Below are 139241 nucleotides of genomic sequence, written 5' to 3' on the forward strand. Positions count from 1 at the left end.
CTTTATTTATATAAGGCTGATTTGGAAAAAAAAAGTTTCTTCCCACAGGATCGTTGGAAAGAGGCAAATTTAGAGAAGAATGCTTTCTTGGACAGCTTTGTGGCATTCGGAGGAGGGAAGCATCAGTGTCCAGGAAGGTCAGTGAAACAGCTGGAGTTTATTTATTCCCAAACCCTGCAGAGAACAACTCTCTTGAACTGGGCTTCTCTTACTCTTGGAGATAACATGTTTGCTTTGCTCTTTGTCAGTCTCCTAATGTTCGGAACCATCTGCACCTTGTTTAAACTGATCTGAAAGTGGTTTCATTCCTGGAAAAGACAGGTGAAGTCACAATGAACAGGCAGAATCTGAGACCAGTGTATCAAGGGATATTGCCCGCCACCCAGGGAGGAAATTCAGCCTGGCTCTGCCCCTGCTGAGGTTTCTTTTCATCAAAGGAGAGTTGCTCCACTTCCATACACACCATTTTACAGACACAGTTATTTAGGTTGCCTTAAACCAGTTCTAAACAAACCTACAGAACATTTGTCAGGTCTGAGACTCTTTCCATTCTCTGTAATGCCATTAACATCTCTGCTGATCTTCAGGTATCTTAACTGGCTCCTCTCTGTTTGAATCTGGTCTTTGCATTAGGGCACACAGAATTGTAGAATGGCTTAAATTGCAGATCCTGTCTCACTTCACTCCTCCAGCAATGCCAGTCTTGGTACTTCCTGCATTCCTTCTGCTGTTTTCTCGGCTGTCCCTCTTCCTGGAAAAAGTCCCAGGGAGCCAGCTGCTCCTTGTTCCTGTGTTCAAACATCTCTGTGCTCAATCCTCTGCCTTCAAAACCTGAGCTCCTCCGAGACAAAAGTCTCCTTGGAACCCTTAAGACCAGTCATTTTACCTCGAGTTCCATGTGGAGCAAGGAACCTGGAGGGTGTTACAGAGGACCCACATTCTGCAATCTGCACCCTATGGCAGGCTAGAGATAAGTGCCAGATAAATTTTGTGAAGGCACTAAAGACATGAGCAAAATGAATAAAACTGCTCTCACCATTTAGGCTTGTCAGAGGGAAGTGCTCACTCACTGCTGTACCTCGGTGGCTTGTACCACATTCCTGAGCTAAATCTGAGCACAGCCTCATTCCTAGCAAGGGCAACAGCAAAATTCACAAGAGGCATCTGTAGGTACAGGGAAAGCTGCAAAATAATGTTTCTGAAAGCTGCTTGTTTTGTATCCTGACCTATATCTTTGTTCAGGCTGTTCTCTGGACTCTGATAACATCTTTCAAATAAGTTTTTGTTTAGAGAGGAAAGTATAACATTTCTACACACACAACAGATGGAGAATCTTTTTCTTGCTGAGAAACAAAAAAGCCCTTTCAGACCCTTTGGCAGTCCACATGGTAACACATACCTTCAGGTTTTTCAGCAATAATTGTAAAAGAATAATGTGATGGTCTTGAAAAAAAAGAAAATTAAATCAAGGGTTGTATCAAAGATTCAGGTTGAAAATTACCTTCATACAACTGAATGGAACAATGCTATTTCAAGTTTAAGGTGCATTTTTATTTATTTCCGTAATGAGGTTTATAAATGAAATGTATGTAACATTTAATTTCTCCATTGCAAAAGTTCAGCATAAAATTAAAAGCTACTTTAATCAAACTGAAAGCTAGTAAATAACTTAGCTATCCAATATTCTACCAAACTGATGTGGGAAGAGCTCCAAAAAGCCATTTCTGTGCCATATTTTTTACCTAAGAGAAAAATTTGATGTCAGTTTGACTACTTTGGTCAAACCAAAATGCAGATGATTACTGCTTGTGCGACTGTGCTTGTCTTGCATGGGTGTGTTGTCCCCTCGAGCACTGGGATCCAGAGCCACTCCAGAGCTCAGGGTGGCTCCATGTGCAGAGCCTGGTGGCTCTGCAGGAGTTACCTTGGGTCTGTGAGGCTTTTTAGCTTCCCCTCACACCTGCCTGGCCAACTCCATGTGTGGTCATGTAGCCTCTTCCCCTGTGAATTCCCCCATAGCTCTTTTATCCAGGTTTCCCCGCATTTCTCTGTACAAGAGCAAGGTGGTATTACTGTTTTAACTGGGTATTTAAGACTTGTGTCTAAACTCTGCGAGTGAGTAATCCCATGACCTGGCATAGGTGCACACTGGTGAATGCAGAAAGCTCTTGTACACACAAGCTTTAAAAACCAGTAGCCTGGAGGATTTCACCTGCAGTTATCCAAAATCATCTCTGGCCTAAGAAATACCTTTGGGAGAGTGTTACAGAAAAAAGAAACCATGCCCTTGGGTCTCCTACTGCATCCTAATGCTGACGCATTAAATAATAACTCCCACTGTCACTGCTCTCTGATGTCACCAGGCTCCCAGCTGTATTATATAACTTTATATAGCACAATTAGTCATATGGCCTTTTCTGTTTGACTGCCTTCTCACTCCTAGGAAATTATTTCAAGTCAGCAAGTGTTAGGAGAACATAAATGTTTATACAGTGGAAAAATCCATAATGATAAGGAACTGGTTTAAAATAGGTGTCAGAAGGATACTGTCAGTCCAGTGTTTCACCAGAGAAAGAAGAGGCAGCTGCCACATTCGTGTTCTTTGATGAGCAACAAACCCAAACTACAGCAGTTTTCCTATGGAAGATAAACTTTCAGGCAGAACTAAAGCACAGAGTGTAAAATGTGTCGAAGACACCCTGTTTCTTACCTGATAATAACACACATGTGATGGTCAGTCTGGAGGGCCAATGCTTTCCTCCCTTTTCGTGCAGGTGGTTTGCAATCATGGAAATCCAGCTGTTGGTTGTGCTGTTCCTGTACAAGTATGAATTTGTGCTGTTGGATGCAGTGCCAAAGGAGGTAAGAGATCTATGCATTTGTGAGGCATTCTCCATCTTTATACCCTTCATTCATCAAGCTCAGCTGAAAAACCATGCTCAACTGTGCTTAGATAAATTTTGAGAGGAGTATTATAAAACATGTATCTTTGTTTTAACTCAGAAAATCCAGAGTAATTCCCACAATTCCAGTTAGTGCCAATACAACAAAGTGCTTACAAGAATGTTTTGTCTCATTGTTGCCTAAACATTACCAGAGATTTGATACTTGTTGCTCACAAAACCGGTAAATATGGAAGGAGATCACTAATACTTTAAAGATATGGAATCAGATGTAACACTTGTAGTGCTCTTCCATTCCATATTCAGGGTTGGAAGGTAAATGATTAGAGTAAGACTGAATGAGCGATTGAGACACAGAAAGGTTTTACACATAAGGTAGAATGGCATAGTCACCACTTCATTATTTGAATATTTTGAAAGTAGTATTCAAAACTGTGAGAGTTTCTTAAGAGCTCATGTGTCACCCTGACAGAGTGACTGGAATAATAATTAACCATGTAGGCCCTACTCAATGGCTTTGGCAAAGCCAAGAAATAATTACTGTTATTTGGTCTTGGCTCTCTAAGACTGAAGATGCAAGAATGCTTATATCTTAAGATTAAAGCACAATGGTAATTCCATTAACTAAACTAACTGATGTGTTTTTTCTGAATTTCTTCTTTCTTCAGAGCCCTTTACACTTGGTGGGGACACAGCAACCTATGGCACCATTACAGGTCCGGTATAAATGCCGGGAATGAAAGTTGTGCAGCACTGACCTTTCTTTGCCAGCCCATGCTGGATGGATGGACCACTGAGCTGCTTCCTAATCCCACATCTTCAGACAGCTTCTCTGCCTGCAGAGTTCTTGATTTCAGCTTTCAGTGCTGTACATTTTGCTGTGCCAAACCATTGCAGTCATACTTGTGCTCTCCCCTGGCTGCCCACCTCCCAGTGCTTCAGTCCAAGCTCTCCTGCTGCATTCATAATTTGTGGGCCAGTTACTCACTGACTTTGCAAATCTGACATACTAAACTCACCAACCAAACATTCAGGGCAAAAAGCTGCAGTGTCTGGAAATCCTGTGTGGAAGCTGTGCCAGAACCAGCAGAGAAGCAGCTCCCTTGGGCTAGGTCACTGCTTCCTGCAGGGCGCTTCAAACCAAGGCCAAATTGGTGCCTCATGCTAAGAAATCACAATGGTAACAACAAACAGCTCCCTGGTGCTGGTGAGCACAAAATCCAGGACAGTCTGAGCAGAGACTCTGGATCAGGTCCACATCCTAATAAATTGTGGGGACTTGTGTGTCACTGCCTGAGTGGGCAGGTGAAGGTGTGGCCTGCTCTGCCTACTACCAGTGCTGACATCTTGCGAATAAAATACATTTGTAATGAAAAAAATGCAACTGGGATCTGTTCCACTGGAGCACCTGAAATTTCTGCTGAGCTTTATTTTGCTCCACAGGATTCAGAATCGTTCCTTGCATGAATTTGCAATGAAGGTTTGACCGTGTTTAGCTCCCAATAAAAAGTGATTGCAAGGAAAGCTGTTCCTGCTCATGAGACTGATTGTCTATTATCTAGAACACTTTTACTTTCCCTTCCATGAGTTATAGAACAAATTGCACAAATCTAAGAATTTTTAATCTTGTAAAGAATACCTAGTAAAAGTTGTTTGAAGATGCTGTCAAATAAGTTCAGATACCAACACTTTAACTGCTGTCAGATTCAATATACAATAATAGCTGGCATGCATTTTTAGTCTTGTAAGTAATTATTCATCATTTTAAAAGTATTTGCAAAAAAATCCCCTCATACAAATAGACTTTGAACAGCAGAATAAACTATGGGAATAACATGCATAGGAAAATAATACATTGTATAATTCATTACATGGTTGGCTTACCTTCATGATGGATAGAACAACTTCAGTGATTTATATGGCTGGAAAATGATTCATCCAACTTTTATTTTAGCCCATAATGGTTAACTGTGTATGAGTTGCAATCTTAATTGCTGTTCCACTGTCTCTTCCATAACTGAAAGCCATTCCCTTGGATTTCATGCATGGTATTACCTGGAAGTGTATATTTTATTTCTAAAATTTGGAAATTACCATAATATTTGTAAGGCCAGGCTGGATGGGCCTCTGAGCAACCTGATCTAGAGGAAGGTGTTCCTGCCCATGGCAAGGTATTGGAACTGGGTGATCTTTAAGGTCCCTTCCAACCCAAACCATTCTATGATTCTGTGATCATTTTTATAAATATTTTGCACTCACAGACCTCCACCCTGATCTGCCAGAGCAGGGGGCAGGATGAGGCCACTGGTGCTGTTTATCTGAATGCTGAGTGTTTCTGTCTGAGCTGGCCACTGGAACCATTAGTGGATACACACATTTTACACATCTGTGGATGTGTCTGCTGGATCCAGGGGTGTGGAGCTGCAGCAGCCTCATCTCTGTGGGGCTACAGGATTTAGCAACTCCCCATCAGTCGTGAATCAGCCATGAAAATATTAGTCCTGAAAGGCAGGACATGTTTTTATTGGAAGTGCAGGCTTTTGGCAGGAAAGAAATACCTGTTCATGGGAGAAGTGAAGAAAAGTGGGCCTGACTGTGGGGTCCCATCACTGCCCTGTTGTGGATGACAGCTCCAGGCACTCGCTGTACTTTCCAAGGTGGAAAAAACAAGGGAGGCGGATTAGTAAAGCAATGTGATGGTCAAGTGATAGAGCTAAAAGGGGTCTTCTGCCTGGAAATAATCCAGAAGCTTCTGGGGGAGGGAAAGACTTTCCCATGGGACAGGGTTAAACAGGCATTAAAAGGTCATTGAGATACCCAGCGCAGGAGTGGATTAAGAGTATCTAAATTATTCCTCTTCAAGTGCTTGTCCAATCAGCTTTTAAATACAGCAGTGCCAAATTTCCATGGGGGATCTGTCCTCTTACCTGACTCTCCCTGCTGTTAGAAAGCTGTCCTACATATCAGGGCATAGCAGGAATCAGAGTAAGGTTTTATCCATGCCATTACCACCAGACTGTAAGAAGCCAAAGATTTTTAAGCCCACAGAGAAATAAAATGCATTTCAAGCTACTTTTTTTATTTCTACCTTCTATATGAAGGTGTTAAAGGGAAAGTAATAGAGCATCCCTCAATAAAAATCTTAGAAAATGTAACTGTTCCTCCTCCAGATGTGGCAAAGGCCAGATCTACCTGATAAATTCCAGTGTCAAAGTTGTTGAAACAATGGTAAGAGTTGTCTTAATGAGACAGGAAATCTAGTGTTACAAGGAATAAGAAATAAAACTCTGTTACATGAATATTCCTTTAATAATTGTATTTCAGGGAAGCGTTTCACAGAAAAAAAATAAGGAAACTAACACATTCCAGACAATTTTTTAATATACTTTTGAAGAGAGTATAAACATTTTCCCTGAAATAATGAATTTCCTGTGGAAATATAAAACTTCTGAAAACATTTCGTGTTAAAATTGTTGACCTCCTGTAAGTGAATCTTGTCCAGTCAGCACAGTGAAAAGATCACCCACAGTATCAGCAGCCACCTCCCAGAATAATCACAACTTCTTTCATGTCTTCCCTCTAATAAGCCTCCTCAAAGGCCTCTCTCAAGCCAAGTATGTCAAGTGGTCTTTCTTTTTTCTGTGCCACTGATTGTCACAGAACCCAGAACTTTCAGCTTAGCACATACACCTCCTCAAAATAGCTGTCTGAGGACTAAAAGATAGTGCTGTGGCCATTGAGAGGTGGGCTAAAAATAATGACTTTCCCTCAAAAAGAAATTAATTTTAAGGCCCTTGCTCTGTGCTGGGCTTAGGCACTTTGCCAAGCAAAACTCAACTTATGCATGTGTTTTGCCTTAAACAAACACTTAAAATGGATCTGGGGAATAAGAATGGATTTTGATTTAAGCACAGGCTTAAGTGCTTTGCTGAACCAGGGTCCAAAAGCCTCAGTCCCTAACCTGTTGTTTAAAGTTAGTCTTGGCATCAGGATTGCAATTTTAAGGACATACAAAGGTTAGTGGAAATACTGAAATGGCTTTGCTCATTTTAGGTGAACCTGGCACACCTGAAAGGATTTTAGGAAGCATTTATAGCCCAAACCAGTAGGCTCTGTTGCCAACAAGCATCTTTCCCAGTTATTTGGTACATTCTAAATGTGTGGCTCATCACACTGCAAAAAATACTCCCTGTCCACCATGTGGTAGAAGGGGAATTGGACACAGGAAAGGCAGTCAGAAGATAGCAAGCACTTAATTGCAACAGCCAAAGAGAGGCTTTCATCATGTGGCCATTCTGGATGACATTGGACATGTGACTGATTGGCACAGCATTATTTGGGTTTTTCACTTTGATCATAAAATTACCAGGAAAGGCTTAATGGAGTTATAAATATCTTGTTTCCATGAGAGTCCTGGGAAGATAATTATAGCACTGAAGTCTTTACAAAGATAGAGCATTTATGAAATGATATTATCTGAGGCCTCCAATGGATAATGCAGGGAATTCTGCACTCTATTCCCAGCTCCCCAATTGACTCACAGTGCTCTTTGGGTGAATCACTTCATCCCTGTTTTCCTCACTCTGGGGTAATAATGACAATTACCTACTGCTGCAAAGTCTGTATGGCTTAAAAGCTGTTGCTCCCACTCATCAGAGCACTCCTGCCTGGTTATTGATAGCAATGGCTGTCTGGAAGGCTTTGGATGAGCTACATGTCTTCCTGATGTGTGCTACTGGTAAATTACACTACTTGTAGAGTTACAGTCAAAACACTCAGGAGAAATATTTTAAATCTCTTAATTCACAGTTTTTAAGAGGATGATGAAACAGCTGTAAGCCACAGTCTTCAGAAATACTTTGTTTTTAATGCAAAGCTTGGCATTTAAAGATTATGGACAAGTTCCTTGTTGAGTGAAAAGGCAACTTCCTTTCATAAAACCAACCCCTATGGAGGAGCATTGTCCAGAAGGCTGAGTAGCAGCTGCCTGTGAGTAGGAACTACATCTATACTCTAACATTCCTAGCTGCACTCTTCCTGCTCTAAAGACACCATACATCATCTTTCCAACTTTGAAAAAGGCAAGTGAGGAAAGAGTGATGGCAAATGGGCAAATGATTGTCACATGGGATATTTTGCTTGAAGGCCCTAACATGAATTTTGGTTACAAAAACAAGCAGTGCTGGAGAGGAGATTCTACATCTCCCATCAATAGCACTGTAACAGCCCTGGCTGGGATTGCAAACAGCTCCTGATAAATTTGAGAGAGATCAGAGCTCTCCAATAGTGGATGGGCCTTTGGAGCTTGCTGTGCCTTTTTGCAGTGGACTGAAAGGAAAATGAGCAGCTTCCTACCTGGAATGAGGTAGAACTGCAGATGAGGAAATGGAATTGTTTTACCAAGCACTGAAATGACATTTCTATATGAATAGTCCTGACAACAAAATTGCCCATTTTTCCAAAACAGAAGCTGTTGCTCTGGAGCATGTGCATTCCTGGGGTGAAGGGAAGAGGAAAAGGCAACCTCATTATTTTTCAGGAATCTGCAAAACATAAACCAGGAGAGTCTGAAGATCTAAATTATCTATATGGGCATTCTGTTTCCATAAAGCAACTTCTAGGTAGTCCACAAAGGCAGAAAACATCTTTTTTTTTTGAGTGCATTTCTCAGATCATGTAATCACAGCTGGGCAGAGAAATCTAAACCTAAGAAGGATCATGTTATTTACAAAGCATAATTATGGAATGGAAAGACTTGGCATTCCCTTTTTCCTCTGTCCTTGCTCAGAGGCAATTACCAGTGAGTTCTGTGAAGATCTGACCCAAAGAAGATCCAAGAGAGGCTCTGTGGATGTGGTCCCTCAGCAATGCATTTCCAAACTATTCTTGCTGTGGGGTCTTGCACTGGTAAAGCAGGATCCAAGCTAAAGATGGGGCTCTGTCACACCTTCCCCTCAAAGGTCTCAATTGTAGCCAGACTTGACTCATTTGAATTAAACACACTGGGTTCATAGTGTTGGTCTTTGTAACTGCTGACACAGAGGCACAGGTAGTTTCAAGGCACTGGCCTTTTATCTGACCTCTATTCTGAAGACCATCAATGCTCAGAAAAGCATTTCCTGTTTGCTTGACACCAGAAGAAAATCAAGTGATTTCCAGTATCAGGCCATGGGCCCCTGAATGTGATTCCCAGATTAAAATGGATAAGCAGCTTGAGATACTCAAAGAGTTCTGCTCTTTAAGAAATTCACGAGAGCTGAAGATATTGCCTTTGATGCTCTTTTGCCCAAATCTTAATATTACAATTTACTATTTTAAGCTTGTTTATAGAGCTGGAATAATATGCAGATAAAAAGGGGATAATTACTAGGGCGTTTTCAGGCATTAAAGCTGAGGTTTGGAGTTCCTTTTTCTGAGAAAATAAACCAAGGAATGTTTTACTATCTGAAATCCTGGCAACTGGTCTTTGCTTACCATGAAGTAAAATCAAGCACCACTTTGTTAAAAGCCAGTTTCAGCACAATGATCTAGTTGTTCCTTAAAATAATAAAGAGGCCTGAATCAGCAGGAGATGGTTTTATTCTGTCCTTTGGGTATAAATCAATATATCCAGCTAAATTTTTCCAGCAGACTCTGGCCTTGCAGCCTGGTTCAGAGATTTTGGGCACATGCACAGTTTGTACATTCAGTCATATGGGTCTGTAGGAAATGAGTTCTCTACACATCCAGAAGTCAGGACAAATCCAGGTGATTTGCTGCCATCACATCTGCCCTGAGCTGCCACACCATGGGAAGGAACATTTATCCCTCCACGCAGAGACTTTACAGGATTGGCATCTTTGTACAGGGGTCAAAGGGGGAAGCTGGGCAAAGGAGCTGGAAGCTGGGGCTGTCCTGCCTGCTGGGCTCTCAGCTCTCACAGCCTGGGAAGGTGCCATGCCACTGGATGTGACAGCCAGGGAAGGTGCCATGCCACTGGATGTCATACCTTGGGAAGGTGCCATGCCACTGGATGTGACAGCCTGGGAAGGTGCCATGCCACTGGATGTCACACCTTGGGAAGGTGCCATGCCACTGGATGTCACACCTTGGGAAGGTGCCATGCCACTGGATGTGACAGCCAGGGAAGGTGCCATGCCACCGGATGTCACAGCCTGGGAAGGTGCCATGTCACTGGATGTCACAGCCTGGGAAGCTGCCATGCCACTGGATGTCACAGCCCGGGAAGGTGCCATGCCACTGGATGTCACAGCCCGGGAAGCTGCCATGCCACTGGATGTCACACCTTGGGAAGGTGCCATGCCACTGGATGTCACAGCCTGGGCAGGTGCCATGCCACTGGATGTCACACCTTGGGAAGGTGCCATGCCAGTGGATGTCACAGCCTGGGAAGGTGCCATGCCACTGGGTGTCACAGCCTGGGAAGGTGCCATGCCAGTGGATGTCACAGCCTGGGAAAGTGCCATGTTCACTGGGTGTCACAGCCTGGGAAGGTGCCATGCCACTGGATGTCACAGCCTGGGAAGGTGCCATGCCACTGGATGTCACAGCCTGGGAAGCTGCCATGCCAGTGGATGTCACAGCCTGGGAAGGTGCCATGCCACTGGATGTCTTGGTGGGCTGGCTGAACATGACATTCATGGCACAGCAGGCTGCTCCCCAAGGTGGCCCTGGAGCAGTCAAAGGGCACAATCAGACTAGAGGCCCTGTTTCATCTTTCCTTTTTATCTTCCATTTACTGTTTCCATCCTCCCTAGGAACTTCAATAGTGCTCTTTTTCCCCCTTCCCAGCTCAGCTGTAAACTCAGCTTAATTTTCCTTCAGGTTTTTTAAGACATCCAGGCTGCCAAGTGCCTGAAAAGCTTCAAGTTGCAGTGCAACACTGCAAGGGTAAGCCTGGCAGATCAGTGCCTTAGTAGGAGATAACTCCTGAATGGACTGGCTATCCCTTCTGGAGCTGTGTCACACTGCTGGGAGAGCAGGAGGAGGGGGCAGAGTCTTCCCTCTGGCTGATGTGGAAGGAGGACACTCCTTAGAGGTTGCTCTGCCGCAGTGACTCAGTGCTGTGGAAGCTGTGACTGCCCAAAAATATCTGTGTCACCAAGACTGTTTCCATTTTGCCATCCCCAGTGCTCCCCTTGCACAAGGGCTGGCAGGACAGGGGCACTGGCATCATCACTGTCAGTCACTGATGTGATCTCTAGAAAACCAGTGCTAAAATATATAATACAATGATATAAATACAAGCATACACAAAGAAAAAGTTTGTAACCAAATTATGTCTTAGTAGAAGTGTTGAAAAATTAAGTTTTCATTTCTAGGCACAATTCAGGCTCAAAAATAGAGTCTCAATTGTTACTTACCTGCTTATTTTCCATTAAATGGATGTGTATGTGGTGTCATGCTGACTAATAACACAGCCTTCTGCTTCCCATGATACTCCAATTATGCCTTCAGTAGTCACTTAAAAGTGCCAGAATAATGAATGAAAATTTCAGAGAAGAAAGAAAAACACGAGAAGCCTGAAGATTATGGATCACACTTAAGGAAACTGAAACATTCAGAATTTTTTTAATGATCTCTCAATATAAACAAAGCTCCTTAAAATGACATTTTGGAAAGCCTTCCTGTCTCAATCTCCATAATTAAGGATAAAGATTAATAAAAGGGAAATAAATCTCATACAGTGGACTTCTCCATCAAACCTGTCTAGCATTGCTTCAGAAATAGGGCTCCTAAATTCTACTTCTCAACAATTAATAAACATTAATTACCACAATATTTGCTTTAGAGGAGTAAATTGTGTCTTGCAGTGAATTACACTCTGTGGCCTTCTAATTAGCACATATAAAAATAAAACTTCTAGTAGCTTTTTTGGTTTTTTTCTTAGTTGTTTACATTCTGAAGCAAATTAAATAATACATTCATAAGCTCAGTCTGTATTTAGATACCTAAACGAGCATCTTGATTTTTAAGAGCACCTACAACTCTGAGAGTCACACAGTGCTCCTGAAAACCAGGCCATTTATTTAGGTGTCTATATTTAGGTACATGAGTTGGAAGCGTTTGGCTTGAGGTCACATAGCTATGGCTCATTGCATTTTTTTATTTCCATTTGGGTCACAATGGGCAAGTCTCTTCTAATAATTCTTATCACAGATGTAAGAAATAGCAGGAGACGTAGTAAGAATTACTTACTAAAAACCATCATGATGTTTAGCACTTCCTGAAAATACATGGAGTTTCATTCATGGAGAATTAAAATCTAAAGAAGACAGAAATCAGTGCATCAGCAAGGTAAGACAGTGTGTTTAGAGACTAAACTTATCTTGTGGTTAAACTGTGCTCATTTCCTGGACTGAATTTTCTGACATCTTTGTCATTGCCTCTGTAACCTTGTGACCATTTTGACAAGCCAGATGTTTCAGCTTCCTGTAGTTTGACTGGGTAAATCCTAGAAACCAAGTGTTTCTGCTTGTTAACACATGGCAGCAAACCACAGTTTATTCTTGAGGAATTTGGGCTGACATCATCAGTCATGCTCTTGAATTGTGGCTACACCTCCAAGATTGCTTTTGAATGTGCACAGTAGCTTGTACAGGCCTTGACCTTAATGAACCAATTATGCAATAAACAGTCCAGGACTCTGCTGAGAGCACTTGGAAAAGGACATAAGGAGTTTTAAAAGAAATTTTAAAGAAACAAGGAACAAAATGAAAACCTTCTATTTCATCATCCTCATTCAAATGTGACAATTTGCATCTGGCCATAATATTTCAGATGTGAGAGCTGCACTTGTACTGTAAGGATGTTGTTTGTTACAGTACAAAAGGTTTGTTTTTCTTTCTTGAAATGGAGGTTGTTTTAAAAGTCAATGAAACCTGTTTTTCCCCTTGATCTATCACGCATCTAGGCTGAAAAAACATCTCTTGGTTAAAAATATTCCTTCAACAGAAATGGGGACGTGCCATTTTTGTTGTCTTTAAAGCAGAGGGTTAGCTATAAGATAGTAAAGTTCTGTTTTGTGGGACTTTGTGTTAGGTAGGGAATTTTTGCAATGTGAAATCAAAAAGCCCTTCATTTTTTTCTAACAGCTCTCACTCTCTGAAGTAGATGTTAAATGGAAGGATTCTTTATTCCTGTTCTGGTTGCCTTAAAAGACACAAGCTCCTTGTCTGACCTCTGTCTGCTCCTGAAGATGCTCAGAAACAACAGGGATATGCCTGAGAGGAGATTTAGGGAGCAACAGAGCCAAAATGCAGGGGGTGTCCCACTGCAAATGTGGGAGCTGAGGGGTTCCAGAGCAGTCCACAGGTTCTTATGGAATCACAGGCTGGTTTGGGTTGGAAGGGACCTTAAGGATCATCCCATTCCATCTCCTGCCATGGGCAGGGACACCTTCCGCTAGACAATATTGTTCCAAACCCCATCCAACCCAAACCTGAGCACTTCCAGGGATGGGGCATCCACAGCTTCTCTGGGCAACCTGTGCCAGGGCCTCACTACCCTCATAGGGAAGAATTTCTTCCCAATACTTAATTTAACCCTGCCTTCCTTCAGCTTAAGGTCCTTTTCCATGTTCTACCACTCCATGCCCCTAATAAAAGCCCCTCTCCAGCTCTTTTGTAGCCCCTTTAGCTGCTGGAAGCCCTCTCTAGGGCTCCACACTTGCCTGACCCCCACGTACCAGATTTGGAGAGAACAGACATCCCAGCTGGAGCACGTGCTTCCCTGCATATCCAAGCCCCTAAAGGAAACTGCTCCGCTCCATGATCAACCTGCTCATGGAGTAATGTGCATAAGGGCACTACAGGCACTGAATTTTTACAGCAGGTAGAGGATAGCCTGCTTTCCAGCAGGAATTTTTCATTTGTGCAATTATTATTCCTGTACCCAGAATGGTGTAAAATGCTCTGTAGATAAAAAGCAAGAAGAGGCAGTGTTTGCTTTGCACATTTTTGCTTTTCTTTGTAATATTTTGCAGCTAAGCTGCTCTCCAGTTGCTGAGCACACACAGACACTGGAGAGGTGTCGAGGCAATGTTGTCTCACTGCCCTGAGTGACTGGGTGATAAACCAGCAGATGAAGTTCAGCAGTGATAAGTGCAAAGCAATGCACAAGGGAAAAATAACCCCAACCACACACACACAGACACTGGTTCCAGCACTGCAGGACATCTGGAGACTGAAGTGGAGAACCCTCTGAAAATGTCAGTGTGGGGCTTTTCCCTTGGTCAAAAAGGGAAACTGAATGTTAAAAATCAGTAGTTTCCCCCTTAGATGATGAGGAGATCTCCAGAGTCATAGGACTCTTTAACCCAGATGCTCAGAGTTATTCAAAGTCCCTTGGCCAGACAGCTCTTGTCTATTCCAGACCCAGCAAAATTCAACAGTCATTTTAGCAGAATCAAAGTTTCAAAGCAGTGTTTTCTTGTAAAATTAGATAGGCTAGAGGGGATGGTGATAAAGTCTCCCAGTGAAAACAGAGAAAACTACATAAAATTTAAAAAGGAGAGCTGAAGAAAAATCCAGTTAAAGTCTAGAAAGTAATCACAGAATACTTTGGAAGGAGCCTATAAGATCATCTTGTTCCAACCCCTGCCATGGGCAGGGACACCTTCAACTAGACCAGGTTGCTCCAGTCTGGCTTTGAACACTTCCAGGGATGGAGAATCTACAGCTTCTCTGAGCAACCTGTACCAAGGCTTCTACAGCTTCACAGGGAAGAATTTCTTCCTAATATCTAATCTAAACCTGCCCTCTTCCTCCACCTCAAGTCAATCCACCTTGTCCTCAGATGATGGTGAGAAGGTACAAACAATAAATTTACTGCCTCTATAACAAAGGAACTCTTGAACAGGGGTAAGACTTGAAATTGTTTTTACACAGTGAAGAACTATCCTGTCACAGCACATTGTGGAAAGCAAAACCACAAATGGGTTCAAAAGGAGTCAAAAACTCCTAGAGAACAGGACCACTGGTAGCTACTAAGTGGAGTAACTTAGATTCAACCATGAATTCCAGAAATCCCTACCTCCCTAGTTGCTGGAATATTATAAGGTAAATAGGAGAACATAGAGCCTATTTTTACACTGATTTACTAAGCAGCCAGTCTTGGCTGCTGGAGACAAAAGACAAAGCTAGATGGATCTAACTGTGTTTTTTATGTTCTAAAAAAGAAACAGAAACAATCAAGATTATAGTGCTGACAGAGTCAACATTAATTTTACTTGCTTTATCCATTCTAATCTCCAGACTCAGCCATTTGCAAGAAATCATAATCCATATCTGGCCAAAGAATTTGGGATTATCCCAGTAAGCAGAAATGTAAAAGATGAAGCATTGACTTCTTGAGCATCTACAGATTTTCAGGCATTACTTACTTGTTTCTTCTAAAAAAGGGGAATTTGTCACCAGAACATCTGCAAAGGCTGCAGGACTTAGCCAGGGTTTGTATTTTGATGATCAGAAATCAAAGTAACATTGTCAGGGGGCAAAATCTTTTGGTTACAGTGCTTCAGTTGTGTTAAAACTCTCAGTGTCTGCTTCAGCACACTTGAGAGGCCACTTTTGCTTACAGATTAAATCTGGAGATGGGAAGCAGGTGCAGACTGAAGATAATGAGCAGCTCAGGATTTGGAGGAGACGGGCTAAGCCTGTGCTCTGGGATATCAGTAACAAACTCCCACTCAGTTCTGTGGGATGAGCTCACAGCACTGCTTGTGGATCCTGCAAGTAGCAGCTGTTTTATCACCTCCTTTGGTATCCTTTCCAGAATTACAGCTTCCTCCAGGTTTTGGCACTCTGCAACTGCTTGGGCTGTGGGAAGATGGCCATAGCCTTTAAGAGGCACAGGGTGCATGGCCTGAACAGCTCTGGGGTGAAGGGTGGGACTCCACAAAGGACCTTCTCTCAATTGCTCTTATCCTATTATTTTTGCAACACCATTTTTACATGTCTAAATAATATATTGTTGTGTGACCTTTCCTAATAGAAATCGTTAATGCTTATAACAGGGGATATTAAAATCCTACAATTGCTGCCATTCTGACAATTATCTGCTTCGAAGAACATTTCACTGCAATCAGTGGAATTTAGGGATTTTTCCCCTTCATCTTAGCAATAGTGCCTGGATGCATATAAACCCAAAGTGCTGACCTTGGCTTTCCTGATTTTTCCTGAGCATAGGTTGGTTAACTTGCTTTCAAAACTGCAGAGATTCCTATTTTACAAGGAAGACATATGCCAGGGCAGCTTCATCACAATGGAAACATCCTTCCCAATAAGAAAATTAATAAAAATTGAGACACAAGATACAGTTAAGAGGATGGAGATAAGAAGACACAAGGAAATTGTATAACATAAAACGCAGGACAGAAAAAGCCCAGTGGATGCTCTTCCTACTCAGAATATTAAAATAACACATCATGCAAAGGGAACACACATAAATGGAGACAAAGGAAAATATCCTACCAGGTTTAATTCCCAAAACAAAAACCAACAAGCAGATAATTTGATTTAAAACCTGATTAGTTTATATAGTGACATCTGTGGTTCCATAGCTTGCTTACTGTTCTGCATAATGCCTAAAGCAGTAAGATCATGGTCAGGGATCAATATTTTAGACACAAGGACAAATCAATGAAAATAATAATTACTATTATAAGTTACCTATTACACATTTAAAAATAAAAGTAGAACTGAAGCAGAAACCCTGAAAGGTATCAAGGCATAAGTCAATCCTTAGTTAAGGGACCAGGAAGAAACTCCTCTGTTGCAAATACAGCAATCTCCAGTGCATTGCTCTTTGCTGTCTGCAGAGATGAGGTGGGATACACTATTGATTTCATTCTTCACACTATTTATTTTCTGCTATTATTGGAAAGTGCTGCTATAAATGGCACACATCTTTTTATATATCTTTTAACTAATGGAGAATTATTCCTTACATAGATTTTTATAGGGTATTTAATAATTACAAGGGAGTCTTCTAGTTCTTCATTACATTCTATAGATTTTCAAAGCCATCTTTACAAAAACCTATTTACGTTTCTGTAGCACCCTATTGATTAAATCCCTTTGTATTACATTCCAAAGAAAAGAGACCACAGAAAATCAGTGTTAGTCTCAGATGTGCAGCTGGAAGAGAGAAAATAGCCCTTCTTTTAATAAAACATGCCTTGGGGGCATCTGAGGGCTTTCTCTTCTTTTTAAAATCATGACCAGCATCAGCCTTTTTCTATTGTAAACGTGACTTTCCTTTAGAGCCCTACAAATGCTTCTTCTGGTCTGGCATCCTCTCTAGTGGGGAGATAGCCCTGATTCACCTGTTAGCCTGAAGATCTGCCTCCATCCCAGAGGGAGCTCACTCCAAAGGACAATTTGAGGGGAACATAGTCTTGGGAGCTTCATCCTTCAGAGTAATTAAGACCCCTGCAACATCACCACAGGAGGGCCTGAGGAGCTGTCACTAAAACCATGGCGAGGTGCCCTGGCACTGTGAAGATGTCCATCCCACCCCACCTGTCCCCTACCTTATCCCATCACCCTTTCTCATTCCTGTTCTATCCCATCCCACCTCTCTCCTACCCCATCTTTCCTCACTTCCATTCCATTTCATTCCTTTCCACTCCTTCCCATTCCATCCCACACCACCTCTTCCCTACCTTACCTTACTCCACCCATCCCACCCCTCTTCACTCCCATTCCAACCCATCCTGTATATCCCTACCGAATCCCCTCTTACCCCACCTCTCTCCTACCCTAAGCCATCCCATCCCACCCCACCTGACTTCACCCAATCCCACCTCACCCTCAGGGTAGGGGCACGGACACCTTGAGGGAGAGCAGCTTTGCCACGGGAACACAAACACGGCCTGGTTCCTACCGCGCCCTGTGTGCTCGGGGGTCAGGAGCTTCCGCCCTGGCTCATCTGTGTCCCCTCACTGCCCTGTGTCCCTCCCGCCTGTCCCTACACACCTGCCACTTGTCGTCGGTCATCCCTTGTCCCCACACATCCCTGCCCGGCTCGCCTGGTACCACTCATCTGTCCCCGTGCATGCCCCGTGCCCTCTCCTCTGTCCCCTGTCCCCTCACGGGCCCCGCCGGTCACCGATTCCCGTAGGGTCGCCGTGGGAGCTGGGGGCGTGGCCTGCAGTATGGGAGGCGGGACCAGCGCGCTTCTCGCATTCTCATTGGCGGCGCCTCTTGCCTGTTTAGGCGGAGGCGTTGCTGATTGGGCCGCCCCGTCCTCCACCTTGGCGGGCGCGGTGCGGGCGGGCGCGGGGTGCTCTGAGGGAGCGTTGGGCGCGGAGTGAGGCGGACTCCGGGCGGGCAGGGAAGGGAAGGGCGAGCCAGCCGCAGGTAAGGGCACGGCCGCCTCCCCAGGGGCTCCTTCTCAGCCGTGGCCGCAGCGCTGTCCGGCAGACCTGGGTTACGCAACCGCCCCGCGGACCTGCCCCGGCGCCGCGCTGCCCTCGGGGCTCCTTCCACCCGCGGCTCTCGGGGGATGCGCGGCGAGGTGGCGGCCGCCCCTCGGGAGGGATTGGGGCCGGGGTCGGTGTCTCCCCCGGTGGGATGCGGAGGAGATTGCGAGGAGGGATGGGGAAGTAGGAAGGGGGTTTGCGGCCGTGCTGGGAGGAGGTCGGGGTCGATGAAGACCCGGACCAGGTGCTCGGGCAGCTCTGGGCAGGGCTGCGCCGGGAGCCCTCAGAGAGAGGCTTTTCTCGGGATGCTTTAAACTTGGCTGCTGTCGCCGAGGGGGAATGAAGGGGCTTTGAAGTGAAGGAAGGTTGGTTTAGATTAGATATTAGGAATAAGTTCTTTACTGTGCGACCGGTGAGGCACTGGCAGAGGTTGCCCAGAGAAGATGTGAGTACCTCATCCCTGGAAGTGTCCAAGGCCAGCTTGCATGGGGCTTGGAGCAACCTGGGATAGTGGAAGGTGTTCCTGCCAATGGCAGGGGGTTGGAACGAGATGGTTTTCAATATCCCTTCCAACCCAAACCATTCTGTGATTCTGTGATCCCAAGCCAATATCATTTAATGCTTATGTAATAGATAGCTCTCCAAACTTGCTGGTTTGGGTTTTTTTCCCCCTCACCTCTCCTATATTCTTTTGTACCTCTTTAAAATATTCTGTTCCTTTATTTCTTGAGTTTGGAGTTTAATGAATGTTCCTAAAAACAAATGTATGATAAGTTTATACAGCTGAAAGAAATCATATAAATGAGAATTGTAGTTTAATCAGGGGTTATACTTTACACCAGCCTCTGTCTTTAGCTTTCATGTTTTGCTCTTGGAAATCGTTTGGTCTTTTAGCTAGTTAGAGTGGCTGCCCTGATGAAAAGGAAAACTCCTATTCTATGAAAATACATGACTGGTGTTGAGAAACTGCTGCATTTATCTTGCAGTAAAGCTAAATTATATGGTTGCCCATCATGCTTGTACAGATGGAAGTGAATACTGTGATAATGTCAAACATTACAGAAAACTGCTAACACATCTCAGTGAACAAGGACAGAAGAAGATTTTCTGTAGATGATCATCTCTGTTAACTGTCTTTCACAGCAGGATTTGTCCTATACTCCTTAAACTTCTGAGAAGTTGTCAGGTGTGTGATTCAGTTTGTCTGTCCCCTTCCAAGTATTGTAGCTTGTGTTCAGATTCAGTAGCTTGGTTTGTCATTGTTTGTGTTGAAAACATTTGTCTTTGCATTGGAGTAATTAATTAAATAATTTATAAATTACTAGATTTTGCTAGCAGGAAATCCTTTTAGAGGGGGAAACTTTGAAATGTTATTCCAAGTCATCATTGTGTCCCTGAGTGTTTTCTAGGAGTTAAGCCCTGTGAATGGCTCCTGCTGCAGGGAGTTCTGGGTGGGATTTGGGGCACAGTTCTGAGTTTCTGGAGGGCTGCTGAGCGAGTGAGTGTTCCAGTGACCCCTGTGTGAGGTGACAGCTCTGGCTGAAGGCCGGTGACGCTCTAATGCTGTGTGCCCCTTATGAAACGGGCTTGCTTTAAATAGATTAGCATAGAGGCCGAGTGAAGGTGATCAGGAGGCTTGTTCTGGTTTCTTTGTGTTTGTGTTTGGGGAGGGTTTTTTTGGTTTTTTTTTTTTTTTTTTTTGTGGGTTTTTTTTTTTTGGTTCTTTGAATACCTTAATGTTGCCATGGTTACTGTAGTGCCCAACTGATTGAAGCTCAGCTTCTTGACTTTAGAGAACAGCACAGGGAATCTTCCTTCACACCTGGCACTGGCTGCTCCAAGGCATTACCTTCCTTTTGTGCAGTGGCACTGGAATTTTGGCTTGGTTGGGTTCACCAGTGCCTCCTGGGTTGTTTTCTCCAGTGCTGGAGGTGCAGATTATCAGCAAGGCAATGCCAGAGTCCCTTTGTGGTCTCAGGATACATCCCTGGTGTGGGAGGCACAGCTGAACCTGCAGTGTGATGTGCATGTCTTGGACTGCTTGAGCTGACCACTCCTGCTTTAGAGGAATAAAACTGAATAGTCCCTTTGGATGTTAAAAGCTTCCAAAAATAGTTCCCAAGTCTCAGCTAAATTTAATGCGGCTAGAATGTCAATGGAAAGGATTAGAACATTTGGGATTTGCACCAGTTAGCATTTAGAAAAAAAAAAAAATTAAAATCCTCTTCCTCATATCTGCCACTTTTGTAAGAGGAAAAGTGGAGATTGGCACTATTTTTGTGTGGTGCTAACCAAACTGGAGCTCAAATGTGAGTGGACTTCCCTGTACTGATAATTTTGATTCCTGTAAGGGAATTTGCCCAGGTGGGAGATCAGGGTGAAGGCTGTGGGTGGGGGTCACTGTAGTCCTTGTTGCTTTTGAGGCTGCAAAGGTTCATTAATCCTGTCATGTGAGGTCCAGTTCTGCTCTTTCTAATTAACTAAAAAGCCTCTATTTAAGTCCATAGGAGCTTTCCACAGTGAAGAATTAGCACCATTAAAAGTAATGCTCATCTCCAGTGTTCATTGTGCAGAGTGGAATGAAATTCCAGTAAGTTACTCTGTGACCTTCCCTGATACATTTGTGCTTTCTGACAGAGCCTTCCCTGTGGGGCCAGTTGGATTCAGCAGGAGGTGCAGCCCTAGGCTGGCACCACTGAAATTGGTGGCTCTGCTACTGTAAAGTCAGTGAATATTTTAAGTAAAAAATTATTCTTGCAGTAAGATCTTATTCCCTGGGTTTGATTTCCTCCCTCCTGCCTCTCCCCTGCCTTTGAATTATGGTAAAAATTGCTTTTTTGGGGCTTTTTTTTTTCAGTAGGAGCCAAGATGGAATCCTTACACTTCTCCTGGACCCCTTCTACAAAAGCAACTGCAACTTTTCTTGCTTTGTTTTTTCCTCCAAATTTTCTTAAATTCCTGCAGATTAGAGTTTCCAGGTTTGCACTCAGAGCTTAATAATACTTCTAGTTTATAGTGATTATATTTAAAGCTTCTATTTGTAATGTTTTGTTTGCTTTATTCTATTTTTAGTCATGTTGTTTGTCATGGCAAGCAGTGTTTAATAAAAAAAGTTAAGTTTCCTAGTGATTTCAAGAGATATGTGCCTGTTTCTTGATGTCCCTCAGGGATTCTTTTTAAAAACTCTAAAGACAGGGAAATGTTCACCAAGGAAATGCCTTATTAGTTTCCATAAAAACAGTGGATACATCCATAAATGCTCAGTGATAGAGAAGGCATTGGTCCATTCAGACACTTCATGTCCTCAAACTGTCTTAATTCAATGCAATTTCAGCTGAAGGTTTTGGCTCTGCAGGGATCTGACTTCATGAGAAGATGTGCATCTTTACCCTTTCAGTTTTATATTAAATAAGTGTAATTTTTCAAAGAGAAACTTCAGTGAGCTACTGCTGTTTTCCAGTGAATATAATTTTCTGCTGGCCTCTGTTAATTTTAATTAGAGGTGTACTGTGTCTAAAAATAGTGAGGTAACAGAATGAACACAGAGCTCCCACTTGGAATATCTACAGAGATTTTGGTCACAGCATCTCTAGTGCTGAACACTGACATGACCTGTGCCAGTGGGAAGGTGTTTGCCTTGTGTTTGGAGAGTTCCCAAATTAGAAACCTTTGCACACCTGGACCTTGGAAGTTTAAAGTAACCCACGTCAGAGTGAAGTGATGTGTAGGGTCTGGGAGGGAAGTGGCTGCTGTGGTTCTCCAAGGGTTAAAAGTGCAGCACTCTTGAGGTTCTCATTCTGTGGGATGTATTAAAGTTGAGGGTCCAAACATTACACCAAATTCAGAAATAACACAGATAACATTCAGGTAGGCTTTAAATAAAGGGAATAAATGGATGTGGCAAGTGCTCAGCTTTAGCTGGAGGTTCCATCAAGTTGTTTGGCTCAGGTTTGAATTTGCCTCAGTGCCACAGACTTTTCAGGGGAACAATCCTGACAGAGTTTGCTGTCATGATCCCAGGTAAGATTTTGGATAATTTAGCATCAATATTGGTTCTGGATAGTGCCTATATTAGTGTATAATTTGGTTTTTTTAATGGCATTGCCCCTTTTTTTTGAAATTCTGTATGGCAATTTCTGGTATCTCAAGTATTTGTAAAATCTGATTTGGGAGGGGAGAAGCAAAGGCATAACTTCATTTGAATTCATGCATTTTAAAAGGAAGGTAAGTCCAGTTTACTGTTATGTGAGGATTTTTGGTTGTTTTTTTTTTAATATAAAAAGGATCCTAAGGGGATGAAATTAACTAATTTTGTCAGAAGCTGTGGAAAGGAGCTTTAACATAAATGGGAATGTGATCCAGTGATTGTATTATTGTAACATAAAAGATTACTTTTAATTGGGTTTATTTGATATGGAAATCCAGTTCATGGATGATACATGACTTAGAGTTAATTGTTTTAAGAGATTTGAAATATAAATTCTTTTATTCTAAATTAGTTGAATAATTGGAAAGAGAATATTTTTTTTGTCAGAGGACTGCCTGAAGTGGCTAAATCATTTCAAAGAAGCCAGAAAACACTACCAACAACATGATAACTGAGCCTTCAGGTTTGACAGACATAATAAAGGATATGTAGTTATGATTTTTTACATATATATATATATATATATGTAAATGTTTGTATGTGTAACACTATTCATAATATGGAAAAATGTAAGCTTTCCATCTTATGCCTGAGGGTAACTTCTGATTGAAGCCTGCTAACAAATGTTGATTCAAGTATGTTTGTCCCCTCTGATTGTCGTTCAGCTCAGGCTCATGGGCAGTTTATTTCTCTTGGGGAACATGTATGTGAACATGGAGGGGAACATTTTCTTAGTGAGATTTCTGTTTTAACTGTGGTGCTGTTCTTTCTATGGTGCAGTGCATGGCAGAGGAAAATCTGTGAAACAACAGTTACTCCATGCAGGTGTTCTTAACCACGCCATCATAAATTGGGCAGAGGATTTAGGAATCGGGTCTAAGTTAATTTGCTAGTGGAGGGAACACTAATCAGAACTCTGGATGTATCTTAAGAGTAGAAAGATGCCTGTCAGGCACAGACACCTGCAAGTCTGGGATAAGAGCTGGCCACAAGCCTGTGAGACAGTGACTTTCTTCAAAAGACTTGGCCAATACCCAAGTCCCACTGGGCAAAAATGTCTCAATAATTGGCTGGAAAAAAAAAAAGAATCAAGTTTTTTCTATCCAAGAGCTCTAGCAGAGCAAGACTACTGCCACAGGATGTAAATATTTATTAATTTCTAATCCTGGCTGCTGCAGCATATGTTCATTTTGTTACTGGTTAAAAACCTGAGCTTCATGGTTATAACTTAAAATCCTGTTCTGTTTTGTTGTCATAGTGGTTTTGCTGAATTCCTAACTTAAAAGCTTTCCTATGTAGTACTTATAATATGCTCTCCCAGGAGAGAAAAATAAACAACTGCTTAGTGAGGAAGCCTGTAGACTTCTGACTTCTTTCTTAATTGAGATTCTTTGCTTCTCTGCACAATTAGCCTTGTTATGCCTTGGGAAAGGAGGTATGAAACTTGTTAACTTTAACATTATAATCCAGATTTCTACAACTTTAGCATGTCCAGTGTAACTCTCAGATGGTCAGCGTCTTCCCTGGCTGCAAATTTTTTTGCCTGTTGGTGAATGAAATTCTTCCCATAGCCTGGCACAAGTCTGCTCTGCCATGTAAATTGTGTTTTGTAACACTGGGCTTGAGGTTCATTTCCATAAACCTAATGACACAAGCTAGACATGATGACAAACATGCTTAGAGATGATTGTTTTGGAGGAGATGATTTATTAAAGCTTTTTCTAGAGAAAATACTGCATTCTGATGTGAAGTTTCTGGCTGCTATGAGGATTTCTTTCCAGTATTTCCCTGGATGTGTTTACCATGAAATGTGCAGTAACACAAAGCTTAAGTGAGTTGGTTCAAATACCAGGGGCAATGTTGCTGTGAGGGTGAGCTCTCCTACACTAACATGTACTCCTGAATTGTAGCCATCTCTTCTGCCATTTGTTCAGGCTTCCTCTTTCCAATCAGAATTTAATTTCTAAACTGAAATTAGTTGGAGGTAGTTGTGCTACTACTGGGCTGAGCTGCTGAAAGCAAAGTGTGTATTTGATAGCCTGAAACCCCATCCTCAGGTTAACACAGTACTTTTGAGCATGGCTTCAGCTTGTGTACTTGAGAACTTCTGTCATTAGCCTTGAGACTCCAGCAATAACAATTACTGATATTTCCATAACCTTATGTTATGGAATGATGTGCTCTGTCATCATCCAAATCTCATTTCAGAGCAGAGGTTATATGAAAGGCACAGCCATGGCAAATTAGCTCCATAATTTAGCTTTACTGAGATTAAGTGTAATAAACCCATATGGTTTAATTTTGGACAGCAGTTCTATATAGTGTGTTTGAGCTAATATTTACAGCTATTTATAGAGAATAGCAAGTATGCAAGAGAGCAAGGACAGAGCAGAACAGATGAGCACACTGAGTTTATGTAACTCTCTAAATGCTTGTGCTAGGAGGAAAAGCAGCTAATGATTGTATATTGTTATTGAAAGAAACAAATAAAAGGGAATAGATTATTATCCAGTAAACTTCTAGTTAACTCACTGGGGCTCTCTAGATGCAATAAGTTGATGTCTACTAAGGACTGCTAAATACCTGATTAAATACTAATTAACACACTGATCATTAATTGGACCTTTACTTACTCCCCTTGGCTGGCATGAAGCTTTCTCTCATAACAACAGTAGTGATACCTTTTAATGTATGGGCTCATTATGTGTGCCCATCATTTTGTGTGCCTTAAAATTACCTTTCTCTACTGATGCATTTGGGATAAAGGCTCCAAAATCAGCAGGACTTTCCTGAAAGTGCTGAAAGTCATCTTGAGTCCACTCTTCCCTTAACTTTATTTGCTACCTAGTGTGATTAAGATGCAAAGAAATTGCTAATGGGCTTTGAAAACCAGCCCAAGTTCTGTACTTAAACTGTAGAAAAAATTGGCCGTGTTCTGTGTAGCAGAGATGTGTCTTGGTTGTACTGGTTTTTGATTATGCTGTGTTCATGCTCCTTTCCATAAGGGTCTTTTTTTTTTTTTTTTTTTTTTTTTTTTTTTTTTTTTTTTCTTGAAGCCTGGTTTAAATTTCAAGGTTATTTTCAAAGTTCTTCTTGTTCTTCTTACCCTGAGCATTATGCTTCCTGAGTTGGCTGCAGACTCAGAAGCACCAGCAGCCTGCCCAGTAACAAACATGGTTCTTTTAAACCCAAATACAGCACAGTGTTTTCTCATAGGGCAAGGGGCCCTTAAGTAATGTCTCTTCTGTTTGTGTTCAGAAACTTGCACTGGTATGTTTAAGCATTTTCTGTGCTAATAAATGAAGTTAAAGCCCCTGTTTGAACCTTGGTCAGACTGGTCTCAGTGCCCTGTGTCAGAGGCCAATTGTTGCCTTGGAATTGTGTGAAATTTACTTTGTACAAACAGAGCCACCAGACTTAAGAATCTCAGGATTACCTTGTGGATGTGGAACATTTAAATACATTGTGTAACTGTGTGATGTTATCTTCTCTGCTGCCAGGGATGAGGGGAGATTCTTACTTCTTTGGAATGCGGGGCCTTGGCCAGTATGGCTGCATCCCAGAGGATGGAGGACAATTCCTGCTCTACTCTATCAATGGAGACAATGGCCTGAAGAGATGTTTTGCAGAGGAAGATTTTCATGAAATAATTGATTTCAATGATCTCCCAAATTCTCTCTTCGCCTGTAATGTTCACCAGTCCGTGTTTGAGGATGAGGACAGTAAGGTACAGTGTCTGTTTCCAGATTTTCCTTGTAAGAGAAACCTGTGCTTTATATCTGTTTATTGCTGTCAGTGAAACAGTTTCATCAGTTTCATGCAAAGAAACTTGATCACAAGTATGACTTCTTTCTAAGGTAACAGCAGCATTCTGCTTTGACATTTATTTCAAGAGCTTAAAAGCCTCTTTGTCAGCTGAGGTCAACAAAAATGTTTTTCTTTTGTTGAGATTTGCAGAATACTGAAATGGATGTTTGTGTCTTCATGGCAACCTTGGCTACAGGGATGGTGGGAATAGCAAAGTCAAGCATGTGATGGCTGCTCCTGCTTGCTGATCACAGATCACTGAGATGAGAGGCTGCCTTTCTGTATTTTCTCAAAGAATTAGAGAATCCTTAGGTTGGCAAAGACCTTTAAGATTGAGTCCAACCATTAGCCCAGCACTGCCAAGCCCACCACTAAACTATGTCCCTAAGTGCCACACGTACACATCTTTTAAACCCCTCCAGGGCTGGTGACTCAACCCCTTCTCTGGGCAGCCTGTTCCAATGCTTGACAACCCTTTTGGTGGATAATTTTTTCCTAATATCCAAGCTAAACCTCCCCTGGCATGCCTTGAGACCTTTTCCTTATGTCTTACTGATTGCTGATTTGGATAAGAGACCACCACCTGCCTCACTCCAACCTCCTTTCATGTACTTGTAGAGAAGAGAGATAAGGTTTGGCGTGTTTTAAATTTTCAGTAATATTGTGTTCTCACTGTCATTCACTTCAGATTTTCTAGATAAAAACACATGAGAAACTTCATGACAATATTTTGAACTCTGCAATTAATCTAAAACAATGTTGAGAACAACATGGTCTTAAGATAATAATAATAACAAAAAATCAACTCTTGTAGGAAGCATTCGGTTCCTGTTTCTTAGTCTAGTGCTATTTCTGACTGAGACTTCAAGAATATAAAACTGCTAGCTTGGGGCTTTATTGTCTGATGAAATGAGTCTGAGCTAATTGTTATAGGCACATCTCAAGCTACTCGAGTGTCCTGTTCAGAATTTTCGATTCAGAAACAAGCTGGCAGTGGTACAGTGGGTTTTGCCAGAAACTGTCTGAGGTACCCAGATAAAACTACAAAATCACTGGGACCAGAGCTGGCCAGAATGGACAAAGACTTTTTAGTGGGGGGATTTCCAGATATAAGTGGAATAAAGCAAGATTTCTAAGGATGCAAGGCTCCCTGTTAAAGGTACTGAAGGTGATGTCTGGTGAGGCTGTACAAGTGGAATTATTTGGGTTTAGTTTTTTAGGCAGTTTTGTCTTCTGTAATAATGTCTTGTGTATGTTTGAGTAATATAGATTAGTGCTGCAATATGAGCTTTAAAATGGGCAATTACGTATTACAAATTCTGCACTCTAAATTGCAGTTTTGAAAACCAGTTCCCATTTTATTGAACAGGCCTTTTGCTAATAAGCACCTTGCATTTACATTCTGCCATTTTCCAGAATTTTATCACCATCTGGTAATGAGCTTGATTAAAGTTGAAGAGGTCTGTAAGTCCAGTTTTAAAGGGAGAAAGCAGAAGCCCATCTGGAAGTAGAGAATCTCTCTGTTTACCCTGCAGAGATTCTATCCCCACTTGCTCCTGAGCTTTCCCTTTTGAGGGCTGCATTCTGGTATTTAGCTGATGGCTTAGTTAGAAAATGGAATGGGAGATTATGTAAGTATGTGGGATAGCAATCCCCAAAGACTTGCAGGACTTAAGGATGTGTCTTAAGAATAGCAGCTGGGTTATGGAGGTGGATGTTCTGTGCCACGTGGGTCTGTGAACGCCCTGTGCCTGCTGTGGGTTGAAGCTCTGTTTGCAGGTAAGTGCTTACTCCTCTAAGTCTCTATTTAACAAGATGGGATTATCTTCAGATTTCTCATTAAGTCCAAGAACCTGGGGAGTTGATGATGGTTTTTATTATTCCTGTAGAACATGTTCTTGTGTTTCCAGTTGATTAATATCCATAATCCTTTCTATTAATAACTGTTGCTGCAAGATAAGAGCACACATGAATTCAAAATAAAAATATTGTCACGTTGCTAAGCTAAATTTTAAAATCTCACATGATCACTGTTCATAAATGGTGCTAACAATCATATCTTCAATTATATATTGACACAAAGTATATGTAATGGTACACTAAGCTTCTAAAAAGTATGTACTATAGTACTGGTTATATCTAAAATTGTTTAGTTGTGGTGTTCATTCTGCAGAAAGTAAAGCTTTTTGTAATGTATTTTTGACTTTTACTCTTGACCTGCACTTTTAGGAGTAAAGTGAAGGCATGATTGGAAGTTACAAGTTAGCTAGTAAAGGAAGCCAGAGAAGGCCTCATTGTAAATGGCTGGTTTGATTTGTTGTGGAAAGTTCTGAGTGGCTTTAGCATGGAACAGCATTAAAGTAAAGAAGTTACCCTGTCAGTCCTGAAGTTGCATTATCTGAGGTGTCCAAGGGGCTGAAATGTCAAGTTCAGACTTCTAACACACTAATATCTAAGCAATACACTCACTAAAGACAGGTTTTAATTGGAAGGCATTTAACTCTTTTGTATCAGATACAGGGTGAATTCCAGATTGTGCTGGAATGTGGACTTGCAGCAGCTCCTGGCAGCACATACACCTGTGCTGGGGATAAGCTGATTTGGTTTGTTCTGAGTCCTGTGTCAGAAATACCCTTTCACCAGTGCTGTGTGTCTACAATCCCTCTTAGAAAGGATTCAGTCTCCTGTCAAAAGCAATGATGGCACCTGCAGGGAGCCTGAGTTGGGATGTTCATTCTCTCAAGGTGAGGAATTCTGGCAGCTGAAGGCCATGTCCTTTGCAGGGAAAGACCCAGCTTGTGTTTTCTCCTGGCTGGCACCCTGAGGTCTCACTATGCTGAGCCTGAAGAGTTGTGGACTCTGGGATCTGAAGATGAGTTTGCCATCAGGCTTCAAGGAAGCTGCTTGGAACTGACTCTCCTGAAACACTGAAGAAAAGGGGAATATAGATTAACGCTCCCTACAACTGATCTTGCTTCAGTAACAGAGCATCTGGTCAAAAAATATTTCCCTACCTTCCAGGCTGTGTTCCTGGAAAGAAATGTGTGCTTGGATCAGGAGAATGCCCCAGATAAGTGGGTCCATACTATGGGCATTTAAGGATTTGTGCAGGATGTTTTAGCAGCTTCAGAAGGATAGCAGCTTGCTATAGCTGAGGGGAGGTGGCTTTGCTTATCTCCACTCCCATCATGGACAGCCTTCCTCCTATGGAAAATGAAATTGTATCTTCTTTGCAGTGTGCTCAAAATACAGAGCTTTTTAGTTCCTAAAGTGCAGCAAAGGTGTGGAGAAGATTATCCAACAGGATATCTGTTGCTAAGCTGGGAGCACATTCGGTTGTGCCCCTGTCACTGTCCTGTGTTCTGATCATTTGTTTTGGCATACAGCTGTTAATGGTAGGGGCAGGTTAATTTGGTGTTTTGGAGTCTACAGCACTGACTTGGTTGGGTCATGGAAGTCTTACTGTAAAGAAGCAAAAAAAAATAAAATTACGCCTTAACCCTGGGTTTTGTTACATTGCTGGGACTATTTATGTGTGAGCAAGATATGGCAAAATTGAGACTTATTTTTGGCTGGTACTGTGACTGAATGGGAGGTGCTGCTCCTTTTAGCTTTCCTGATAAAACAAGTGTGTTGGTGAGCCAAAGGCCATGACTCTGATAACTCCTGAGGGTGGGCATTCGAGTGTTTCAGCAATTAATTGCTCCCCATAGCCTTTAAACTCTGGCTGGTAACTCTTTTGTTGTGCTTTTGCTATGCATGTATCACTGTTTGTAAAACCAACCTTTCTGTTCTGTGACTCCAACTTCCTTCAGGCTGGGGCTGGTAAACACACTGTCAAAGTGAAGCATCTTTGTCTCTTAGGATGGTTTCTTCAGATGCTGTAGTGCCTCAGGAGACACTTACACAAAGCTAATATTATTAGCTTCTTCTTCTAATAATATTCATTATTAGAATATGTTTTCATGAGGGAAGGATGTGTTTCCTCGAGCATTTTAGAAGCTGCATGCTCCTTTTTTTACTATTCTTTTGGCTCAAATTGGAAGGAGCACCAGTTAAACCTGATGGTTTTATTTCAGATAAAGAATGATTCCTGAGTTTCTGAGCATTTTAGTTATGGTGAAGCTGCCTAGGCAGTGATAGCCAAAGTCCACCAAGTGCTTTTTCTTGCCAATGTAATCTAAGCACTTAGGAGATATATTGTTATTTCTGCATGAGAAAATACTGATCAAATGTTTTCAGTTCTGGAATTTCCAGCATGAGGAAGATGTAGACATACTGGAGGGAGGTCACAGAGATGAAAGGATGGGAGCCTGTCTGCTCTGAAGAAAGGCCTAGGGAGCTATGCCTGTTGAGCTGGAGAAGGCTCAGGTGGATCTGAGCCGTGTGTGTGAACCCCTGAAGGCAGGATGCAAACAGGGCTGAACCAGACTCTTTTCAGTGGTGCCAGGAGCAGAGGCCACAGGCATTAACTGAAATGCAGGAGGTTCCCTCTGAGCATCAGGAAACATTTTTTACTGTGGCAGTGCTACCTACCACAGGGTGCCAAGGGAGGTGGTGCAGTCTCTCTCTCCCCATGGAGATAATCGAAGCTCTCTGGACATGGTCCTGGGTAACTGAGCTCAAGCTGACCCTGCTTGAGCCAGGGGTGTGTTGGAAAGGTTGACCCTCAGAGGGTCAACCTTTCCAACCTCCTCCAATCTGTGATTCTGTGAACACTTCTTGAAGTGTATACTAATTCTTCTGATGCTGAGGGCCAGTGTGGGAATGCAAGATTGGGGAGTGAAGGTGATTAAAAATGCATTTTCTGAATTGTGAGCTTAATGGAGGTGGGGTGGGGCAGGAAGGAGAAAAGTCAAACTAACAAGCCAATGGAAAAGATAATCCTATTTTAATAGAAGGACTTTACTATGAAAACAATTACTATTTTCATGAGGGATTCTTTCACATTACAGCTTTATTTACATATATTGGATGATTGCTTGCTCTTACTGGAGAAGCCTCTGTTAAACTTCCTCTGACTTTATTTTTTAAGATGTATTGAACTTGGATCCTGAAAAATATTTCAGGCTCCCTCAGGTAAGTGCTGAAATATTTGTCCAAGGGTGATGCTTTAAGAGCTCTTTGTAGCCTTACTTGTAAAGGCTTTTTTCCCTTTGTACTTGCATTCAGATTTCTCAACAAAGTCCATTTTCATGCTGCTATTTTTATTTTTAAGGTTCAGTGAAAGATACTGGACTGCTCACTGGTGTGCTGTGTTGTCTTTAACTTTTATATGTTAATTCTGGAACTGAAACTTTCTGCTTTGGCTGAAGCAGATAATTGAAATGTGTCTGTTCAGTGCTCCTTTTAAACAAAGTGGAGCCAGTGTGTCTGCTGCCATGTGTGAAATGTTTCTTCAGTTCCCTTTTCATACAGGCTAATTCAAGATGATGCTCTGGGAGGCTCTAGGCAGGATGTGTGTCTGCAGGGGAAGGAAAATCTGTTCCTTTTGACTTGAGTTTTAAGCATCTAGATTGTGAAGTCAGAATCTCTTTGTTCATATTACGTCACCAAAGCCTCTAGGTGTTGAGTCATCATTATATTTAGAGGGTGGCACACTTCTTTTTAGTCTAATATTAGTATTCAAGCCTGGACCCAGTGGAAGGTCACCCTAGCAAAGATGAAGTCAGGCTCCAAGGCTGGAAAGGAATGCAGGCTTCACTTTGCCTTCCTGGTACACTTGCTGTTGCTTTGTTTTACTTTCAGTTTTTCTACCTTTTAAGGTTGGTGCTGGTTGATATGATAACATTATCAGAAGCAGCTGCTTGAAGCAGACTGTGCCTCATGCTGTGGAATCTACCTACTTTTCTTTGTCCTGCTTTATAAATGGGATGAGTGTTATTCCCTGTCATTCTGTGAAAATGGAAGTGTTTCTTTACTATGCTCTGTCTGTGCATCTAATAAAATGAAAATACAGAGAGCTTGCAAAGAGTGGCTTGCAGGAGCAGTGTCCTTCATGAATCACAGCTGCCCCCTGGGAATCCTATTTTGCACTTTTCCCTGGGTGCTTGTTTGCAGACAGCCAAGCACAGCTTTTTTTGTATGCACTTTTGGAAGCACTAAAATAAAGCTCTAGGAGGCTGTTCTTGCTTTAAGAAATATGCACCCTGAAGTTCATTTTCTATTGCACTTTTTTTCTGTAACTAATTTCAAAAACTTTTCCTATGAACCCTCTCTGAGAAATACAGTGTTTTGTCTGAAAACACCTGTGATCTTCCATGCTCTGAATCTGATATTCCATCTGACTGCTGGAGTGGTAAGCCTGATTTTTTCAGCCTCATTATGCACATTCTCTCTCCAACTTAAACAAGCTGTTGATATTTAGCCTTAAAATGGCCTTAAACCAAAGGGGGGTAGGTTGACATTAGATATTAAGAAGAAATTCTTTACTGTAAGAGTGATGAGGCCCTGGCACAGGTTTCCAAGAGATGTGAATGCCCCATCCCTGGAAGTGTTTAAGGCCAGCTTGGTTGGAGCTTGCAGCATCCTCGTCTGGTGGAAGGTGGGAATAGCTGGGAATAGATAATCTTTTTAGATCCCTTCCAAATCAAACTATTCTACCATTCTGCATTTGTCATTCATAAACCTCCCTTTTACCCCATGGTGTAGCTGCTGGACCTTGTTATCCAGCTCTGTGTTGGCACATGGAATGGGATGTGGTGTCACAGCTCCTCCCAGTAGCTGTTGTTCCTGTGCTTTGCTCACAGGTCAGGTGTGAGTTCTCTTGAGGAGTTCCAATAAGAAAAGCAGTAACTTCATGAAGTTGGATGTCCTGTAGCATGTGAACTCTCTAACCATGACTGGCAGTAAGATCCACAAAGCATCTCAGCATCTGGAACTCCTTAGGTCTCAAGCCACAGTAACCATAAGGAGCTGAGGTTTTACTGGAGAAGGGGAAGTAGGGGAGTTCACCTTCACTGACATTTGGGATCTGTTGAGTATTCATTGTGGTGCAGAGGCAGAAAATGAGTTAATTTTGATTGGTGTGTTTTGCATATTCAGAATGTCAATGCATATTTATAAGGAGATGATTTAAGGCTGTTCTTGTAGCTCTTAACAAGACAACTTGCATTTATGTATGTATATAGGGTCTGATGGTAATTTCCTCTGAGGTGATCTGCAGAATTTCCAAAGAAGCTGTAAGGACTTGTCAGTGTAGTTCAGGCATTCCTTCCATCATCTCTTGGGTTGTTCTGGAGATGATGCAGTTAGCATGCAGGAATTACCCAGCTCTGAATATTCCTCAATTGCATCAATATTCTGCTCTGAAAATGTGGTTTGGTGTTTTTGTGGTGCTGCTGGTGTTGTTTTCCTTTTAAACAAAAAAACTCCTCAGCCAACCAAGAAGTTAGTAACAAGTATTTCTGGGTCTGAAAGGCCACTGTCTGTCATGTAGATGCTGTCTAATAATTGTTACAATACTTGAGGTTATTTTCCCATCCATGCACAGTGTTCTTGGTAGCACAAATGCCCCTGTTTCGATGGGAGAACGTGCCTGGCAAAAAACCAACTGGGTTAAAGGTAGGCCTGTATTCCTTGCAGCTGAAATCTGAAGTAGTGCTTCAAAGCATTTAACTATACTAGTTGTTTGTAAATTACAAAAATAACCTGATTAACGTTCTTTCCAGAACACACAAGACAGCAGTTACTGTCTGCTTTTTAAATTTGGAAACATACTTTTTTCCTTAAGAGCAACTATGGAAAAATTCTTCCAGTGTTGGCTTTCTGTGGCTGTGTTCTACTTTGCAGTCTAGAGGGAATGTGTTATCTCAAACCAGGATGGGTGGGAAATCTTTCCTGGGAAAGGACCATTCAGGGTATTTCCTTCTTTTTTTTTTTTTTTTTATTTTTTTATTTTTTTTTTAACAGGAATATGATTTTCTTACCAGTTCTACTAAAATACAGACTTTTGAATAATTAGACATTTTACCAAAGGTGTTAGTAAATCCCTACCAAGGTTTATGAGGGCCTTCAGTTATGACATGAGTAAACAGGCTCTGGGAGCCACAGGGAATTGCAAAGTCTTGTGTGTAAGTCAGTAAAAAATCATCCTCTTAATTACTCCTTTCTGCAGCACAATGGTGATTGTAGCATTAACTGTGGGTAGGTCTGACTTAGATATTCCTAAACACTGTACAAATTTAGGTTAAGATTCCACTTGGCAGTTGTCTGTCTCCTGTAATAGGTTGAACTAAATTCCTGGACTCAAATGCCTTTTGATCTTTGAGGAAGTTGGATCTGGCCTGGAACACTGAGGCTGGTGTGGCTTTCCTCTGAACTCCACCAGGGTTAGCTGGAACGGGGCTTCAGCCAGGGACTTCTGCTGCCTGAGTTTTGGTGTTGGTAGAGTTTTCCTTCTGATTATCCTTCTTGAAAATACTGGAGTTTGACTGCATGGGCATGGAATATTGAGCCTTTCTTCTCCAGGATGATAGCAGGATATACTGTTTTCTGGGATGATAAGATTTATTGTAACTGGTGATACTTGCTATTCTTGAGCAGTGTTACTCCTGTTTGGGTTTTTTTGCCCTTTTTTTTTCTTGTCTGGCAATCTAAGTCATGGCATGTTTTTATAAAGCAATAAAAGCCAAGATGATAAGATAGCAGGTCACACTTGGAATAAAGCACAGCCATGAACTCTGCAGGAACTTCCTTGGGCCTCATTGAAACTGGCACATTGCATATTAAAGGAAGAAGTCAACCCTTCTGGTATCTGCTGACACGAGCAGGAGCTACAGCTCCCAAAGGGAAAAGCTGCCTTTATGTAACTTATAGAAGAGTCTTTGGTTTGTCCCACTAAGAAGTTCTTATCAGCAAATATCTGCTAATAATCAAACACAGTTTTGCCCTTCTCCCTCCAGCAAACTGTCACTCTGAAGTCAACAAAAATCCTGTTTTTCTAGCTGATAGTAATCAAAAAGTGCAGTAAAGCCATTCTAATGTGGTTAGGACAGCAGCTGTTCTTTATTTTAATAGCATCAGAGGTCCTAATCCAACCACAAGTTCTGATATCAGTTTTCTGGCCCAAGGAAAAGGCTGCTAAATCAAGGTCAGCCTTCATTAGCAGTGCACAAAGACACTGCATTTACAGAAGCAACCTTATAGTTTAATCACATTCAAAACAGTAAATTTACAACTGTAGTTTCTACTTATTTAAGGGAATTTCTCAAATATTTAATACAAAATATGTGTTAACACTGCAAGAGTTAAATGCAATTAATAAACTAATGGTTAATAGAGGTGGATAAAAAAATACTGCTTGGAGAGGAATATTATCTTAGAAAATGAGGGATATGGGGAGGTGGTGTGAGAAAATACAGGGTGGGGAAGGGAGAGATGGCAGCTTTAAGATTGTGGCATTAGTTAAGAATCCGCAACAGATTTGAGCACAAAGGTCAAATCTGATCATAGTTGATCAAGGTGATACAAATTATCAGTTACTTCTGTGCATTTGAAAACATGTTTTCTTCTGTGCCAGATGAATTCTTGATTCTTTTCCAGCTGATGGAAATTTTAGCATTTGCTGCAGTAGTGCAAAAATTTCTCCATGGTTTTCTTCTCAGGTCCAATCCCTGAGAACAGCGCTACAAGATCTGCTGTTACCATTCCACCAGTGAGGATTTTGCTCAAATTCTCAATCTCCTGTGTACTGTGTATGTACTTTTAAAAATTGTCTTGGTTTAATGTGATTACTTTTAGGTTGTTTTCTTCTAATTCGATTGCATTTTCTGGATGCTCTACCCTGCTTAAGTTACATAACTTTTGTACTGGGCTTTGAAACTTAATCCAGAAGCAGAGGCATTGCAGATATGATAGATGTAAAGTGTTTGTCTCAGAGGGATAAGAGAAGCCTTCCATGTGATAGGGACTGATGAGCTGGAAGTTAAGATGACAGTAAAATGGGGAAAAAAATTACAATATCTCTGGCAAGAGAGTAATGAAAGCAACTCTTGTGCTGCAGCACGGTGGACTCAAATCTCCGTGTGTTGGCTTTACCTGGCCTTGTGGTGAGTTAAAAAAGCATAAAGACATTGTAAGACTGCAGCATGCAGAATGCAGAAATGTTCCATTTCATTTTACTGGATCCAGCACTGGGGAGAAATCGGATGGTTTCATCCCTGTGTTTCCAGTGTGTGGCTGCCTTACAAGGGAAGAACAAGCTGGGAACTTCAGGAGATGCTGAGGAAATGAGGTACCAGCCCTCAATTGGCTGGGGGGGGGGGGAGAGATATCCCCTGTGTGAAGGCCTCCATATCAGACTGACATGTACCAAAAGCCATGATAAAGTCAAGAAACCCATGTTTCTTTCATTTTTATTCTTCATTACTCTTTTGGAAAAAACTCATTGTTTTTCTATTTCTTCTTCTAAGCTTTTGGTGATAGTTTTTTTTTTCTTTTTCCTTTTTTTGGTTTTGTTTTGTTTATTGTTGAGCAGCTGGATTTTCTGGTGTCCCTGACTGAAAGCAAAGTCAATTCATTCAGGCTGAAATACCAGCAGTCTTGAAGAGAAGGGAATGGGTATTTCACATGGCTGAGGTTGTGTTGCATTGAGCCACAGGGCCATCTGAATCAGCCTTCTGCCAGTTTGGGGACTGAAGTTATTTTTTACATGGTTTTCTTTGAGTTCCTGGGACAGGGCCATGTACAGACTGAGAGCACTGACATAGCTCAGAGGCTGCCTCCTGTGTGATATCAAACATTTTTAATGTACGTCAACAAGTTGGCACTGCTTGCTTTCACTTTTTTGTCTTTGCAAAGCTTCTGTGTGGATTCTCCCAGGAATGTTTCCTCAACAAGCAGAGACCCAGTTTGGGATATATAATATTAGATGCTTAATGAGCAACTTATGGACCCATTCAGTTCTTACATACTGGTGATCCTGTTCCTCTGAATAAACATGCAGGGCTGCTTCAAACTGTTGGACTTGAGGGATTTGGTCACAGACACTTCCAAATTCCTTTAAAGTCTGCTGCTGCCAACAGGAGCTGTGGAAATATATCACAGAATGCTGTTATGTTGTCCTTCCTTTTTGTGTCCTTCTGGAAATCCCTTTATCTTCTGCATCTTTAACTACAAATCTTCTTTTCAGGTATTTCTTTACCTGGTGTCCATTCTACCTGCTGTGTGCTCTGTGATGCAGCTGCTCCTGTGATTTGCTCTTGTTTCCCTCACAGTTAGGAAGAAGAGACACACAGCCCAAATGGTATAGAAGTGTTTCTTAGGAATATAATCTGCCTTCTTGTTTTTATATTCCAATTTCAAATGATTTAAATGAAAAAGCTTGTATCTTTTAATAAGTATTTCCCAAAGAAATTGTTTTGTTGTCTTAATCAATCACTCTTACAGTTCTGAATGGAAGTTTTTCTGACTCCCTGCTGGTTTTTGACCTATATATAGCAGATGCAGTTTGTCCTGTGCATGTATTTAGATTTTGAGATTTTTTTTTGGTGGAGCTGTCATGTAGTGAAGCACAGTTCTGATTATCTATTCAGAACCCTGCTGCATCCCAGTCTTTCTGTTGATCTAAAATGTATGATGTGATTGATGCCGTGTGGCGACAGCACAAGCAGCTGCTTAAAATAGCTGGTCCAAGCTACGTGTCTGAATTCCATGTGTTTACTTCAGGCCTAAGAATTAAATCCTTATCTGATATTTGTCAGTCTTGAAACAGAAAAAGATGGATGTACACCTTATCAGTAGCTTGAGTGAAGATGAGATTTTTCCATGTCTTCCATTCTCAGCACAACCCTGTATTTTTCCAGCCTGTTCTTTCTCTAACTAACAGGAGGAAGAAGAAAAAAAAGTGTTGCAGAGATCTGCATTTGGTATGAGAATTAGTTTTGTGTAAAAACCAACTACTTCCTAGTGGTATAACTAAAAGGCAGAAGGGATGATGGAGTTTGAATGAGAACAGTAACAGGCACTGGAATTTCAGAAAATTTTTTATAAGGTGAAAATCATGTGAATACAGTGACATTTTTAGAATTTTGTGTGGTTTATGTACTGCAAATATGCAGTATAGAGTTTCTGGGTAGTCCAGTCTCCTTGAAATATTTAGTACCTGTCTTACTTTTTCTTCCACATTGGCAGTTAATGCCCTCCCTACCTTATTTTGGTATTGAGGAGCTTCAGCTACCCTGTATCCATTCTTGTAGCATAAGGACTGCTGTTAACCCCAGACCTAAAAAACATGAGTTGGGTCAGTATTGTGATACTGGTTTTTGAGAGAAATTTAGATTCTTTTGAATGCCTTCTGGCTTTTGACCTAAGTTGCCTAATTAGATTGCATCAACATCAATATGTTGATTTTTTTTCTTTTTTATTTTTTGAGGTTGTATCTTAGGTGTGTGTTTGGCAAGGTGAAAGGGAGTATTTGCAACTGGCATTCTTGCACAGAAACTGATGTAAACTGGGGTAAAAACACTGGTCCTGTGGAGTTTGAGATTAAAATTATGAAAGTGAAAAGCACCATTCCACTTCTTTCTGATGTCTCCTTGCATCTGAATATCATGCAGCAAGTCACCTAGGTAGTGAAGGTGAACTTGATTTATACACACTTGGACCATTTATAGGGTATAAGGGAAAATCCTGGCTGGTACAGGAAAGAAATCCCAGGTTTTTGTGAATAACCCAGCCCATGTGTGTGAGCTAAGGGCCAGCAGGGTGTTTGTGCTCTGGTTCGTGGGTGCCATCTGCTGACTCGTTCCTGCACCACACAGCACTTGCTGTTGGAAGAGGGAAAGATAATAGATGCTAAGGAATGCAGTTTTAAATACCCCACCAATGGAATATTAAATACAAAATGCACTTTTTAATCCGTGCTAGTTTTGTGGAGTTCGGACAACAGTGTTCCCCCTAAATGTGTTCCAGTTTCATTTCAGCCCTGCAAAATAGTTTTACAGGAATTATTATTACCATCAGATTTCTTTTGCAGTGTTTTTTCCTGTGGTGGACCTAGATCTTAATTGCCTGATTGTATTGTGGCTCAGCACCTGAACTCAGCCTCTAGCATTTTATCTTCAACATTTTTGAAGTCTTTTCTTATTCTATGCATTTATTCCATCTGTGGTATCCTGTATATAGGTAGGAAGTCAGACTGAAATAATTTCTGTGTTGTGCTTGCTTGGAAACCTGGTAAAATAGGTTCTGTTGTCCTTTGTGACCATACCAGCAGCACTACCAGGTAAAGTGGTGTAAATAGGTGATTACACCTGATTTAGTAACAAAGCTGAGAGAAGGGGCAAACTGGAGGAGAACAGTTTAGCTAGATCCTAGAGTAGTTTACAGCCCACTGATTAAATTGGTTTTTAAGGCAACTTCTCTTTTGTCTTGCTTGTCATAGGTTTTCTTTAAAACCTAAAATAGATTTATTGCTTTGAGTCACTCAACTGAATGTTGGTGAGCATCTACTGAGAAGGAATTCAATCCTAATAAATATGGCATATGTAATGCTGTTGTCATGGGCTGCTGTAAATCAAATCCTGTTCTGGCAAGGGCTGCATAATGATAATGTGAGATTTCAGCTAATCCTCAGTCATGGAGCAGCTTTGCTCTCTGTCCTGTGGAGAGGAGGCATAACCAAATGATTATTGGTCTGTTTAGGGCTTGGGACCCAAATTGTGTACAGGTTTATCTTTCTCTCCTGACAAGGACACCATCACAATTCCACCCACTGTAGCTGGATGTTGTTGGGGTAAATGCAGTCACAGAGTCCTTATGTTGGGAAAGATCTCTGGGATCATGGAGTCCAACCATGGGCACCACTAATCCATGTCCCCAAATGCCACATCCACCTTCCTTTTGAGCACTTCTAGAGAAGGTGATTTCACCAATTCCCTGGGCAGCCTGTTCCAATGCCTGGCAACCCTTCCAGTGAAGAAATGTTTCCTAATATCCAATCCAAACCTTTTCTGGAGCAACTTGAGGCCATTTTCATTCATTCTTTTGCTTCTTATCCAGGAGAAGAGACCACCTGAATACAGCCTCCTGTCGGGCACTTGTACAGAGCAAATGTATCCCAGGAATGATTTAAGGCACTTAAGCCTGACTGTTACAGGAAGCCCCTCATATTTTTTTTTTGTTTTTGGTAAAGTAAAGGAGGAGAAGTACTGTTGCATTAAGAAGATTAAAATCTGATCCATGTTTATGCATATTTATTGTCTTATTTGGCAAAACCCTACTGAAGTATATAGGATTATTTGAAAGCAAGGTAATGCATAAGATGGATAAAGTTTCATCCCGGTTTAGATGAATGGGATCAGCTGAAATATGTAGTAGTGAATTATTTAAATACATTTACAGTGTTTTTTGAGCTAAATGAGAAGATTGAGTACTTGTGCTTTTCATAGCACAGCCTTGCTAAGGAGACTGTTTTTGGCAAAAATAACTTGATAAAAAGCTCTACTTTTAACTTTGAATCTTCTAATTTAAGAATATATTGCTTGTGCCTTCTCCACTTGACTGCTAAGGGGTGGGGAGAAGTCTTTGGTATTCTTATCTTTGTGGGGGAGGTAGAATGTCCTCCAGATATGCAGAGAAATACTTAGCAGAGCTAATTGGTGCCTAATGGGTACAGTCACTGTCTAATATGAAAAGGTAGTTAATGAATGGACTGAAGAGAATGCTTCCTGAAATATTTGAATACATCAGTAGTTTTAAATGCATAAAACATAAGGAAAAAAAGAAAAAAAAAATTCAAGTCTTGCGATGAGGACTGATCTCTTTGATGTGGTTATTGGTTATCTTAAGTGAGTTAGGACTGTGATGCTTGTTAGTTCAGCACCTAATATAATGTCCTAGACTCTAGAGGAATAAACACAACCAAAATGAATAATGTAACACTAGAGATGCCAGGAACAGGTTTTTTTAGGTAGATATGACTCATGTCCCTCTAATACCTTAAGTAATCTTGGTGATATCATGTCGTTTATGCAACTTGGACTTTTCAATTAATCCTAAGCCAGAACATTTAATTATTAACTTCCTGCTCCAAAGGTAATAACAAAAAATGCTTCTGCTGTGTATGGAAAAAAATTAGCATAATATGTTTGCATGAACTGAGTGTGATTATTACTTTTTTCTGTGTTTTGAATATGTAAGAGCAGATATTAAACCTGCCTACCAGACGAATTTATTTTGCTGTTTGTTTTTCTGTGTTGCATGTGCATATGCACATAGTGTGTGTACAACCTTCAGGAAAATAATTCTAATATGGAAGCTCACTGTGATTTTCTTGGACTAGTAGAACAGCCAGACAAAGGTGTTACTGGAGCAGTTTAAGCAACTCAGACTGGGCACAAGAAATTTTTTAGGTAGAGAGACAACTCATCACTGTAAGAGTTGCTGTTTTATTTGCAAAACAGTTTTCTCAAACTGCAATTCAACCCTGTATACATCTTATTTCTCTTGGCAATGGTGGAAGATCCTATAGGCCAGCTAGGTAAAGGATGGCTTTATATGCTCAGAAGTCATTGTGATGAATTATATTGTAATTGAAAGTTTGGGTAAATGTAGTGAGCTATTTAAAATGTGCTTAAAGTGATATTTAAGTGGCAGTCAAGAAGGAGTTGACAGAGATTTGTCAGACAAAAGAGAGACTCTTCTCTAAGCTCTCAGCAATACGAAGTATATTGTATTATTTGACTTGGAATTTAACTTCTCTCTCTACTTGAGGTTTTTTGAGTCTGCAAGTAGCAGATCTCCTTGCTTTTCCTTATGTACATTATAATTAAAAACCTGTAATGAGGAGGTCTGAAACTAACACACTCCTTTTTGAGTCTGAGAGTGGTAACATGTCCTTGAGTAGAATGGGAAGTGTTTTATTTGGTGCATCTATGTGTCAGACTAAGATATGCTTTTTCCTCACTGGAAGTGTTTGTTCCCCAAATTACTATTGCTGTCCTGAGCAATTAAGTTCCTGCATTGCATCTTCACAGGATCACAGAGACATGGGTTAGAAGGGATCTCTGGAGGCCATCTGGTCCAGCCTCTACCTCCAAGTTTAAGACTGTTGCCAACACTAGTTGAGGTCAACTCTGACGTTTTTTCATCAGCTCTTGAAAACCTCCGTGCAACTCCACAGCCTCTTTGGGGAGATGACGTCTGTATTATCCTTCAAGTGAATTTTTTTTTCAGCACATTTGCAATTTGTCTTGTTGCCCAAAGTGCTTAGGAAGATACTGAGCAGTCTGTGCCCTGATACTGACCCTTGTGATATTCACCCGTTATTTTTTGTCAAATGGATGTTGAGCACTTGATAATTAGTGTTCCAGCCTGTCAGTTCAGCAAGTTCTCAACTCATTTTAACAGTCTGCTCATGCAGCCCATACTTCCTCAGCTCGCAAACGAGATCATTGGGTCAGCATTTAGATGTTGGTCTTAGTCAAAGCTCTTTAAACTGCTTAAGAAACAGGTGATATTTGCATAATATTTAAATGCTTAGTATTAGTGTATTATTTCTTCTGTCCGTGGTTTGGTTTTGGGGTTTTTTTGGGGTTTTTTTTTTGGGGTGTTTTTTTTTTTTTTTTTAATGTCTGAGAGTGATTTACAGAGCTCAGTTTGCCTTCTATGAGCTACTGGACCCTGAAACCTGCTGAATGACCAAAGAGATGTTGTTTTTTCCTTGGAAGCAGCTGAGCCCTGGGAAAAGCTTTCAGAGCAGGAAGTAGCTGGCAAGAAGAAAGGTGAAGAGGAAGAGACCTGCAGTGTAACAGTTTTGGTAAGACAGAAGCACAAACTGCAGAGGGACTTCCCAGGGTATCAGAGAACATGTTGAGTTTCCTGCAGTGCAGGAAGCCACTTTATTGCTGGATGGAAAGCCCCCCACAGGGAAGCCCTTCTATCTCTGAGGATGCAGCAGACAGGGGTAGATTTGCTTCCAGCTGTGTTTCATTTCTATTTTCTCACTGTGAGGTTTCTGTATTTTAACACGTTAAGATTCCAGTTTTCAGTCCCAGGTAACTGCCTTGTGTGCTGCTTCAGCAGGAGCAGAGCCAGCAGCTGAAGGGGATGATTTATTTTAGTTACTGGTGAAGCCACATCTGGGACAGCATGTCCTGTGTTGGGCTTCTGTACACAAATAAAAGGTGTAGACAAGATGGAGAGGGGCTCTGAAGGGGAGCATATAATGAGGACAGCCTGTGTGTGGAGCTGGGTTTCTTCAGCCTAAAGGAGAAGAATAAGACTCTGGAGGGACCTAATTGTCCTCTGCCACCAAGTGAGTGTGGAGAAGAGACAGCCGGACTCTTCTTGCATGTGCACCATGAGAAGAGAGAAGGCAGCAAATAAACCCTGTCAGAATTTCCCACCTCAAAACTTAAAAGGAAAAACCAGTTTTCACAATGGGTAAGCACTGAATCAAGCTACTAAGGGAGGCTGAGGAACCTCCATCCTTGGAAGATTTTCTTGGAAGTTGACTGAACAGGGCCCTGAGCAATCTGATTTGATCTTGAAGCTCTCTGTGCCTTGAGTAAGAGCTGGTACCAGATGACCTCCAGAGGTCTCTTCCAAGGTAGATTATTCTGCTGGCCTGTAACACATGTTTACGTGGCAGTTTATTGGAGTATCCTGGAAATTAATGTGGGTTTAGGTACATGTCTGTTTTTTTGTTCTTTGACTTTTGAAGGTCATTCAGCAGTCAGTCATTTCTTTGTGCTGTGTTTCTCTTAGGGTTTTGTAAAGCATTTAATCTTTCTATGTGAGGACTGACACCTACTGAAGAAAACTGATTTCATTGAGTCTGGTGTCAGCCTTTTTCATGTCTGATTGGCAAATGTAGAGTTTCCTTGTGTATAACCTGCCATAGATGGGAGTGTGGGTGGTTGCAGGCATCTTAAAATCCTACTTTTATTTGGACACATTCCTGGCCCTTCTCTGCATTGTTGTTACTATAAATCAGAAGTTTTCATACTTAGTGTTCCTTCCTGCATGACTGGGAAGAAGTGGAAATTAGATCAGCATTCTGACACCAACCTTATCTTTCTTGCATTGCTTAAATTTAATTTTTTTCCACATAGTGGCCAAATACCCTCTGCTGAAGTTCTTACTTTCTGACAACCTCTGCTAAAGGAAGCTGTCTCTGGGCTGAGATCTTGCCAGAGTGAATCTGTTGTATTTCTGTGTGGATGTGGTATTTCAGAATACTTTTTAACCTAATTTGTGTTCTCTGGAGTGAGCATGCCTGGAATGCCTCTTCCACTTCAGTTTTTTTCCAAGAAATCCAATTTGCACACTCAGCCTGAGCAGTGGTGTGGAACAAAGTGTGATAGGTGAGGGTTGTCAGGAGGTTTGCTTCAAAAGCACAATCCTGGTCTGAACTAAATGCAAATACAGTTGCACCCATAGAATACTGTTGTGTGTGTGAAATGTATGGTAGTTGAGATTTTTCTTACCTGCTTATGGAGACTTAAAATTTATTCCTGGGGTATATATAGCATGAGCCTTAGTCATGTAAACTCTCTCAAACATTTTAAAAGAAAAATACATTTTTGATAACGAGTGACGACCACATTACCATGGATTGTGCTCTGATCTTTACAAGTCTGTGTTGTGAAGCTATTGAACAGCCATCTGTGGTTGTACTAGGGTGTGCTTAGCTGAATTTCAGATGTGGAGAGAGACAATGAAGAACAGAGGGGCAAATAATGGAAAAAATGTTAAATGTAGTGTTTGGTTCATTCCTTAAATTATAGTGTGAAATGTTAAATATGTGGAAAGTCATGCCTGATGAACCTGATGATAGTCTGTGCTGAAGTGATGACCTCAATGGATGAGGGCAGAGCAGTAGATACCCTTTATCCTGATTTTAGGTCTCTTGGCACTGCCCCTGTACCATCCCCAGGCACAAGCTACTGAAGGAGGTACTAGACGAGTACACAGTGATGAGGTGTAGTGGGTCTAGTGCTGGCCAAATGCCAGTGCACCCACTAGAATTATTTACTCATTTTCTGCTGCAAGATAAGGATTAGGAGGAGAGCAAAGCAGGCTCAAAACTTTAAAAGGTATAAAGAAAACTTTATTAACAGAACTAAAAGAAAAATAATAAGAAATCGGAATAAACCGTCAGAATACTTCTCCTCCCCCCTCTCTGATAACATAAAGAGACAAAATTTGGTATTTTCAGTCAGTTTACCACTTCTAAAATAATTTTTCTGAAGTACACTTAGGGAGAGGAGTCTCCCTTGCCATGCCATGGAGTCTTTTCCACAAGAACCAGTTCTCTCATGGTTTTAATTTTCACAAATAGCAGCTGCCCACAAATCTGCAATCGTGAAGTCTCTCCCATGCTTTGGTGTCTTCCCACAACTACCACTATGGGTCATTTCAGCTTATTGGGGTGCAGTTTTAAGGATGAACTGCTCTAGTATAGAAACAAAAGTTCCCTTCTTTTATCTCTGGGAACAGAGGTTTTCTTCTTCTATCCCTGGGGCAAGGTTTCTCATCTCTCTCTGTTCAAGCTTCTCATTGGATCTCAGCTACTTCAGCATCTGCTTGTTTCAACACTGGTGCCTCTGCTCATGGCTGTAGTTGGAGCACTACATCCCCCCAGTGCATTTCATGAGTTACAGGGGAAAAAAGTGTCTGATGGATCAATTCTGTCTTCACCATAGCCTTGCAAGAGAATCTCAGCCCAAGACTAAGGCATCTCCTCATTATTCTCCCATCTGGGATTTGACTCCTTTTTCACTGACCTTGGTGTCTCCATGTTGTTTTCTCTATGTGTCTTCACCCTTTCCATTTCTCCCACTTGAGAGAAATGCAGGAAGCAAGAGAGTCTTTCCTGGCTTTGTTTGTCTTTAAATGTGATCTCACAAAGGCATATTCAGCTCTCTTAAGTGGTTTAACAGGGTGTCAAGATTCAAAACTAGCCAGCTGATTGGTTCTGTCAGGTCCAAAGGAAGCTGCCAAGGTCCTTACAGGGAATCACTTCTGTAGCTCATGGATTTTTTTCCTTAACTAAAAACTAAACTACGTTAAACCGCAACAGGACGATTGAAAAGTGGCTCAGCTGCTGAGATAAAAGGGTTGAGACCAGCAGCACAAAGTCCAGCTGGAGGTCAGATATTGGTGGTGCACCCCTAGGGCTGCTGCTAGGGCCAGTGCTGAGTGTAAGCATCTCCTGTAGAAGAGTGAATAAGCTGAATCCACACTCTTCTCAGTGGTGTTCAGTGAAAAGAAATACAGTGGACACAAACTGAAAAAATGGAAAATTAATTTAAACATTAAAAAAAATTACAATAAAGCCTTCTTTATATGGTAAGGTGATCAAGTGTTAGCACAGTTTGCCTTGACAGACTGTGAACTCAGTCTTTGGAAATATTTGAATCCTGACTGGGCATGACCCTGAGCAACCTGCTCTGGTTTGACTCTGCACAGAGCAGGGTGTTGGACTAAATAATCTCCAGACTTGCCCTTCAGCTGCAGCTATTCCCTGACTCTTACTCATCTTTCTTCCCTAATAAAAAAGTCACAACTTCATGCGACACATTCCTATAAAAGCTCTTTATAAAGCAGAGTTTTCTTGGTACATTCAGGAGTGTTGATGTATTGGTATCAGACTGCTCCTGGTTCCTGTTTGCCCTCGCATTGCAGACAACTTAAAATGATCAATTGCTCATACTGATTTAGCACCCCTTAGAATCATTTTATCACGGACTTTATTACACAAATTTGGGCACTTTTTTGACTGGCACTTGTTGAGGTTTTTACCCAAATGAAAATCAAACTCTGTGGAAGTAAAATAGCTTCTAGCATGTTCTTTGTTTAGGTTATAACAAGCTCCTGTTAGATCTGGGTTTGAGACTGCATTCCCAGTTTAATGATAGACACAACCCACTATTGGTGCTTCATTGGCTCTTTTGGTAGGAATCTTTTTTAAGTTGTCCTGGATCATTGCTTTTTTCCTCCTGATTTGAGTCATCACTACAAAAGCTGGAGTTGATTCAGCTTCCCAATTCTTACCTGGCTGCTTACATCCAGTTGGCCTGGTTTAGTGTTCATTTACGTGTGCTTTACTGGCAGTGTAAGGACTTGAGTGACTTCAACCAAACACTTGTTCCTTTTCTGATGCCTTTTTTGTTCTTTTATGCTGAGTGTGTTGCAAACACCTCTGCTGTGGTTCCAGGTGGCAGGCCCAGACAATCAATCTAAGTTTATCTGTGCTCAGCAAACTTCAAGAACTGTTCTTTCCCTGATTCTGTGGCTGCAGGAATGTGTTTGACCAGCGGAGCCTCTGAGCTGAGCTGACCATGCACTTGGGTATCACGACTCCCACACTTTCTCCCAAGCTATTTCATTATTCAGCATTGCTGTTAAGCATCTTCCCTGTGAATCATTGTGCCCATGATTCTGATGTATTGGAAGATGTAAAATGGTGTGAGATAGGAATGTGCTCAGGATTCTTTTTTCCCCTCTCCAACGCAATCACTCTTACGTATTCATGCTGCTGTTTTACATTTCCGTTTCAAATTTATCGCCTTCTTTGCTCTGCATTTATTCCCTCCCACACTTAAAAATCCTTCAAATCACTCCTCTCTTTTTCTTTCCCACAGCAGTGCCAATCATCCTGTCCTGTTAACATTCCCACAGACATCTTGGAGTTTGTTCTTCAATCACAGGAGTTATTCACTTCCTATGCCACAAGCATCTTTTCTCTCTCTCTCTCTCTTTAAATTGTGCTGAGGTGTTGTGAAGTGACATAATCACTTCTCTTTCTTTACCTGGAAATATTCTGCTCCTGAAACCTGGGAATGCAGTGGCTTTTTCCACATGCTAATTATGTTATCTTATGTGGGTTGTTGGTCCTGGTCAGCTTTTGGTCCCAGTCCTGATCTTTCATGCTTTGAAGACTTTGAGCCATCGGCGGATTTGTGAGTGCTGACCTGTTCATGAGTTCTCGTGGGTCACGCGTGGGTTGTCATGAATATGACAGATAAAATTGCTGCTAAAAATACAATTCAATAGGAGATATTCACAACCTTCCCATGGATTGGTACTTCTGCTGCTGGCACTGAAGAGAGTATTCCCCTCTTCTGCACTTTGTTCTGCACCAGTCCTGCCTTCTCTGCATTAGCAATTTTCTGTTTGAAATTATTTATTATATGTGATCCCCCATTCATTTATCTGAGATAAACCATACTAGACCAAAATCTATTAAAAATTCTCTTCAAAAAGAGTCGAACTTTAAAGTTGTGCTGCTTTATTTTAGCATTCAGGTGTATGGATTGCAGTGATCTCTTTCAAACACCTTCCAAACGTCTGTTGAATTTGTGCAGGCTTGTGCTTACCTACCACATTTCTGCCTGTATTTAAGAAAGCTGTGTTTATGTTTGTCCAGTCATGGGGTTTTATGAGTTGGTGACACAATTCCAGGTTGATGAAATTTAAGGTTGTCCTAACGCCCTGCTTTTGATTTGAAGTGCAAGTTTCAGATGTTTTTTATTAGAATTAGTAAACAATGCACTAAAGCAAGAAAGCACTCAAATAATGAGATCTCAAAATTATTTAGGAGACAAGGTTAAAACTTTATTCTGCAAAAACAGGATGTAGAGGGAACACAGGAGTCTCTTTTTCTAGTTCAGCCACTTTGGTTTTCCAGATTGCAGCAGATTCTGTACATTGATAAATGGAGGTCTGAGATACTGGAAAGAAAGAAGCTTGGGTTTGCTTCTCTGTTATCTGCCATTTTGAAGACTGAAATCTCTGTCTGGGATCTGTTTGTTCTTTTCCTTTGAATTTAAAACTGCATGGACTTCAGGCCACTTTTATTTATGTAAGTTCTGCAGTGTTCTGTTACTTAACAAATTCTTGTTGTAAATACCAGTGTCTCTGGCTTCCCATTCACCAAGGGAAGTAATACTTCAATTCCAGACAAAGCAAATTCTGTACAACTGAATTCTCCATCATTATTACACGTAAAGAATTATGGATAGAAAATTATTGCATATTAAAAAATACTCTATTGGTTGCAGCATGCAGCTGTGCTGTAGATTATACAATCCCTGTTTGAGAATAATGACTTCTAAACAATAGAAAAAATACCTCTGTATTCTTTTTCTGCCTTTTAAAATTTTGCTTTGAAAAAATATTCCTTTCATCACCTTTTCCTCTAGAAGTACTGCTAAAATAGTTCTTAACCTGTAATTCTGACTACATTTTAGAACTGCTGTTGGTTTTGAGCATTAAGCTTGCGTAAATGTTTTACTTCAGAAATTTGTATAGTAGTAAATAATCCAGCAAAAATAATTATTTTCCGTTTATCCTGATAAACGGAAGAATTTAATTAGCAAATTGAAATACAGCAGTTGTAACTGGGGAATGGCTCAAAGGCATTAGAGGAAAATTCAAAGATGTGGGCCATTAAAATTTAACTAATTTTTTTCTAGACTTAAATTGATGTTTAAAAAATCCTAGCAGTGCATTGAAGATTCTCTGTGGCATGATTTTGTATTGGTAACTACTCTGTCTTCCAGAAAAGCTTTTGTAATCTGTACTTTCAAAATGCCCCATCCCTAGAAATAGCCAAGGTCAGATTCGACAGATTGCTCATTGCAGGGGGTTGGACTAGATGATCTTTAAAGGTCCCTCCTATGATCCTGTGATATTTAGTAGCTTTTGAACATTTATTTTACAGCTTTGTAACTAACTCTGCATGAAAGTGAATGTTAATATAGAAACCTGTCCGTCTGTTATCCACCTTTCCTTTACAGAAACAAGGCAGCAAGTTGGGACTGTCTTCAGGGATGCCAGGATATGTGTCTTTATCAGTGAGTGTGGTTTCAGTCCCTGTGGGTTTGTGTGGCTGCCAGGGTGGGCTCTGTGTAAGCCCCTGTGGCTGCACAGTGCCCCTGCTCTGTGACCACTGCGCTCCCTTGGCTTGTAGCCTTGGCAGACTGATGGGAGTCTTCTGGTGCTTAGCAAGGGGCTTTTTGTGTGCAAATTTTATATATTATGTCCATCACTGCAGTGAATGTGATGCCTTGAAGGCTTCAGTGGGCTTCTTTTAGTACAGTCTAACATAACAGACTGTCCTGAGACAATCTGCAACTTGTTAAAGGAATTGTTTTATTGGGAAACTGGTTATTTTTAAAATCTGATCACTGTATATGGCCTGGTCCGTGTCCCTTCAGAAATTTGGCTGCATTGTTGATTTATGTAAAATACTCTAAATGTAAAATACTGTAAAATATGTAAATGGCAGCCAGACATGGCCATCACATTTTAAGATTTACAAGGACATTGACATAACAGAAATCAGTAGCTCTTTCAGTTGCTCTGTCCAAAAGATAAGACACTATTTTCTTTATTCAAGTTGTGATTCAGTTACCTTCAAGGAATGTTTCTTGGTCTATGACTGTCTCCAGTTGCCTCCACGTGTCCCAGAAACACAAACACGCTTGAGACACACTGAGATTCCTTCCTGGTCTAAATTCCTGCACCAGCTGCAGGGCTTATCCTTGCCATGAGAAGGGGTTGCTATCACTGGATATCATCCAATGTTAGAACTCTCTTTAGTGCTCTTTTAGTGCTAATATAAAGAGTTGTGCCCTTCCTGTGTTACACACATTTTGGAGCATGAATTTCTTGTTGTTTGACTTGATGAAACCAGGGCCATGGAATGAAACAAAGCAGTTCCAAGTGATCCTTTGAGAGAGCAGGTGGTACAACCAAGGTGCCTCTTGCTGTGTGTTGTAAAATCTGAGCCTAAATTTATCTCTGTGGCCTAAGAAAATTGTAATATAGTTGGTGGGATCTCCAGTGAACTGAAGTAGGATTTTGCCTGTTTATCTCAAGTTGAAGGATGAATATGAAGTTCTGACTATAAAATCTCAGTTTGTGACTAAAATGTACAGATACTAATTTAAAAATTCATAATAAATTGCAAATTAATACTTGAATCTTTTTTGTCTTTTCAACAATGAGGAAGCAATCAGCTTTCTATAGTAAGCTCTGCTTGCTGCAAGGAAAAAGTAGGAATTAGTATGGAACACCTCACATCAAAGAGCCCAGGGTGTGGAGAGGACTGGAGTTTTTTAGTCAGACACTTTTTCCCCTTTAACTGAGATACTCTGCACTGTATAAAAATGAGGCTATTGGATTAACTCTTTCATGGTTGAAATTTTTGAGTGCTTCAGTGCTTCACTCTCCATTCATAGCTTATTTGCATTGTTCTAATTTAATTGAATTAAGAGAAAATTAAGTGGTCTATAGTTAGGTCATAAGCTTTTAATTGGAGTTGTATCCATAATTCCGTGAATTGATTCGTGTGACCAGAATAGAATATTACTATGAAATTGTGTTAACAGAATGCAAAAATAATTAACAAATATAAGTTAAATCACCAATAAATATTCCCAGATAATTTAATGAGCTTACTTGTGAAGAAATACAAACAACTAAATATGCATTGCTTGGTGCTGAGGTGATGGCAGCTGTGATAAGGTTGTGAGCAAAAGTCAGAGCAGAATTAACTAGGGCACAAGTGGTCATGAATAGGAATGCAGAACTGAGTAGGAGGTAAAGTCACTGTGTACTAACAGATAATTTTAACTACCATTTCTGTTGAAGACTTCCCTCATTTGGATGTTTAAATCTATGTTGAACAAAGTGATAGCTGGACTGGGCTACAGAGTACAACTGCCATCAGATTATCGGGTCTGCATCTGTGTATCTGGACATGCACAAGTCAAAGGCAGTTGCTGTGGGACTGAAGTTATGACTTGATAGAAGTTTTACTTTACAGTTTCTGAGATCCAGTGATTATATGGGTTTTTGACCTTTGCAATTGGAATGTTTTAATACAGTTAAAAAAAAAAGAAAGATTGAACAGGTCCATTAGGCTCTAGAAAGTATTGATTGATAAAGTGTGGCTGGGAGTGAACTAAAAGATCATAAACATGGTCAACAATACCAGCACAAATGTGGGACTGTTGCATGCTACTGGGTGTCAAAACCAAGCTTAGAGTATTCCTGGAAGACTTACTTACCTGGAGTAACTGAAGGTGTGGTTTAGGAATCAGTGCTAGGTCCCAAATGTGTGTAGCCACTTAATGTGAAATCTACAGATAATTAACCAACATATTCCCAAAGTTCAACAAGTTCATAAGCTGGGTTTGCATAGGTGTGAAGTGACCAGAAGATTATAAGAAGCTATGGAAGAATAAAAAAGTAGAGGATGAGAAAGTCTTTTTTCCAAAAAACAAGAAACTTCACAGAAAGAGTTATTCCTGATTTCTCCAGTTTTGATAGGGGCTTCTGATTAAAACTGAAGTACTTAAAGTAAAATGAACAAAAAAACCCCAAAAAAACAACCAACCAAACAACTTACAAATAAACCCTATTCTAAGGTAACAGCTGAACTTGCTGTAGGTTAGTTGGACCCAATATTTGGGTTCTCCCCCTTCTGCCTTTGGCTTTCCTAAACTTTTTTTCCTTTTCTACTTTCCTATCAAAAGTAGAATGAGTTGGAATTTTTGTATGGAAATGTTCTGCTGCAGGAAGATGCTTTGGTTTGGGGAATATCAGGCATCTGGGTTCATTGTTTGAAGCTCCATGTTTCAGAAGGAAGCTGTCTGTTTAAATATAGATCAGTTGCTTTGAAATAAGATCAATTTTCTGTCACTCACTTGTACTTTAATGTATTTGCTATTTAATTATTGTCAGTTTAATATTGACGATGCCGTGTCAAGCTCTTTTATATTAGAGAGTGGAGTAACATTATAGAATAACTAAATGGTTTGGAACTGTTTTAAATACCTTCTGAAACCACACTGATATCTCATATTTGAAATGCCTATATAGGAACTAGCTCTGCTTCAATTTTTAAATTGTTTTATTTTTGTGGATGTCTCTTTAGAGCTGTATCACACTTCATAAAAATATGGAGATGCTGAATAAACAGAGTTCAAAACATAGGAACAGAACTGGTTCTGGTCCTTTCCTGGGCTGGGTCAATGCAAGACTGTTTCTTGAGTTCAGGTTAGGAAAATAAGTTTGGGTTTTAGGGAGAGGAAAAGGGGGAAACTAAATCTGATCTGTCTTCAAATAAGATACAGGCTGTGAAATGGCCCATCGTGGTCTCTTTCTTCTGTTTGTGAAATCAATGAAATCAGTCTTGTAAGGAGAAACTAGGATAAATCTATTTTATAAATACATTACAAGTGCACTAATAACTTAGAATTACTCAGGTTTCTTTCTTCTTTTCTTATTTCACTTTAGAGCCATTGGAATCTTCATACCTGACTTTTAGGTCTTATTGTATCTAATCTCCATCTGTCTTTTGAACATAAATAAAACAATAATAGCAGAGAATTGATCAAAATAGACAATAATGTCACCTGTAAATCAAACAAAAAGGAATATTTGGATATGGCAAATCTTAAGTATCAACACCTTTTTTTTGTCTGCAATTTAATCAGTGGATTAATAGAAGAGACTATTTGTTTTAAAGTGTTGCAGTAAAATAAATCCCACCCTATACTATCAGGATAAAATAACAATTACGTAAGAAATCTATTATTCATTGCTTCATTATTTGCTGTCTGACTGCATGCTGTTTGACAGTGGGCTTTTTTCTCTCTCTCCTTTTTTTCCCCCTTTGAACTGGGCTGCTTTTGCTGGCTTGGCAGTAAAGGCTGTTTTCTCTCAGCACAGCCATTAAATCTCTCACCTGCGTGTCCTGTGCAGAGCTGCAGTTGAGAGATAAGGTTGGTCTCTCTCACAGCAGTGAGCATTGGTATTCCAGGCTCTTCTTTCAAGGGCATTTTGCTGTCATGAAGCGTCTGAAATGACAAGGAAAACATACAGGCATGTTAAATACCCTTGCTAGTCTGAGACAAGTAAAGGTAAATGGAAATGATTTTAAAATACATTTTGAAGCTGTTAACAGAGCTTGTGGATAACTGCAAATCACAGTTTTAGGCAGGAGCATTACGGACCAATTCCAACTGGCATCATCCATTAAATAACAAATAGTAATGGAGAGTCCTTGTCCTGCCCAGATTACACTTAAAATCTAAATAAAACACAAAGCTCTGAGCCATTCTGAGTGTGTGTTCCTGCATGCTCTTCATCCAAGGTTACAAAGGTGTAGTTCTTGTGAAGAATTGAATCCATTTCTTCAGTGTCTTATTCCTGTGACAGCCCCTGAGCACCTCCATCTTCCCACTGGGAACCGAAGGAGATACTTGGGATTTCAGTTTGCTGCAGCTGTCAGAGCACTGGCCTGGCATCCTTGGTGTGTGTGAATCTTGTACAGAATCCTTATGGGACCTGGGTTTAATTCGGTTTTCAAATACTGCAAGAATAAACATATGTGAGGACTTCACCTGTTTTGTAGTCTTCGTCATTATAACTTTTATAAAATTAAAGACAGCATAAAAATCTGTTTTACATGTGCTCATTAATATTGGATGCATTGACAGAGCAGGTATCACCATTCCTATCTTGCTGTTGGAGAAATCGAGGAACAGTGATAACTTTATGGGTAGGATTCAGTTATAGATTAGCACTTAAATTACAGCATCAGTTTATACATATGTACATATGTGCTAGATGCTTATCTTTCTGTTGTAGTTGCTGGAAATCTCATTAGCAGTCAGAGGCTGGAGAGAAATTCAATCTGTCCTAAAATACACAGCAAGTGATTGATCAGCAAAATCCCACTCTAATAGTCTGTGGAGTACATTGAACAGGGAGTGTGTTGAACAGTTGCCCAAATAATAAGTGCTAATTTAAATATATTAAAGAACCTCTTGGGGCCTCTGGCTGATGGTTCAGAGGAGGGCAATTTCCAGAGGTCCTGGATCATGTCTGTCAAGCCTGTATGTGTGTCTTGGATACCCTAGGTATCTCCCACTGCATTAGCTATCCATGCTGGAGCCATGAAATTAATTCCCAAATCTGTTGCTTATACTGGCAGTGTGTATACCAGCATGTGGGGATCTCTGTTTAGTTTTCTTAATTTGAAACCTATGCAATTTATCAATGATCCTGTGTAGCTAGGCTGCAAATAAATTCAGCTAACACTGCAGGGTTATGATATTCTTCTGTTGCCAGGGATTCATGTGTGTGTTATGTATTCTGTAGGTGGTCGTGGGTTCACCAGATGAATCAAGGATGTCTTGACTCCTGAACTGCAGCAGTTTATTTTACCAGAGAGAGAGAGAGGATTGCAATTTGGGACCATAACAGTTGTTTTCCTGTGTGGATCTGGCACAGAAAAGGATTTGTAACCATTCTGAGTTGACAGAAGACACACGCACAGATTTCCACCCCCTCACACCTCCCTGAATTTACTTGGAAGCGAAGAACTATGAATGGTACAGCCACGTTAAAATAATTGAGCAGCTCTGACTCACAGTTGCAGCTTGTGTGTAGCTAAATGAGACAGCAGAGTGATGCTGCCTGACTGACACAGTTGTTTATGCAGTCACTGAAGTATTCTCCCACCATGTGCAGGCCTTTGAGTTGTTTGGTGTTATCTTTATTAAAGAGGGAGAAATCCTTCATAATGCTGATGATTTGTTTTATTTTCTTGGATGCCCTCAGATTCCGAGACCTAGAAGCATGACTGACAGAAAATTATTGCCTACAGAAAAGCAAAATATCACTTAAAATACAGAAAAGCTGCCTATCATGAAAGCAAAGCCAGCCAAGGCATTTTCTAAAATCAAAAGTGTCTGCATGTAAGAGGAACTTACTGATTTAGGATTATTCTAAATTTAATTGAACTTTTATTGTCTGGTCAAGATTCTGTGTCTTTAAAAATCTTCATAGGAATGATTATTTATTATGAGAAGTGGTGAATTGGAGTCCTTTTTTTTTGCCTCAATTGATGCCAATTTAAGATTTGTAGAAACTTTAGCTTGGGGGTCAGACTCATTGTGGGAAAATCAGTGGGTTTGTAGCTGTTGTTCAGTGTTCCTTATTCACTGGAAATGATAGCTAAATATTCTCTTTAAAATATACACTTCCAAGCAGTTTGATGACTATTCAGTTTGCCAGTGTGTTCCTCTGGCTGGATTTGTCTGGTGCTTCCATTGTTTTGGGGGTAATTGACCTTAGCACAAACCAATGCTCACTGCGTTTAAAAAAAAAAATAAATTCTTTCAGTGGGTGAGCTGAACCCTGCCCAGTCTTCAGTGTTCTATTTTCTTTATGTCCTTGTGAAACACCTCTTTGAAGAAACTAACTTTGCTCCTGAAGAATGTTTGTTGTTGGCCTTTTTTATCTTCTGCTGTAGACAAAGAAGTTGGAAGAACTGTCTTCTTTTTCTTCTTTGCCTAGTTGGCAAAACCAACTAAGTTATCTTTTTCTGGATTTTTTTTCAGGACTCTCTTACATTTCTAAAATTTTATGTGGTTTTGAAAGTATTTATGATTTATAATACCATTAAAAATGAGATTATATTTGTAAAAGTATGCTCCTACTGACATGTAGGAGCATGGTTTAAATGCTGTTTACTTGTGTAGTAGGCTGCACAAGATCAATAGAGATGCACATCATTAAAAGCACTTCAATCAGCCATAATGTGAATCCATTCCCAGTGTTCCATTCAGCCCTCAATGGGTCATTGATGGAGGCCTCCTTTTTATTTTTCTGGATTTGTACATTGACTGAGTAAGGTTTGCACCTGCAAGCAGAGCTGCTGCAAAACTAACCCCTCTAGTACCAGTGATAACAAGCACAAGCTTCATCCATAGAGCAGAAAAGTCAGGATCTGAATTTAGCTGCTGGGTTTGGTTACCACGTGGCTGATGTTACTGTGAGGTCCAGAGCCAGTGAAGTTGCCCTAAGGCTAAATCAGTGGTAGTTTGCTTCCAAAAGGAGGGTCAAGATTTTGCAGCAGTTGTTTTAATGACTTGAGAGAGCTGGAAAATCTTAAATCTGTGGTGCTGCTTATATGTGTTAAGCTGAGGCACAGCTGGAACTACAGGAGGAAAACAACTCCACACACAGGAGTAAAGGCTGTGCTGCTCCAGGAGCTGTACAGATCCAGAATGGTAGATTCCTGGCTGGAATGACATGACTTTAATTTTCCTTCTAGTTGAGGAAATGAAAAAATTAAAGGCTGATGAAAATATGAGACCTGATTATCAAGTGTTAATCATCAGAGTCTAGTGATGCTATGGGGTTACTGTGGTGCTTGTGAAGGAACATGAACCTGGAATATTGCTCTGAGTTGTAGAATATGTCTGATGTCTATGCATGTAACTGTGAAAACTTGGTATTTCCATGCTCAGCCTGATTGTACAAATGAGCCTCAGGTGCTCCCAAACTCAGCCCCCCTGAGATATTCACAGTAGTGAGTAGTGCCCCTTGAATTTCATGCAAAACTGCTGCTATGGACAAACATTAAAACAAATTAAGAAGCTTTTGAATAACTGTTCAAAACTCTCCACTTTCGACTCTCAGAATGTATGGTCATGGTCTTAAACCCCATATAAAATTGGTGAGGGATGGCAGTAGAGTTACCTACTGGTACCAGTTTGTGATCTAGAGAACCTACTGAGTATCAGTACAATGCTGAAGTGCAGGTCTATCTATAGCAATTTCTGTTTACTAAATATAATATTTTAAAATATTCATGAAACATGGCTTCTTTTTTCTTGTGAGTTTGGTGAACTGCAATTAACAAGACCATCTAGAGACAGAGTTAAGAAATTTTTTGAAAGAAATTGAAATACTTTTCTTTAAATTTGGATGAAAAGCAAGTCTCCTGAACTGGAGAAATAAGTCAATATTAACCAATTTTAAAGTGTTCAATGATAAATTTTTCATTAACATTAGGTGAGACTACAAGGAATTGTGGAGTGCCCTGAAAAAAAACCATTCACACAGGAATATGTCTTGATTTCAAATGAGAAGTGAGCAGTAGCAAATAGAATATGACATATATTCAAAGATATTAGCTGGGGTACTCCAAAGCTTTATAGAGTTCTTCTGTTAGGTAATCTTTGTTTTCAAGAGGCAAAACCAACTAGGTTATCTTTGTAAAGAGCTCACTAAAATACCCTAGTTAGCTAGAGTGATTTTCAAGGGGAAAAATTAGGTTATACTTTGGAATAGGCAAGAAGAAGCAAGAAATGAAAGTAATTGTGATCTCAGTAAGGTTTCCTTATTCAGATGAAGTGGAAAAATTGCAGTGATTCTCTTTTGAAAGGAGATTAACAGTGGATGTGCAGGAATAATCATGAAGTGGAGCAGGTCAGTTTGCACATCAGGTGCCAGTTTTCATAAGAACATTAAGGCTATTGAAATTGATAGGTGACAGTTTTCATAAGAAGAAAGGAAGAAAATAATTCCAGAACTATCCAGGGTAGCTCTATAATGTAAGATCATTTTTCCATCACTGCTGTGGAACCACATTCAGGCCAGGCATCAACCTCACTCTGGATGCCTTTATGGACTTTAGAGACCATCATCATCTGCTTCTTGATCTTTTCCTTTCCCAAATGCTTGTTATGTGTTCATCCTGTTGGTCCATCACTGTTATAACTTTCATAAGACTCAGACACATGACTCATCTTTGCTTTCAGTGTTTCCTTCCAGCTCTTTGGTAGCACTTCTGGCTTCTCCCTTTTCTGATGCCATGATTTTTCCCTTGCTGTCTGCCTACAACTTCAATCAGGCCTTTATGGCTTTTTTTCTCTTTTAGCACATACATATTATATTCAAATATACGAATAAAAGGTCCTATAAACACTCACAAAAATGTTAACTTCAAAATATTTCTAAAAAGTGGTTTCCTGTGGTTTATGAAAAATCTTGACAGTGATTAAGTGGCCAGTGCATAAAGGAATTGATAATTGTGAAAACAATATTGATTCATTTTCTGCTTTCTGCTGCCCTATCCATTTCTGTTGGTCTGTATAGTCTGGGTTTGTAAAATATTTAGTGCTGGGATAGGATTTGTCCTGGCTGTGGATCTTGGATTGTGATTACTGCTGGGGAAGTTGCTATAAATGCAAATTGAAAAGTGAGAAAATTATTTAATAGAACTTGAAGAATACCATGATAAGAGATATTGGCTCATCTGTCTCAGCATCTAATGCCACTGCCCTCTCACAGTAAAGAATTTGCTCCCAACACCTAATATTAGTATAATTAGGAGTTTATCTGTGAGTGAAGTGGAGGTAAGCAGAGCAGTCTCTTACTCCTGTGTTCATAACCAGTAGTTAAATATTTAATTCTCCTTATTAATCTGATGTATCCATAAATGCCAATTCTAGGCCTACAACAATTAATTGTAATTTATGGATCACGAGAATGAAATGGTAGAGAATGAAATGGTCACTTCAGAAGTCGCAAATATGTAGATATTTTATTTCTATCATTAAAAAAATTATAAAAATTGCAAAGAATAAACAGATCACTGAGTCAGCAGGTGTAAAGCACCTTCACTTCTACTTGTTTCTTTTGTTGAATGCTGTTTTATTTGTGAAGGGTTAACCCTTAGGATGGATGGTGTAAAGTTTGCCCAGTGTGAAGTCCTAATTTCAAGGAAATTTTCATGTTCTGTTCTTTGAAGGGGTATTGACTTCCAAATCACACACAGACATGCCTCTGATCTTCCTGGGGATGAGTCACAGTGCAACGTGGATGCGAAGCACTGGCATCAAATTTGCAGTGTGTTGATCACTGCTGGTGACAGGACAAGATGTTCTCTAATCCTGTGTGTGGGGTTGTAGAATGTGCTTTATTAAAAAAGAGGACTTAAAAAAGAGCTATTAAAACCAGAGGGCTGAGATCTTGTTGATTTGAGGGGTTTTTATTAGTGCTCTGCCGTAGATTTTCAAGTATAGTAAAGTCACAAATGTTACCTTGAGATTAGTGGCTTTAAATGCTGGGTTAATTTACACACAGAGTGGAGCTTTCAGTGTCAGGCGATCTCTTTCTCTTTTTTCTTTTTTTTTTTTGCCACCATAAGCACTCAGCTGAAACAACAGCTATGACTCAGTTGACAGTGAACGCTGCTTGAATTGATTTAGTCCGAGTTCAGATTTAGCACATAATCATGTTCAATTTGATCCACTGTGCTGCCTAGAGATAAAAGGGTTGAAAAAATAGATTTAGCTTATGTCAGTCTTTGTGGTGATGTCATTGCCATGAGAGATGGAATAGCGCTGTTACTATGCTGTGCCTGCTCAGTTGGTGGGTGTACGGGGGACAGGCAACCAGCAACTCACTTTAAGTGCACAGAGCTCGTGTTGGAGGCTTGCAGGCATTGCCAGCGCTGAAACTGAATCTTGGACTGTTCAATTGCAGTACTGAAGATTTTTTTTTTTATTCTTTTGTTGTTTTCTTGCATCGTTTGTGACTCTGAGCTTGCCTAACTCAGTGTACAAAGGCGGGGGATGCCAGCCCGTAGCATGGACTGTGATGTTTCCACTCTGGTTGCCTGTGGGGTTGATGTGGAGGTTTTTGCCAGCCAAGAGGTTAAGGTATGCGCCTGCAATCCTTTTGTTGCTTCTTAGAAAAGCCTTTGGGAGCAATAGGCATTTGTATGTAGCAATTGACAATAAGGGGGCAGATGAGATTCTGCTGCGGTGGTAAAAGAAACGCAGTTTAAAAAATCTGTTAGTTAAGGGAGAGAAATATGGGAAAGGAAACGTGTCTGCTTTTTACTGTGTTTTGATAAGCTGAAAGAATAGCCTGGTGTTTACTCTTTAATGATGTAAGAAATGGGTTATATAACTGACATCTGTGCATATGCATGTTTCATATTCATAAAAAAATCTTTCATTGTTAATTTTGTCAAGTTATTTTTAGTCTAGTGTCACTTTTTAGATCAGCTTTGCCATAAATGTTATTTATTGATGTTGATAACCTTCAGATATCTTTACTCAGTCGAACAGTAGTGGTTTCTTTCCTTCACATTCAAATCAAATATGCAAACATAAATTTTTTGTGAAGGGCTAAAAGTTTGTAGTAAGTATCTTTGTGCATCTGCAGTGTAACAGAACACAAAAAGTTATGCATCTTGCATATCATATGCATACCTGAAAAACAATGCTTAAATCTAAGGCTTGATATTCAGGGCTCATAGTCTCTTAATTAGACAACTGCTGTAGAAAAGTCATTGTGTGTAATTGCTTACTGTTGAAATCAATTATCTTTTTCATTTATTCTCATATTATTGCAAGAAAATCACTGCAAATTAAGTTTGAAAGAGGAATTCTAAGTATGCTTTTCACAGATCATCTGAAAGAGCTCATAGATGTAATACAGTGATATTCACAGTGATATTCAGCAGTTTATAAAGGACAAAGGTACAGACAAAATTAGTTTCTAATCTGATGGTACTTAGTATTGAAAGACTGGAACAGGGTAAAAAGGATTTACAAATTGGAGGTCAAATTTTGAACCTCTGCTCTGTTTGGTTCTGAGTCAAACATTAAAGCCACTGGAAATAAAACTACTTTGATTTGCAAGAGGCTCTGATGATTTTTATTTGCCTGTTAGTCTGTTAATGTATGAGATCATTTATACTTTATACAGGTGCTTTTGTGTTGGCATCAAGAGATTCTTCTTAATTTAAGAATCTTTTTCTTAACAGTTTAGTAGTGAATTTAGAGATGAAAAAGTGAGTAATTCAGAGGAATGATTCAGGTGAGGAGTCTTGCCTGCGTTGGGACATGTTTCTTGTATTATTTTGAAGTAGTAAAATGTTTATCTGCTTATTCATTTTTCTTTTCTTTTTTTCTCTTTTTTTTCATTTTAGAGCATGTTCTTTTAACATGTAGGATTTACATCTGCATTGATATGATCTTGTTTCTGGGTCTTTTTGTGTCTGGTCCATGTTAGATGTAAGACCATGCAAGAAATTAAAGTAGTAGTGAGCTTCTTGTATCCTCATGCTGCTCATATGTCAGTAGCAAAATCAAAATTCTGACTAACATAAATCAGCAGAAAGCATTCCAGTGACTTGGGTAAGATTTAGATTAGCCTGATTTAAGCTGCAGCATCTATAAAGTGTGGGCCAGGAGTACAAGATAAGAGAACAAAAGGGTTACAGAGACATTACAGGAATTGTAACCCTTTTGTGTTTCTTGGACTTTCTGTACCTTGTTTGCTTTGGCTGAAATTGCCCTGTTTTGCTTTTTTCCCCCACCATATGTTAGAATTAAAATGCTGATTGCAAAGACTTTGGGTATATTTACAGTGGGGACTGCACTGCAGACTGCACTGCAGCCTAGAAACGCAAAGTCTGCTTGGAAGTTGCCTGGCTTAGAGGCTGTGAGCAGCCTGTGCTCCGTGACCCACAGCTCACTGCAGCTCCTTTCCAATGGGTTTGTCCCCAAACTCTGTTCTGGAGGCTGTGGGCAGCTCTGTGCTCATCCCCAGACTCCCCATGCAGCAGCCTGCAGTGTGGGCATCCTCTTTGGGAAAGTTTCACCACTGCTGATAATTTAAAGCTGGAGATACCTACTGCTCTTTGCTCACATCCTGGAGAATTGCAGGGAAAAGAACAGTATGGGGGGTGGTTTTGGTTGGTTTTTTTTTTTGGTTTGTTTTGTTGTTTGGTTTTTTTTTTTAATGCAAAAGGGTTCACTTCAAAGTGAGGTTTTTTGGTGACAGTGTGGTCACAGCATAGAAAAGTTTATGTTGACATTGATAGGATGAGGATCAGATTTAGGGTTAAAAAGGAAGGAGGCTGTTGCTGAGAAGAGATGGGTGTGGAAGTTGAAGAGCAAAAGCAAGTGCAGAATTCCTGTCTTCTCCACCTACCCTGTGAGTACCCCTCTGCCCAGCCCTTTTGTGGGTCAGCCTGAAGGCACAGGTAGCATGACAACTGAAGTCCAGGCTATTGTCACTTCTCTAATAGAAGGTTTTATTGCAGAGAATCTTCTCCCTGTGTGAAGGGAATGTTCCCTCAGTGGTAGAACAGATACTGAAGATCTTAGAGTATGTGTGGTGCTTGGTGAGATTTGCTAAAATGAGCAATTGAGTCCTGTAGAATAGTTCTCTGATGTCAGTAAGGGTTGTGTTCAGGATTTAGGATATGCTTACAGCATATCTCACTTTTATTTCGGTTTAGGTTTAGAACTGACATGAGGCTTGGGAGAAGGATGCTGGTGTTACTGAGCCATTGTTCTCCCAGGAGGTTTGGGAGAAGGATGCTGGTGTTACTGAGCCATTGTTCTCCCAGGAGGTTTGGGAGAAGGATGCTGGTGTTACTGAGCCATTGTTCTCCCAGGAGGTTTAGGAAGAGGATGCTGGTGTTACTGAGCCATTGTTCTCCCAGGAGGTTTGGGAGAAGGATGCTGGTGTTACTGAGCCATTGTTCTCCCAGGAGGTTTAGGAAGAGGATGCTGGCAACACGGAGCTGTTGCTCTGCACTTTGCAGTGTGTGTTGGCCACAGCTGCAGGCTAGGGGTGTGAGGAGCTTGCCAGGACTGCAGTAGCAGAGCTTGGAGTGTTGGGCTTTGGAGCAGCAGTTCCCACAGCAGGTGGCCATGGGGACTCCTGGAAGTTGCCACTTCTCAAGAGCATCGGTCCCTCAGAGCTGCAGAATTCTCATACAAAGCTGGCTTTGGGCACAGGACTTGGAGCAGAGGGAGCTCTCCAGCTTATTGCTGCTTTTCCACCTCTGGAGACCTTATTCTGTAGCCATTATGCTCTTAGCATCTGGCAGTCAGGCTTGGAAACACTCTGTTTCCATTTGGCCTCTGGAGCAGGGGAGCAGTTATTTAGTACTGAAGGCTTTTTGGTTGCTGCATTTGGAGCTGCTCATTCTCTCTGAAAAGCGGCTTGTGTGGGTACCTTGGCAGTGGCAACTTGCCCCCAGCACTGACACCACAAACCCATCCAACAAGCCCTTCACTTCTGATCAGCTGCTGCTTTGAGTTGGCTTTTCTAATCCAGAAATTGGGTCAGGCTAATCAACATGCCACTGACTGTAGATCAGGAACTAGAAGAGTTGAGAAGAGAAGGCAACCAGAGGAATCACAAAGTGCAGTTCTGCTTTGAAGTTCACCTGGATAATTAAGATTCTTTCGGTGCCTCTAGATGATAATTTCATGTAATGATCTTTGTTACATAAGCAATTAGTTAATGAATATCTTGTTTATTTCTAATAGAGGAATCCCAGACATCACTGAAACAGTGGAAGAGAATTTAAACTTGTATTTCTTACTCTAAGCAATGTGTCTTTTATATGATTAATTCTACATATTCTCTTCTCATTTTTGTTCTCACAGACCATTCCATTCAGAAGCAAGGTAGGACTGGGGTGACTTGGCATTCCTATAAGAGAGAAGAAACACTAATGATCCAGATGGATCACATCCTGAAGACAGTAATGTAATGTGGATGGGACCATTATCTTAACACAGGGATAAAACCCAATGTGTACATGAGCCAGGCAACAAAGGGCAATAGTAGGAATAGTTTCACTATTTGGACTGCTGCTTTGGAGGATTAATCCCTATTGGAGCAGAATCTCTGTCAACCTGTAAACTCATTTCTCAGTTCAGATGCTCCAGTGAGCACCCTGCTAATGGAAATTGTTTGGGATGGATGGGTGGGAGGTTCAGTCACTGTCCTGCAGTTGCCTATCAGAGGTTTAGCAGTCTAAACTTCTGAGGTCTAAAGGGCAAAAGCACACTAGATGCTTGTGGTTTTTGCTCTCCACTTCAATTCTCCACTTGTCTAAGTGGCTCATTCACAAAGATGTTCTGAGGTTTAAAGTTTAAGTACTCTAAGGCCAGAGTCAAGTGAAGAAAATTGGAGAAAGGGGGAGAAATGTTGCTGCCCCTCTGGATGGTGCCAGCTGTCCAGTGGCAGGAAGCATGACTTGCTGGGAGAGTTTCTGGGTTTCTGCCTTTACATCCTTCTCCTTAGCCATGTGAGCTTGATCCGTGGGAAGAGTCTGTTGCACAGTCATAAGACTTCACAGACGGGCTCTAAGGAGGGAACCAAACAACAGCATGACTGCCAAAAATACCCTGATGGCTCGAAAGGCCTGCTCTGTACCTTCTCTTGGTATTTTCCATAGTTGGTAGTTCTTTCTAATTGCAAATAAGGTTGAGTCTGGGAAATCTGCATGATCCAAGAGTTCTGGAGAAATAGACTTGTGTGTCTTTTGATCTCTGCTTACTGTCTGTCTTGATCTGGAGCAAGTAATAGAGAGGAGCTTTCCAAATGCTGTAGTGCTGTTTCCAGGACACTGACCCTGCTCTTGGCTTCAGGGTCAGCACAGAGAGACTCTGACAGCAAAGCTGGGGCTTGTGCAGCCGGTGCTGCTGCACACTGAGGTGCTCCCAGTTCCAGTCACAGGCTGGGCTTTGTCTCTGTCCTTCTAACACCCTTATGGGAAGGCAGCTGGACTCTTTAGGGAAGTTCCCAAAGAAATGATTGAATGGTAAGACTTCTGAAGGTCATAATATGCTCTTTAGGCTGATCTTCACTTATTTGTTCTCGCTTTTCCCCTACCTCAGAAGAAGGGGTGGTGCTGCCATTTCACCAGAGATTGGTGGCAGCTGCAGGTGTTTACACACCTCTGAATATGGCAAAGCTTCTCCATCTCCTTCTTCACCCTTTTAATGCTAATAGGGAGCAGCAAAGCAAGTCAGAGGGCTTTGTATTTTCTCTGATCCTCCTTTCTATTGGAAGTCACATGAAGATATTTCCCTTTCATAAGGATAGCTAGACAATGAGTAATTTGTCAAATGAAAATAAATAACAACTAGAATGTGTTGGTAGAAGGTGCAGAATTAATCCAAGGCAGGTAATAAGGTAAGATGGAGCTTGTAATTCTACTGACAAATGGCCCAGCCTGTGTGAGAAGCACTGAAGAGATGGTGATTTTCTTAAGCAGATTTGAAGAATTAATCAGTGCAGCTGTAGATTGATGTACTTGTAATATGGATACATGTGTGATACTGATTTTTCATTAAATAATTACTTAAATTATTACAATTTTAGAATAAAATTAAAATTCTCAGAAGAACCGAGAGAGATAAAGTACCCAAGTTCTTTCTCCTCAAAAAAATAATTATCAAGGACACATTATTTTCAGGTCTGCAGTGATCCAGTCTCATTTTCCTCTGAAGGTGCTGTAGATGTGCACTCTTTTGTCTCAAATTTTACTGATGCTGTTTGCTGCTGCTTAGCATGACTAAGATTTGATACTGAGCAGTGTTGCAGGTTCTGAGGCAGAGGTCTGCACCAACCTTTTATATATCTTTAGGAATTTTTTAGTAATTTATAGCAATTTTTTTTTTTCTCGTAGACTAATGTACATGCTTAGTGGTTGGAGAGGTCTTCCTTTAATATTTTCTACAGGTGATTCTACCAGAGGCCTTAAATAATCTACTCAGTTTGATCATTCAAGTGCTAAACAGCCTGTTTGCTTTGGAAGATGCTGCCTAATCATATGCTAGAGTGCAAGCAACCGTGGCAGCATGGTCTTGAGCAGAGAATTCTTCCTTGGCAAAAAGACACTGAGGAAATTGTACCACAGTTTGTCAAACACTTGGCTGACACACAGCCTGCCAAGGACCAGAAACCAGCCAAGCCAAGCTCCAGTCAGTGGCCACTTGCTGGAAGACTGTGTTTTCTATGCACATTTTACAGTGGCACCAGCATTGTGTGCATGAGCCTGTCCTGAAGATTTCCCCCTCTAATACGATTTTCAATAAGCAAGGCCAACAGAATTGAAATTTTCCTTCTAAAGGCCAACAGAATCAAAATTTCCCCCAGGGGAGACTTCTTCCCTTTCTTTTCCTTATTGGCAATGTCTCTAAAAAGCAAGTGCAGCCATGGAGTTTGGCTCCAGCCTGTTTTCCATCTAGGATTCTGTTTGATTTCTGCTTTGTCCATGTCCATTCCTGGAAGCACAGACTGCCTTCTCACAACATCAGTGTCCTTGTGATGCCTTTAACTATCCCCACATGGAATTTCTCTTGGTGCTGAATCAAGGAGAAGCCTTTGGTTTTAGCAGTTGTGATGGAGCAAAGAGCTCTGCTGTCCTTGCAAGGTGGGAAAACAGCTGGATGGGTCCTTGTAGAGCTGGATGCTGCAGCAGCATCTCCATGGCACCTTCTCTTCTGTACACCTTGAGTTGCTGGAAAACCTCAGTGATGTTATAGGTAAAAAGTTCCAAGTGTTCTCATTTGCACATGGAAAACTAAGGAACCACAAGTAAGTTCTCTGCTTAGGAAACTGGGTTTGGCATGCAAAGCTGGTGTAATTAATAATTCTTGCTTTTATTAATCATGTTCTGTAGATGTTCAGTCTCAAATGTTGTTGAGCTCTAGGCATTTTCCAGAGACCAAGGAACTTTGCTGAGTTAGTAGCTGATTTTGGTTGGTTTTTGGTGGGGGTTTTTGTGGTTTGTTTTTGTTGGGGTGTGTGTGTTTGTTTGTTGTCTTGTTTTTAATTTGCCCAAACTTGCTGCTTTTCAGAATCTGCATTTGATTCTGGCAGACAGAAAGACTGACTTTATCTTACAGGATGGCTTCATATTTATCAGGAGCATGGAAGAGCCTCCAGTTTTGCAGCACCAGGTAGTTCCACCTGTTGAAATAATAGTCCCTGAGCTGAGAAACCCAATGAACCCATTGAGCTCTGAGCAGTAGCAACAGGCAGCTGTACAGGGGAATTTCTGCAGCTCAATTTGCCACTTGCAGAAGAATCTCTCTGCTTCATCTGTTGCAGTGAGGGATATGTTTGCTGTTAAAAGGTGGAGGCATCCAGAGGGCTGAATCATGCAGCAGGACTTCTGCTGCACAGGCAGAGAGAAGCCACTTTTTTATTCATGTAGGTCAGATGTGCTGGTGTGAGGCAGATGAACAAATAATGGTAAAAAACCTGCTAATCCTCTCAATAAAAGAAATTCCATATATGGAGAAGATAAGAAGATGATTGTTTTATTTGCTGTACAAATTTTACTCAAACATTGCCATCCTCAAGTTTCATCATCCTTTGCTGTGTATCTTTGTGCGGGGTGACAAGGTTCATTCAGTTTTGGCTACTTGTCCACATTTCTTAGAGAAAACCTATAACTAAACCACTGAGAATAAAAACTTTTGAATTGTCTGAATAATTACGTCTATGCTGACAAATTTGGTCCTGGCCTCAGTGTCAGCACATGAACAGGTGCACATTAACCTCAAAGCAAATGTTGGTTGTGGTGGGGATGTGGTGGAGTATATTTTGTTTTGTTTGGGGGATTATTGTTTTATTTCCTACTACTCATAGAAAAACAAAACCAAAAGCAACCCACCAGCAGAAATGGTCTTTCTCCCCCAGAGAACATATTTTTAAGAGAAGCAAGTATCTCTAAGGGGCAAATCATAGGTGGAACTGTTCTGAGATGAGGGAGGAGGAAATCAGTTGTTATTCAAAATGTGGCCAAAATGAGGAAGAGGAGCATGGGGATTGAGAGGAGGGAAGTCACTCTGATGAAGTTCCTCTGTTGGGAAGGACCAAGAGTGGGGAAAGCTCCTGTGGAGGCTGGGGCAGGTGGTGGCAGGACTGGTGTCTGTTGGGGGTAACAGCAGCAGGGGAGATGGGATGGAAGGAGAGCCCATGAAAACAAGAGCAATAATGGAAGACCAAGGTGAGAAGAGATGACTTTGACTTCTTGTGCTGTAAGTGGAGTGATTTAAGGGCAGAAGATGATACAAGATGCTGGAAAGACCCATTGATAGTCTAAAAAATGAGGATTTTGTGACAAAGCTTTCATCAAGCAGGTGTTAAGCATCATTGAAACCTTAGTTAAATTAATCTTGACAGCTTTCTGCTTTACTGAAAGCATCTTCCACAGGCTTCCATCCCACCTCCAGGTAACAAAATCCCTTTGTAAATGGGTACTCTGGGCTGCTGCCACTCTGCTTTCAGTTCCTTCCTCAAAACTTTTTGCTGTTAAATATCTCAAAAGGAATTAAATGATTGAACATGACTAAGCTACATATGCACACAGAAAATAATTTGGAAACCTTATAAAAAAATCTCTTTTTATATATTCTATTCCCACTTCCTCTGTCTTTCTACTTCATCCTCCTGGAATGCAAGAAGGAATTTTGTGTTTTCCCTTGTTTTTATTCAGTATGGTAGATAATATTAGAAACAAATAACAGTAATTTTTAAACTGTTGGAAATAAACAACCAGTAGGTGAAACAGTAAGACAGATATCAGATTATGAGACTGTTCTGGGTGAAGTTTTTTTAGCAAATGGAGGTAGGTAATTTTATTTGGTTTTCAGGTTTGATTTTAGCAATTGAAGAAATTAATAATGGCAAGTACTGTTGGTGAAAATTATTATGAAGTTAGCTTTTGAAATAAAGTCTGAAGTCAGAGGAAAATAATTTTTCTGAAAAGTCATTTTCAGTGACCTTATGGAGCTGGTAAATAGTGTCTCCTAAGAAGATTATCTGAGAGACCAAGAAGACCATGAGAATTAGCAGCTAAGGAGGCACTTTTGAATGCATAATGGAGATTATCTATCCTGATGCAAAGGACAGATGGGACATACAATGAGAGATTGTTAGGGCTACATCAGATACTCCTTTTGCTTTAGAGCAGTTTAAGGATTTAAATATAACATGAAAATCAAGTGTGCAAAATCACCAAATAGGTTTCCATTATCAGAGATTTTAAATAAGAACAAGGGAAGTCTTGTGATATATAAAAATTAGGAGGAAAACACTGTGTAAATCCATTAATAGCAAGATACATAATGTGGGGAGGGTTATGGTGTAACTGATTTCATTTATGTTATATAATAACACAGATAATTACCTAAATTAATAGAGAAAGCAACCCTAGTAGTGGCCACAGCAGAGAAAAAACTGCTAAAAATGCAGGGGTAAGACAAATATTTAAGTGTACAGGAGCTGTTAAAATCTACCTGGGTATGCTTAAGGATGCAGCTGAAATAATTCTTTACTATTTGAAATGATCTTTTAAGAATTCATAGGTTACAAAGAGACTGCTGAGGATGAGAGATTAAAAAATGACATTTGTGTTTAAAAGGGGGAGAGGAGAAAGACCTGAACAATTACAGATATTTTTATCTGACTCAGATTTTGGAAATAAGTTTGGAAGTACTTTGGAAGTAACTAGGCCTGGATTGTTAGACCAAGTCATGTCAAATCAATGTGCCTTCCTTGTTTGACAGGGCAATGGGATAAGTGGGATAAAGGAGATGTGGAGTGTAGATATTTTGACTAAAGCTTTCACACTGTTCAAGTCATTTCCATAAGTAATCTACATTCAAAATATAATTTCCATAAGGTGGGTGCATAGTTGTTTACAGAATGTCAAAACCAGAACCAGTTCATCTCAAATGGTGAAGCCATTTAAGTGGATGAGCTCACATGTTCCTTCCTGAAAGCAGGTTGAGAATAATTGCAGTAGTCAAAAGGGAAAAGCCTCAAAAAAAGTGTGAATGACACTGTGTTAGTAGGGCAGGGTCAAAATTCTGAACAACCCTTGCTTAAAAAATAGGATGAAATTTAGTGCAAGAAGAAATAAATCAGTCACAGCTGTATAAAGACATTCTCATGACTAAACAGTTGTGTGAAGCAAATCTCTTGAGTTCTAGTGAACAGCAGTGGATAATTAGCAGCAGTATCACACTTCTGTCAGCAAAACAAATGTGGATTTACTGAATGGTTTGGGTTAGAAGAGACCTTCAAATATCATCTTGTTCCACCCCTGCTGTGGGCAGAGACATTTTCAACTATCCTAGGTTTCTCCAAGCCCCATCCAGCCTGGCCTTGGACACTTCTGGGGAAGAATTTCTACCCTAAGTCCAATCTTAACCTGCCCTCTTTAGTTTAAACCCATTGCTCCTTGTCTGTCACTACAGGCCCTGGTAAAAGTCTGTCTCTGTCTTTCTTATAAGTCTTTCTCCATCTTATCTTAAGTATCCCAAGGCTGCCATAAACCTCAGAACTCCTAAAGCCTTTTCTTCTCCAGCCCAAACTCTCTCAGCCTTTCCTCACAGGAGAGGTGCTCCAGCCCAAGTTTGTTGCAGCTGTGCTGTTTGTGCCTGGTGAGACTGGTTAGAATTTTCAGATGCACATTTTCTTGTGTAGAAAGGAGATTTTGTGTTGCTACCTTGTTTACAGAGCCTAAGAAGAAAACCACTGAGCTGTGAAAAGTAGTACCTTTATCTTTAGAAACAGCTGATTCCATGAGAGGAACTGCAGGCTGTGTGACCAGCCAGCTTTCTGCAGGCGGCTGCCAGTCCTTGAACCACAATTGGAGAGTTGTTGAGCTAAAAAAAAATTCTTATTAATCAAGACAGCTGGGAGCAAAGCCAAATGCTGGGCCATAGCAGAAATGAACATGCTGCTTATGTTAGACAAAAGTAAATTATTAGTGTACTTAAAATTTTAGAGGCTTGGAAGCTGATGTGCTTTTGCCTGATTTTTTTTTTAATAAGTGAATAAAGGGGAAAGATGTTTAGCTATCTGCTTCATGCTTTTGTAGCAAATTATTAGACTGACACTGTTGAAAAACTGTAGTGATGTAAGCAGGCTGCCTGCAATCCTAACTCCCAAAGTGGTGATATTTTTTGGCAAGGAGTGTGCATACAGTATTCTACTGGATGGCATACAGTAGTAATCACAAAACAAGAGTTTACTCAATGCATGTTGTATCCTACAATACAGTAAAGAATATTTTTTCATGTCATTGTCTCAGTGTAAAATTCCTCCTTATACAGTTTCATACTTTATGTGTTGTATAGTGAAATAGAAGCAGAGCAAAGGAGTAACAATTCTATAAAGAAAAGGTCTTGGATAAGGGGAATTTACTTTGGGAATAAGTAGTTGGTATAAGGATGGTAAAATCATGGTATAATAGGAGTGTACACTTGTGTGTAAAATGAGGTGTGGATGATAATGCTGCAGGTTGGTACCTATTTAATTACTCTATTTTAGAATCATAAAATTACCAAATCACAGCCTGGTTTGGGTTGCAACAGACCTTAAAGATTATCCAGTCCCACCTCCTGCCATGGCAGGGACACTTCCACAGACCTGGTTGCTCCAAGCCCTGTTCCACCTGGTCTTGAATGCTCCAGGGAAGGGGCAGCCACAGCATCTCTGGGCAGCCTGTGCCAGGGCCTTGCCACCCTCACAGGGAAGAATTTCTTCCTGATACCCAATCTAAATCTGACCTCTTTCAGTTGAGGCCACTTACTTATATGAAGGTACCCTCATTGGTTTATTCCCCACTAATGTTTTCCATTAAATTTGAAGTTTATATGTAGCAAATCCAGTTATATTGTGTTTCTGGTTTGAGTATCCCTTGGAGAAAGTCTGGACTATGCTGAGCATGAATGTATTCACTTTTATAAGTTGATAATTTGCCCTTCTTAATTTAATACTAATATCCTATACTGATTAAATACACAATGTCCATTTCAATTCAAAAGTGTAAATGCTGTTCTTGGGGCTACAACTGATGCTGCTTCTGCAGTGCAGTGATTGCAGCTGGATGCAGGCACAGTCCATGCATCAAGCTGAGTGGTCTGGGACACCCTCTGAACTCTGAAGATGTAACCTCCACAGGGAACAGGTGGCTTCCCTTTATTTTGGACAACTGCTTCCACCAGATTTGGCATCCCACTTCTCCTATCATTTAGAATCTATTTGCACCAAAAAATCTCCTTGACCTCAAGTCCAGACTCCTTGAGTCTGCACAGTGTCATGGGAGGCTTAGGTGGAATTCCCCAGAGGGTGATTGGGCACTGAGTGGGCTCCCCAGGGAATGAGCTCAAGGAGTGTTTGAAAAACACCCTCAGGCACAGGGTGGGATTGTTGGGGTGTCCTGTGCAGGGCCAGGAGTAGGACTTTGGTCATCCTTGTGGGTCCCTTCCAGCTTTGGATGTTCTTGGGTTCTCCATGTTTATCTCCAGCATTCCAGACTGGCACAAGGGCATTTGCAGGGCAAGTGCAACACAGAGCCAGTGTGAAACAGTGCCACAGGGCAAGAAACTATGGGACACTGATTATTTTTGTGTCCTAGTTATTTGTAAAAAACTTGTTCATAAAAAGAAAAAAATCTCAATTTGTTACCACTCTGCTTGCCAGTCACAGGGCTCGTTCCTTCTCACCAATTGCTCTGGATCTGTGGACAGCAGCTTCAGTTTCATAATCCCACTCCAGTATCTTTTTAATATCATGCTGTTACTGATATATTTTTCACATCAGGAAATGAAAATGATTTTGATGAAGAGCAGTGCTAGTTTTAGCTCTAAGATAGGATTAGTCTACGTTTCCAATTCTTGTTTCTAAACAGAATTCGTGCCAACTGGAAATTTTCCAGTTGGTTGAAAAATGACATGGGAGCAGTTTGGTCAGGAATATTTGCTTTTTCACCCTGGGGCTCCTTCTGTCTGCCTAATAAAACAATTACATCACTGTAAGACTGAAATTCCCTGTGCTGTCTGGAAGTGGATGGTACTAGTGGCTGTTGAGTCAGATGGAAACCTCTGCTTATTTTTCTACCCTTCTGTACCCAGTACAGAACTTGTATCTGTCATCTCAGCCTTTTTGCCTGCTGGAATCTGCTTACTAAGTCCACACAAATCCTCTTTCCTGGCCTGCACAAGCCCAGTTTTCTGATGTGTGCTAAATTCTTGATGTCATGAGGTACTGTAACACTGTAAAGTTCTAGTGGCTAATTAAGTATTGTGGTGCATACTGGAAATTAAAATATGCTGTTGAAATATTTTTAATAGGCAGGTAAACCATTGTGTGGTGTTGCTTTGGTATTTCAGCATCTGTGCAGCTTGAGATTCTGAGATCCTCTAAAAACTGGGACCTCTGATCGGGAAGAAAACAGCCTCTCCAAGTGTAAAAATGTTTCAAGCAATTTTTCTTTTTTTTTTTTTTTTTTTTTTTGCCTCACTGAAGTTTATTCAAACTGGAAGGCATGTTTGTTTTTTTGTGGGTCAGTGCTGAACTGGGGGTTCCAGTGACAATCTAGAAGCAGCATGGAGGGAAGAGTGTCTCATCTGTGTTTATGCAGATGCTTTTCATTCATTTTCTGCCATGATGTGCAAAATCAAATTCACAGTTAAACTTTTCAGACTGGTAACAGCATTAAGAGGAATTAGACCCAGCAGATTACAGCTCATTTGAGCCTCCTCTGAGGGCACCAAATCAGTGGATGTGGGAGAATGAGAAACTCACAGTCTTTTATAACTCTTTCAATGCAATGTGTGAACATTAACATTTTAGTCTGTGGAAGTTCTGCTGTTTGAAGTTAAGAGGAACAGACTGTTTTCTGTAGTTATTCCTTTTTCTGAACTGAAATTTTATATATATATATATGTATTTTATATATATTTATTTATTTATTTACACTGCTGTCTTTATATTTTAGCACAATTCCTGTTGTTTGGAAAAGTCTATATCAAATCTAATAGCTTAAAAAAAATCTGTTCAAATAAATGCATCAAGTACAATTGTTCTCTTATAAACAGTTAGTGAAGGAAGGACTACAAGGAGCAAATTAGGTTAAAAAGAAAACACGCATAAAGAATTGCTGATGAACGTGGATTTTCACTGGCAAGTTCCAGAAGGAGATGTGCTCCATTCCTCTGAGCATGTGGCCTCCTCTGGACCTGCTCCATCAGGTCCATGTCCTTTTTGCAGTGGGGTCCTCAATGCTGGATGCAGAAGAGGGGCAGAATCCCCTTCCTCACCTCCTGCACTCCTTGCCTTTGGTCCAGCCAAAGATATAGATGATATATATGAATGTGATGTCAATATCCCCCAGTTTGGCACATTTGTAAACAGGACATTTCCTGCTTTTCCAGCCCACTGATGGTATTTTCTTTAGTTTTCTTTTTACCACTTCCTTACATGTTTATCTCTGATGCTTCTGTTTATGCCATTAATTCTGAAACACCATTTACTTGTAGTTGATGTAGGTTTGCTAAAGACTCCACTCAGTCACTTGACTGGAGGCAAAGTATTCCCATCCTTGGTTTATCTTCACTGTACAAAGGCCTCCAGTCTCAGAGGCTGCAGCTCCTAGGAGCTGCTCAGAGTACAGACAACAGACCTGCTCGAGTAATTTGCAAATGAAGTGTAAGACAGGGAATGACAGATGGTTGGGACAGACTGGGAAGAGCAAGGAACAGTCAAACAGCACAAGCAGAGCATTAGATAGTGGGCACAGTGCTGCTGGTTGTGACTGGGGGGTCACTGACTGTGGGCTGCAGAGGATGATGATGAGAGGATGTGCATTGGTGGGTCAGGAGTTCCCCTTGAACCTTTTTTCATCAGTTAAGTAACATTTATGGAGCTGCATGATATTAGATTCTATTCTGCTCTCCTAGTTTTGTTTTTTTTTTTTTTTCTTCATAGTCACTTTCAAAATTGTCAGTGTCCTTTCCAAATCCAGACAAGTTGAAACTGTATTTTTAGTCCTATTCATGCAGTTTGCAGTGTTAGAGGAGAGGAGAGGGAGAAAGCATTCCCCATGACTGATGAGAACAGCTGAAATGCTATAAATGTTGATCACTGTAGGCAAAACAGTAAATCAGGAATGGGCAATGCAAGCATTTTATTAGTTTAAACTGTCCCATGGCTTGTTCTTGTTTATTTTTCTAGTTTAACTGGGTTGACAATGTCAGGGAATAAGTAGTGTGCATTTTATGGTTGTTTTACAACGTTGCATCTCCAAGACTATAAATAAGACACAGTTTCTCAGCTCTTGGTGTTGCCTTTATTGTAGTTCATCCTTGCATTTAGCATTTTGCACACTGAGGTCCTGATTCTGCATCACAGCAACAGAGGTGTCCCCTGACACTTCCACAGCCTCAGTAACAGTTTTTCAAGAGGCTGAGGTTTCTATACTCCAGTTGGGGATTATGTAAAAATAAAGTGATTGAGAATGAGTTAGGAAAACTCTGGTTCTACTCCCATGGTTTCCCACTGTGGCTGTGGGTCCGTCCTGGCCTCAGTGTCACCACATGAACAGGACAGTGGGGTGGCCTCAGGAGGCCTGAGGACATGAAATTGCAGTTGCCAAAGATCAATGAAAAATAGTGTCATAATAAGATGGATATTTATGTAGCTTTTCTTACAGTATCAAAGTTTATACAGTTTAAAGGAAGAAATTCTTTGATGTGAGGGTTGTGAGGCTCTGGCAGAGGTTGTCCTCATAAGCTGTGGCTGCCCCATCCCTGGAAGTGTCAAATGCCAGGTGGGACAGGGCTTGGAGCAACCTGGTTTAGTGGAAGGTGTCCCTGCCCATGGCAGGGTCTGGAACTTTAAGGTGAGCTTTAAGGTCCTTTCCAACCCAAACCATTCTATAGTTCTATGAATATGAATAATTTTCACACAGCTTCTCATAGTAAATAATTTCAGTCCTAGTTTTGTGCACAGGTTTGACCACCAGTCCCTTATTTATTATTGTCTCTAGCACTTCAGTTTGGTTGGGGAGTTATTTTATTCTTCTCCTGGAGTGCCAGCTAACTATTTTTATGAGAGATACAGGCTTGTGTCTACATTAGCATTTTGAGTCTGAGCTGGGCATTCTCATGAGGCAACTTTCCTGTTGCTCTTCATTAACTGTGCTTTTTGTTCACATCACAGAGCAGTTCATGAACTGGATGCCTTTCAGATGAAATTCATATAGAAGATGCACTCTAGGAGTGTGCCTGATATGCTCCAACTGCTAATGGGCATTCAGTCTGTGGCACCTGATCAGAAAGTCAGCACCAACTGTTTTGCTGCAGAGATCTGCTCCTGGAACATTCCTTATTAACATAAATGTAGCAGCTTTTGGTAAAAACTAATTAAGCTTGTTTTTCTTCCTTATTTTGTGTGCTAAATTAAGATAATAAGAACTTTAGAAACATATACACAGTAATTTGTTCCTTTTGCTACCAATTAATTGTTGGGCTTAACAACAGGAACAAGACAAAAGCAATAGCTGGTATTGTACTATGAACATTCTTAAAACCAATGCAGATGAGCCCCTTGGAGTTCACTACATACATTATCTACTCAGTTATTGTTTGAAATCTTAAAGCAAACAAAAATAGGCAGTTTTTTCAGGACAGTCTGAATTTTTTTTCACGTCTTTGTTCTTAGCATTATTTTTACCATTCTCAAGCCAAAATGTTAGGCTGCTATTTGGAAAACAAATGCAATAAATCTTCCACAAATCTGTTCAGGCTTTGATTTTTTTTTTCCCACTGACAAACACAATGCAAAAGAGAAAAATAAAAGGCAACTATTATGTGATGTTGCACAATGATGGTAGCCAGTACTGGAGTCAAATGTAGCTTTTCAGGGAACAAAGAATGATGTCTCTACAGAACACTCCCCAGCACTGGGGTTGAAACTAATGGATCTGGTCATAGAATGTGCACTTTGCCAGCTGCTTTGAAAGAGCACTTCCAGCATTTCAGGGAGCTCATACAGCATCTGGAACTGGAGTACTTCAAATATGGTGTGCTCAGAAAAGCTGTGGCTGATGATACAGTAAAATAACAGTGTTCCTATAAAGAAGAAATGTAAAGTGTGGATTTTTCTTTTAGCTCAATCGTTGGGTGTGAAATTGAATTGAGAACTCTCCAAACTATATTAAATCAGCCCCTTGGCATTGCCACAGGAACAATTTATTTCATCTTGAAGGAGCCTTTGGTTTCCAGATCAGTGGAGCTAAGCAGGAGGAATGTGCGTCACATTGAGGTAAACAGGGATGTGAGCTGGTTAAAAACAGAAAAGGCAACGCAGCAGAATTCTGTGCCCCTGACATTTGTCAGCCTCTTCCGAAATGTGAATGCATTCCCATTAAGCTTTGGGGCAGATATTATCTCTGTACCTTTTGTTGTGCTGATGAGCTGGAAGAGGAAGGAAAATTTATTTGGTTCAGCTGATTTTTCAAGAGGGACATCTCTGTTGTTCTGTTCACTAGGATGTTTGCAGTGCTCTCATGCCGTGGTGGGCATGTAATGCAGGAGGGATGGTGAGGGATGGATGCCTCCTCCTGCCAGCATGAGGTGGGACCAGCAAACTTCTTCCAGCTCCTGACCTACTTTTGCCATCAGGGCTCTTTGAGAGATGATGAGTTACAAATGTCTCTACAACATTGTGTAACGTCTGTTAGACTTTCTCAAAGTCCCTCTCTGGACCAAGACACTGGATCTGTAAACAGTAAACATTACATCAAATATTTCTGCTGTCAGAATGATTTTGGCACAATGTGGGGGGCAGAAGCATCCTTTAGGATCTAAAAGTTCTATGCAGATGCCTGTGAAGAGCCCCAGTGTGTAAGGGTAACACAGCAGGATGTGTGAGACATGGGCCAGGGCTGTGTTTTGTTGCCAGTGTGCTCCTGTTTAGGGTTGGTTCACTGCAAATTGTGGGGCAAGGAGGCCACAGAGCATCACTTCTGAAATACAAACTGTGCATTCTTTACATAGTAAAGCTTAAAGGTGTTAGGCTCCCCTTTAAAAGGTTTGCAGTAGTGCAGGCATATCAACCTTCATTTTACTGGAGAGAGCAAGATTTAATGCTTTTTGTAATGCCCCCCATCTTGAAGCCCAGCCTTAAAATTTTTTTGGCTTTACTGTTTTATTTCATCTCTGATTCGCAATTTACCTGACCTTCACCTCTTGAAAACAGGAGAAAGCCAAACATAGAACAACAAACTGAATGGACTGGGGTAGCAAACTGGATTGGTTTGTTCATGTACTGAGAGAATTGTTCAATTTTGGGATATGCTAATTACTGCCATGTTTAATGTAAATAAACCCAAGCTCTTTCTAGCCCTATCTTAATGCTCTAATCCAACTTCATGAAGAAATGAGCAGGGCTGTGCACTGAGTTCCAAGGTAAGGAGCACATTTTAGACAATACAGTAACCAGAAGGTCATTGTAGAGTACTTTGTGATTCTGATTATCTGACAAAATAGCCACTGTTCCCTGGTTTTCCCCCCTTTCAAAATGTCTCACATGAAGAAATGTCCTTTTAAAATGTACCCTGGTGAATGACAGGTGGAAAGACACATTTTTCCATTCCTGTTGCCAGCTGAGAGATTTCCTTTGGTAACAGAAGAAACTTTCTGCAAACCAACATTCAGACAGTAATACTCAGGGTGAATATTCAAATAATACCCTCCCCCACTTGTAAGGAGGGAATAGGAAGATCCCACACTCTCAGCTACAGCTACCCACAGTGAAAGGTGAAATAAGAAGCTACAACCTGGAGACCTTTGCCTTAAGGGGATCTCTAAATGGTAAATTTGTGCTTTATTCTCCTGCCATTACTTAAAGACAGCAGGACAAGCCCATAGGAATTCTCTATTTATCATCACTGCTTTAAAATATTTCCTCTATTTATAGCACTCCTGGAATTTTAGCTGAGAATCAATAGTGGTTTTTCATATACACTACCAGGATTTCCCAATGAGTTTCATCTTTTTAGAAGCAGAGAATTTGAAGAGGCTGTTGCTTACACTGGCTACTTGTGGGAGTTCTTGCTTTTAAGGAATTTTCACGTGTGAGTTGTATCAAGTTGCTTGCTTCTTTTGTGTGGATCATTAAATAATTGTTAAAAGTACTTCAGATCAACCCAGTTATTTTAAGTTTTCATTAGACAAATCAAGATCCCTTTTTGTTTTCCTCTAGTCTTTCCTCTCCTTTGGTCTTTGAGAACCACAGAAATGCATAGTGCTCTTCTCTAATCTTTCCTTCTTACCCTTTTCATCAAAGCAATTAGGCTTTTTTCTATTTCTGGGCCAGTGGCATTTTGATATGTTACAGGTCTAGTGCTAAATAACTGCCTCAATTTAAGTTTAAATCTTTTAACAGGCAGTCTTTGTTTAATACCAACACTGTTGGTTATTTTAATTCTGCTAATCTCTTTCCCTTTACATTATTTATTGATTTCCTTACAGACAGATGCAGCAGGAAATCCCTCATACTTCAGGTTCTGTTTCCCAAGGCAAGATCCCAGAATCCCAGGACAGCTTGACCTGGGAGGGACCATCTCATTCCAGCCCCTGCCATGGGCAGGGACTCCTTCCGCTACACCAGGTTGCTCAGGTCCCTGTCCAGCCTGGCCTTGAACACTTCCAGGGATGGATATCATCCACCTTCACCTCCTGTGACAGGTTCACAACTTCTCTGATCATCCTTGCAGTCTTTTGTTGCTCTTCCATCTTGCCTCCATCTTCCTTAATCGAGGATGAGGAGAGCCACACAATATCCAGGCTAGGTCATTACAATACCCTTCACGAGGCTTTGACATATCTCAATGCTGAAATCACTTCAGCTCATATTTTCTAGGCTTCTGTTTTAGTATTTTTGTTAAATGTATGTCACCTTAGTGACTCCTTTATCCCTCTAGAAGTAACTGGTGTGCCCATCCTCTTTGGTATAAACTGGGAATTAATCTGTTCTTAGATTTTTTTTTTCTACAAGACTCTTCAGTGCACAACTTCCACAGTTTTACCAGATTCTGTCTTTTTTCTTGTGCCTCATGAGAGCTGTGTAGAGTTGCAACCAGCATGGCTTGTCTGGAAACAGAATACATTCAACTCTGAGATAGGAGTTTATGTCTTACAGGGATATTTATATCCACTACAGAATTAATTTCAGGAAAAACTAATTTCATAATTGTGAATTATATCCCTTTCCCTATTGTGGTTAGTTCCTTGGAGTTTCTTTTACATGAATGAATGTGAAAAATTAAAATAGGAAAAATACTTTCTTTATTTGCTTGCAAAACTCTAGGAAAAGCATTTGGCTAAAGTTCTAAATCACAACCATATCCTAAATCAAATGGTAGCAAGGGTGATAATGAGAGTAAACACACTGAATAATAAAATGTAATTTGGGTTCTGAGTTCTAGGGCTCTAATCCAAAGCTTGCTGATGTCTGTGGAAAGGCTTCCATTGATTTGAATTAGGCCTTGGCTTTTGTCCTGCATGAACACAATACCAGTGGAGCTATTCATGAAAGAAATGTTTGGAAATAAATCACAGGAACTTGCTGTGTCAGAACCCAATTCACTTGCTAATTATGGCTGTCATGTTTTACAATGCTCATTGTGTCGATACTTTGTCATAGTCCCTCACATGAACTAACCAAATTCAATCTTAAAAAAATAATTTGCTGCCACTGCTGTAATTGGAACGTTGTTTCTGGATCATTACTCTGATGTTTGAAACCTTCTTTAACTTCTAGACTAAACCTATTTATGCCAATTATTTCCACTTGTTTTATGCCAATGTGGTCTTCTAGATTTACACCATACATTGGGATTTGTCCTTGCTCTGAACAGTACTGGTAAATTACTGATGACTGTCCTGTCTCCTCTCAGACTTTGTTTTGTTTTGCTAAATAAGCCAAGCATTTAAATTTCTTATTTAGTAAGTTGTTAATTAATGGAATTACGGAATGGTTAAAGATGGAAAAGACTGTAAGGTCATCAAATTCAACCATTAACCCAGCACTGCTGTGATGACCACCAATGCATGTCCCCAGGTGCCACGTCCACCTGCCTTTTGAGCACTCCCGGGGATGGTGATTCCACCAACTGCCTGGGCAGTCTGTTCCAATGCCTGTCAACCCTTTCAGTCAGGAAATTGTTCCTAATGTCCAGCCTAAACCTCCCCTGGCTCAGCTTGAGGCCATGTCCTCTTGTCCTGTCCTTGTTCCCTGGGAGCAGAGCCCGACTCCCACCTGGCTGTCCCCTCCTGTCAGGAGTTGTGCAGAGCCAGAATATCCCCCCGAGCCTCCTTTTCTCCAGGCTGAGCCCCTTTCCCAGCTCCCTCAGCTGCTCCTCATCAGACCTGTGCTCCAGACCCTTCCCCAGCTCTGTTGTCCTTCTCTGGACTCATTCCAGCACCTCCCTGTAACCTTTATCTGGATCTATTCCCATTAATCTGCTTAGGATACAGGCAACAAACCCTGCATTTCTAATGAGCTGCTATAGTGCTCCATACAATGCTGTTAATACTCTCCTTGCTTTACTGGAAATACTTTTCCAAATATACCCAGCATCTTGTTTCCCTCCCTATGGCTGCATTTCACTGATCTCTGTTACCATGGGACTTGCAGGGTCTTGGTCCCAGATGAGCTCCCATTTAGAGCTAGAAATAGTTTTGATTCAAGGAGGGCATAGGTTTGCCCTTGTCCTCAGAGGCTTTTAGCTCCTGTCTGTCACTCCAGTGCTCATTTCTTCCTTGCATGCTGCTCTGTTTGTTCTCAGCATTGGCTGTCCTAAATGATAACCATCAAGCTGGAGTAATCAGCAGCTTTAATTAGTATGGTCCTACTTTGTGCTAATTTCGTTAATTTAGAAAACAAACAGAAAAGAACTTTGGAAACTGCTAGAGGCACTGAGTGATGGGAGCTGACAGAAGGTGACAGGAAAGAACTGGGGAAAGGTGCCCAGTGTTGGGCAAAGGAATAATGAGATGAAGAGAGGGCACAGGGCCCGGGAGGGAGAAGTGGGAACTTGGGAAGTGAAGGTTGCTCACATCTTCCAGAGCATTAATTGGGCCTCATTGAGACATACTTGGGATGGATGAAGACACTCCAAAATCCCAGAAATAAATGTGTAACTCATGACTTTCTACATTTTGACTTTTTAAGAATAGCAACACTGCTGCTTAACTTTGGATGTTTCCTTTTTTTCCCCACAAGTTTCAAAGTGCTCTGAAAGTTCAAAGACTTACTTTCTAAAAGCATTTAAAAGTACTGAATCCTAAAAGCACTTTAAAAGTTTTGAATTGAGAGGATTATGAGTCTTGAATAATTTATCCACAAAGCTTGAAAAGGAAAGAATTTGCTTAGGTCTTTATAATGTATATGATAAATTTTCCTATAGATTGGAATGACCCTGAAAGACTTTTATCCAGATAAGTGCATTCAGCAGATATTAGAAGTCACAGGCAATAGCAATTAAGGCATAAGGCTTTTCCTGGGAATTGATATCAAGCTCAGAGGAGTGAGGATGGCTCAAAATGCAGCTGAGGGCCATTAACTTCACTTGATGATTAATGACCTCTGCTGAGGTCATTATTATTATCAGCTGAAAACATAAAAAAATCCAGATGTATGAATCTTTTTAATGGGAGTTGCAGTTTCAGTCAGTGCAGTGGAAGTGCCCCCACTGTGGATAGACTGCCCTTTAATAATATCAAATACGGAGCTTGATTTCCCTCCTCCCCACAGCGTTTTCAGGAGCGTTAATCAAGGCTGGGTCTCTAAAGCTATGCCAGTAGAAAATTGAAAAGCAAGCAGAATAAAGTCCATAGTGCTTTAAAGTTATCCCAGTGTGGCAACAGCATCCAGGACTTAATCAGCTTTTTTGCAGTTCTCCATCTATCCCTTTCAGTGCCTAATCAGAGTGAGTCTCAGTGTAGCCCAGGAATGTGCCCAGCACATTCCTTGTGCTCACTGTTCTTGGACCCACGTTTGAAATTGTGTCTTCCCTAATGTTGTGTTAGGTCCCTCACCAAGATCTGGACTCTGGCTTGTGTTATAGAGGGGGCAGGGACACAGCCCTGATTGCTGCATCCAGACAGGGAGCATCTTTTTGTTAATAAACAGGTAGTAGGAATAGATACTTCCCAGTGTCCACACAAGTCCATGCATGGTTCGTTCCACTCTTGGTGAAGCTTTTTTTTTTATATGATGAATGTTGTTGTTGACTTGTAGAGAAACTAAGAGCTACTACTGGGAAATGTTCACCTTGCTGCTAATTTTTGGCTTATGAGACTTCTGTTATAATGTCTTGATCATTCTATACATACCTACATACATACACACACACACATATATATATATATATATAAATACCTTTCTATCTCTCACAGAATCATAGAATAGTTTAGGTTGAAGACCTTTTGGATTAACTGTTAACCCAGCACTGCCAAGTCCCCCACTCATATGTATTTAAATTTATTTCATTTTAAAAATGTACTGAAGAGGTCTGAAGTAGGTAATAAAGACAACATGAAGACATAAGCTTTAATTAGCTATGTTTCTGAGTGATGTGTGAGTCCTACTTTACACAGACACTGGGCCCCTGTCCCTTTCTCTCCCTTCCCCCAGCCCTTTTTCCCTCGTCATTGTGAAGGTTGTAGCATCAAAATTCCAATCAGGACAGGACTGAGATGACTGCTGCTTTTGGCTGACCTTTATACAAATGCAACTGGATGTAGGCTTCTGCTCAGGAAAATGGAATTTTCAAAAATATAAGCAAAGCAGATAAAAAGCATAACTGAGGTGTAACAATTTGGACATTGGGTGGTAAGACTAGACCTGCTTGTACAAACCTATGCACTTCAACTGTTTTGGGAATTGCTGCATGCCTTTAGTCAGCCGCTGCCAAAACACAGAGCTCTCACCTCCCTTTTTTCTTTTTCTTTTTTCATTCCTCCAAAGTATCTCCTGCAGTGAGAGGAAGAGGTGAGTGAGGTCAGGCAGAATGAAATGAAAATCATGAAAGCTTAATAGACCATAGGGAGGTTCCTTTGAAGAGGTGCCAGCAATGGAATATCAGTTATGGGGAGGAAGACCACAGAGCTGGCAGTGAATGAAAGGAGATCGGGCGCATGCGCTGTGGTGTCACAGCCCTGGCTGTGGAGCTGGGCTGCTTCCCTGTTAACTCCTTAATAAATGTCCCACTCTGACAGTAGTTACTCCCACAGTGCTGTTAGTGCTCCCTGATGCAGCTGCACTGTGCTTCTGGATGAATTTTTCTGAGAAGTTTTGGATTCTTTGTTTTGCAGGTAAGCTCAATAGATGAGAACTGAAGTATTGATGAGATTACATAAATTGCATTTTCTTTGTCTTCTGTAGTCTGTACCAGTTATCTACTGTAAGGGAAAAGAAATTGTTTTTCTGGATGAGAAGCAAAGAAGTATTTTAAAGCATGTAAGAATGTGCGGACTTGCAGAGATAGCAAGAAAACAGAATCCTGAAATGGTTTGAATGGGAAAGAACTTTAAAGATAATCTCATTCCAATTCCCCTCCATGGGGAGGGACACCTTCCACTAGACCAGTTCACTCAAAGCCCCATCCAACCTTGCCTTGAACAATTCCAGGGATGTGGCATCTACATCAGGTTATTGGCAATATACATTAGGTTATTATAATTATACAAACCCTGACATAACAGCCCTCAGTGTATATGAAATGGTGTGGCAAATCATCTTACCAGTGGTTTTGGTTTTTTTTTTCAGAATAAAGCACTCCTAAAAGCAGGGGCTTTGTCTGGCTGATTCTCTGTCTTACAAAACTTCAAGTCTTGATTGCAGTAGCTGAAATGCTCAGATTTGATGTGTGACTCACTGGATAGCAGTCTAAAATCTAAGTAAATATGAAGGCTGGACTAAATAATAACTCTCCCCTTTCAGCTTTGGCATTTTATGAATCTGTGCTTGTGTGAGTGAAAAGACCTGTGCAAGTGTCAGAATTGATTTAAGGACTTTGGGTTTATTTGGTGGTGTGGAACTTAGTCCTCTGTATGCTCACAGCTTGCAGAGAAATCATGGAGTCTGAGCCTCCAAGGCTGCCAAAGTGCCTTGAGTTTCTGTTCATTTCCAAGTCCATGGGTGTGGTAAACTTCAGACCTTCGTTTTACAATGCTAAAATATCCCTATTTTTGTCATGAGCTTTTGAGCACATTTCTACAGCTAAACATTTTGAAGCCTGAAGTTTCTGTTTCGGACAGATCACTGTTTTCGGTTGTCCAATTTGTTTCCAGATGCTGTAGGACCTCTCAGAAAACAAGTGTGTATTCTCTTAAGTTTTTAAATGACAAAACATCCAGAAAAACCTATCATGCAATACAAAATGACCCTGTAGTGCTGATGTGGATGTAAGCCTCAGCTGCAGCCTTTGTCTGCTGACTCCACTGTAATTCAGCACAATGGTTGCTTCTGTGCAGATGAGCCCACTGTTGTCTGGTGTTTTCAGTCATGTGCCCTTTCAGCTTCATTTCATGTATGAAATGAAGAGAAAGTAAGAGAAGTTCAATAGCTGCTGGGTTCTCAATTTGAAGACCTCTTCCCCTAAACCCTTTGCAGAGTTCAGCACTACCAGAACGACTGCTTTCCTTAATTTCTTTTCACAGAGCCTTTATTTGTCTATGGACACCTGTCCCCAAAGGCCACAGGTTGAAACCTCCTGCTTAAACAACTGTCAAATTTCAGATTGTTGTTTGACTCAGACTGATGTGACAGAGCACAAAGTGAATCTTCAGCATTATTTCTTTTTGCTTTGCAGGAGAAATTTGAAGGTTTGTTCCGTGCCTATGATGACTGCGTGACATTCCAGCTGTTCAAAAGCTTCAGGCGTGTGCGGATAAATTTCAGCAGTCCCAAATCAGCTGCTCGTGCCAGAATAGAGCTGCATGAAACACAGTTCAGAGGGAAGAAGTTAAAGTTGTATTTTGCACAGGTAATGAAATCTGGAATCTTTTGTGTTACTGCACAATATTTCTTTAAAAGCTATGCACTAACACTGAATAAAAGTAATAAAGGTTTCTCCCTTGCCCAATCTCTCTGATAGAAGATTACTTCAACCTTGTGTTGACTGAGCTGTTTCTGCCCTGAGGGTCTGCAGTAAATTTAAAGGACCACTTAGGACTAAAGTTGCTCATTCAACACACAGAATTATGTATCTCAGAGGTGATTTACAACACTGGGTGTTGTCTGTGGGTAACTCTCTTAACTAACCACGAGAAAGTGCTAATGTAAAGAATCCAAGTGAATAAAAAAGGTGGGGCTGGATTACATATTTGGCTGTCACCCTGAGCCACAGTCAGGCTTCCTCCTGCCTTTTTGGCTTTTCCTTACTGAATACATGAATTACAAATACTGAATTCTCTAAAAGGAATTTATTTAGTCCAAGTCAAAGGAAGAAGGTAGGGGAAGAAAAACAATCCCAGCCTGGGCTGTAGGTGATTATATCCATCTATTGGAACTGTCAGGTGGATGTTTAGTTCTCCTTGGCCAAGGGAGAAAGAACATAGATCTCCCACAGCAGGCTGAGCCCCAGCCAGGATAGAGAAAGTTGAAGGAGGTTGAGAACCCAACCACCACCTCTTCTGAATGCAGTTAAATAAATTGATGTGGTCACTGTGGCTTGTGAGATAACCAGTAGTGTTTATAAGCAAGGTAGGCGTGCTTTGAGCTGCCAGCTTGGCCCTTCAGAGGTCTGAGGATAGGGGCTGGCTCACTTCAAGGTATCAAGCAAACACACAGTGTTAAATTATGAGCTTCTTCATCCTGGTCAGAATAGGAGCTGTTTTGAGCCTAGGCAGGAGCAGAACCACAGGAAGATGGGAAGCTACAGCTGTGAAAAAAAAAAATGTGCTTAACGAGTTAGATGAGCTCAGAAGATCTTACAGCTGGATTTAGGTATGAAGAATCTGCCTCAATCCTATTTTCTATGCCCTGATCTCCTAAATCTAGCTCTGAATTTTCTGAAAGGTTTTAAAACCTGCAGTTAGGCAGAACTGAGAATGGTTTCATTCTAACTGTACATTCAGGAGGCTAATTGAAAACTTGGGATAACAACAAAAAGAAAAATGTGCACAACAGTGATTAGTCTCCCTATCTAAGCTGATTTCCTGCAGAGCCATTCTGATACCTGCACTATGCTCTCCAGTACACTGGGTCTTACAAGAGCTTATTAGCCATGTTCAGGGAGTGAAGATGTGGAAGCAGCAGTGTCTGGAGCAGTGTCTGGCCTCAGCCAGGCTGAATAACCACTTCCAGACCTACAAGTTCTGGGGAACATGGAGTTGAGAGATTCAGACTGGTTCTTTGCAAACCTTATGTTTGCTGTCATGGAAATAGAGTTTATTGTGCTCAAGGTGGTTGCAACCTTGCTTAGGTATGGCTGCACTACCATTAATTTATATCAAGGCTTCTTTAACATACTAGAAAAGAGCAGGAATTAAAGCAGATAATTCAAGATGGGTATAAAATAAGGGCACTCAGTTGCAAATGACTAAGGAACACTGTAGATTCCTTTTTCCCTTCAACTAAAGAAATAAAATCTGTAGAAACCTTTCTGAAGTTACTTACAAGGCCTTGGTGCAGGAATTACTTGTGTGATCTCACTTTTTATTTAGGCCTTTAGACCAGATCACAACAGTACCTTTACAGCCTCAAAAATCTCTGAGCTAGCAGCTGGAGCTACCAAAGCTCTGCATTTATCCTGAAGGAATGTACACAAGAGGCACAGACATTGTAGCTTTGCTGATGTCACAGCCCCACACTGTGCATGTACTGCAGAGGCACCATCTGTAAGGCTGAGGTGAAATTCAGCTCCAGGCCTTCTCTTCTGAGACTGATGCTGAAATCCTGCCTGGGTGGCATTTGGGATGAGAAGGGTATGATTTGAGCAGTCATTCCATTTAGCCATCCTGTGGGGATGAGAAGCTGGACAATGTGCCCTGGCACCCCAAATATCCTAGGCTGCATCACCCACAGTGTGACCAGCAGGCTGAGGGATGTGCCTCTGATCTGGTGAGATCCCACCTGGAGTCCTGTGTCCAGCACTGGGGTCCCAGATGCAGGAAAGGCATGGACCTGTTGGAGTGAGGCCAGAGGAAGCCACAAAGATGCTCACAGGGCTGGAGCCCCTCTGCTGTGGAGACAGGCTGAGAACTGGGGGTGTTCAGCCTGGAGAAGAGAAGGCTCCAGGGAACCTCACTGTGGCTTTTCAGTACTCAAAGGGGGCTTACAAGAAAGGTGGGAATGGACCTTTTAGCAGGCCCTGTTGCAATAGGACAAGGGGGAAATAGTTTAAACTAAAAGAAGGTTGTTTTAGGCTGGGTATAAGGAACAAATCTTTTACAGTAGGAGTGTGAAACACTGGCACAGGTTGCCCTGAGGAGTTGCAGATGACCCATCCATGGAAATATTCAAGGCTGGATGGGGCTCTGAGCAAGGCAGCAGGGTTGGAGGAGATGACCTTTAAAGGTCCTTTCCAACCCAAACCATTGTGTGATTCTTTCCTGTACTAAACAGTGTCTTTGTTATGCTTTAAAGATTCAGACCTCTGAGACAGATGGAGACAAGCTTCATTTGGCACCACCACAGCCTGCAAAACAGTTTCTCATCTCGCCTCCAGCCTCCCCACCTGTAGGGTGGCAACCAATAGATGATGCAACACCTGTCATCAACTACGACCTCCTTTATGCAGTTTCTAAGCTTGGACCAGGTAAGCTTGTGGTCCTTGGGTGAAAACGTGGCAGGAAAAGCAGACAAGAAATACCAGTGTAGATAATAACTGTAGAGGGAGTTGGCATAGAGCTGGAAGTTGCATTAAAATTTGGATTTCAGTTGATGGATGTCACCTGGTTCTTTCCTTCAGAATGAGTTTTGCCATGTGTAGGCACAGAATGTGTGTTATCTGCAGCTTGTGAGAGCTGATCAAAGCTTTGCTTACACCATTTATTCTGCTGAGCTTTGTTCCTAGGTGACACAGCTGATAGTTTAGGTGGGGACTGGACAAATGTTTGGCTGTGGATGTGAGGAGTTTTTGCTGTACATGACATCTGCTCAGTTCTGCATTCCAAGGTGCAGATTTCTCACTTGAAAAAGTGCACATTCACTGGAGTGGAGAATCTCTCACATTGTTCATTGAGAGAGAACTACTGTTCCCCAGTCCCAGTGGGATTGCTCTGTTAGGAATGCTCATTTCCTGCTGAAAACTATGCAGGAGGAATGGGATAAGTTGTAGCCTCCCTTAGCACAAGATAAATGTCAATGGATAATGCATCCAGGCTTTCTTCTGTCTTCCCATCTTCAGCTAACGCCAGGAGTTGAAGCTAGCCGTGATTTTTAAGCAATGCTTTCCCTTGGAAAATGCACATCTGATAAAACCAAAACTTTACATAGGAGAGGGTAACTTTTGATTTAATTAAGTCATCTTTACAAATAGTTTCCTTTCAAAGCTGTTAAAGCATCCTGTTTTAGAATTTTCAAAATGAGAAAGGTTCCAGTTTCAGGTCCAAGCAGTATCATTTACAAATTAATCTAATTTACATTCATAAGCCACAAGGAAAAAATAACCTATTAAATTATCTTCATGCCAAAATAAAACATTTCAGATCCAATCTAATAACAATTGTGGGGGTGAGCTCATGAAAATTTAGCAGTTTATTTTTGAAATTCTTGTGGGATGAGAGAATTGTTTTCTCCCCAGCTGTACTGGGAATGCTGCTTGCTCGCTCCGAGAGCAGCTTCCAATTGCAGACATCTAATCATTGGGGCTTTTGTGCAACTGCACCAAAGGAACTCAGAGCTGGAGTGCAGAGGGTGCAGAGGGATGTTTCACAATTCACAAGGTTTGCAGGATTATCTCCTGTCTTTTTCAGATGGGATCTCTCACAAGAGGAAAATATACATCAGGAGATTCCTATGGTTTGTTCCCCTTCAGCAGGAAAAAGGCAGTAGTAAAAAGGCAGTCGGGGGAAGACTTCATACAATATTGCATATTATTATTTCCAGGAGTGATACTTTGCTTCTAAAATGCTGAATAAAAGAAAAACCAAAAACCTCCTTTTTTTTTTTTTCCCCCTTTGATGCAGCAGTGTTATAAATGGAAACATGTAAACGAATTCCCGAGCTAGCTGGGTAATAAATCAATTCCTGTTCTGGAGCAGTGGAATGTGAAATATCACTCATTGTCCCACACTCTGGGACAGCTTTGCGTGAAGGTCAAATTCACCCGGATTTAAGGAGCCTGCAGGGAGCACTATGAAAAGCCATTGTGTGCTCTCTTCTTTCTATTTTTAGCACTTGTTAGAGGGATCAATTTTAGTTAACTGCAGCGGCGGGTTTAAAATAGTGTTGCTGTTCTCAGTTGTGCATTTACTATGTTTAGAATTTCATTGAAAAACAAATCCCACTAACACTTGTTTCTCAGTATTGCAGCAGTAAAACACTGCTGGACATCAAACAGCATTGGTAGCCTCAGAGAAGAGATTTTTTTTTGTTCAAAAACACAATTTAAAAATGTAACTACGGCTTATCAGCTGTCGAAAAATACTCACTTGGCACAGTTGTTTACAGAGCTGAGAATGTTAGAATCTGACTTCCATGTCTTTAACTTGTGAGGAATCTTTGCTGTATTAAATGCAATGATGTGGTATAATAAACATCTGAGTACCAGGAAAACTCATTAGTGCTTCTAAATAGTGAACAGTGTCTTTGTATGCCCTCAGCATAAGATGAGTTTTATTGTCCTACTTCACTGGAAATGCAGGATGTCCCACCTGGACACAGACCCATGCTCCTTTCCCATTCCCTGAATCCAGGTCATGTCCTGTAACAGTATGGTGCCATAATCATCATAGCCATAAAATTAGACACCAAAACTGCCCCTGGTTGAAAAATGTTGGGAAATTTCCTCCAGGGTGTAAGGAGTATGCTGGAAGTGAGTTAACAGATTTGCTGTGTGCCAGCAGTTTTGGACAGGTGTTTTAGCTGGAGCAGTGACAGGCTGGCATCTTGGAGATCTAATGGAACAGATTTCTTTCTGTGCTCAAAAGGAAGCTGGTTTTGGTCCCCTCACATGGAATTGAGATCGGTGAGAGTGCATTTACTCCTTAGGGAAGATCGTGGCATATTTAATTAAGTTCCTGGATGATTGATGTATATTCTCACTTTCTACAGATGCAGAAATTAGGCTTTAAATGAGCCATGAACAGAGTGCTGTAGATCAGTCAGAGCCAGGAACCGTGACTGTGCCTGGTGCTGACCACCAGCCTACAATCTTTTCAATATATTGCAAATAAAGGAGTGCAATTGTTAACCAGTTTGATGGAAAACACTCTCACTGTCAAGACAACTTTGAGTAGTTTGATATGCTGATGAAGATGTGCAGACATCAGGGCCTGGAGTACAGAACAGCCTGGCAGGTTGCAAGCATTCCTGTAGGAAAAAGCTAGCTCCAAGTTAGGCCAGGTGAGGATACAACCTGGACCTGACAGGCAGACAATCAAACAAGCACCCCATGTTGCAAACATATTTTATGTAAGAAACCTTTGCAAAGTGGAGGGAGAGGGAGTCTCCAGGTCCAGCCTGTGTCTACAGCAGAGCTGCTCCTCAAAGGACAGGCAGCTGTTTGCCATTTATTAGTGCAGTGATTTGCAAACTATCCTCTTGGCACTAGAATATGGTCTTTCTTTTCTGGAAAGCAGTCCCTCCCTCTCCCTGTCCACTCCCCAACCTGACTATATCTGCTCTCCTTGCCCCACTGCCTCATTCTTCACAACAGATTGCCCTGTATCCCCTCATTTCTAACTCTGCACTCCAGAGTGCCTTTCCCCAGGATCCCAGGTGCCACCCTCACTTCCCCTTGCCAGCCTCAGCTCCTGCTCTGCCCTGGGTTTGGCTCACCCTTTCCTAGGGAAGGGGAAAACAGGTGAGAGCAGGACCCTGCCCAGGAAATGCCATACATAGGGATTTCAAACCATCTCACAAGGCAGATTTTCTGTGCCCAAGTGTTTTCAAACTCTCGTGTTTGTCATCACTGAGTCAAAGGAAATACTAAATACTTCATATGACTCCCAGGGAGGATTAAAAGGGGATGGAGGGGCAAACAAATGGTGGTAGATAAAACTTTTCATCTCTGTCCTTCCTCTCCCTGCTGTTCTGTGGGTGCTTTTGCCCTTCCCTTCTCTTACCAGGGGCAGGGTACAGGAGAGCTGCTGGATGGAGAAAACTCTGGTTGGAAGAGGATATAACATAACTGATGTTTCAGGAGAGGTTGCCCAGCTCCTGCAACATCAGTAATGGGCTTCCAGGGAGCAACTCCTCCATTTTGCTATGGCAGATTCATGCTATAGAGGTGTTTTATGGAGGTGTTTTGTGGGATGGGCTGTAGCTCTTCTGTCACAAACATGCATAAGGACCTCCTGTTATTTGCATCCTGTTATTTGTAAAGCACTTGGATGAAGGGACTGTAAGTGGAAGGTATTTTCATGATGCTAATGCCACATTTACATGAAATGGGCAGCTGTGAACTCATTAACCTTTGCTCATAAGTCTGAATTGGGGATGAAGTAGCTACACATTATCATTAGCATTTTTACATTATTCTTTATGTATATGAGCTTGATCTTTACTGGACAAAAGGGCCCTGTTAGACAGGAACTGCACCATCAAGGAAAGGTCACAGTATTGACTCACAAAGGGATAGAAAATCCTATACCATTATTTTTAATTCTGAAATATCCTAAGTTGCTTCTGTGCTCATCTTTCTCGCATCACCCAAGGCTGTGGGTTTACTCCTGGCTCTTGTGGTCACAAAAAGTAGGGCCCAGTGACATAAAAGCAGATGTGCTCACTGATAATGGAGAAGACTTCAAATTCTTACTGGTTTTCTTATGCAAAGCAAATAGAGAGGAACATCACTGCTGTTTTCAGGGGCTTATCAGAAAGTTTTATTGACAAATCAATATAGTGGATGTGCCACAGCTGAATTCTTCCTGAAGGGCAGAGTATATTTGATAAATTTTATGATAATTTTCTGAGTAAATTTATGCGAGTTGCCACTGTTAGCTTATGTAAAGGTTTAAATTTATTATTACAGGATAGAGATAGGCCAAGGACAGCTGGAGGAGAAAAAACCCTGTCCCCAAGAATCCTTTGGCTTAGCTAGCCTGTAGGAATTCTCCAGACAAGCAGGAGAAGCAGGAGCATGGATCAGTGTAGGGCCTGGGAACACAGAGAAGGCCATGTCAGAGACAGCTGAATGAGGTCACTGGACAAATGCTTGGGTGGGATTACAGAAATTGGTGAATCTTACCTATGTTAATTCAACTTGCTACTCATAGCTTGGGACAACCTAGGTCTTCTCACTCCAGTGACTCAACCATTGCTTCAGTAGCTGAACTGCTGCAGGCTTAGCTCATTATTTTTTTTCTTATGCTGGAAATTGTGTTGAAGAGAAAAGAAAAAAAACATAGAAACAGGGAAGCAGCAGAAGGGAAGAGCTAATCTGGCTGTATCTATTGGATTATTTTGTTCTTATCACCTTAGTGTTTTTCTGCAAACACTGGAACTTTGGAACAAGATATGGCTGTACAAAAGTCCCAGAGTTATTGTTGTCCTGTTCCTAACTCAGCCATTAAAAGGTTTTGTGCTGTTTGTGTAAAGAACAGAGTCTGCAGCTCATTTATGCTCAGAAATAACTCTATGCCTTAAAAACATAATTTATGAGTGCATCACATTTTGGTTTGCAAAGTGACATTAATTGCTGCTGCAGTTACTTGTGCCAGAGGCATCTGAATATTTTTCCTTGCATCTGTACTTTTTTCACTGTTCTTTTTCAGCAGAAAGAGTCCTTCTGGGAGGGATTTGAGCAGTAAAAGAATGTGGCATTTGAAGTGGCATTATTACCTTTTAAGAGGGCAGTGAGTGTGATTTCCTGGGCGGTGCTGCTGTAGGAGGACAGCACTGCGGAGGGAGCTGCCCGCGGTGACAGTGACCAATGCAGCCCTCGGTGCTGCCTGGCGGCATTGACGTCAGCCCAGAGCTGAGAAATTAGCTGAGGCCCGCAGGGAAAATGGGCAGAGAAAAACCATATAATTCCTCAATGCAGCACAACCAAGCTATTTCTCTTTTTATATTTTAGCCTATCAGCAAGACCTGTAATGCTTTGCTCGATTTGGATTCAGAGGAAAGGTTGCCAAAAATAGAGCAGTTAAATGTCAACATTAATGGTATCACAGCAGTAAAATATTTCTCACAGCAAGGTGCCTGGCTTATATCTATTATTCACTAGTTGCCTTCTTGTTTTTAGGCAAAAATACAGCGTGTCCTCTAGTCTCAAGCCACCCAGGCTTATTTGGACCAGGAATTTGTCAGCACAAGCAGCATGTGAGCACAGTCCCAGAACTGCATGTGCTAATGCAGGGCCAAACCTAAAACCCCTTCTCATGAATTACTCAGCCACAAAGTGGCAAACAAATAAAACTCCAGATTAGTACCACAAGCAAGCCACAAGTGCTTTGAGGCAGGGACTGCTGTTTGCTCCCGTGGTACAACATGTGGCACTGCTGGGTTCTGCCAGTGGTGCAGCATTTAGGAGCCACTGCACCACAGAGGCCAGCTGGGTTTGCTGGGGCCTCACCTTCCTCATCTCAGGAGATTTTGCTGGCAAAGTTGGTTTTTTTTAAAGTCTTAAATTCATTTCTTGCAATTTAATTACCAATACCTACTTGTATCCCATGTAAAATCCAGAATACATGTAGTGCCAGAAGGCTGAATTCAGGACTCAAAGCCCTATGTCTGATCCTTTGTTTGCCTATGGACTTTTGTAGGTAACCACCCAAGCCCATTGGGCCAGTCTCTTAATAGCTGGACTCCATGACCCTTGGGGGTTCCTTCCAATTCAGAATATTTTCTGTGAAAAAAAAAAAAAAAAGCCATGTTCATCTTCCTCAGAGGAGTACTGTGTTGAGACTTAAATAAGGAACGTAGATAGTTAGAAAATATATGTACTGTTTAGGCATTCAGCCTGCTCTAGTGAGCATTTATAGACTGCTCTGTAATCTCATCTGTAGAGGCAAAATTTGTTACAGCCCCAGCTAAAGAGCTTTGAAACTCAAAATCTGTCTGCAGCAGAGATATGGGGGAATTTATTTCTGGAGAAATTAGATTAAGTGTTGAAATCTGTCTAAGAGCAACAACTGGGCTTTAAATGGGACTGAAGGAAAGCCACAGCAAAAATAAAGAATCACCCCAACCCAACAGGTGTGAAATAACTTCAGACCACAGGTTGAATAGGCTGGGTTCCAGCTCATCTTTTTAACCATGAATTTCTGTGTTCTTTCTCCTTCCTCTGCCTACTTTGGGGGTTTGTTTCAGTGCCATTGGCCACCAATATTAGTACCAAAACCCATTACAGACACGAGGATATGTGTATTTTATGATGCCTTACAGACCTGGGATCAAACTGCCTCCAGGGGCAGGATTCCCAGGATGTGCTGTGGCAGCTGACAGAGTCCAGCCGTGCTGGTGCTCACCTGTTTTTAGGAGCAGCACACACTCAGCTCCCTACCCAGGTGTGGTGTATTCTGCAGTCCAGGAGTGCCACGGGCTGTGTTGCTACTCAGATTGCCATCGTTTGATGTGATTGCTTTTCTCTGCTTCCAGGAGAGAAATACGAGCTGCACGCAGGAACAGAGTCCACTCCCAGTGTGGTAGTGCACGTTTGTGACAGCGACATGGAGGAAGACGAGGACCCAAAGAATTCTCCAAAGCCAAAAATCATTCAAACTCGACGCCCCGGTGTGCCGCCGCCTGTATCTAACTGAGCGTCTCCGGCAGAAGCAGCACTTCTCTCTCCTCCAGCACAGCTCTTGGTTTTTGTTTGCTTTGTTCTGTTGAAAGGCAGCCTTTGCCTTCTGAGCACCGGGACACTAAGGTCATTGAAACCCCTTCACAGTAATCAAGCCTCTGTAACAAAAGGGCTAGGAAAAAGATCTTTGTACCTGTAACCATATCACACACCAACTGATAGATGTAGCTGGAAAGGACAAAACAAGGCTGAGGAAACAAGGGTTGGTTTCAGTCTGAGGATCTTTTCAGAGCTGTAATTTGCATACTGAAACACTACTACCAGAGATCGTTTGGGTGGGAATTAGGCCAATATCAGTCTTGATATTCAAACTCCCAGGATTGCTACTGCCCTTCATCAAGCAGCCTGCCCCTCTGCCCTCCTCACCTCCCAACAGTCTTTTTCCCTTTTCCCTTTTTTTTAAGGGGGGTAGGTGAGTTGTTTTTGCTTTACTAGCAGCTTGGTGGCCTTTGCACCCCCCTGGAATTTTCTGTAAGGAATACTATCTTTGCAACATTTTCAGAAACAACAGAAAACAACCCTCTTCCAGCAATAGCTGTAGAGAACGGTGGTCTGAAATGGTGGCAGGGATCTGAGATGGAGCTCCCTGGGCTGAGGGGAGAGGCAGCAGCTGCTGGGGGGTCTGGTCAGTTCTTCTCTCTGGAGAGAAGGGAGCCAGAATATCAATAGGGATTGTCAATTCATCTTCTATCAAGGGATGAATGGTGCTTCTCTTCGGGTCTGAGGAAGAGGAGCTGACTGACTGCTCATTTAAGATGGGATTCCTTACTCTCTGTCATAGCTGAACGTTCCAGTAACATTACAGGCTGAATGCTTTCCTAGTGGTGTGGTGAATAGCCCTGAAATTGTCAGTAATTACTTGCACATCTCTAATATTCAGCCCTTTTTCCTTCCCATGTCCTGTGCTTCAAAACCCTTTTTGAGCTGTATGCAGTTTGGGTTTGTGGAGGTGAGCAGAGGTTAGTTGATTTTTTTTTTCTTTTTTAGGCCAAAGAAAACAGGACCATAATTACACACTTGAAATTAGACTGCATGCAACTGAATCCCCTTTTTTCACCCCATCCTGCATGTTTCTTTCACTTGCAATATATACTGGGTTACAAAAACTGTTCTGTGTTTGCATCATGGCTGACAGCAGACAGGTCCTGGATTCCCTGTCTGGCAGACCTTCCATGATGATTTATTTTTTTAAGGCATACTTGTCATTTGGAGAACATATTTTCTAGACATTTGAGCTCAGATTTTGCATATATTTAAGCATGCGCTTAATTTATGCACATGAGTAGTTCCACTGAAATTAATACTGCAGAAACTGAGCGTATGTGCAAGGTATGGTGGGATTTTTAAGCTAATTAGCTGCAGCTGTACTCCCCAAAGTGTCTATAAAATGGCACAGCGAGCCTCCATGGTTTAAAATCCTTTACAGCTTAAAATAAGTAAATACATCTTGGAAGCTTATTCTAGGATCTGGAAAGTCAGCTTAGGTTCTGTAATCAAGATTTTTGTTATAAAACCTAATGATCTGGTTTCTGAGGGAGGGTTCCATCACACCCTTAATTAGCAGCAATGCTACAAAGCTTCAGCAGAATCAAGTCCCCCTTGCAGGGGTTTTGGCTTGGCAGCACTTCCAGGACAACAGGCGTGTTGCTCTGTCAGTGAGGACAGGAGATGGCACTCCCAGCCTGCAAGGTGAGGACATCTGGGAATGAGGACTTGTCATTCTCACATAGTTCAGCCTCCTCTGACCACCAAAGCCCCCCCTGGTATTCCTGATGAGATGCAGTTCTTTGCTCAGCACTCAGCATATTTCCATAATGTGATAATTGTTACTGCATTATGGGCATTGTTGTGTGCTGTTACACTGATGGAATACTGGTCATTAAATACAGCAGAGACTGAACAGAAAATGGGGCTTTAGTATCTTCATGATACAGATGTGAAGTTTCTTTAAAGTAACTCCTTGGAGGTGCCACATCAATTATTTTCCCAGTGATACATTTAAAATTGATTTGAGGAAACAAATTGTCACTCACGGGCCTAGGAATGTATTCTGTTGAAAACACCATCTTAGGCCACAAAGGATATTCCAGGAATAACACCACTGGCTTTTTTGAGAACACACCCAGCACTGATGTCCGTAGGATTTAAACACGTGAATGATCAGATATCATTGCTAATGGATTTTTTTACAGGCAAAACTGTAGGAGGCCAAATCTTGTCCTTGTATCCATGTCCTCAAACTTTGGAGAGACGTGGTTCTGAACTAAGTACTTTGGCCTCAAATGATGTAAAACTACACTGCAAATTAAAGCACTGGACCTTAAATGTTCTTTCCTCAAAGTGCATTTTCAAATAGTATTAAAACAAGGCCCCATTCAGTGACTACTCCGTGCTTTGGAAAGCTGTGTGGTACTGCCCAAGAGGCAGCAGGACATGGCTCATTGCTTGAAGCATTGAAATAGAAACACAATTACAAACCTGAAAATTCAAAGCAGCCTCTATGGTCAAAGCCTATATATCACCTGTCTGTGATAAAATAATGATCATCATTAAAAAAAAAAAAAAAAGATGTTTCATGTATTATGGAATAATGTCCCTATCATCAAACTATAAGCATTTGTGACTCTTGAGAAAAGCTAGTGTTTTACTAAAGGCTGATTCTTGCCTGACATGGAAAGAATGCTTCTTCCAAAAAATGCTGACTATCTGGAAGGGGAATTGTCCTATTCAGTAAATTACAGGCAGAGCCCTCCTCCTTATTTGAGCGGGAATTTGCTTTTCTGAGGTCAGCCACTCTGATTTGCACTTCTCACAGGGTGTCAGGGGTTCTCTCCTGCTGGAGCCCTGGAAGAATGGAGCCTCAATGTTACGCTGTGGCTCCTGAGGCACAGTGGCACAGCCTACATCCTTTTAATTTCCTCCCCAATGCAGGAGCTGGAGGGAGTGGCTGGAGGTGATGCCCTGGGGCCTCTGGAGGGTGGACATGGCTCCTGCTGCTCTTTGGAAATTAAAAGAAGGAAATCAGGGGAGTACAGCTGCTGCTTCTGTTGCCTGCTGCCTACTTGTCCTTTCTGACCTCTTCAGAAATGTAACTGACATTTTAATGACTTCCTCACTACAGTTTAAAGCATGAAAACATTTCCAGTGCATGGAGAAAGAGTGTTTTAGAATCTGCTCTTTTGGAACAAAACAAGTAATTTTTGTGGCCTTGATTTTTGTAATTAAGACAAGGTGTGCAAACTCCCCCCTTCCTAACATACACAGACACACTCCAGTAAACTTTGTTTTCAGCCAAGAAAATATGGCAAGAGCATCCCTTCCTCAACCATATAGCAAGACCACAGCCATAGCCACTGTAAAGAGTTTTAGGTTATAAAAATTCTCCCCATGCATAAATTTTGTAGCACTAATTTGATCCTAAATTGGGTGAGAAGGGTGGGTTGGTTTTATTTTGGTCTTTCCCCTGCTCTGTCCCATTCAGCAACACTGTAAAAGCTTTCAGCAAAAATACAGATTGTTGTTTGTATTGAGGAATGGACTGAACTCCTGGAAGGATTTGATTCCAGTGGTTTGTCTAAGCACTGTCACAGATGCCATGAGCTTTTCCATTGTATTGTACATAACTTTTGAAATATTACATTTAGTCATATTTTATAGGAGTATTAAAAAGCTACAGGCTAATTAATCACTTTTACACTTGTATAATTCAGAGCTTAGTTTAAAATAATAAATATGGCAAACAGTATTTTTGTGTTCTGCTTGCACTGGTGTTTGGAAAAGCAACATTTAAAGAGTTAAACTATATCAATAAACTGAGTAGTACCCCTGCTAGAACTGAAAATGCTTAAACGTGTGACATAGGCCAAACTCTGTTTCAGTAGAAATTAAGGGGAAAGGAGCCTTCTTGTTGGCAGGCTATGCCATGTTCCATTTTAAGCTGCTGCAGTGTCACAGTCATGTGAACTTGCTCTGGCTTGCTGTGGATTTGGCTTGGTGTACACAAAAAAAAGCTGCAGTGCAGTCCCTGATGAGCAAAAGCTCAGCATGTCCCAGACCCCTGATGTGGTTCTCATTGTGCTTTTATAATCATGGGTGATGCTGTGGCCATGAGTGCTTGGACAAGGAGCATGGCATCCAGCTGCCAGCCAGGCTGGGGTAAGAGGTCTGTTAGCATTCATTATTATAAAAATTGAAACCAATTGTTGTCTCTTGCATCAGTTTGTGCTGGGTCTTGCAAAAGACTGGAAACTGGGAGATGAGTTTGCTGATAACTGTCCTGTGAAATTCTGATATTGAATTGCCCAAATCTGGATTTTAAAAAAATCATTTGTTTTTCTGTGTGCCTGGCACAAAATACTCATTTCTCAAAGGATGATTGTTCATAATTCTGAAAACTAGATCTACTTAAGAAGCCTCACTGGAGAAGTAAACTCTGAGCTCTTTAATTCCTTTGAAAAGGACAGGCCTTAACCTCTGTGTTTTAATCAGAAAAACTAGTAATAGCGAACTTCTTCTGCGGTTCTTATCACCTCTTTTAGAGGTGAAAGGCAGGAAGCCTAGTTTATTCTTTATTGAGCACCAAAAGAGCTTCCCCCACCACCGTGAGTTTCTTCATCCACCCGACTGAAATGCTGTGTTTGTGACATGCTGGCTGTGGCTTCTCCACCGTGCCTGGCACTGGACACAGCACTGGGAAATGAGCTTCAGGGCTTCAGCTGGGGATGGCAGAGAGCTGTGTCCCAGAGGACCCGACTGATCACAGTCACAGCGCTTCCAGATCCTCTGAAAAATATTCACTGAATTTATTTTTGGTCCTTCTTTAGTGGCAAACACCTCAGCACTCAACTTTTTGCAGTTTCAGGCTTTCTCTCACATACTAGTGTGAAAGAAATACTTTTGCATGTCCTTGATTCCCTTTTGCTGAAGAGATCACTTTTAATTCTGGTTTATCAAAAAACAAAACCAGCTATGGATTAAAGTCCTAGCCAGACCCTCATTTATGCTCAGCATCATGCAATGCTCTTGACTAGTGAGTTACACTAGCAAAAACCCCAAACACTGCTTTTCCTGGTTTAACCCATCTTCTGGGGGAGTACAGCAGATTTCAATATTCTAGGCTCCTCTTAAAAAGAGATGTTTTTATAACAGTAGCTGTGCTCTTTTTTTGAATACATGTAGACTGCAGCATTCAGGGGTAAAAGGACAAGGGAGGAAGTGTTGTAAAAGCTCTTTCCCACAGGTCTATTTGAAGTGTGGAGTGTATTTGCTTTGGCTTGGAGGGGAGAGAAGCCAGCACTGTTAGAGGCAGAACAGCAGCAGCACTCTGGATGGAATGGCAGGAACCCTGAAAGTCCCTACTGCAGAGATGCTCAGAAAGCTTAAAAAAACCAGCCTGAATTCTCTCTCCCCTTCTGTCAGTTTGTTCAGAACTACACAGATTCTGGGGCTGCAGCAAGAGTCATCTTAATATAGGATTGTGTCCTGATGCAGCAGCTACAAAGCTTAAATAGGGACATTTTTTAGGGAGCTTAAATAGGGACATTCCATTCTTGCTGGAATAAGGCTGGGAAAGCTGTGAAGTGTGAGCAGCCTTGAAGTTAATGAAAAATAAAGATATTCAGAACCTTAAAGTGGACTTCAGGATGCAGTCATGTACCTGAGAGCTGTATTAAGGGCCCATTTGAATCAGGGGCTCACCCACAACATTAAGAGTACCCAGCAAGAAAGATTAAAGCTCTCTATTGTTCTCACCAGAAAATCAGCCTTCTTTTAACAAATTATTGTAACTGATCATATATCTAGTGCGAGAAAGTTGTGTCTACATTAGTGTCACACAGATGTGTTCTCTTCACTGTTGGGTTAATGAAGGTGAATGTTTTGAATCCATTTTAGAGCAGAGTTCTTGTACAGAAACTTCTGACAGAAATGCCATCTGTAAGGACTGGTGGATCCTTAAGTGTCAGTTTGGCAAGTTGTCCTACTGTGGGTAGCTGCAGAAATATTTCGTGTATGTTGTTGTAGATTTAAAAGCATTGCTCATGGTTTCATTCGAGTGTCTGCATTTCTGACACGGATGTGACATATCTGTATATATTATAAATCAATACTATTTTTAACCACATATTTTGTACAAATATTCACATTAGCGCTGTACTTCAATGAAAATCTATGATGGTATTAAACATTTTGGTGGAATTAGCAAACTCCTTGTCCGTGCTTTGCTTTCATTTTATATCAGTGTTAAGCAGCTGAGCCATTTCTGGCATCCAGGGCAAATATTATAATTTCCATCTATTCATGTTGTTCCTTAAATCCAGGTGCACCTGTACCCTCTAGTGACTGATCCCAGCCACTGCAGAGGCAGCTCCCAACACTTCTGGATCCCAGTGAGAGCCCAAAATCAAACCTGAACCAACAGTAAATGTGAGCACAGTTTTTTCTAGCTAATGAGTAACAAGGTGGGACAGCACATTGCTGTTGAGGGACACCCAGCAAGAGATTTCAATACACACAGGTGCAGTTTTATAACAACTTTTTCCTTTTTTCCCTTTCTCCAAAGTTTCTGGTGGGGTTTACAGCCAGGAATCAGATGATGGACTTTGTCCTACAGGAGCAGAACAGCGACATCCACACAGGTTCTACCAGGCACAGCAGCAATGTGATTCTCCAGGCTTGGACTAGCTCAGCCTCACACCTGTAACAGGACAGCAGCAATGAAGGAGGGGGAAAAAAGACATGAAGAAAACAATTAGAAGAGCCTTGTTCCCTAGTACAATCCCTGGTGGTATGGTGAAAGGGAAAAAGGTATCACATATATGTATATTGATATACATATAAAAATAGAAAATTAGAAATATAAATATATACATAATTATTTGTTTATTTATTGAGTCAACAGGCAGTGCTTGTGTGCAGCCTTGACAACTCTATGATTCTGTGTTCCCATGCACCAGTAAGAAGAGAGTTTTGTACTGCCATGAATTGGGGTGGGGTTTGTGAACATACACAGGACACGGACTTTGGACTCATACATAACACAGGTCCTCAACTAGGAAAGGTGGGAAACCTAGCTTGGATTTTTGTCCAGTTCAGCAGTTTAGATTCTAGTGAGATGGGGAAGGATAAATTTATTTTCATTCCAGGACATAGCTGTGGATCTGGACATGAAAAGGGGGGGAAAGCATCTTCTGGGAAGCAAATGGAAAATTTAGAGCCTCAGAACACAAGAGGAGAAAAAAAGGCTGATAGAAAACCAGCAATTTTAAAATTATTATTATTTCTAACCAAAGAAGCACTTCCAGATATCCAGAGAATGAATTTTACTCCTTGTTTTACAGTCAGCTGAGCCAGCCCTGCCCAAGCTCTATGACATGCAGCAACGTCCTTACTACCCTTGTGACATCCGTGCCAGGGCTGTACTGGGGAACACCACCCAAGATCACCTCACCTGTGACCTGGGGTGCTGGGGACAGCAGCTGAACATGAGCCAGCTGTGCCCAGGTGGGCAAGAAGACCAAAGGCACCTGGGCTGTAGCAGCCATGGTGTGGCACAGGGCCAGGGCAGTGACTGTCCCCTGTGCTGGGGTCACCTCCAGGGCTGTGCCCAGTTCTGGGCCCCTCAGTTCAGGAAGGACATTGAGGGGCTGGAGCGTGTGCAGGGAAGGGAACGGAGCTGGGGAAGGCTCTGGAGCACAGGCCTGAGGAGGAGCTGCTGAGGGAGCTGGGAAAGGGGCTCAGCCTGGAGAAAAGGAGGCTCAGGGGGATATTCTGGCTCTGCACAACTCCTGACAGGAGGGGGCAGCCAGGTGGGGGTCGGGCTCTGCTCCCAGGGAACAGGGACAGGACAAGAGGACATGGCTCAAGCTGGGACAGGACAAGAGGACATGGCTCAAGCTGAGCCAGGGGAGGTTTCGGCTGGACATTAGGAACAATGTCTTCACAGAAATGATGATGAGGCACTGGAATAGGCTGCCGAGGAAGGCCGTGGAGACACCGTCCCTGGAGGTGTTCAAGGAAAGACTGGACATGGCACTGAGGGCTGCGGTACAGCTGGCGCAGTGGTGCTCGGCCACAGGCTGGATCTGTGCTCTCAGAGCTCTCTCCCGACCCAACAGACGCCGTGCCTCCGTAATTCCGTAATTAATTCCGTGTCCCCCTCCCGCCGGGCCCGCCCCGCGCCGTCCCGCCCCGCACGCTCTGAGTGACGGCGCCGGGGCCGCTCCCGGGCGGGGCCGGGCCGGACCGGCTGCTCCGCGGCCCCTCAGGTAACGGCGGCGGCTCCGGAGCTCGGGGGGTGCTCGGCCTCCTCCGGCCCGGGGCTGGTGGGAGTGTGGGCGCTGCGTGTGGGGAATGGCGGCCTGGGCTCGGCATCCGCGTGTGCTGGGCTCCGGCGGCCGCCGAGCGGGGCCAGGGGCGCTTCTCTGTCTGTCTTGTCCGTCTGTGTGTCCGTGTGGCAGCTCCTGCCCTTGGCAGTGCGGTGGGTTCGTCCCCCTGGAGCCCCTCGGGTCCCCAGAGTTTTGTGGGGCCGAGTTCTGCAGAGACCCAAGTCAGTAGATGTGCTTAGGCTGTATCCGCAGAAGAGCAGTGTGAGAAGGCCTTGGAAAAAAACCAAACCAGCCGTCATTTATTATTTATTGAGAGCATGCAGTTAAGGAATTAGAATAAAAGAATTATAGATCATTATGAGATCATTAGTAGTGTAAAATTCAGAAGCAGAGACTTGATTACACTTGAGAGGGCTTCAATCCATACTCATCCCTCCCCAGAAAGGGGATTTATGGGCTATGTCTAATTTGGCAGCTGGGATTCCGATGAACACAACATTGTGTTGTCCCTTCGTCCTTCAGGTTCAGCTGGAAGAAATCCCCCATCAGGTGGATATGAGGTAATCCACAGCCTTTGGATCTGTGTTGCTTGCTGAAAGGGGAATTTCTGGAATGTCAGTTTGTTCTTAGCAGAATTCAAGGCCTGGATTTTAATTTTGGGAGAGACACAATTTTGGTGTAATGTTTGACTGCCTGCAAGTCGCAGAATCCTATAATCACAGAGTGGTTTGGGTTGGAAGGGACCTTAAAGCTCATCTCATTCCAACCCCCCTGCCATAGACAGGGACACCTTTCACCAGCCCAGGTTGTTCCAAGCGCTGTCCAGCCTGGCCTTGGACACTTCCAGGGAAGGGGCAGCCACAGATCCCATTCCATTGTTGCAGTGGTATTCAGATGCTTGTCATACCGTAACTTCTTTTATTCACTAGGTTATTTATGTACTCTGAGTATTAAGATGGGTTTATTGGTTGCAAATTCACTGTTTTCCAGCTGAATTTCAGTGGTGATTTAGTCCCAGAGGATTGCTGAAAAATGGGAACCTAAAGGGAACTCTAAGGAATATTGGTATCACCCATATGCAGGATTGGATTGAGCAATATCTGGTCCTGTAGTTAAATGATGCCTGTTGAACAAAAAGTGAGGAATATTAGCATGAAATTTTAGGTCAGTTACAGACAGAGAAGTTCTGTGTGAGGGTTCTTACAGGGATCTTGCTTTGAGTAGTTATCTGAGTTTTAAACAAGAAATTGTTTGGGAAGAACAGGAGGAAACTGGGGCAGGGGAGCACAAGCCAGTGCAAAGTGAAATTATGTGTCATATTTTGTCAGATAAGGACATAATAAAGACTGTTAGATGAGAAATGCCTGTCATAGCTAGGAGGAGTCAAAATCCTTGAGTCTTATGATCAGAATTCGAATCACAGAATGGTTTGTGTTGGAATGGACCTTAAATGTCATCTTGTCCCAAGCCCCTGGCGTGGACAGGGATACCTTCCACCAGACCAGGTTGCTCAGAGCTCTGTCCAGCCTGGCCTCTCACACTTCCATGGATGGGGCAGCCACAGCTTCTCTGGACCTGTTCCAGGGCCTCACCCCCCACACAGTAAATAATCTCTTCCTAATATCTAATCTAACCCTGCCTTCTGGCAGTTTGAAGCCATTCCCCCTTGTCCTGTCACTGCATGCTTTTGTAAAATATATCTTAGAGTATATAAATACATAAGGAATATTTTAGCCACTCATTCTTAAAACTTAAGTTATGACTGACAACTTCTGCCTCTGCTCAACAGATGCCATGTTGCCTCAGAAGAGGGGACAGATGTCTTCCAGAATAGCCATGAGCAGTTACTGGAAAGTCCTGGGAATTTTCTTACTCTCTCTTCCAAGTGCGCCGTGTCTCCAGGCAGCCCAGCCCGGGGTGCTGCTGGTGTCATTTGATGGGTTTCGCTGGGATTACATCTACAGGGTGTCCACTCCCAACTTCCACTATGCCATGGAGAGCGGGGTGCACGTCAGGCAGGTGACAAACGTGTTCATCACCAAGACCTACCCCAACCACTACACCCTGGTGACAGGGCTCTATGCTGAGAGCCACGGCATCGTGGCTAACGAGATGTATGACCCTGTCCTGAACGAAACCTTCTCCCTGAACAAAATGAACACCCACAATTCCAAGTTCTGGGAAGAGGCCAGTCCAATATGGGTGACGAACCAGAGGGAAGGACATAAATCTGGTGCTGCTATGTGGCCTGGAACAGATGTGAAGATACATGGAGTCTTGCCTACACATTACATGCCCTACAATGAATCTGTTCCCTTTGAAGACAGGGTAGCAAAGCTCATCGAGTGGTTTACATCAGAAGAACCCATCAACTTTGGTCTCTTGTACTGGGAACAGCCTGATGAGTCTGGACACTTTCTGGGCCCAGAAAACCCACTTATGGGAGCGATAATCAGTGACATTGACAGAAAACTGGGCTATCTCATTTCTGAACTGAAGAAAGCGAAGCTGTGGGATGTGATAAATGTCATAGTCACGAGTGATCACGGAATGTCACAGTCGTCCTCAGAAAGGCTCATTGAGCTCGATCAGTACGTGAGCAGAGAGCTCTATACAGTCATCGACCACTCCCCTGCAGTAGCCATTTTGCCAAAAGAAGGTAGGAGCTGCAGCAGTAACGTTCCTGAGGAGGTACTTGAGTATCCAAACTTCATAGACTGAGTTGATGGTAGCAGCACTGATGGCAGTAGGACATCAGCCTTGAACAAGGAGTACTTGCAGGATCCCTTTGTTCTTTTTGTGGGCTCTGCCAAAAGCCTGGATGAACTTTCAGAAAGTAAAAGGGAGCAAATCTGTTTGCTGTGTGCTAATATTGCCAAGGATCCTTTAGTCCTTGTGAGAAGTAAGATAATCTAATGGCATTATCAAGGCTGAATGGTGCTCTAGATAGATAACACCTGAACGTTACATATCTTGCCTTTCATCAAGATGCTGAAGCCATAGTGGAAGAATTATATTTCTAACTCAAACAGTAAACTGAGAACAGATGGGGATCTTTGATAAAAAGAAAGCCTGTGTTGTCTATTTGATTGGGTGCCAGCTATTGTAGTTCACTGAGTTTTTTCCCCCCGTCCTGCTGAACAGCCAGGCAGTTACATTTATACCATTTTTATTTAGATAAAGGTGGGCAAGAACAATGTTGGAATCAAAATCTGAAATCTGGTTGCAGTCACCTAAGAGTTGCTGAGGTGTCAGGTGTATGTTTAGTGTCACTAATGCATCTGCTTTTTATTTTGATGATCAAGTACTGTAAACTACTTGGTGCAAAAATGTAAACCTGGAAAATAACACCCCTGCCCACACAAAAAAAGTGCTAATATGGAAGTTGAATTTCAAGGTGACCTTCTGGAAAGGTGTTTTTAAAGAATTCTGTAACATTTGCATGAGTAGTGGATAGATAGTACTCTGTATTTAGTGCCTAAGCAGGGAGAGTATTTTGCAGAATTAAGTGACCTGTAAGTCACTTAATTAAAGCCTGAACAAATGTGTCTTGTCATTTTTAATTTGAAGAATACTCCAGATTCAAATGTGAGTATGTCCAAACTGAGGTCTCTGCTGCCTGAGCAGTCAGGCCCTGTAGCTGGGTGCTGTTTCTCTCTGTGGTGATAAAAGAGCCAAGTTTGGAAGCTTCATCCCCACAGAGGTTGTCCAAGATGTTCTCATTAACAAATAAAGAAGCTGTAAAAGTAAACTTCAGTGCTGACACCTCCCTAATGCAGTAAAGGAGAACTTTAAGATGTGTAACTTGATTCTCCTGTCTGCTAAATGCTGAAAAGAAACAGTGTCTCTGCTGCAATTAGATGACAGAACAATAAAAAAGCCATTTCAGTGGATTTCAGGAACAGCTTGGATTTGATTTTGCCCAGAGATTCAGGTATTTATTACACTACCAATAAACAAGAATCAGTTTTGAGCACAGCTAAAATTCTTTCCTTCAGTGGTACCAGATGTGATTTTTATTATAAAACAATGAGTGTCACTGTCAGTTCAGGTATGAGCTAATAAGTAAGCTAATTAAGTACATAACACTGATTCTTCACCTGCTATTCAATTTGTCTTTCTTAAACCAAAGGGATGGTAAAACTTTGTGAGATTGAGGAAAAGTTTGAATGCTTAAAAACGCTGCAATTTCTTTTAACTGTTTGACTATCTATTGCTTCCCCAAGAGATGGATTAAAGCCATTATTTACCCATGCTGGTGCATTACTGTGTGTGGAGAACTAGATGTTCACAAAGAAGCTGTACCTGTACCACAGCTGGTGATGCTGGCCTTTTTCTTGCATTTAATATAAATATATTCATTCAAATCATTAGGGTAAAACCAAATTTGCTATATCTGGGACTTCTCCTCCCTGCTAGCCCAAATAGAAAGCTGGCATAGCAAAATTCACTTTATTACTAATATAGTCCTAGAAATGCTACATTAGAGCCCCTCTTCTTGTTGCTGTAACTATCTCTGATACCTTCACTTTTGCTGTCTCATCTTGACCTTTGTTTTGTTTCTTAATTTAGTGATTTTTTTTTGTGCCAGTTTGACATAAGAAACAATAATGTGTTTCCTTCAGAATGTATAAATTAATGTCTATTCCTTCAGATTTTCTATATTGGATTCGAGGAACTGAGGGGGAAAAGGAAAATGGTTTCTTTAGAAACATTGGCTACTTTCTCCCAGATTTTTTCCACTGATACCCATTCAAAACTCCATGGATACTGGAAATGGCAGTCTCAAAGGGGCCTGCAGACACACAGACACATTCAGCTGCATGTGTCACACAAATACTTACCTAAGTCAAGAGAGCTGAGGATTTGTTGTGTCACAGGAGTCTCTTGTGTGCACTCCACGGCTCTCAATAGGAATCTGGCCTTAAGTGGAGGTGGGGAATGAAGAAATTTGGTCAGATGTCAATTCCTGCACTTGCTTTGGTGTTCCTGGCTGTTTGTTCTGGTTCCTCCATTCTGTGCACTGGTGTTCCAGCCAGCTTGAACAACTGGTTGTGGCTCTTCAGTGGCTTTTACTGGAAAGGCAAGCTCAGAAACTGGAAATAAGCAAATAAAGGACTGGGGGTGGAAAATGCCTATTTATTCAGTGTCAGTAGAGCTCCTGAGGGTTTGTGCTCACTGTGACTAGGGAAAGGAAAGGAGCAGGCACTAGGAATGCAGAGGAGTAGCTCATGCTGTTGGCTTTTACTGAATAATAAAGGAAAGCAACAAAGTGCTTTAAAATAGATTAAAAGTGTCACTTGCTGTCACTAGGTGACAGAATTTGGCCTGAATGCAGCCATTACCTCACAAACAGGTTTAGGAGGTGTCTTCTTGCTTTCAGGCATTGCACAAAGCTAGAAGGGTTTGGTTCCTTTTCCAGGAGTCAGCTGAATGCTTCCTAACTCATTCCTGTGAGAAGCTTACATTCTGATAACTGTGAAATTAGGGATTTTTCTAAAATTAGCAAGGCAGTTATTGCTTGGGAACAGGCTGTGAATTCTGGTGCTGAGGGGGATCTTACTGTGACTGAGACTCTGGGTTTCTCACAGGAACTTCTGTGCACACACTGTTGTCTCTTACAGTTATAATTCACTTGTGGGAAAGTACATTTTGCCCTCTTATTTCAGCTACTGATGAGTTCAGCAATCACACTGATATGTTTAATTTTTGTCTTTTGTCTCTTTTGTTTGTTTGAAGGCAAACTGGATGAAGTATATGAAGCTCTGGCCAACGCTCATCCCAACATGACTGTGTATAAAAAGGAGCAGATTCCAGATAGATTTCATTACAAACACAACCGTAAAATCCAGCCCATCTTAGCAGTGGCTGAAAAAGGATGGGAAATTGTACAGAACAAGACTGATGGTTTTCTACGTGAGTATTCTGTCTTTATAGTGTTTTGCTGTATCTTCCAAGGCAGGGACCTTATGTGGTACTTTATCTCCTAGTATCAGCAACCAAAGTTCATTTTTTTTTTTTTTTTTAAGGCTGGGAAGGAAAACGAAAGTGTGTGAAATTTATAATTTTTCCCCCTGATGGGATGGGAAGCACCCTGCTGTTAGGGGAGGAGGATCTGCACTTACTGTTTCTTTAAACATTAAACTTGCTGAGATAAGATTGATCACATGTTTTAGTGGCCCCATACTTGAGGTCTTTCAGGATGTAGCAAACCAACAAGCACTTCCTGAGAAATGAAAAAAGAAAGTTGCAACTGAATGCGTTGAGTAGAGAGTGAATAGGGTTGTTTTATCATGTTTTTCTTATTTATTGGAGAAGGGTTGGGTTGGAAGATAAAAGAACATTTTCTGAAAGTTCTCACCTTGTCTCGATGCTACACTTGGAGTAACCTCATTCTATTGCTACCAAGAGTCTTTGGATATTGTGTTACTGCACACCGGTGATTTTCATTTGCCTTGGAGGAAAAAATGCATTCTAGGTGATTTGGAGGAATAAAACCCCCAACACTTTGAAGTTCCTCACCTTCCAGTTTTGAGATTTATTATAGGTAGCATGGAGGCAGTGAAGTCTAACTTCTTGGTAACCTAAAATACAGGTCTTACATGGTCAGTTCTTGCATTTCTAATTGAGAACCTTTTGAACTTTGCTGCTGGTTGTGAACTTGAAGTGTGTTATCAGCAAGACTTAACAAGATTTTCAGTGGCTGCTGAAAGCACCTTCTAGTGCCTGTGTGTTTGACACATTCCCAGTTTCTAATGCCCCTGTCAGGAGTGGGCACTGGACATCCATCAGTGAGTTCTTCTTCCTTGTTGAGGAGTTGATGGTGCACAAAACTGGACAAAATTTCAAAGTGTCTCCTTGGAGTCACATGGACAGTCTGACTCTACATGTTTGTTTTTTTTTTTTTAATTTTCTCTAAGAGATCTGGGCCAGTTGCAAAGTTGGTATTTTTCCTTGAGGAAAATCAAGGAAGTGTGGGTGTACACAGTGTGCCATTGACAATGAGCTCACTTTTCCCCCCCTCTTTGTTAAATAGTGCTCTCTGTTGTGAGTTTTTAGGTATTTTCTTTTTGTAGTTCTGAGCCTTGGTATTTGCTAGGAGACATTTGTGCTGTCAAAACAACCCTCTCTAAGGATGCTGTGCCTTTTCTGCATTCTGCTAATTCTAGGAAAATGTTCAATGCTTGTTTTGCAACTTTGGAATATTGACCTTTATCTATCTTTTATTTCTAGTTGGTAATCATGGATATGACAACACTGTACCAGAAATGCATCCCATTTTTTTGGCAGTTGGGCCTGCTTTCAGAAAGAATGCCACCAAACAATTCATGAATGCTACGGACTTGTACCCCTTACTGTGCCATCTGCTTGGCATCAGCCCACTGCCCAACAATGGTTCCTTCAATGCTGTGAAGGATATACTTGCTGAGAAAGTTCCTGGAGCCCATACTGCAGATTCCTACTCCACTGTGGTAGGAGTCTTCCTGGGCAGCTTGCTTGTTTTTGTTTTTACTGCAGTTTTTGTTAAGCATTTTGTCCTTGCCCAAGCAAATTCCATGCAAATCCGACACACTGAAGCTGCCCAGCCGCTGCTGCAAGATTAATAACAGCCGGGATTATTTCCTGTTTGGGGCTTAAAATAAGCCTATACAAAGAAAATAAACAGTGGAGATGGATTAGCATGAATACGTGGAGTGAAAGGAGATGGATGCTGATCCCTTGCAACCAGGGATGGAGAGAGAGCATGTTCCTGTTTCACACTGCAGCCACTTCAATTTCCAGGGCTTGAAGATATCCTAGGTAAACCTGGGGAGCTCTGTGTGTATGTAGACCTGTAGTGACAATAGACCTCAAATACCTTATATGGCTATTTTTAGGGAGGTGACATCAACTGGGGTGCACCTCACAGACTATTAAAGGTGATTTCATTTCTCACCCTCTTTTTTGTTTTTTTCTTTGAGGCTTTTTTTGAGTCTCTTTGATTTTAACAAGTCACTGAATGGTACTAAACTTCTTTGTTAGTATTTTCCTTCCCTGCCCAAGGAAGCTTTTGCATGGATCACCATGACACATAACTTGGTGGGTTAAATCCTGCAGGAAAGAACATTATTATTCAGCTAGGTCATGCAGTGCTAGGTGTCTAAGTTTAGAGTTACATATATTTCTTCAAATTACTGTATTAACTGTAGCCCCAAAATACAAATCTTAAGTGGTATTGCCTTTAGCAATCAGCATTAAACTGCTTGATGCTTAATGTTTTAAAAAATTGTTTAAGTAAATAAAGGTTTTTACCACTTTAGATATGATTTCAGGTAAATGTAGGTCTTTACTTTTTTTAATTTCCTGTACACTGCACTAAATTTTCTAGGAGTTCCATGCAGCTGGCAGGATAAAGACATGTACAAGCACCACACCTGTATATCCAAATGGAGTCTTTTGTATTTCTGTGGTACTAAGGGAGGTGAATAAGTTAAGGAGCAAGGTTGCTCAGGCTGGTTTCAGAGTGTTGTCAGGCTTGTCCCTGGTCTGCTTCTGGAGATTCTGAGTTTGACCTGTGACTTGTGTTTTATCTGCTCTGTCTGGGTAGGCCTTGGAATGGCATGATCAGGATTACACATGCAGTTTAAGGGGCAGCTGTATAAATCTTAAGCCATAAATGTTCTTAAATCTGAAAAAGCACATTTTAATAATAATCAAAAAAAAGGTGTAAGACCGGAGTTTAATTTTCCAGAGGAAAACCTCTGTCAGGGAAAAATATTAATTCTGAGTCATCAAAGGTACATATTCTCATTGTGTGTGGCAATAAATCTTCTTGCTAGTGTAGCTGTGAAGTTTTTTGTGAGCTCAATTAAATGGTGAGAATCTGCTGACTAAATTTTGTATGAAAAACATTCTGAAGTGAGAAAAGTTGTCTTTTTGTCAGACTCCTCCTCTTCTCCCTGTGAGATGAGAGAGTGTTTCTCTGCACTTTGTTGCTGAGTACAATGCCTGAAGGAGAAAGAAACTTTCAAAATTAGTGCAGAAGTAGCAGACTGGGTATTTTTAAATGCAGTTCATGTCTGTATCCACAGCCCCCAGCAGAAGGCAAGGATGGGAACACCTCAGCTTTGGATGTGCTCTGCCAAACCAAGGGCTTGACAGTCAGTACTGCAAGGGGAGGGCTGGGGTACAAAACTCCTTTTGCTGGGCTAAATTCCAGACTTAATGAAGATCTGCTGTGTTCCTCTGTGATGGCAGGGACACTTGCTTAGCACCAAGCTGTCCTGCAGACAGATGTGGACATTTCCAGAGGCCACATTTGGATACAGGGAGTGCTTCAGAGGGAAGGCAATGAAATAGCCCAACTTAAGGGTTATGCTGAAAGTTCAGCTGTAATAGTAACTTTAGGAAGGCAGGAAAAATGCAGGTCTGTTAGAAGACAGCCCTTGATTTGTGGGATGTGTATGAAATCCTGTGAACTCCAGCTGACTCAGTGCTGTTACTGTGCTGTGAACTGCCTTGTTTTCCTGCATTGCCATTTTCTTAAGAAAACACTGAAGGAAAAGGTCTGTAAGGCTGATTCTTAGTGAAGCTGGCCCTTAGCTGTGCCTGAAGTTGAATTTGCTGGCACAGGTAAAACGAGTGCTGCAGGGGCTCCAGCTGAACTACACCATCTGTAACATGTTCACAGCAGTTTTCAGAGACCAGAGAAGTCTGAGCACAAAACCCAAACCTCTGAGTTGTTACTAATCCCTTCCCTACCCACCTTCCAAAAAGTGGATGGCACACAGCAAACTGATGCACTGAGTCCACCTTTTCTTGCTTATTTGCAGCTTAAAAATGAATAGCACAATGGTATTGTGTGTTTAAAGGAAGATCTGCAGAGTTTGATAAGGCAATAACAGTAACAATTGTCATAACAATGCCATAACCCTCACCTCTTGCTTCTGCACTTTGGAACATGTTGCTTTAGTAGAAATTCTTCTTATTGCAATAATTTCATAGCAGTGATCATGGCAGATGTAACAATAACTGGGTTGTAATCTCAGAGCTTTTCCTTAAACCCCACTTTTAATGGTGGCAAGTGTAGTTCTATCATCAGCCAAAGTGAGCCTTGATTTTAAGGAGGGGGCAAAGTTTGTCAGTGTTGATCAGTCATTTGGGACTTAGATTTACCTGCCCAAATATGCAGCAAGGACAGAGCAGTAGGTTTCCCCCAACAAAGGGTTTGGTAACAATAATACCAGAATGGGCTGGGGACACAAATGTGAGAATTGTTGATGTCATTGTTCTGTATTGCACTGTGAGGCCCTTCTTTGAGGAGGGCAAAATAAAACTTTGTAAAAAATGAAGGGAATCTTGTGGCATTTGGGTATTTCAGATTAGGATCAAACAATACCTTTTGTCTTAGGTGTATTTGCAGGTACCTCTTGGGTAGTTCCTTGTTAGGACATTTGCCCAACTGTTTTAAGTTGCTGGGTGTGAGCTCAATGAAATTGAAAGCACAGATGATGCCACTGGAGAAAAGTTGCGGCTTTTTCTCTGATGTGACATTTTTTCAGACACCTTTTTGTGTGGGGGGGATGTGGGATTTGGTTTCTGTGTATATGATACTTTCTATGATGTATAAACAAGTTTATTGGAAAGAGAATTTGAGTACACTGTGTACTGCTTGTAACTTAAAACTTGGAAAGCAAGAATGATGCATGATGTGTTTCATTACTGACCTGTGGAGCATACAGATGTCAAATGTTTTCTTTGTTTCTTCTTGTTTGGAAATGCTGAAGTTAAAATACATCTTTGCTATAATGCTGTCAAGGATGGAGTGCTGGCTTCATTGAAAACACTTCTGGAAAACAAACTTGAACTGGGGAGAGATGACTGGGGAAGAATGGTTTCAACTTGTATGCATCCCAAATATTCCTTGGACTCTGCAGAGTGTATGGCTTTGTTAAAAATAACTGGAAGTGTGATAGAAGTTTGGAATTTTAGGTCACAGTTCTTATGTAACAGACTTCTTATTTCCCACCTTGCTGCCATATATGGAAAAGACAGCTATTGCTTACCAATAATGGGAATCCAATTTCTTTTACAAAAAAAAAAAATCTTCCAGACTTTCTTGGTCAAGAGCTGCAGTAATACTGCTACAAGAAATGCAGTCTCAAAATAAAAAAAAAAATTAAAAGCAGAAAAATCAGATTCATTAAATAACTTAGGTTGGAAAAGTCCAACCAGTAACCCAGAACTGCCAAGTCTGCTGTAAGATGAAATGTTGTACAAACTGACTTTTCACACAATCATAGCATAGTTTGGTTGATAGTTTGGTTGGAGGGGACCTTAAAGATCAGCTCATTTCAACCCCCCTGCTCCCCTGACCTCTGTCAGAAGTGTAAACAGCACAATCTTGACCTGCATGTGGGAGAAGGACAAATGTGCAGTGCTTGGGTCCTGTTGTTTTGTAAAATGGAAATCCAACAGACTTACTTCCCAGTCTCCTTCCCTGCTTAAATAATGCCATGGATGCTGTGTTGGCCATATCTGTGCTGCTGTTTAAACCTTTCATGGCATGTTTGCTCTACAGTAAAGGTGATAGAGCATTATTAGATAGTAAACTACAAAAATTGTTGCAAGCACATGAAAATTATAAATTCAATAGGGGTACCAGCCTTTCCATAATGAAATCCTAATCTGAATCCTATTAACAAATCTCTATTACTGTTTTTTGCAATAAAAGATGCTACCATGCATGTTACAGCAAATATCTGTCCCTGTGGTCTGGTCCTTGGAGGTACACAAAGTTGCTTTATTTTCACAGGCAGTGTGTAGGCAGCAAGTTACTGAAAGCAGTGTTTCAGAGCTGTAGTCAGGTGAAATCAGCTCAATTCTGGAACTGTTTCTATGATGCCAATGCCCAAAAAGCACAGAACCCCAGAGGGGTTTGTTTTAGGGCTGCTGTACCCAGTGTGGAGTGTCCCTGTGTGGAGGCAGTCAGTGTAATGAAACATCTGCTTTCAGTGCTGGAAGTGTCACTAAATATCCCCTATTCCCCTCTAAACTGCAAAGCCAGTTAAGGGTTAGGAACTTCCCTTGAATTAACCTGCCCTATGTGACCATTGCTGAGTTGTGTCCATTTAGCAAGTCATGAAATGCTGTCACACACTACTGTCCCTTTACCACAGCCTTGAGGAAGCACAAGCCACAGCTGTGCTGTACTTGCTCTGAACGGCTGCCCAGAAGGAAATCAGCCACTGGCTTTCATGAGAAATACTTCACACAAGCCAGAATGAGGCAGTGGAAATGTTTTGTCATGTTTAAGTCTCTGTTGTTAAAAATAATCATCCTTAAATAAATCAATTGCATGTCTTAAAGACAGAAAGATGCTTTTTCTAGATTTGTTCATGATCTGTATGAAAGTGGATGTACAAGAGCTACTGTGAAACCCTTTGTGCCAGGAAGAACACTCAGCACCTTTACAGACCACACCACATCTTTGAAAATGAAAATAATCAACAGTGCAACTGGAATATAGTTTATCTTACTTCACACTGAAACTTCCTCTTTAAACCCTTTCCACAGGAGCACTGTCTCATCTTCCTGCTAAAGGGAGGAGGACCAGAGGGTGATCAGGATTTCTACTAGACACAGCCACTTGCTGGTTTCACAGCAGCTCAGTGCCTGTAGCAGTTCTCATCAGAAGGGGCTGCCTTAGTGCCAGGAGTAGAAATGCATTTAGACCTTGATTTCCCCAGTTGCAGCAACATTCCTATTTCAGGTCAGAGTTCTGCCATCCTCCTTCAGTCAGCATTTACAGCTCTGGTCACCAAAGCTTTGCCACCTGCCTGGATGCACAGAGGAACTGAGAGCACATCAGCCACTCTCTGTGTGACAGCTGCTGGGGGGAAGGAACACAGTGGAGAAAATACTGTCCTAATCAGTTTTAGCTTCTAGAAAAGAACCCCAAACTCACAGGTAGAGGAGAGGATGTTTGCCAGAAAGGTAAAGTCAGTCAAACCTTTCCAAACACAGGTAATGCAAAGCATCTCCAGTAATTCTCTGAGTGACCCTCTGAGGATCCCAATTAGGATTAGCAGAATTACCAGAACGTAACAAAACTCTCTCCAACACAGGAATTCAAGCATCCTCCCTTTTACAGCATGTCTAAGCCTAGGTTCTAGGCTTAGACACATTCCCTGCAGCACATTCCCTTTGTAGTTACTCATTAACCTGACCTCTTGGTGCATGTAATTAATTAATTTAAATATGACAGGATGAGGAAGTGACTCTGTGTTCAGTCCAGCTACTGCTCTAGAATATCAACAGGCTAAAATCCAGTACCCTGTCAGTAACAGCACAGATATTTCAAGGGGCCTGAGCCTTTTCCAATTCAGCTGAACTCTTTCAAATTCAGATCAATTCAGAGTAAAGCATTAGTAAGTAATAATTAGTAGTTATATAAAAAAAAAAAAAAGGCAGAAGTGGTTAGATTTTAGATTGTGTTTTTAATCAAGTACAATGGAATCCCTAGAGAGGAAGACACACATTACTACAACTTCCACATATTTGTAAAACTCAAGTTTATTTTTTCCAGTGGGCAGTTCAAAGTAACTCCTTCCCTCCAAAGTTCTTGCTCCCTCCCTGTTGGATCACTAAAAGGCTGTGGCCAACACCAAACTGCAATGAATCTGAAGTTGTGAAAGAGAAACCCCATTGCTACCAGGTATCTCTGTCACTTTGTTTTTTAAAGCCATCAGACTTGTAGGAGAAGGACCTGATAACTGTAGTTCTCTTTTTGGGTTAGCAATAACAATATTATCTCACTGAAAGATAAGGTATCATTTAAGGCTTTCTCAATCAAACTATTTTTTTATAGCAGGTTACTAGATGACCATTAGCAAAGAATCAAGAGTTTCAATTAAGAGAACAGTTAGCTCTGGTCTTCAGCAGGAATTTGTATCTATGTACCTCAAGCATTATAGAGAATTTATTTTTAAATTAAGATCTGCTAACTTCCTCCTCTTAATTTCCTGGGTTTAAAATACAAGTTTGAAATCCTTGCTTGATGACATGCATATCAAACTTTCAGTTGTTGCTTTTTGGCACAACAGCCTTCAAGAGACAATTATGAGCTGGTACCCAGGGCAGAACCACCTTTATCTCAAGACGACCTTCAGCAGAATTTACTCCTGAGAAATTTTTGATAGGGTGCAGGAGCAGTGATTTTACACTACAGCTGATGTAACTGAGTCCCAGGTTAAACTGACTTTCTTGAGATAAGGCAGTGGTGCCATACCAGCTGGACCTGTGGATCGAAGTCATCCAGAGACACATATCCAGGAATGCCAGAGCCATGTGTCCAGGCGTGTAAGTGCTGAACCACATAGTTTATTGCTCAAATACAAGAGATATGCACCAGTTCTTTAATCACTTACTTCTATTTTCTTTCTCAGAAATTTCTTACTACATTGCTGACTTAGGGTAGAAACAGAAGTCTCAGACCTCTTTCCCCAAATTTAAGGACACATCAGCATATACTCTCTAAACAAAACTAACTCCTAACTCTCAATAAAGTTTTTCTTTCCAACACAGCTGCAAGAACACTAAAAGTAGTCAATATTAATTTAATACAAAAAAGCAATTATCATTTACAAATATTAAAATTCACTTTGTCTATTCTGGCTAGTCACACTCTGGAGTCTCCTTCTGAAAGTGTTCAGAGACTTGAATGAAAAACTAAGCATCCTTATTTTGTTAAGCATCTCTTCCAGTAAAAAGCCACCTGTTCACCGTCTGGTTGTGAAAATATTTTTATATTACACTAGTCACACAAATCAGCAGGGTCTGGCTGTACAGTATTTTACACAGATAAAGTGCATAAACAAAGAATGCCATCCAGTGCAAATTGAAACTGTTCTCCTGAAATCCCAAGGCAGGAAGCGAGGGGAGGCTCCCTCCGCGCTATCCAATCAAAGGATCGTCGTCATCGCTCTGTAACTGGAGCCGGGCAAAGGGCCGGGAGGGAGCCACTCTGTTCTTGGAGATGATGATGATGCAGGTGAAAGTGCTCAGTACCATGAAAACCCCGATGACGATCCCAATGGCCTCGGGCACGCTGATGCACCACTGGTCAGCCAGCAGGCACTTGGTGTTGGCGAAGGTGCCGTTGTGGGGCCGCGGGGCCAGCCCCAGCACGTGGCACATCATGGGGTAGATGTCCACGTTGGCCAGGCTGCCGTGGCTGGAGCCGCGCCGGAAGGCCGGACCGCGCGCGGCCAGGAACGGGTGCATGCTGGGCAGGGCGTTGTCATAGCCGTGGTCCCCCACTGCAGGGGGCAGAGCACACAGTCACTGTCACAGCCACTGCTCCCCTCCCCATCTCCCCCACCCCCAAAGCACGCGTGCTCACCAAAGGTTAATGCTCAACAGAAAAGCAGCTGTTGGATCAACCGCAGAAGGAAGGCAGAGTTTCTTCCCTCTTCTCCCAAACCCCACAAGTCTTTTCCCATACTGGCCTTTCTACATGGTTCTCACTCCTATTAATCTCTTTTCCTTTCAGTGCTTAACACTTCCAGTGTTCCCCTTGCTATTCTTCATGCCAAAGTTGAAAGGGAGGTTGCCATTCCACAATGAGTCAGTAGATAGAATGCAAATTTTTTACTCCTCAGATTTTGGAAAGTCATCTCTCCTTGCAGAGTGGACATTTTAATTACTTATTAAAAATCAGGCACCTTTCCCTTGATAGTGCTCAGTTTGAGCATATGAAATACCCTCAATTCATGCTTATCAGATAAAGTACTTCAGCTGAAGGGACACCCAGAGAGTCAAAATCAAAAGACAAAGGATCACTGTGCCTCTGGCAGGCACACAGCAAAACCTTTGTGGCTATAAGGTCAGGAGAACTTGGACATCTGGTAGGTTTTGAAGACTATAAGCAGCTGAAGAGCAGCCATTGTCAAATTTCCTAACAGCATTCCTGAAAAACCTGTCCAAGGTGCCAGAAGTCTCTCACAGCACAGTATTTGAGTGACTGCATTTGAGTCCATTTCTTAGTAACAGTGGAGGGATATCCCTGAGAACTGTTTCCTTGGGTGCATCCCTGAAGCTTCTGATGCAAAACATCCAGATTCCAACTGATTATGTCACACTCACCGCTTCACTGAGCTTCCTCTCTAGCCCTTTTTAATGTTTTCCACCATTCTGTTTGTTACCACATCTTGTTTGTTTTGACTCATGGCTGCCACTTTGTCCATGAAGACAACCTTAAACAGGCTTTTAGGCTAAAACCTCCCCTGCCTGATTCTGGGAAGCCTTCACAAATAAAACTGATTTGAAAAGAGATTTACTTCAACTGATACAATGTTGTTCCTTATAAATATTCACTTACTAACTATTTTTAAGTACATGAATTGAATCTAAGCAACAAGAAAAAGAGAACTCTGATCAGAGAACACCTGTGCTACATGTTGCCAAATTGAAGATAATTGTAGCAAATCCGTGGGGAAATTAAAATATAAACGCATCCTGTATTAAACAGTAGTACTTCTGTACAAATACTGAAAAAACCTGAACTTAATTCTGCAAAGGGCAGACAGTAAAATCAGCTAAACTGAGTGCAACCAGGATTTCACACCACTCAACACCCTGTGCCTAACAGCAGTCATACAGGGAAGTATCCAGGAGGGATATCCCTGACCTTACGAACCAGGTGAGCTGTTGGCTGCTCAGAAACTTCCCAGAAGTTGGTACTTCTGTATTTAATTTCTGTTAATGGATTTTCCTACCAAGAATTTGTCTGATCACTTTCTGAACACACATATACACACACACACACTCTGAGCCTTCTTCTGCAACCAGAATTACAGGTTGAATTTTCATACTATTAAAACAAGGAAATCTATCTGGAATTTCTTCTTTGAGATACACTTTCACGTGACTGTTGCATTTTTTTCTATAAATTATCCATGCCTGTTGTCTGCCAAAAAAACCCCTGCATATGGAACACCTGGAAATATATACACCTACATATACACACACACAAAAAACCATATATATGTGTGTGTAATTTGACATTCTAGCAGGAAGAAAGTGCACAGCATAGCAAGACACTGAGAACCGACACCTGTTGAGTTTTGTCTTTCAAACATGCTGCTGGGTTCCTACTATTTTTAGTATTTCCTGCCATTTATTTTCATTCCCTAGAACATGTACTGTAATATTAAATGTTGTGTGTTGCATGCTTTGATTTGTGCACCCCTACATATGTATTTTATATACAATAAAAAGTCAAACCACACTCCAGGGAAAGCTTGAGACAGACTGCTAACCTGCCTAAGATAACTCAGGCTATTAAGTCGAACATGTCAAAGTGTTTCAGCCAACAGAATGTTCCCCATCTCCTCCTCATCTGTTAAACACTCCAGGCTCAGGCTGAGAACGTTCTAGAAAATGCTGCATTATTCCTAAACCTGCACAGTGTCAGGACTCCCCTCACTAAATGAGAACCACCCTGCAGCTGGCTGGAGTAAAACAAGGCAGTTTACCCACACAAACCACAGAGGAACACACACTTACACTTGGAAAGGGACTCGTTCTGTACGATTGTCCAGCCTTCATCTGCAACCAGGATTATGGGCTGGATTCTCTTGTGATGGCGATAATGGAATCTGTCTGGAATTTCTTCTTTCAGGTAAACCTTCATGTGACTGTTGCAATTTTTGAGTAAGTTATACACATCTTCTTTGTCTGCCAAGGAAAATATTGCGTGTGAAACAGATGGAAATTAACTCCTGTTTACTACAATTAATCTGTCATTAAACCTAAGATCCATTACTTCAAAATAATTAATAATTTTTAAAAAACACATAGAAAAGGAATTTTTTTGGTGTCCCTTACGAAATGCTGCAACGGTTGACGTGAATTTCAAAATTTGCTTTCATTTTAAATCAGACTCCTCCCAGATGTGGGTTTGGACCTACAACTCAACTTACCATCTGGGCTTGAAGGGCAAAATTCAAGCAGAGAAATCAAGAGAAAGCAATCACCCCCTCAAGTAGACAATATTTTACCCAATGCAGTAATTTTTTTTTGTTTTGTTTTTACTGTAGGAATCACTTTGTTCATTAGTCTGGCCACAGAGAGGCCAGCAATGTCATGATTTCAGACATGCCTGCTGGGGACAACTCCAAGACACAAAAATGGAATTCATGGTACAAAATCTTAGGTTTCACTCCCAAAAACAGAAGTGGTAAAACAATCAAAGTTGGGAGACTAGATTTTTACTTGGAAACTTACACAATGACATTTTTTATTCTGAATAAACACATGGGTTTATTTCATGCTCACTGTGAATCACAGCTGCACAGACTGAAGTGAGCATCAACAGAGCAGGCAAACTAAGTACCTACCTACTTTCTCAACCACCTGTACCAAGGTTATCCTTATCAGCCACAGCAATTTGACAAAAAACTCTCCTTGTCCCACTGATTGTCAAAACAAACTTCCAAATAAAAATAAGCCATCATTCTTTAGCTTACTCCTTATGCAAAAGTTTTGCAACATGAACTCCATAGGTTTTGCAAAAGATGAGAACAGCCTAGCATACTGTGTACTTTTTAGAGGCAAGATCAAGGTTTAATTCTCAGTATATGCCTTAAAAAATAACCAAACCCAAACATACTCTGCCTTGGCAGCACTGCAGCAACAGGAGTCCTGTCTATCAGGGTGTAGTTATTGCGCCCGAGGCATTTGTCCAGGACAATCAGCCTCTCTGCAGAGCAGGAGGCCATTCCATGGTCACTTGTTATTATGACATTTACAGTGTCCCACAGGACTGATGCCTTCAGCTTGTTCATAAGGAAACCAACGTGTTTATCCACTTCTTCCAACACTCTGTGCATGTTCTGGGTGTCGCTTGGGCCATACTTGTGCCCACTCGCATCTGGTTCTTCCCAGTAGAGCACAGCAAAATTGACCACTGGGTCAGAGCTGTTCAGCCACTCCACAATTCTCTCCACTCGCTCCTCAAACTTCACAGAGAAGTTGTACTTCATAAAGAAATGAGGGGTTGTGTTGTTGATTTTTACATCACTACCGGGCCACATTGCAGCAGCACTTGCTCCCTTTCCCTGCTGTTGGTTTGTTACCCAAATTGGAACTGCATCATTCCACCAGAAGGGATCTGAATCATTGAACTGTGAAAAATATTTCTTGGCATCAGCATCGTACATGTCATTAGCCACAATGCCATGGCTTTCCTCATATAAACCTGTTACTATGGTGTAATGGTTTGGGAAGGTCTTGGTGATGAAAGTATTCTTGACTTCTTTTACAAGCACACCATCCTCAATGAATTCCTGGAGGTGAGGAAGTTTGTAGGTTTCCAAGTAGTCAGCCCTGAAGCCATCAAAGGACACGAGGAGCAACTTGGGTACCGAGTCACCAGCTGAGCGAGCGCAACAGAGGAGGATTCCAGCAAAAAACAACATCAACATCGAGCTCATTGTGGAGACTTTGAAGTGCTTCCAGCAGGTAATCAGATGCACCTGAAAAATTTAAACAGACAAGGATGCAACCAAAACAATTCTACTGTGACCAGTTTAACTAGCTATACATTATAGACATCTTCCTTCCAGAGGGTAATTTCAAAACACCCAGTCTAAACAACCACTCGATTCAGCAGTGGATTTCCCTACTGACTTCAGAGGTTTCTCACAAATTATCAGTTTTTCATATATTAAAATAAATGTGCAGCGAGATTTTTTTCCACTGAAGACTAAATGAAAGGAAGAATTATTTTCTTTTGATCAGTTACTCCATTGTTGTGTGTGTCTTATTCCAATTCTACATTCCAAGACAGAAAATCAGTATTTTTCCTCATGTTCAAGCACAGGCACAAGGACTTGAACAGCTCCAGACCCACATTTAAGAGTCCTCTGCAGCCCTAAATTCTTATTACACATCACTGTTAATGTCAGAAGCCTTTTTCCTACTATAATTGTAGTTTTCCTTTTTCATCTCACTTTTCCTTACAGTTTCCACCCTCTAGAGTTGCTGGAAGACTTTTCAGCCTTTCAACAGTCACATTTACTCATTGCTCATTCCATACACAGAACTGTCAGGAGTAACTTCTCCTTTCCTTCTAAGCTGCTCTACATCTACCATAACAGCATTTAAACCTGTCCTTCTTACACCACACTTTTCTCTCTATAAAAAAAAACCCAAAATTAATAACCTTAGCTATGAGGTAAGTATTTCTCAGCAAGGAATTAATGGTTATGAGTGCCAGGTACAATCTGTAAGCTTTGACCCTCTCTTAATGTATTATGTGTGACTTAAGCACTTTATTTAGGAAGCTACAGAACGATGCTCTGTCTTTAAAAGAGGAAACGAAGCTCCAGGTTTCACAAAACCTTCTGCAATGTTGTTAGGCAGTTTATTTGCTTCTCAAGAAGAGCCCCATTCCAGCATTTTTTTTCCCTATTTCTTTTATCCTTTATCTTCCTTTATGTGCAGACAAACTGCGATTCTAGGAGGCACAGCAGCTGCCTTCCCAACATTTTTAACATCAGTCCTTCCCGCAAGCTCCTTAAAACAGCAGGGTTATTTTAAAGGCGTAAGGAGCTTTAATGTTAGCTGTAGCTTTAGCAGTGACGGGAATTCAAAGCACGGGAAGCCACCCCCTGCCCCGGTCTCCAACAGTTAAATTGTCTGCAGAAGATACAAAAGTTACAAGGATTGTCAAAAAACAGCACTAAGGCAGCTCTCAGCACCGAGGACTTGGAGGACACACGCCTTTTAAAGAAGAAAACGGAGAAAAGAAATGGGAAGCGCAACGCAGCGGCGAGATCACCCCTTCGATGTTGTCAGGTGCTTTAGAAAGCAGAACCAGAGTTTTCCACAGCGCAGTAAGAGGCAAACCCGCGGCGTTCCCTTGGAAATGCTCCGCAGCTGCTCAGCACTGCTGGTTTTATACACGAGTGGCACGTTCTAACCAAAAATTAACTCTGCCCCAGGCAAACCCAGCAAAGCAAGCCAGCTGTGAAATACCACCAACACCAGTCCACCTGCTCCCGGACGTCCCGACCAGGTTTTGGAGTGGCTCGGCTGGGTCAGAACGGAGGTTATTCCGCCTGCAAAGCGCGCACACGCAGCACCGCCGACCAACCGGGCGCTCCGGGTCGGTTTCCCCCGCGCCTGTCCCTCATCCGCACTCGGACCGGGCTCACCGTCCCCACAGCCTCCCGCCGCGGGACACCCCGGTCCCCGCCGGGGCCCCGCCGTGAGGTCCCGCAGAGCTCCGGCTCTGCTCGGGCCGGGACGCACGGGCGGTACCGGAGGTGACCGGGGGCAGCGGGGACGGGGGTTCAGCGCCTGCGCACCCGCCGCCCGCACAGCCCCAACCGGCAACTGACGGGCCTTGAGGGGGGGCGCGGGAGCCCGTCGGTGAGCGCGATTGGCTGAGGGCCCGCTGGCGGGAGATCCGATTGGCTGCGGCCTGAGGGGCGTGGCGCTGGGATGAACGGCGTGGGGGGGGGGGAGCGGGAAGTGAGAGGGGCCGGCGGGGGGGGGGGGGGGGCGTAAGCACGCGCGCTGTGGCAGCAGTGGGGAATTTCTGTGACTGAAGTGTCACAGAGTCAATTAGATGGAAAAGAGCTCTGAGATTGTCGACCTCAACCTATGGCCGACGACGACTTTGTCAACTAGACCATGTCTCTCAGTGCCGCGTCCAGTCTTTCCTTGAACACCTCCAGGGACAGTGACTCCACCGCTTGCCCGGCAGCCCATTCTAATGTCTAACTGTTGGAGTACCCTTTTTGTGAAGAAATTATTCTTAAGGTCCAACTAAAAACCTCCCGTGGTGCAGCTTGACACTATGACCGTCCTGTCCCTGTTCCCTGGGAGCAGAGCCCGACCCCCACCTGGCTGCCCCCTCCTGTCTGGAGTTGTGCAGAGCCAGAATATCCCCCCGAGCCTCCTTTTCTCCAGGCTGAGCCCCTTTCCCAGCTCCCTCAGCAGCTCCTCCTCAGGCCTGTGCTCCAGAGCCTTCCCCAGCTCCGTTCCCTTCCCTGCACACGCTCCAGCCCCTCAATGTCCTTCCTGAACTGAGGGGCCCAGAACTGGGCACAGCCCTGGAGGTGACCCCAGCAGTGCCCAGCACAGGGGACAGTCACTGCCCTGCCCCTGCTGCCACCCACCGGGATGAAGGGGCAGAGCTGAGGGGAGCCATGGGGGCTGTGGCATGAACCCTCCCAAGCAGAGCAACGCGGTGTTTCCAGGGAGCTCAGGGGTTTGTCAGGGATGTGTTGTACCCCCGGCGCGGGATGCACAGCTCACTTTGGGGCTGTTTGCTGCGCTTCCCATTGCTGTAGAAGGGCACCGGGAGGTGAGGCTGCGATGGGACACGTCCTTGGGAGTGTCCCGGTGTTTTCCCAGCACGCCCATAATTTGCCTCCTGCCTCCTTTGCAGGTGCCCGGCAGCCCCAGGCTGTCACCTTTTCGAGGCCGTGCTGCTTGTCACCATGACTCCTCCATGACTCCGTCTCCCTTTTGGTCACACAGCTCTGTAAATTGGATGTTCGTATTCTTTCACGCACATTGCCTTTTTGTGGTCTCTTGTGGGAAAAAAAAAAAAATGTTTACCCTAAAACTCAGAATACAGGCAGGAAATAGTCAGGTGTTGCTGAATGTACTCTGAGTGCCACTGCAGCAGAGTGTACTACAATGAGTTGAGATTTGTTTTGGGTCCTGGTGTAAGTTTGCTACATAAATTAAGGCAAATAGTTTACATTCCCATGGTTTTCCTTTTTATTATGAGAAGGGATTAGTAATTCTGCAAAACCTGTTAAGTTACTGGGGCTGACAAACAATGAGACCAGCTCTATGTAAATAGAGGAATGAAGCATCCTTTAATAGCACAGAGCACAAATCATCACTATTTTAAATTTCATCCTAAAAACTGAGAAAAAGACATGCTTATAGCTTCATAACTGATTGAAGTGGATCTGAATTTCATTCTGTATACCCTGCTAGATGTTTATTCTGCAGTGTAGATTTCAGCTTGTTTCTTCCTGATGGCTTTCACATATGTATGAGTTAAGCAGGTTTTGCTACCTGTGTGTGCCAGCTGTGGAGTGGCTCTAAAATGTGGTACAATAGGCTGAATAAAGTGACACACCCCTGATTCACCTTGATTTATGGAATGTAGCAGGTGTGGCAAAACACAGGCCTGTAAAAGAAGGAAAAAAACATCTCCAGCTACTCAGGGGTTATGTGTCAAGTTCAAGTCAAGGTCCTTCTGGGTTTTTTTTCCTCTGAGTCTCTTTTTGATTACACAAATTCAGCTTTGTGAATATGCACATGGCAGCTGATCATGTGGAGGAGGGATACGTCCTTTGTGGTGGTGCGTGGTGTAATGTTGTTTTAATTCAGTCTGGCTCGTCCTGAAAAGCTCCCCCTTTCTCCCTGGAAATCCCCAAGTTCTTATCGTTATTTGTCTATCACGTTTCCCCTCCCCTATCCATCAGATGTGTCTTGTTGTCCCCACCCCTGGCCTTTGTCCATCACTCGGCAGCCCTGCCTTTCCTTCTAGAACCTTCTCCCCAGGGTGTCGAGTGATTGGGCAGGGGCAGGGACCCCTCCCCAGTTTTTTGCTGATTTGTTAGCTTCATGTGTTCATCAAACTATGTATCAGTTTTTTCATACCCTCATTTGCTGTCGTGTTGCCCCTCCTAAGCCCTCCCCCTTCCCTTATAAGCTGCTGTACACCCTCAGTTCGATGCTCAGTCCTTCTCCCTCCACCCTGCTTTTTCCCCCCCTTCGACCTTCCTTCAATAAACCTGCCAACCCTTCCTGAAGGCTGAGTCCCTCTTTCCTTGCCTGCGCCTCCCTGCGTTTGCCGCCCTCCTTCGCTCTCGTATCGTGGATCTCTTCGGGACCCATAGGCGCGATAGGAGCTCCGGGCTCCTCAAGCGCCCCTTCGTCGCTGATCGGGGCTGAACGTGAGCCGGGCAAACTCATCATCTCAGCACCGCAGCAGTTTGGCGCCCAACGCGTGGCGTGAAGACCCTTGCATCTGAGGCAGTCTGTGGATCCTGGAACATCGTTCGGAGGACTGTATCTCGGAGCAGGAGTCCCACGACGCGCGGGTTGGATTGTTCTAATCCTTTGGGCGACTCACCGCTCTCCGTGTAGCACGCCCTCGTTTCGGGAGGCGCGGTGCTCCGGAGAGAAGAAGGCGACACCCTCCCAGCGCACCCTAAAGAGGCCGCCTTCGGCGCAGGCAGCTCCCGCTAGCAGCAGCCTTGTTTCGTCCCCCTGACTGGTGAGTCTCTTGGCTGTGTTGTGCAGCCCACCACCTGACCCCACGGAAAACCTGGCGTAGGCATCCCGGTCCTCTCCTCGGCCAGCGGGAGGGGGAGGTCAGGGTCAGTGGGGACCCCGTTCAGTTTTATTTCAGATTCTTTTCGCTTTCCCTGTTGCTAGTGGTAGAGCGAGTGGCCGACCCCTGCGTGTTCCATCAGCAATTATGGGTGCTAAACTGTCGGCCACTCAGAAAGGGGTTTTTTACCAAGTTGTGGGTACCCTGGGGGGTGGGAATTATAAGTTTAATAAAAGGGAAGTTAAAAGTTTAGTCCGCTGGCTGACCCGTACCTACCCCGATTTAAATCCCGAGTCAGTCCTGGATCCCAGATTTCTGAGGCGGGTTCAATCCCGCCTTCAGAGAGAGATCCAAGCTGGCAGCAAATCTTTTCAGAGCCATTTTTGTTTAATATCCCTTTTGATTTCTGCCCTCGCTGCTAAACCCTCTTCCCGGACTCAGCCAGCGGACCCCCAGTTATACCCCAGTTCTCCCCGTCCCCATGCACCTGCCCTTCGTTCCTCGCGCCCGCCCTCCCGAACCGAGTCCCTGCGGGGAGCAGCCCGCGACAGCCCCGCGCCAGGGAGTCATCCGTCCCTGAGCTCCTCGCGGGCGACCCGGTCCCCGAGCCTCCGAAGGTCTGGCCAACCTCCGGAGGAGACTGTTCCTGCTCCCTCTTTCCGCACCCCCTCGACCCCAGTTGTTAAACCCAAAGTTCGTTTCAGTTCTCCGCGGTCCTCTCGCCAAGATGGCGTCAAATCATCCCAAAATGGAGGGGACCGCGTGTTCAATCCTAAAAAACCCCCTTCTCCTTCCCAGAGTTCCCCCACTCCTTCCCGAGCCCCCCCCCAAATCCCTTCCCTTCCCCTCTCGCGGGTTCCTCCCACGTCCCCTCCCCTTCCCCCGCCCCCTTCTCCTCCCCTTCCTCCCCCGCCTTCACCCCCTGCAACTCCTCCCCCTTCCCCTCCTCTCCCACCACCCCCCGCCTCCGCAACGACGTCATGGGGCCCCTCCCATAAGGGGAGGCACTTTGCTGCAGAACCCTCCCTCCAGTTCCCACGCCGGGACCCTCCCTCCCCCGCTCCCGGTTCCCACGCCCTCCCTTCCGGTTCCCACGCTCTGGGGGCTAGCGGGGGGGGGGTCCCGAGCCGAGGACCGGAGCTGTCTGCAGTCCCATCAGCAGCCCCGGTCGTTTTTCATCCCGCGGGAGATGGGACAACCCTGGCTCAATGGGTCCCCTTCTCTCATTCGTCCATGAAGGAGCTGTGCAAAGCACAGAAAGAGTTCGGGAGGGACTCCGAATATTTTCGGGGACTCCTTCAGGCCGTCCTGGCGGAGTCGGTCATTACACCTGCCGACCTCCGCCGAGTCTTCCGCTGCCTCCTCAATTCCACCGAGCAAGTGCTCTGGGAGGCAGCGTGGAGAAAGGAAGCCTTGAAGGTGCTCCCGTCCCTATGGGATTCCCCGAACTCCCGGACGAGTGCAGATGGAGAGGTCATTTCCATTGACCATATGCTTGGGACGGGGAACTGGAGTGACGGAGCAACCCAAGCCAGAGCCATACCCGTGGAGGTCCTGCAGCAAACTGCCCGGGCGGCTGAGAAAGCTTTCTTGGGGTTGCGAGCGGCCACACCCCAGGTCCCATATGCCAAAGTCCTGCAGGGTGCCGAGGAACCATTCCTCGAGTTTGTGGAGCGGCTCCGAAAGTCCATTAACTATCAGGTTGAAGGAGAGCACTTGCAAGCCGAGCTGTTAAAAGAGATGGCATTCCTCAATGCCAACTCGGCTTGCAAAGATGCAATCAACAGCCTCCCTCTGGAGCCAGCTCCCACCCTGCGGGACATGCTTTTGGTGTGTGGGAAAAAAGTATTAGTTCCATCAGGTACCGGACCACCACCTGCCGCAGCCGCCCGCCTGAGGACACCTTTCCGTCCCGCCGCCGCCGCCGTCGAGGAGCCCCCATTCACCACCGACGTCTGTCCCACTACCGCGCAACCGCTGCCACCAACGTCGACCCCGGTGCCCAAGCCTCCAGCCACACCGTGTCATCTGTGTGGGAAGCTGGGGCACTGGATGCCCGCATGCCCCCTCAAACAGCAGTTTTATGAGTTTAAAAAGTCCGTGCAGGGGACCCACGGGCAAACTGTTCAAAAAAACTAATTAAACAGCGCAGCGGCCCCCTGCGCCAGGACACAAATGCGGAGGCCTGTTCACACCATCCGTCCTGGCGGGAGAAGAGGGAGAACAGTGAAATAATGCCTCCAACTGGACTTGACTTTCATACCGGACTGACACAAACACCCATCAATAACTATGCTCTTTCATCCTGTGTTTCCTCCCGTAGGTTGCAGCTCGCGGAACCATTACATCTCCGTTCCGCCGGTTTTCACCACGTTGCTGTCCTCCCGGAGGGCCTAACAAACTGGGAACGTCCAAGCCACAGTCTCCTCGTCTTAGGCGACACAAAGGCGACCCCACCAGAAGTGAGTATTGTCCCGAGCCTGCTTCCCGCTGGCTCGGAACAAATCTCACTCATGCTGCACTGTGTCCTCCCCCCGCTTTTCCTACCGAAGGGGCAAATAATAGCCCAATTCTTTATCGTGTCACCACCATATGCTGTTTCCGCTTTACCACCTCCGGAACTTCGGTCAGCAACCCAGGCTACAGACATACCTACAGTAGCCTGGGCTCAAACTCTTGGGCATGAAAAGCCCAAACTTATTTGTAAACTAAAAAAGGGGGGAGAGCAAGTCGCTCTACGCGGCTTGCTGGACACAGGGGCAGACGTCACGGTTATTCCCTCTCGGGATTGGCCGTCGCGTTGGGAATTGCAAAGCGTCCCTGGCCACATCAGAGGTGTAGGAGGGCTTCAATTGGCGAAGCAATCGAAAGGCATCGTACAAATTACGGGGCCCGACGGACAATTGGCTTCTGTTCGTCCGTTTGTATTAGATTATACGGAACCCCTGTGGGGGAGGGATCTCTTGGCCCAGTGGGGAGCCCGAATTGACTTACCAGTGACTCCCCAGGTTTTTCGGGCAGCGACCACTGCTGAGCGCCCCACCTGGAAGCTGGATTGGCTTTCAGATGAACCAGTACAGGTGGCGCAGTGGCCGCTAAACAAACAAAAATTAGCGGCGCTCAACGAGCTCGTGCAGGAACAACTACAGAAAGGGCATTTAGTAGAGTCCATGTCGCCTTGGAACTCTCCCATCTTTGTCATCAAAAAGCCCAACAAAGACAAATGGCGACTCCTGCATGACCTCCGTCGAATTAACGCAGTCATTAAAGATATGGGACCCCTCCAACCAGGGATGCCGTCCCCTGCGATGCTCCCTAAAGATTGGAATTTGGCAGTTGTTGACATAAAAGATTGTTTTTTCCAAATTCCTCTACACCCTGATGATGCGCCGCGCTTCGCCTTCACGGTTCCATCTATTAACCGTGAAGCCCCAGGCAAGCGCTACCATTGGACCGTATTGCCACAAGGCTTGAAGTGCAGCCCGGTGATCTGCCAATGGTACGTCGCTTCCCTGCTGACCCCTGTTCGTGCAGCTGTGGAGTCAGCCGTCATCCATCATTATATGGATGACATTTTGATTTGTGCGCCAGACGACGACCTGTTGGCTCATGCGCTTGACCTGACAACCGCCGCGTTGGTTGCTGCAGGGTTTGAGCTGGCGCAAGAAAAGATTCAAAGGATGCCGCCCTGGCGGTACCTTGGCCTTGAAATTACCAAGCGGACCATTGTTCCGCAAAAATTGGCAATAAAAAGCAATATTCGAAGCCTAGCAGATGCCCACCAACTGTGTGGTTCTTTAAATTGGGTGAGACCTTGGTTAGGTATTCCCACCGAAGACCTAACCCCTCTCTTCAATTTGTTGAAAGGGGGAGAGGAGCTGAGTTCTCCTAGGACCCTCACCCCGGAGGCCAAAACCGCTCTGGAGAAAATTCAGAGTTTAATCTCGGCCAGGCAGGCCCACCGGTACCAACCGGGCCTGCCATTCCGTTTTATTGTTCTGGGGAAACTGCCACACCTTCACGGCATGCTCTTCCAGTGGGACGGAGTCATCGGGAAGAGCAAGGACCGCGGGGCGAAGGACCCTCTCTTGATCATAGAGTGGGTATTCCTGAGCCACCATAGGTCCAAAAGAATGACATCGCCACTGGAGCTGGTGGCTGACCTGATCCGGAAAGCGAGATCACGGATCAGGGAGCTGGCAGGTGAGGACTTGACGTGCATTCATCTTCCCATTAAATTCGGCACGGGCCACCTCAAATTAACAATGTTTGAGAACGTCCTTCAGACGAATGAACTTTTACAACTAGCTCTGGACAGCTACACGGGCCAAATTACGATAGATCGGCCGGCCCACAAATTGTTTAATCAAGAATTTATTTTCACCATTAAGTCAGTACAGAGCAAGAGACCCCTCGATGCCCTGACCGTTTTCACTGACGCATCTGGAGCATCCCACAAGTCAGTGATGACTTGGCGGGACCCTCAAACTCAGCGGTGGGAGGCAGACATCTCTGTGGTAGAAGGATCGCCACAAGTGGCTGAGTTAGATGCAGTCGTCCGAGCTTTTGAGAGGTTCTCTGAGCCCTTCAATTTGGTAACTGATTCGGCATATGTAGCCGGTGTAGTGTCCAGAGCAGAGGGAGCAATCCTCCAGGACGTCTCGAATGTTCGTCTCTTCGAGCTACTCTCCAAAATTGTAAATTTAGTCTCCCACCGAGAGCAGCCCTTCTACGTAATGCACGTTAGGTCACACACCGATTTGCCGGGGTTCATTGCAGAGGGCAACAGGCGCGCTGATGCCCTTGCCGCTCCTGTTCAGGTAGCCCCGCTCCCTGATCGCTTCGGTCAGGCCAAACTAAGCCACCAGCTGTTCCACCAAAACGCGCCTGGCCTTGTTCGCCAGTTCAATCTGACGCGTGAACAAGCCAAAGCTATCGTGGCGACATGTCCCCAGTGCCAGTCCCACCAGCTTCCATCATTGGGCCTGGGGGCAAATCCTAGAGGACTTTCGAGCTGTGAAGTGTGGCAAACAGATGTCACTCATGTTCCCTCCTTTGGCCGGTTGAGCTTTGTTCATGTCTCGATAGACACTTTCTCCGGCGCGGTATTCGCCTCCGCCCACACGGGGGAAAGAGCAGCGGATGTCGAAAAACACCTACTTCAGGCATTTGCTGTTCTGGGCATCCCTAGGCTGCTCAAAACTGATAATGGGCCTGCGTACAAGTCCAGGGAACTGCGTCAGTTCCTGCAGCAATGGGGAATAGAACATCGAACAGGCATCCCCTATTCCCCGACAGGCCAAGCCATGGTAGAGAGGGCTCACCAAAGCCTTAAGAAAACTTTAGAGCGACAGAAATCCACCACAAAGGTAGAGCCCCCTCACATCAGACTCTCAAAGGCGATGTTCACTTTGAATTTTTTGAACTGCTCCTTTGAGAGTCTGAATCCGCCCATGGTTAGGCACTTCGGGAACCACAACGCGCTGCAACCTACAGCCAAGCCTCCGGTCCTCATTAAGGACCCGGAGACTTGGCAGACCCAAGGGCCCTTTGACTTGGTGACCTGGGGGAGAGGGTACGCTTGCGTCCTCACTCCTTCTGGTCCCAAGTGGGTGCCCTCAAAGTGGGTACGGCCTTTTGTGCCCAGGGAAGCGAAACACCGGGCGAAAGAGCAACAAGTCCGTGTCGCCAGTTGGAGGCGCCGAAGAAAGCCCCCTGACCCCCTTCTTCCGCCCATATGTTCCTTGTTCAGCGATGAGCCAGAACCGTTCGAATACTTAGTTCCCATTTCTTAAAGCCCAGTTCTCCACCCTGATACTGCCTCTTTTTAGTTTTCAGGTATGGCACAGCCCCAGACACGCTCAGTTGCCATCTACCTCCTTTGGGCCACGCTCACCACCAGCTGCTCTGCATGGACTCTCCCCCAGCCGAAACCTAATGTTTGGCGGACCCTCGCGGAAGCCCTGGGGCAAGATCACCTTTGCCTGAACACGGCGGCAGCTGAAGACCCGATGGCGTCTTGCCTCGTGGGGATCCCGCTCCCCCCTTCCCAGCTTCCCTCCCCTTTCAATTATATTTACTCCTTCAGAACTACCCCGAAATCCCCCACTGCTTTTTGGGACGCCTGGAGAGACCACCTCCGCTTACAACCTACTCTTGAGGTGAACCCTCCAGAGCTCCATTTGCTCGGCTCTGCACTTGCCCCAGTTTGCCTCATTTTTCGATATATCCCCAGCCCCGGTAACCCTCTATATTTCAGAGAAGCCCCGGGTTCCCAACACCCCCCCTCTGCCTCACTCCGATACCCACGTACTCTGACCCTGTTGAACCCCTCCAATGCCTCCTATCCTCCAAATCAATGGTGCAAACGCGTTGAAAAAATCCCTCTAGCCACCTCCCCGAATGATAAAGCAGTGGCCCTTCCCCATGGTTTGTTCTTAATTTGCGGAAACCGAGCTTGGGCGGGAATCCCATCTAATCCTATCGGGGGACCATGTGCATTAGGCCGGCTGTCCCTGTTTACGCCCAACCTGACCCATATTATTGATTGGCAAAATAAAAGCGCAAGCCTCAATTCGACCTTCGATTCAAAACGTATCAAAAGAGATTTAAAGAATTTAGATGAAGGCTGCGACTCTGTGATTGAACATTGGGACCGTACAAAAGCGACTGCCCTCACAGTTTTACTCCCTTGGGTAGCGATCGCGAAGTCACTAGGCGAATTGGGCCGCCTAGAGTGTTGGGTTGTAAAACAGGCCAATCTTACGTCAGCCGCCCTAACGGACCTCCTTTATGATGAGAAAGTCACGAGGCAAGCCACACTCCAAAACAGAGCCGCCATCGATTTCCTCCTCCTGTTACACCAGCACAAGTGCGAGGAGTTTGAAGGTCTCTGCTGCCTCAACCTCTCATCCAGGGCTGAAGACGCGAGAGTCTCCATTGAACGCATGCAAAATCATATTGAAAATATCAAAGCGCAAACTACCGACTGGCTGGGGGACATGTTCCGCGGGTGGGGGTTTTCAAACTGGGCAGTAGCCATCCTGAAACCAATCGTTTATTTATGTTTCTCACTTATACTTGTGTTACTCGCTGCCTCAATACTGTGGAAAGTACTGAAAAACTTTATTAACCGAGCCCTCTCCTCTCCGGAAGTCCTCCGACTCCGAGCGCCCTCCAACTCACCGGAAGAAAACTCTTGGGAGGACCCTGACGAAGAAGACAGTATGGGGCCCTTGGACCAAGAACTGTCTTATGAAGAAGGCCCTGAGGACAGCGAATTTGAACCTTGAGAACATGAACTCAGATAATTATAATAAGTTAGTCCCCCCCATCCCCCCTTTCCTTTTTGTTTGTTTGCGAAAGGGGGAGATGTGGTGGTGCGTGGTGTAATGTTGTTTTAATTCAGTCTGGCTCGTCCTGAAAAGCTCCCCCTTTCTCCCTGGAAATCCCCAAGTTCTTATCGTTATTTGTCTATCACGTTTCCCCTCCCCTATCCATCAGATGTGTCTTGTTGTCCCCACCCCTGGCCTTTGTCCATCACTCGGCAGCCCTGCCTTTCCTTCTAGAACCTTCTCCCCAGGGTGTCGAGTGATTGGGCAGGGGCAGGGACCCCTCCCCAGTTTTTTGCTGATTTGTTAGCTTCATGTGTTCATCAAACTATGTATCAGTTTTTTCATACCCTCATTTGCTGTCGTGTTGCCCCTCCTAAGCCCTCCCCCTTCCCTTATAAGCTGCTGTACACCCTCAGTTCGATGCTCAGTCCTTCTCCCTCCACCCTGCTTTTTCCCCCCCTTCGACCTTCCTTCAATAAACCTGCCAACCCTTCCTGAAGGCTGAGTCCCTCTTTCCTTGCCTGCGCCTCCCTGCGTTTGCCGCCCTCCTTCGCTCTCGTATCGTGGATCTCTTCGGGACCCATAGGCGCGATAGGAGCTCCGGGCTCCTCAAGCGCCCCTTCGTCGCTGATCGGGGCTGAACGTGAGCCGGGCAAACTCATCATCTCAGCACCGCAGCAGTCCTTTATAAATGACTTTGTTGTATTGCCTTAAAAATATTTTTTACACAGAGTGAACTAGAGCTCCAGGGAATGTATAACAGACAAGGTGCAATATTTTGACCAATTTCATTAAGTTACAATTGAGTTCTTTTTAAAAACTTTATGTGCAGTTGCAGGCAACTTTTAAGCACTGAGGCTCTTTTGCCAGCCTACTTTTGTAGCATACTCACTCAGCTATTCAGTCCTGAAAGGTGTGAGTAATCTCTTGTTTACCCTTGCCCACATGCTTTGAAAACCATTTGCAGTGTTCACTTATTCACAAGCCCAGCCTAATGTGTTGTGCCCAGTTTGACACATCATACAGGCAGCACACCACAGCAGCTCTGAACTCTGAGCTGGTCTGGCCAATATCTATCTAATGTGTTTAATAGAGCTCTTGGTTCCATTTACAGTGTTTGCCTACAAGAAATGGCTGAGTTACATGTATACTGACATTAAGAGGAGTAAAACTGAGCACTACTGAGATGTTTGCCTTTCTTCGCCTTGATTTCTCTGTTGTATTTTAGCCCATGTTTGCCTTTAGAGGCTGCAGTTCTAAGCACTGGATGCTGCCAGAGCTGTCCAGATTTAGTGCTGGAGTACAGTTGAGCATTTGCAGCTCAAAAAACATTGGTCAATGCCAGAAGAAAAGAGCAGGCAACTTCAAAATATTCTCAGGGGTTGCTAGGTTTAGTACAACACTTAGATGAGAAACCATGCCCTCTAGTTGGCAGTGTTGTAGAGGTGAGGCAACTGAATTTATATGGATTAATTAAATTTGCGGTTAAACTTGGACTAATTTAATTTGGATTGTTTAACCTGGAGAAGAGAAGGCTTAGGGGTGACCTAACTCTGGCCTTCCATCACCTGAAGGGTGCCTACAAGAAAGATGGAGAGGGACTTTTTACAAGACCATGGAGTGACAAGACAAGGGGGAATGGCTTCAAACTGAAAGAGAGCAAGTTTAGATTGGATATCAGGAAAAAAAGTCTTCCCTGTGAGGGTGGTGAGGCCCTGGCACAGGTTGTCCAGAGAAGTTGTGGGTGCCCCATCCCTGGAAGTGTTCAAGGTCAGGTTAGAAGGGGCTTGGAGCAACATGGGCATAGTGGAAAATGTACCTGCCCTGTATTGCATATTTTCCTGAACAAGAACTATTTCCTGTATGTCCAGTTTTATTCTCAATTTTATCCATGTGATGGAGACCTCTGCCACCATTTTTCCATTTTTGCTCAGTAGTTTTTTTAATCTGTCATTTAACTTGTAATTTACTGTGTTTTGATGCATCTTCATAAAATTGAGATGAAAAAAAAATAGACGTTTCATGAAACCATAAAAAGAGCTGGGTAAGTAACAGCTGTTAAACTTTATTAGACCTTAAGCTTTTAGTGCCCATTTTATCCAAAGTATTGCTTGTGTATGGAGGCTATAAAGAAAAAGGGCTCTTAACCTTTCTGTTTCTCAAAATATGTGGAAGGAGATCCCTAAGGCTGTATGACAGGGTGATACAGAGGACTGTAGTGTCTCTGCCTTCTTTATTTCAGTTACCAGAGCCTCCACTGCAAACAGGCTTGAAGCTGGGTTGCTGAGCTTTTCAAGGGTACTTAGTTTCAGAGGTAAACAAGGCTGTTGAAATTATGCCAGATTTTAAAGGCAAACAAAAATGTTTTTCTTGGAGCAGTTAGGCAGATAAAATGTTGGTATTTCTTAGGCTCTTAGGTATTCCAATGCAATTTCTAAACATGGACTTAAAGACCAAATCAAGTAAAGTTTTACAAAATGAACTGTAGAATACCAAAAATAAAGGGCTTTGAAACATCAAAATTGGGAACAATTAGGTGCTGCAGCAGGTAAAGCAGTTTTTCAAATGTATGTTGACA

At 42.5% G+C, this 139241-nt stretch overlaps 4 protein-coding genes across 9 annotated transcripts in view; 3 read left to right on the plus strand and 1 right to left on the minus strand.

The window, feature by feature from the left end:
* The window catches only part of CYP39A1 (cytochrome P450 family 39 subfamily A member 1), a 22349-nt gene extending 17752 nt beyond the window's left edge, over positions 1 to 4597 (plus strand). Inside the window, exons 10-12 of one of the 2 annotated variants that reach the window (XM_066547569.1) lie at positions 49 to 137; positions 2775 to 2862; positions 3572 to 4597. In XM_066547569.1, coding sequence (XP_066403666.1) covers positions 49 to 137; positions 2775 to 2862; positions 3572 to 3643 — 249 coding nt within the window. In that variant the 3' untranslated portion in view covers positions 3644 to 4597. The remainder of the gene's footprint in view (positions 1 to 48; positions 138 to 2774; positions 2863 to 3571) is intronic. The other variant, XM_066547570.1, reaches the window with a different exon arrangement.
* A 13570-nt stretch (positions 4598 to 18167) lies between these two features.
* Positions 18168 to 102856, plus strand: RCAN2 (regulator of calcineurin 2). Of its 3 annotated transcripts, XM_066547575.1 has the most exons (5): positions 18168 to 18265; positions 25975 to 26201; positions 86553 to 86726; positions 89330 to 89501; positions 96449 to 102856. In XM_066547575.1, the coding sequence occupies exons 2-5, from the start codon at positions 25977 to 25979 to the stop codon at positions 96607 to 96609; spliced, it is 732 nt and encodes a 243-aa protein (XP_066403672.1). In that variant the 5' UTR covers positions 18168 to 18265; positions 25975 to 25976; the 3' UTR covers positions 96610 to 102856. The 3 variants fall into 3 exon arrangements, with proteins under 3 accessions (XP_066403672.1, XP_066403670.1, XP_066403673.1); XM_066547573.1 differs by lacking the exon at positions 18168 to 18265 and having other exon boundaries at positions 25917 to 26201; XM_066547576.1 differs by lacking the exons at positions 18168 to 18265; positions 25975 to 26201 and adding an exon at positions 60368 to 60762.
* A 1980-nt stretch (positions 102857 to 104836) lies between these two features.
* ENPP5 (ectonucleotide pyrophosphatase/phosphodiesterase family member 5) lies at positions 104837 to 115774 on the plus strand. Its single transcript, XM_066547577.1, has 4 exons — positions 104837 to 104917; positions 106767 to 107636; positions 110717 to 110893; positions 112211 to 115774. The coding sequence occupies exons 2-4, from the start codon at positions 106772 to 106774 to the stop codon at positions 112579 to 112581; spliced, it is 1413 nt and encodes a 470-aa protein (XP_066403674.1). The 5' UTR covers positions 104837 to 104917; positions 106767 to 106771; the 3' UTR covers positions 112582 to 115774.
* A 2661-nt stretch (positions 115775 to 118435) lies between these two features.
* On the minus strand, positions 118436 to 126340 carry ENPP4 (ectonucleotide pyrophosphatase/phosphodiesterase 4). 3 transcript variants are annotated; one of them, XM_066547578.1, is made up of 4 exons: positions 126178 to 126340; positions 123630 to 124494; positions 122525 to 122695; positions 118436 to 120276 (listed from the first exon to the last, which is right to left on the minus strand). In XM_066547578.1, the coding sequence occupies exons 2-4, from the start codon at positions 124450 to 124452 to the stop codon at positions 119912 to 119914; spliced, it is 1359 nt and encodes a 452-aa protein (XP_066403675.1). In that variant the 5' UTR covers positions 124453 to 124494; positions 126178 to 126340; the 3' UTR covers positions 118436 to 119911. The 3 variants fall into 3 exon arrangements, with proteins under 3 accessions (XP_066403675.1, XP_066403677.1, XP_066403676.1); XM_066547580.1 differs by having other exon boundaries at positions 126117 to 126340; XM_066547579.1 differs by having other exon boundaries at positions 126016 to 126340.
* Positions 126341 to 139241: the final 12901 nt, after the last annotated feature.

This window comes from Molothrus aeneus, chromosome 3 (assembly GCF_037042795.1).
Source record: "Molothrus aeneus isolate 106 chromosome 3, BPBGC_Maene_1.0, whole genome shotgun sequence".
Taxonomy (NCBI): Eukaryota; Metazoa; Chordata; class Aves; order Passeriformes; family Icteridae; genus Molothrus; species Molothrus aeneus.

What these genes read in the sequence shown, in the direction of transcription:
- RCAN2 (XM_066547573.1), top strand. Translation starts at nt 25,953, where the DNA reads ATGTTATCTTCTCTGCTGCCAGGGATGAGGGGAGATTCTTACTTCTTT. An exon ending in TAAAGTTGTATTTTGCACAG is followed by an intron (nt 86,727 to 89,329) that starts GTAATGAAATCT and finishes TATGCTTTAAAG; the next exon opens with ATTCAGACCTCTGAGACAGA. An exon ending in AGTTTCTAAGCTTGGACCAG is followed by an intron (nt 89,502 to 96,448) that starts GTAAGCTTGTGG and finishes CTCTGCTTCCAG; the next exon opens with GAGAGAAATACGAGCTGCAC.
- ENPP5 (XM_066547577.1), top strand. Translation starts at nt 106,772, where the DNA reads ATGTTGCCTCAGAAGAGGGGACAGATGTCTTCCAGAATAGCCATGAGC. An exon ending in AGCCATTTTGCCAAAAGAAG is followed by an intron (nt 107,637 to 110,716) that starts GTAGGAGCTGCA and finishes GTTTGTTTGAAG; the next exon opens with GCAAACTGGATGAAGTATAT. An exon ending in CAAGACTGATGGTTTTCTAC is followed by an intron (nt 110,894 to 112,210) that starts GTGAGTATTCTG and finishes TTTTATTTCTAG; the next exon opens with TTGGTAATCATGGATATGAC.
- ENPP4 (XM_066547578.1), bottom strand. Translation starts at nt 124,452, where the DNA reads ATGAGCTCGATGTTGATGTTGTTTTTTGCTGGAATCCTCCTCTGTTGC. An exon ending in TGCAGTGCTGCCAAGGCAGA is followed by an intron (nt 122,696 to 123,629) that starts GTATGTTTGGGT and finishes TTTCCTTGGCAG; the next exon opens with ACAAAGAAGATGTGTATAAC. An exon ending in GAACGAGTCCCTTTCCAAGT is followed by an intron (nt 120,277 to 122,524) that starts GTAAGTGTGTGT and finishes TGCCCCCTGCAG; the next exon opens with TGGGGGACCACGGCTATGAC.